The sequence below is a fragment of the Ischnura elegans genome, chromosome 3 (genome assembly GCF_921293095.1).
Source record: "Ischnura elegans chromosome 3, ioIscEleg1.1, whole genome shotgun sequence".
Lineage (NCBI taxonomy): Eukaryota > Metazoa > Arthropoda > Insecta > Odonata > Coenagrionidae > Ischnura > Ischnura elegans.
Window position 1 is genome coordinate 117,070,059 of NC_060248.1, and position 133,519 is coordinate 117,203,577.

The 133,519-nt window shown below is 39.0% G+C and overlaps 2 protein-coding genes across 3 annotated transcripts; both read left to right on the forward strand.

Annotated features, from left to right (window-relative positions):
- The first annotated feature begins 65,585 nt into the window (after positions 1-65,585).
- Positions 65,586-68,601, forward strand: LOC124156419 (glucose dehydrogenase [FAD, quinone]-like). The gene has a single exon (XM_046530970.1). It carries the CDS (start codon positions 65,892-65,894, stop codon positions 67,737-67,739), a length of 1,848 nt encoding a protein of 615 aa, XP_046386926.1. The 5' UTR covers positions 65,586-65,891; the 3' UTR covers positions 67,740-68,601.
- Positions 68,602-96,472: 27,871 nt separating this feature from the next.
- On the forward strand, positions 96,473-121,630 carry LOC124156416 (glucose dehydrogenase [FAD, quinone]-like). 2 transcript variants are annotated; one of them, XM_046530961.1, is made up of 2 exons: positions 96,473-97,121; positions 119,221-121,630. In XM_046530961.1, exon 2 carries the CDS (start codon positions 119,243-119,245, stop codon positions 121,115-121,117), a length of 1,875 nt encoding a protein of 624 aa, XP_046386917.1. In that variant the 5' UTR covers positions 96,473-97,121; positions 119,221-119,242; the 3' UTR covers positions 121,118-121,630. The 2 variants fall into 2 exon arrangements, with proteins under 2 accessions (XP_046386917.1, XP_046386916.1); XM_046530960.1 differs by lacking the exon at positions 96,473-97,121 and adding an exon at positions 97,402-97,622.
- Positions 121,631-133,519: the final 11,889 nt, after the last annotated feature.

The window sequence follows — 133,519 nt, forward strand, 5'->3', positions numbered from 1 at the left end:
AGAGTTGGATTGAGAAGTAAATACGTCAGGCGATAATTCATCACATAATTTAATGAAAAAAATGGCAGTAAATTATTGGACTCATATTACACATCACATCAAATTTCTATGAAAAGACATAGTATTAGGCCATTAGTTCATTACAAAGATACTGTTATTATTAGAATACACATATCAATAATTAATATTATGCATAAGTGGATTTCATAGTTTTAATTACTATGGGTTTCCAATTTATCTGAAAATGAAAATAAATACTCAAAACAAAATCCTTCAATATTCGTTTTTAAAGAAATGGCTGTAAGCCGCCCATAGGAAACGAGATCCAGTTGGCGTCATTCATTAAATTATGTGGTTATTGGCTATCGCAAAGCCTAACTGTCAAGGTAGTGTCAATGCCAGGCAAACGCCCCCGGCGAAGAAAGAAATTTCATCGTCAGCAAAAGTGACACGCGAAAGTAGGACGGGCCAATGTCGATCCTATGCGGGACACCGGAGTGACGGAGGGTGCGGCCGGTGAAGAGAGAAGGCATCGCGGCCGGAAGGGAGCGAGACTAGCTCTCTCTATAGAAGGTAATTCATGACTAATGCTCAATACTTCAGGAGAAGGTAAGGAAGGCGACTTGAAACGCTTGTCGGTCCCGTCAACATGAGATCTTATTAGGCCAGCTATGACAAAGCAAATATGTTCCCACGATCATATGGAATTTCCAATGCCCACAACAAATACCAAAAGTACCACATTAGGAATACATAATTTTTACGCGTCAACAATGAGATTATAAAACTAATTTTTATGGACCTCTGATGATAAAATAACTTCAGATAAGGGAATTATTCCCAGAAAGAAAACTCTATGTCGGTCACCATACCAGATTACCACTAGGAAGTAAAATATATTTGGAGACACTTCTTTCATCTTGATTGTTTAGGTAGATCCAGAAAAAACTTAAAGCTATCTCACGAGGCAGTTTTCAACTACGATGCCCTTTCAACAAGTCTAGAAGCTCGATTATCAGAGTCTGAGAGAGTGACTACTTCACGCTAGCGTCAAGCATAACTGATCCGCGAGTAAGCATGTAGAAGGAACAACCACGTTTGCCTCTGAGACCATCGGCAGAGTGTTTTACTATTTCCCTGACCCGAATTAGATCCGAAAAAGTCCAACAAGGAATTCTCCTTCGCCCATCACCGATGCTAACCAGCAGTAAAAGACTTTCTGCTTGCGGACAGGTGTAAGTGCAGGGCGCTATCTTCCGAAAGGTAAACGCGGAGAACGAGAGGCGATATGGATAAGGTGGACGTGGAGGGCGTAAAGCAGTATACGCGGAGAGGTATAAGGTGAAAGGGACCTTCATATCGCTCCATTCAAGCGCAGAGGGAAGAGTTTGGAAGTGACAATGACCTCGACGCGAAGACAATGGAATGGCTAAACGCCTTAAAGAAACAATACACCAAGCAGGAGAAATCAGAGCCGGAACAGACACTCAAAATTCGACAAGTGGCCAAAACCCTTCCAAAAGGACATAATGCTACACTCAAAACTAAACGAGTTTCACCAAGGTTTTTAAGAGGTCAGCCACTAACTACGCTACTGATTTTATGCTTTCCCCTGGAAGGATTTCTCCTCCTCACACTGGGTGTATGATTGAAAGCCCAAAGAGATGTGTTAAAATAGCAAGAAAACTTAGAAAGTACGATATTTTTCGTTCTGAGAAGAAATCCATTCTTTTCCGGAAAAAAGCACAACAAAAAATACCAAGAATTTTTATTCAATTCTATCGTTAGAAAGTTAAGCAGGGAAGGTTATTAAAAGAGGTATTACAAGGAATTTCGTAGAATTCATGTTAATTATTTATTAAATGCAGACCAAAGACAACATGAGGCCAATTACAGAGGACTCACAATAACAAGAGAATTATTTACTAATATTAAGCAAAACGTAACCAACAATGAACAAAATAATATTCAGCAGTATTTACGAATAAATAACAAAGAATGGTAGACTTCATCGGATCGGATAGAAAAAAGGGATCAAAATATGGAACAAATTTGGAATAGGAGCTCATGGAAGAAGGAAGTCTGGATAGAAAAGAGCGTTTAGAGGCGGAGAGGCGGGGGGTGAAACAATGAAATAACTCACTCGATCTCGTCGTGCGCGAAGGAACACGAAGCGGGAAAAGAGAATGAAGATCAGATGATATGTACTTGCCGGTAATAATATTTAAGAAGAGTCTCCGGGCATTGAGAATACGGCGATCATCTAGAGTTGCAAAGTTATGAAGAAGATCAAAAGTGTAAGATGAATTTACCATCAGCGCAGATAAAACACGCTCTTGTTTCGGACACTGACAGAAAGTAACAGGTACTATATATTTCCCACGAAGTGATCCTTTCGCTTTGAAGATTGCTTTTGTGAATCTCACTTTCATCTATTCCTTCTGAAGAGACACTAACCTTGCACGTACAGGCATTATTTTATTACTGCCAGCAGCTGGTTTGAATGTAAATTACATTAAATACTAATTGCTTCTTTTTATCGATTTCTGCAAAACACTCAGCAATGAATTTTTCGAGTGTTCACCCTAACCACATACATTACGATTTCGGTTAAAAATAGTTTAATTAATGCACTGTAGAGCGTAGTACATGCTAACGTGAATATAAACAAGTGAAACTCTGTAATGTTGGCACTCAGAGTGCACAGAAGATCGGCAAGAAAATCTGAAACATCCAGGACTCGATCGTTTAACCGCCGGGTTAACGTGCTACCCGCACAGTAAGAACAGTAAGAGAACTTCAAAGAAATGGAATGGGATAAAGGTGGATAAGATCTATGATTTGGAATATATATTAAGTGTAATGACTGATGGTTAGGAAGATGAATTATTCTCACTGGTAAAAGATTCACCGACTTAAAACGATGTGGAAAGCTCAAGAATATTTTAAACCCTAATTACTTAAACGACTGCACATTTAATGAAAGAATATTACTGGATTTATTTCGAGAGCTTCATTAAGAATTCCGATGCACTATCATTATATCGCTATCATAAAAATTACAATCATGGTTCCCTGACCACGAATAGTTGCCAAAAAAATGAGTGAATATATTCGTGAAAGCAAAAATTCAGTAGGAAACAAAGAGTATAAATATTAATAAAACGGAACATGTACTTCGCCCACCGACATTCACGAGGTCCTCATCAGCGTAACGCATCGCAGACGTTATTTTTTTTGCATCGAACGCGCAGATGCTCACGGAGGCGGAACTCAAAGAGAACGGTGAGCGGAGAAGCGGAGCAGAGGCTGTCCTCGGGCGACACGGAGCAGCATTCCGACGAGAGGGAGATTTCTTTACCATTACGACGCAGCAATAAGGTTAATGCGGAAACGATCGTCAACCCAATAACCGACGGAGAAAACAAATAGAAGTCAATCTCGCAGGCACTCATCGTCATTGGGTGAAGTGTCTCCACTACCAACACTCGTCTAGAATGTCTAAATAATCGTATAATAGTAATTATGCATAAAATCATCACCATAATAAGTCAACAATCCTAAGCTTGGTTAAACGCAGCTCTACATCCCGCTTTCCAACCCCTTTCGCTAGCCTTTCCATAGTGACGTACCTATTTCTCCTCTTTTACGTCCTTTATAAGCTGTCCTGTCCACTCAAATCTCATTTGGGGCCGTTCCTTGCCCTTCTTCCCTTCCACCTTTCCTTTTACGATGAGACCATTCATAATGTGGCCAACAGACTTGACCCCTCTTCTCCTTATGGCTTTTAGAAGACTTCTCCCACTCTTGTTAGCACTTCCTCACAGCTTACTCGGTCGATCCGTTTTATCTTCATCATTCTTCTGCAGCACCAAATTTCGAATGCTTCCACTATCGACACGCTGCTATTTAATTGCACTTAAAATAAATACGTTGCAAGAGAATATCATGGAAAATGACCTAGCGCGGAGAAGAATTACTTCGACCAATACTCACGCATTTGCAATGTTGGGAAAAAAAATTGTAACATTAAAACGTAATAGGGAAGTGCACTAATTTTTTTTTATTGCTGAATTTGAAAGTTTAGCCTAAAAAAGAAACATTAGTATAGTCACTTTTATTTTCTGCATCTGGGGTATGCACTTTAAAACGTTTTGAAAGTCGGAAAATTTCATGTTGCGCTGAAACACAGTCCCTCCATCTTGATTGAGATGTGACGTCACAAGGCAGTAGTCACCAGTGGAGTATCGCTGAATTCCGTCGCCTTCTTTAGCGCGGCGAGAGTTTCCGGGAATCGGTGGAGTTTGCTTCCTAAAAATGTCGTCTAGTATCGAAAACATGAATTCAAAATAGAATTATAAATGATTTTTTGTTCCAAATTTCATCTCGACGTCGAAACAAAAGCCTGGAGAAGATATTCATTCCCGTGCCTTAAGCACAAGCTATACGGAATAAATGGTTCAAGGCTGCTCCTGACTCTTACCTATCGATGATATTCTGTTTTGAAGATCATTTGAAGGTATTTTAAGATCAAATTGATATTTATATTATAATAATTTACTTAATAGGTACTTCAGTCACATCAGAAAGTGTGTTGAGTCAAAATATAGCATCTTCCGTGTAGACCTACGTAATTTATAAACTGAAAGTAGTTTGGTTAAAGAATTATGGCGCGACTGTTTTTTTACACGACCGGGCAAAATGCGTACTTTGCCCATGATATGTGCATATATGATAACAAACGATTTTTGTTAAAGTTAATCTTTATTTGTTGAAATTAGTACATTTATAGGTGATACAGATATAAAGGTACACGGCAGGTCGCGCGGCGTAATTTGTACTCCACTGGTGACGGGTTCATCTTGCTGATCCAAAAAATTAGCTACAATACCTCGAACTTTGAAAACTCGCAATATAGGCAGTCAAAGTACATTGTAAGAATATACGAAACCATTATAGCCCAGAATGTACGTACAATGTCGAAATCCTTGGTTTTCAAAGATTGACGTATTTTATACGCCAGCGCGCCCGGTCCAGGGTTATCAACTTTTATTTCATCCTATTTGTTAGTTGAAATTATATATTTCAGAATGGTTCTTTTAGCACTGCTACTGAGGTAAACTGGTAGGTACTGAGTACAAGGTACTGAGGTATGAACTGAGTAAGTAAACTCCCTTTGGAGTAATGTGAATTACAAGTGTTCGAGATATATGGCATTTTATATTCGCTTTGTGTTCTTATTAATTATGCCTGTACGCATATTGTTGCTTGCCGCGAGCCTTTAATGGTATGTGCTCTTGCAAGAGTGGTTTTCATTTTTAATGTGGAAGTTGGTCAGTATAAGCAAAGAAAGAATTAACATTTTAGCGCACACCAACCCTTGTAGTCATCGTATCTCTGCGTTTGTAAAAATTGTCTCATGTCAACGATTGCTGCAAATATAATTAATGATAAACTTGATGCCGTATGATCACAATGAAGACAACAAAAAATAATGCCATGAAGCAGTCTTGAACCACGGTCCTTCGAGTGAGATTATTCTTACAATCGTGCACGCTACCACTACCCCAACCGACCCATTGGAGAATAGTGGTCATTTAGAATTTATATATATAACTTGTAAAAAATAACGCATGAAAATTAATTAATTACAGCCTAACTAACGCCCTAATTGAAAAAGATGCAGCAAGGTACGCGGTCTCCCCTTGTTAGCCTTAACGTCTCGCATTTCTATGGAGCGTTGAACCTGTCCTCCTTATTCAAAAATTCAGTAACCATAAATACATCAAAGTTTGGTATACCATTTATAAATCGTTGGAATTTTCCTTCTCCCAACCAAGATTATCTTTTCTTGATCCCATCCTGGACAGCGAACCATTGCAACAACCAGCCAGCTCGGAAATAAGGCTAACATCCCATGATTCTAGTTGCGAAGGGCGAACGTTCCGGCCGGCGTGAATACATACGCAACGAATAAGTCTTGCAGCAAACGTCTGAAATAGGTTTATTAGTTTGACTCGGTTCTTACAAAAAAAGTTTTGGCATGATAAACGGCATTGTGCCAAAATATACCCAGCTAAAAATAAATGCCATCATGCATTTATTAAAGATTCAATGTGCTATTCGTACTACTCTTTCCAAACTTGAAGTTGACACGTAAATGAATATTAATATATTACGCAATGATGAAGTCGTTTACTCAAAAGAGAAGCAGCCACGTATATATTCTGAAGATATTTTATGACAGCAAAAAACGGATACCCTCAAATTCTGTAATTTTTCTATGCAATAATAGTGGTAGAACTAAACGGTGTAGAAGCTGCCTTCTGCTACTGCCTTGTGACGTCACGGCCAATATTCAACATGGACACCCGTTTTCGCGGCCTTTGAATTTTTCCATATTTCAGACGGTCATCTCGAATAAAGTATTCACTATTAGGATTTAAACTGTGGTTTTACGACATTATGTTGTTCTGAACTCTAATTTAAAAAATGTGTTTGGTGCATTTGAAACACTAGTGCACTTCCCTATTGGCTACAGGAATTATGGCGACACAACCTCTTAAAAAATGAGCAATGTATATTTTTAAATAGAATTTATACGCGACTAATCTAAAATGAATTAATAAGATTCGTGAGGGAATTCATTTCCTTGCTTTCTCACAGAGTGCACTTTCTTGACGAACACTTTATTTCTTCACTCGTCCTCTGAATTAAATTTTTTCCAGATGAAATTGCATTTCCAACCAATTACGCGAAGATTTTTCCGCATCTAGCAGCCTGAAATCCTAAAAAAAAAACACGTAATTTACCCTCAACATTTCACATTAACCAAATCCGTAGATTTTTTTCTAGGAAACCAGGCTCCCCTCTTTTATGGTCCTATATATTTTTTATTTATCATTAGAGAATAACGCAGCGGTGATAGGTCCTAAGGTGGAAAGGATATATATTTGATAAAATAATAATCACTAGCGTGGGCATGTATATTAGGTGAGGAGTTACTTGCAAAGGTGAGCCTGAAGTTTTACAAATCACAATATTTTTTTAAACAAAACATACGACATTATTGAAGAGGGTAGAAAAAAGTAGAGGACCACAACTTAGCTCCCACCCTTCGGACACATTTGATGATGTTAAACCATATTTGACATGTAATGCCCCAAGTATATTAAACAAGATGAAACGAAAGTCGAAAAAAAAGGTTTGGCCACATTTGTTGCGCAAAATATCCGCATATTAAGGACCCATTTCCGCGAAAGCTTTACGCAACTATCTTCCCACTTCCGTAGATAAAACCGGTTCCCGCGAGAGATCTCTCAACAGGCAGGCAGACAAATATCTATGCCGCTATGCTCACGTGCCAATCACACAGAGATACGTGGATAGTTATCGCGAAAGGCAGCAAGAAAGCGTGGGTACCAGCTCCTACACCGGGTTTCCTTTCATCCTTCCTTTCTTACCCTCAGTAGCACAAATGACCTCATCTATCGGTTGCATCCGCTAAAAATCAATACCAATATGATTACCATCGGCACGAATCATTTAAGCGAACTATTAAAATTTAACTAAAACTATAGAACCCCTAAGTATTTTCGTTGGCTCAGAAACTTACGGAACGCTGGATCAATACACAAAAATGCAACTTGATAGAAGTAGTAAAAATGAGCTGTTTCATGAATAATTTAAAACAGAGAGACGCAACCTTTCTTAAAGATTCATTAAAAAATGTTACCTATATTCGATTTCTACATAAAAATTACCTACTCCATGTTCACCACGGATTTTTAAAAAATTGTTTCGTTTCCATTGATACGGAATGTATAAAAATATTTTTTTCGATATAGACTATGAGTTATGAAAGAAAACTCATGTGACTGCCATTTTCATTCCTGAACTTGTTTTCTTTCTTCTGCTCCATATCAATTTCGAATGCGATCGAACGGTCAAGGTAGGAACAAAAACGCCAATACTTATACCAATCTCCTCCGTCACCACCCATGCACTCATTGAATTTCCTTCCTCAGTTCGGCATAAGGCCTATTACTCTTCATTCTATCCTCAAACTCCTTCATTTTCATTCTTTCAGCACTTCGATTACCCTTCCCTCTATCACGATTTTCAGCATCCCCTTCCTGCTGAGCCCATTCGCGACTCCACCTCCTCTTCATCGTGTCCAGCATTCTCCTTACCCTCCACGTCAATAACTTCCTCATCCATTTCCCCATATCGATCTCACAATTTCCATTCCATTCACGACCGACATTTCAAAACCCTTCTCTCTCTCTCTCTCTCTTCTTCCTCGGCGTCCACGTATCATTTTATAGTAGTATGCTCAGTATAAAACAATTGGCCACTTTTTATTGGCCGATTTACATTTGTGACTAATTCACATAAACTTTTACATATAATGACTGTCACCATAGCTGACGCTGTTCACTGATGTCCTTACTGCTGCGCCCACTTCTATCCTAGATAATTCCCAAATCGAAAAACTCTTCCAACAACTCACCAACTCAAGTTTGCGGCCATCTACTACTTTTCTTTTTTCTTTGACATGAATAATAGTTTGGCCAGCATTTTATTTTAATTCTAAGGAAACCGAAACAGTTCTATTCATCTATCAAGTCTCGTTGTAAATCATAATGACGATAAAAATTCATTTTATATTCAATCAGACCCTGGAAATTTGAAACGATAGCATGATTTTGTTTTTCCTATTTAGAGCTACATTAAATTGCTCACCAACTAATGATCCCACACCTCTGTGCTGAAATACGCACCCATTTTCCTGCATAGAGATGTATTGAATTTCTCACCAACGAATGATCCCACGTATCTGGGCTCAAAGAAGCACTTAGCTTACCCCTTTTCTACCCTTCTCACAATGGCGGAATGCGAATTGTGGATCACACCATACTGAAGTCATTTACGACAGCAAGCTAAAATGATTCTCTGTGAGAATTCTGACGGAGCCACACATCACCTTTCACGCGATCTTACGCATTGTCCTCAGTTCTTGAGAAAGTAGCCCTGGTACCTTCCCAAAGGAAGAGTTTCTCTTCATTGCTACAACTGCCTCTACCTCTGTTCAGAATATATGACTGAAATCGTTCGACTTCATTCAGAAGGGAAGAAAGAAAACGAAAGCCAAAAAGCAAAAGCGAAATGCTGAGCTCCAATTACCTATCTCTTATCACCACACATACTTGCAACTTTCAAGTTCCAAGTCCTGTTTTGAAAGGTAGGTTTTTCATTGAATTGATGACCACTTGTTATTGCTCAGTAGCGAAGTATTGCTCAGGATATTGAGGAAACAACTGATGATGGCACTCTCTTTGCCTAACTAGCAGGCGCTCTATGCCATATGGAAAATAGGGTACTCAAAATACCAAATTAACGAAGAAGTAATTAGGTAATATTAATGTTGAACAACTCATAAATTCAAACAGGTAACTTATTTTCTATTCAAGTTAAGAGTGACTAATCGACCAGTTAAGTAATGCCGTTATTAGCCATCATCAAAGAGCTGGGGTTCCAGTAGGCATACCTACGAGTTCGCACACAATTAATTTTACAATGGATCCCTTAATTAAATCTCTTTCACCGCCATGCTAATGAAATCGCTCAAATTTAGAGGGGCACTGAGCGGAACCAATTCCTCGATTGCTGTTCCCGTGGTTACGAGCGGAAAATATAAGCACGACGAAACGATTCAGAGGGAAATTAAAGAGCAACAGATGATCTCACGAGGAGAAGATAATCAATTTGCATTTTTTTAACGGCCAATGACTACTGCACGCGCGCAGTAAGAAGTAGATGAGCAATGATGAATTTCCATCTGCTTTCAAGCGAATTTTCAACTACACGGATAGAAGAAACACATCGAAAGCCGGGTGGAGTAAGTTAATTAAAAAAATGAGTGAAAAATTACCTTGGTTCTTCTACCTTATATTCATCAAATTCTACACCCTCTCCTGAAAACGGATACAGAATAAAGGACATCAGGAAGAGAAAGGAGGCTTTAACGAACAGGAAGAAGCTTCTGAGAGCACAATTCACAGTGTCCGGCGATATCTGGTGGAAATGTTTTACATCCATGAGAATAAAATAAAATGGTAAAGTTCCACACAATTTTATTTACAAAGTACCGACCCGGTTTCGACACGTGGTGTCATTATTCTCAAGCTTATGAGGGAATAGTTATATTTAGCGTTTAAATAAAAGGCTGGTGAAGTATGAATGTAGTGTCCATCCATCCAGAAGTAATGGATGGAGCGAGTACTTCACGGGGAGGGGATGTTGAAAACTGTGTTAGAGGGTAGAATGTTAGGTTAACGAGAGAGAGGAAGGAAAAGAATAGAATTTTTAGATAGAATGAAATTGAGTAGGCCTCATTGTATGTTGAAGACAGAAGTCCGTGAGGGGAGAGGAAACTGCCAGAATACTTTGAAAATACTCTTGGAAACATACCTTAATAATTATAATACTATAATAGTATTACGCCATCAAGCCTGAATGCCCAGAAGTAAACTATTTCATCCAACATAATCCCACACCTAACGGGATTGTTTCATGAATGACGATCGAAAACCATTCTGTAGAGCCCTCAGATGTGCGTGAGCGTGCATCGAAAACGAGCGGGCAACGTCCCACCACACAGAGGCATTGTAAAAAAAACTACGACCCCAAGAAGGAGAAGATAGCGTGATGACACCGAGGGATGGTTCATTTCCAACAGCCCTCTGGGCTTAGGGGAAGGAGGAGCATTAAAGGAGGCCGAAATGAGGGTAGAAGACATGGAAAAGTAGAGGACCATCGGAAACACTCCGAACAGATACGACAACCCAAATACCTGAGGTTCGAGCGGTGAATAGGGTACTAGTCTTCCGTGCGGAGGACCCGAGTTCAAACGCGCATTTAAGTGTTTATGAAAGTCGTCACTCGCGTCGCTGATAGGCAAAGCTATCCGAATTTCACGGAGGCATAATTATGGCTGTTTATCGAAATTTATATTCGCTATGGTGAAATCTATTGCATTTATACCCTTTTAATGCCACTCCTCGCGATTGTAAACCTTGTAAAACAAATGGATCTCTCCCTGTATCCTGTATTTGTAATTGACGATGTTGCACAGCGACGAAACTGGTGGTATTAAAATTATACGTGAAATTTACAAAGTTATTAATTTAAAAAAACGATTGCTTTGCACTCATCAACGCGTTGCGAATATTTTTGGAGACCGATTACATAGCAACCAAGGTGGCGACGGAAATCATTATTCAACCAGACGGACTGGAACCTCTTCAATATAGTCCCCTTGGAGCAACAATGAGACACCGATCCAATGATCACTACCACCGGAAATACTAGCATCTGGAGAAAGTTTTACATGCTCTCCTCCAAGTTGGATCATGCAAGTCTTCAACAACGTTCCCACTCTATCCTCTATCGTTCAAAGCCGCTAAGAGAGAATTTTTCTAAGCTAATGGCATTACTTTTAATGTCTCTCAACCTTTTTCGCAACTACAATAATTTTTAATTCCAACATTATATACATGAAATCTCGATGGTATTTCGGTAATAATTTTTCTGCAATAGTAAAAAATACGGAACAAAGCACATTACTTTTACAAACAAAGCACAACACTAATGGACTTTTGTCACGGTTGGAACAGTATCATTTAAATGCACGACGTCCTAAACGATTATTTCTCCCTGCTTCTAAAGCTCAGTCTAGAGGGACCGATACCGGCAGATGGACTTGAAACAAATTGATAACGAATTCGAATACCTGGCTGGGACGGCTACTCTTCAACCCCACGCCAGCCCCCTCATCCCCTTTCTCGCCAGTGAGACCATTGAAAAAAGGGAAAAAAAGAAAGACGTTAGGGGAGAGAGAGTGACTGGGTGAAAGGGAGAGTGGAAAGATGGGTTGGGGAGGAAGGAGGAGGTGGAGAGAAAGGCGAGTCGGGGGGGGAGGGAGGGTTGAAAGGGAAAGGGGATGATGGTTGGTGCGGCAGTAAAGGGGGTGGAGATAGTATCTCCCAGGGAAAGAGAGTAGGGGGGGGGGGAGGAGAGAAGATGGGGCGGAGAAAATTTTAGAGCCCACCAAGAAAATTCACCCCACCACCTCCTCCCCTCTTAATGCCTTAGCCTACTTTCGGCTGAGTGCCGACGGAGTCGGAGAACTGTCTATTCGGCTGAGGCCAGCTCTTCCGTTGAGGCTCTCGGTGTGCTGCGGCACGGCAGACGGTCGCATGGTGTTGTTCGTGCATCGGCGTGAATTATAGAGGGACGCGCGGTGCTGTGCACGAAGGAGATAGGCCCGGAGTAGAGTGAGTTGTGAGCTGGAAGAGGATTCTGGAAGGAATTCGATCCGATTCTAGTGTGTGTGTGCGCGGAGAGTTCCCTTCGTCGCCTCTGCGCGGAGGAAAACATTTCCTGGTGTGTGTACAAACGAGAGTGCCCGGATCGTGAAGGATACTCGAGGCGCTCCTGGAGCTTCGGTGCCCCTGGAGAGAAGAAATTCCACTCGCCGGTAACACGGAGGTGAGTAAACTAAACTTCATTCCACAAGACACTTTAAATGTCCTAACGCTTAAGGGTTGACTGACCCAGTGGCGCAGCGAGGAGGGGGGTTTGGGGGATAACCCCCCCCCCCCCCAAGAGCTCAGAGAAATTTTAATCCATTTTACTAAATTAGATTGATATTACTAATAGAATAATGCAAGAATGAATAAAATGTCCCTCAGAAAACCGTAAAACTCACCGTTTTGAACCATTTATCTTTAAAATCCCGCAATTTATTAATCTCGCACCTACCGCTAATCATGGTGGGTATACCATACCCCTACACACCCGGTGTTAGTTGCACCTAAACCCCCTCAGCCTTAATTCCTAACTGCGCGCCTGGACTGACCAATGGCCTACAACTTTTTGTCCCAAGGGTAAACCAGCAGAGTTGAAACTAAGTACAGAGTTCTCTTTCCTAAATGCAATGGCGAACTAAGAGGATATCAATTACATGAGAATTAGCCTGTTCATGGGTGTTTCTTTTACCGAAGTTCAATATTTTATTGAACAGCTAAGCCCTGTAATCTGAATCGCTAACTGCTAAGAAACATATTTCCACAATTTCACACATGTCCCTCAAATAAGGGAGTAAGAAAATACCAAGGCACAAAATTATCCGCCACAAATAGAGTTAAATCAACTGTCATTTCAGACTTCATCCAAAAAGAACGCGGGAAACTCTGACGTCACGCGAGCGCAGACGAGATACGTGCAGATACAGTCAAGGGGGCGTAGAGCGAAACTATAGGAAAGGTTTACCCAGATAAATAATTGTACAGTACGTTATTCTGCATTCAATATCGCACACGGCTTTCATTGAGAAAATATTTTTTAATCGCCAAAATTCCTTTGCATGCGTGAAGGTGTTGTAATGACCATAAATGTGATTTAAGTAAATATGAAGAATCTAAAATACGCCAGTTAACGCAAAAGGTCGCGTTTTCCTCCTCTTAACTAGGAAATCTAGACAATTTACGTTAAAGAAGTTAAAAATGTGAACAGAATGCAAATTGACACGAGTGAAAGTCTCTGAAAAAGGGACGAGAAAGTAATACGCCCAAAACGGGAGAGAAGCACGTGGAGCGAGGAAAGCAGACAGCGAACACAAGGAATTCCAGGAAAAAAATATCCTTAATTTTCACAGGAATTTTCACACAATGTACCTACGCAAGCTCATAACATGTACACGTACACACTACCATGAGAAACACATTACAATATTTTTCATTTTTTGTTCATACACTATTTCAACGATACTTACATTGTATTTTCGTAAGTTGTAGGTCTCAAACAGGGCATTTTTGACGGGTATATGGGAGGTTAATGAATAAGGATGATGGCCAGATCGTTCTCCCGATCGATGATTTCGATATCGATGAGTAGGCATTCAAAGTCGCCACTACCTCTTCATGCATTTCTACCTACGGCCTTTGATTGCTGTTGGGGGTCGAAAAATGAAATTGTTCATTGCATAGGTAGTCCACCGATAATAAATATTAACTAATGACGTTTGAGAATAGAAAAACAATTAAAGATGGAAACCAACGTAGAGTACTCATTATCTTTCGGATAAACATCCTTTATTAAGGGGGAGATAGGTAAATACCTATTAAAGGAGCCTACCAGGAGTATTTACATGATGATAATCGAGAGATATAATCGATAATATGATATCTTTTATCTATGCATGCACTTCAAAATGCCAGCAGTCTAAAGGTGCGTTTACACTATGGAAGGTATTATATAAAAAAAGTTAAATATAACATATTTTACGAAAAAGTTACAAATCCGTGTAACATATATCGCTTCGTGTGGGAAACCAAAAACTTGTCGTATGACGCGATATATCTTTTTATAACACTATGTCACATGATATATGTTGCACGGATTTGTAACTTTTTCGTTAAACATGATCTATTTAACTTGTTTTTCATTACATGTTACACAGTGAAAACGAACCATAAGCAAGGCCTTTGATTGCGTTAGTACACGTTCGGAGAGCAAAATGTGCGTTAAAAAAAGACAGCATTTCCGTCACAGCGGCGTTAAATTTCGTTGCCGGGCGCGCGTTATCCAGAGAGCAGACAAGGAGAAAAGGGAGGGTTCTTCATTCTCATAAGAGTGAGTTGCTCTTCCTTGCCCCCCTCCATGCCCACTCCATCCCGACTTTGTTTACTCTCCGCTCGGCGGCGTGTGAGGGCGTGAGCGGCGAGAGAGAAAGCGGCAGAGACGAGGGTCGTCATACAGTGACGAATACACCGGCGGTGGCGCACGGGAATATTGCGTGCCAACCATGCAATAGAAAAAAATCGAGCACTTGCACAAACATACATGCATTTCAGTCGCGCGAGTGAGTTCTTTCGATATTATTTACCAATAAAGGAGGAAAAATTTTGTCGCGAATCACTCACGATTCTAGGACCGCGCAGAAGGTGCGTTAGAAATTTCTGTCCCGCTGAGGCTGACTCATCCCAGTTAACAAAAACAATGATTTTACCATTTGTTTCGCGGAGAATATCGAAATTAACACTTCCCTATACATTCCTTCATTGTTTCAAGACTTTATTTTCACAGCAGAACTCCATTTTTTTAGCGAAATTTCCCGATAAAAGAGACTTGTTCGTTGCTTAAAAAAAAAGCAAAATTCTTCAAAATATTAGCCTTAATACAACAATAACTCCAGAAGTCGTTTACCCAAACGTACGTATGGCACACACATAATGTACATCCAGCAAAATTATGCCGATCCCGTGAAATAATAAAAAGATACAACAAAAAAAATTCTCGTACTTTCGGACCAGAGGGGCAATAATTCTATAAAACATGGTTCACTGGAGCAACACAAATTATGTGAGACACTTAAGTTGCAAAATGCCACGATGATAAATGAAATACATGGTATAACATAAAGAAGTAGCACAAGAAAAATGCAGCAGGCTGCTAACAAGTGTAGAAAAGTAAGGGTGATACATTTCACCAGGTCAGCTTAAGAAATACAGAGTAACTCTTTGTTAATACAACTAAGTGTGTGTTCGCAACACTTAGATCTATATCGCTCAAATGGATGCTCAAAGCTTTATTGAGAAAATCGAATGAACTGCATAGACAACTTCTTATTCCACTCAAACGAAAAATAAATGCAAAAATTCACACCGGAAAATAATAAGCAGCTGAAGGCTACAAAAACAAGATCAGCATGCTGCAACTAGCATTAAAATTAATAATACTCCTTCGTACTAAAAGAGCCAACTCGACGGCCTTATCTCGTTCTTACATATGCTCTTCAAGACTTACAGCAAGCACATATCGTATCAATATAATGTTATAATAGCAATCGCAGCAAAACAAATAACGCTCTACTTGCTCATATTTAGAACAATCCTAGCTTTTGTGAGGATTTGAATGATTCAAAATAAAATTTCCTAGCGTCACAATGCAGAAATGAACCTTCTCATCATATAAATACACGATACTCAAGTAAGGGCCCCCGCTTGCGGCAACTAATAAGACGCCCGTGCCCCAGGCCATAGTCGATGCCGTGTGTTTCATTGGAACTTCCACAAAGCAACTAAATAGTAGCACAATTGTTAATAGGCTGGTAGTCCCAAGACTCGGAGGCTGCGCGCAAGGCTTAGATTCCTTGAGCAATTCAGGAATGATATATTTCAAAGAGACACGGAAAACATGTTATTACAACTCCTCTTTGTTTCCAGGTCCGACAGAAACGGTAAATTAAGAGATGTATTTTGTCGAACGGATAGGTATGAGAATTCGTTTTTCTCCCACATATACTGCCTTTCTTTTCACTCCACATTCCCACCCGCTCCTTCCGTAATAACCACCTAATACACCAACCTGAATTCTGTCTTTCTCTCTCTCAGAGATCACTTTTTAACAGACTCCCTACCTCTTTCAACACCATTTAGACCACTCACCCTTCCCTGGATCTTTCAATGCCCATCAGATCATTCAAGAGGCAGCTGCGAAAAGCCATCTTCTGAATCCTTTTTTTTTTCTTTTTATATCCTTTTTGGCCGAGGTGTGAGGCAAGGCTGTCCTCTATCGCCGCTGCTCTTTAACGTGTACGCTGAAGAGATGGTAAGGGAAGCGTGGGATGAGTTAGAAGCTGGGATAAAAGTGGGAGGAATGATGTTCAAATCAGTGAGATTCGCGGATGACCAGGCGTTGATCAGCCAGTCAGCGAGGGGGGTTCAGGCTCTAGTGGATGCGTTATACGAACGTTGCGAGGAGTATGGGATGAGGATTAATCACATGAAAACTAAGGTTATGCGGTTTTGTAAAGCATCACGAGCGAGGAATGTGAGACTCAAGATAAAGGTGGGTGGTGAAAAACTTGAGCAGGTTGAGCAATTCAACTATTTAGGCAGTACGTTAGAGGAAAACGGATACAGTAGTAAGGACATCAGGAAGAGAATAGCATTAGCGAAGGAGGCGTTCATGAACAGGAAGGAGCTTCTGAGAAGATCGTTGTGTAAGAGTTTAAAGAAAAGGACGGTGAAGAGTTTGATTTGGAGTGTAGCTCTCTACTGTGCGGAAACGTGGACACTGAGGAAAGAAGACGAGAGAAGATTGGAGGCATTCGAGATGTGGGTATGGAGAAGAATGGAGAGGGTGAAATGGACGGAGAGGAAAAGGAACGACGAAGTGCTGGATATGGTTGGCGAGGAGAGGCAGCTTTTAGATGAGATACGCAGGAGACAGAAGGTATGGATGGAGCGAGTACTTAGCGGGGAGGGGATGTTGAAAATGGTGTTGGAGGGTAGAATGTTAGGGAAACGAGGGAGGGGAAGGAAAAGAATAGGATTTTTGGATAGATTGAAAGAGAGTAGGCCTTACAGTGAATTAAAGAAGGCAGTGCTGGAAGGAAAGGGAGGCTCCCAGATCGCTTCTCGAATACTCCATGGAAACCTACCTTAATCGGTAGAATACTATAATAATAATAATATCCTTTTTATAGTTTATATTTGTTAAAGATGCAAATTTAATTTGTCTATTCAATGTAAAGGCCGCTTTGACTGTTTTTGATTTATTTAATAAATAAATAAATCTCTGGATGGAATGTTTTCCGCAATGAGACAACTGATGCCCAACTAATAGGGGTGAAACTGCCGAATCGCGCCTATGGATCAGCTATGAGGTACATCGAAGAAGGGGTAGCGTCAGTGTAGTTATCCTGTTCCGCGGTCCAATGCATTGCGTATGCTTGGGACACGTTCTTCTGTTTCCAACCGGATTTTTACTATTACTTACGGCTAATTCGAGCTATCTATATCTACATAATACCCTGCGAGCCACCTCTAGGGTGCTTGGTAGGGGATGATCAATTACCAGCATGCAATTGGACTCCCACATGCACACCACTTGGTCCAAAAAAGTTATCCGAAATGGGTTTGGTCCCAATTAGTTCCACTAAGGATTTGGATAAACGGTGCTCCACTGTACTGAGTTTACTCCCAAGAAAATGTAAAGACAAAATAGTATAAAGTGGTGAAGACTGCTCGGAAGCTCCACCGGGTAAAGATCTCCTACATGGCTGCTGAATTTTCGGGTTAAGAATCATACTGCATCCTCAGGGATGAATGACGTGGCTAAGTTCGACTCGTACCCCGAAACGACGCAGCCACGGAAGAGACTACCCGGTGGAGCACCCGAACAGTCTTCACTTCCAGCATACGCTGTGAAAGCCAGGGATGGCAAGTGAAACAAAACGACAACGTTTCGTATCAACCCGGAGGGGAACGAAAGTACCAGGCCTTGGTTTAGTTTCGTTCCCGCACGAAATTAAAATCACCATGGAGTTTAGTTTCGACACGGGACGAAACTTTACTCCCAGGAACGAAACTAAATTAATAGAAACTCTGCTTCTCATAGTTAAGTTTCGATCCCAAAAGTTGAGTGGAGGGGGATAAGAGCGAATAGTTTCAATCCATTACGTTTGACATACGTGTAGAGAGGTTAAAACATTGAGCTTAAAAATCGAATGGCCAGTTTGTGTTCACCGTTCTCCTGTTAGTGGTAAAAATTAGAGTGCCCAATGCATCTAATGGCGGTAAGCCGAACCTCTACTTCATTTAACCATAATTCGCACACATACTAACTACTCGGTGTGTGAGTCGAAACTTAACTTAACTGCAGGGAGGAGGTCATTATTACTAGACTGAGAATCGGTCATTGCGCCCTGACACATTCCCATCTCTTCACCCAAGACAAGATCCCACCTCGATGTGGCTACTGTGACTGTCCCCTGACTGTGAGACACCTCTTGACGGAGTGTGATGAACATCATATTACGCGAAGCCGGACAGGCGTCAGGGGCAACCTAGAATTTATTCTGGGCGATGACCCTGGCCGCCTATGCCGCGTCATAGAATTCGTTAAGAAAACTGGTCTTGTGAATTCGATTTGATAGGCTCGAAGTTTACATCAATATTGTCAACAGTGCCGCACCAAACGGAAATTATAGTATATGCTTATGTCGCAATTTGATTGCGCGTGGTGCTAATGACCTTAGCTGTCGACGCACCCTTAACCCCAAACCTACTACTACTACTACGAAACGAAACGTAGATAATGTTTCGCACCGGAGGGACCACGTGCTTCACCTTCGAACAGTTTCGTCTTCGTTTCGTCCCAGAGTTTTAGTTTATTTACGATCGGAATTATTTTTGAATTCGATTTCGTTTCGACCCTGATTTTAGCTCCCCGGGTTTAAATCCATTTCGTTTCGTTTTTATATTTCGCTCCTAGGAAAGAAACTATTGAAATGTTACTGGTTTTGCCTTTTGTTTAGTTTCTATTTCCATCCATAGGGAAAGCACCATATCTTTTTATCAAAATAGTCTAAAGCTTATTCCTCGAAATAAATCCCCACCATTCAACACAATCCTCCCTATTCACTACAGTTCATGACCGATTAAATCGAACTTTGACACCACGAATGCGTTTTTCCCACGAGGAAAAGGGGAGGGTGACGGTCGAGGTTAAATAACGAGGTCATAGATTTTCCCCCGTCTCAAGTCGAATCACGACCACGCCGGAAGTCGAGAAACGAACGGACACATAAAGGAGGACTGCGTTGCCCGCGTGTAGGGCGACACTTGACACAAAAAAAAACCGGACGCGACATCCTAAATGCCGTGAGGAAGCTAACGGCAAGATGCAAGCGGGATGTGACATAAAGCACGTAGGAGCAAAGTGACGGAAGAAGAGAGCTAGATGTCACAAATGTAAAGACCGTGATGAAAACAACGAAAATAGTTTTTGAGACTTCTGAGGTCTTTCGTTCAAATTATTGACTAGAACTTAAATAACTATGTAGATTATTAGCGGCGGTGCGCTCGTCATAAGGTTGGGACAATAATACATCAAAGGGAAAGGTCTCCATTGATATATTCCGAACTATTAGAGAACAGAAACAGACGGAGCCTCGTGATTAAAATAAAACGACATCACTCACATCAATTAAATAATTCATACCTCTATATCTGCTTTAAAACTGCCAGCCACCCTAACAGTAACTATGAGGAGGAAAATTCATAATCAATATACGCTACCTATGCCACACATTTTCTTGTGTATAATGGCATAGCATTAGGTACGGAAAGGAGGGGGACCAAAACGTATCATTGCTCCAAGGATCGTAATATGAGAAGCATCAGATACGAAAGAAGAAAAATCTTTAACCAATTAAACTAAATGTATATAGAGCAATATTCTAAGCTTGGAAGAATATTATCCTTCCTCTGTAAAAGTATATTAGTTATCGGCCAAGCGAGATAAGTATATTAAAATAAGAATATATCGCAACTATAAATTCAAAGTAGGTAACATATTACTTCAATAAAAAGATTACACTTTAAACCAATTCACTCCGCAAGCTAAAATAAATGGCAAAGAAACGCTGATAAAATATCCCCGACATTATAGCAACCGACATCGATTGAAACGTAGTTCGTACTGTAGCACTTGACTCGGTGGAATTTCCGAATATGCATCACCGCCTTCATTAATAGAGGAATTATTATTATTAGTATTCTACCGATTAAGGTAGGTTTTTATGGAGTATTCAAGAAGTGGGCTGGGAGCCTCCCTTTCCTTCCAGCACTACCTTCTTTAATTTACTGTAAGGCCTACTCTCTTTCAATCTATCTAAAAATCCTATTCTTTTCTTTCCCCTCCCTCGTTTCCCTAACATTCTACCCTCTAACACCATTTTCAACATCCCCTCACCGCTAAGCACTAACTCCATCCATACCTTCTGTCTCTTCCGTATCTCACCTAAAAGCTGCCTCTCCTCGCCAACCATATCCAGCACTTCGTCGTTCCTTTTCCTCTCCGTCCATTTCACCCTCTCCATTCTTCTCCATGCCCAAATCTCGAATGCCGCCAATCTTCTCTCATCTTCTTTCCTCAGTGTACACGTTAATAGAGGAATAATGAGACGCATTTCAAGTTATAAATAAATATGAGATTTAAATTGACACTTGAATTTGGATTTTAAAAAGTGAGAAACTATCTACACCAAACGAGAAAATTTCACCGAAATATTCGCCTCTCATTATGAAATTAGTACCGATAATTGACAGCGTCCGTTTCAACACGATTGCACCCACTTTACACAAAGGTACACCTGATGTGATTCTTATATCCGTAATTCCATAAGTAATAACATACGAATGTGTTTAGTTAATTTTCCAATAAAAACTCATTTAAGATTGGTGAAAATCCGAGTTTGTCAAGGTGAACACCGCCATGACCGAGAGAAAATCTTGATTGACAACATTTTTGGGAGATGTTTCACTTTCACTAACTCTAAAATTTCTTAGACCGCTTTTTCATTCCCGGCAGTCCACAAAATTAACGACAGGAAATGGATCAAAGATTAAATGGAAATAAAAACCTTAATTCAAATGGGCTGACTAACGCGACCACATTTTTCCAACTTTTAGCCAAGGGATTCTGTTTTTTCACACTTGCAATTAAAAACTTCAATTTTCTGCTCATTACCTTTCTCACCAGGCACTAAAACAATCTGGCCAAAAGCCAGCGTCAAAATTTGAATTTATAGATTGGCGATACTTTATGCATCGAGAGAGCTTCGGAGCATGTCCATAGTATCAGATGACTTATTTACTTCAAACTGTCACTAAAATGATACCTGTGACTACATATTAAATTTTTTATTTTTAGATAAGCTAAGCAGAAATTAATAAATTTAACAACGACAGAAAAAGGCGAAAAAATTCGGTTTAAACTCCTTTAATCGGAGTCAAGTTTATGCAGCACTAGAAAACACCACTCAATCATATAATGAATCAAACATTAATAAAATAAAAATGCACATAACTTCATACCAAATCTGCATAATATTTAGAGATAACAACCAGAACTAGGAAGCAAACACATTTGCGGTAAAAGATGGAAAATTAGTAGGCAATTAAAATGAAAGCTCGAAGAATACTCAATGCAGGTAACCAGGATGTAATTAAAGGACCAAATATAAGATGTTAAACATACGAGAAGCATAAATGTTGAAATATAGCGATTCAATTGATTTAAGATATTCTTTCGCTTCCGCGGGATTACCTTTTCTCATTACGAACTCTCTTTCGAAGAAAAATAGTAAGCAACATACACAATCTCTCGTCAACATCCTAAGTTCTACATAGAAGCGCAAAAAGAAAACAAATTTCAATTAAAATCCGCGAAATTGGCGATTTTATATATCTAATTTCCGTGGCATGTGAAATTGCAGTCGAATTGAGAATAGAATTTTCAGCATCCACCTCAACGAAATGAGTAAAAAGCAACATCCAGGCCAATGGTGAGTCTATGGTGGCGTGTACTGAGATATTCACTAGATAGCGAAAAAGTAGTCAAGACCAGAGTTAATGCAGTAAAAAAAAACCTCGTCAGTTACATATTCACTCAATTTTTACCACAATAGCCTGACTATTAAATGTCCACTGAAACGCACAAGGTGAGCAGAACAAAAGTGACTCAGCAGGAGAATAAAAAGGTGTTAGGGTAGGCGTGCAGTTCTGAGTGTTGCCTTCGCACCCTGTCTGTCCAGGTGCCAATCTAGGAGGTGCCTGAGATTTAACACCGGATTCCCGTTCCCTGATTGATGATATGGTGGAAGGCACTTCGAGAGCAGAAATCCGTCCGTCGGATGGGACGTTGAGTCAAGGTTCCCTTGGCGTCTCTCGTTAAAAGCAGGCTAATTCTGACGGTGGGTTTCTCCCACCGTTCCTTCCCTAATAGCGCATAGCGACCTCAGCTATCGGTCGCCACCACCAAATACATTAACTATATTAGGCGAGGATACTTTTACCAAACCACAAAAATAAAACTAGAACACGACCCGGGTTCGAGTTTTAGCTGGCGTCTTAGCGTCATAATCAGGTGCCTCAAAGATTTATTTATTCATTTAAACACACAAACCGCAGCGAAAACACTTTCTTCCGTAGCTTAAACAGTACAAATCTTAGCGCTCAGCGAATGAATCATCGGCTCAGAGTGACAGTCACCCTTTTATGCTTATTACATAACAGAGCGTTACCAATAACAAAATACCTCACATTTTAGAGGAAAAAAACACCTGAATAGGTGTTTTTTTCCACTGACGTAGGTGTTGTTTTCTTCGCAACGTAATTCTGTTTTATGGCTCAAGCACTGACGACCGATGGGTAGGTACCTTTCAAATTGGCAGAGAGAAGCAGAGGATGGAATCAGATGCATGCACCTTCACTACTCTGAAGGACATCTACTTGCTCCAGAAATTCTATTCCAATTTCAAGGCTGCATATTAATTACTAACACAGATAAATAAAAGTTGGCACGAATGATATGACAAGAGAATATTTCTAAGAATTACGGGATCACTGGACTATTATCACCAACGCTCTTTCCGTCAAACGACCTTGAATATTACGATCCAATTTTCTCCAGAATTTTCTAGACTTCCGCATTCACCGGCGCAATGGGGTTTACTCCTCATACCCTATTATTAAATGCTCGCGAAGTATCATGAAGTCTCCGCATACTACGAAATTACCACACATGTATCGCTATTTCGAAGTGTCAAAAGTCAAAGTTTTGGGTTGTTTAAATAAAGCTGTTTATGTTTGACGTGATTTTTTTAACGCTATCCGTGATTACCGTATCAGTATTTTATGATACTGCGACCAAGGAATATGGTCTCATAAATTGATATTTACCGCAATAATATTCACAGATTTATTTACATTTAAATATTCATAAAGTTATAAATTTATAATACAATACGCCATTCGGTGTGTTTGCACTTTCGGAGACATCAACAATAAAATTTGATCCTTCTCAATTAATATTCAAGCATTGAAGCTGGCATCTGGCACTAATTATTACATAGTAAATTTAATCTCATGAGTTTTTACATTGAATTTACCTGTCTGGAAAAATTGGCTGTTGATAGATTTTCCAGCAGACGACACATCGCAAATACCGCATGCAATCAATTACTGGATATAAAATGAAAATATCCGTGCCTTCAGCCAAAAGGCAACGAGACACCATCAACATATTTTCGAAGCTCAAAGAATTTAATTATCGAAGCCATCGCGACATTTTAACAAAAACCAGTCCTCATCACGCAATGCATACAGCAGTTTGCACCCGATCGCCGTTCCATGGCGCTGACAACATCGGCCTTTGGATTCCCGAATAAGATGAGAAGTACTGAAGCTACTAACGGTATATTTTAAACGTCAAATGACTGCAGCGAAAATAATAAAAAATTCTATGGAACAATCATACTTGGAAATGTGCGCGCACGAAATACACAAATGATTGGACCAATACTTCGGCGTATTCACAGATCTCTTGCGCGTGTTTAAACAAGGATTGAATATATTAATAGTTCTCTAGTTTTGGCCGAGATGGAGTTGGAGAACCTGACCCGGTGGAAATCGCGTGAAACCTTCCACAATAGTTCTCTAAATTATTTTTCAACAGTGGTTTAGTCCTTTTGCCTCAGTGTGGAATTAGAGACGTCAAAAACTTTTTCGGTTAACCCAGTCAGAGATTTGCCCAGGAATAACATTGATTGGTGGTGTAACTGACAGCATACCTGACCGGTAACTGGGAGGTACGAGTTCAAATCCCGGCTGAGCCAAACGATTTTTTCGCGGTGAACTTAATCCTTGGCGTATTCCATTAGCTCAGTCCATGGCTTTATTTCTTATGGGAAATATTCAGAAATTAACATTCAGAAGTATTAATAAAAAAAACTCTAGTGCCGCCGAGGATGATGCCTCAAGACAGTGGGCTAAAACCGAATAAAGCTGGCCGAATCCTCTAAAACAGTTTTTTTTAAAGCCAGGTAGTTGAAAATTCTTTTCACATAGTTAGCGTATGACTTGCCTCAATGTCGTGGGTTTGAATCCCACCCGGGTAGGTTGCTCCTACACAGGGCATGGGTGTCTGTAATCGTCTTAAGGCCGCTATACACGTTGAATGATCATGCGAATGATCATGCTGAATGATCATGCGAATGATCATGCTGAATGATCATGCGAATGAAATCATTCGCCGTGTATAACGGAAACATTCGCGAATGGACCGTCATGCGCATGATCATTCAGCGAAAATTAGAATACGTTCTATTTTGCTCGCATGATCCTAGGAATGATCACGTGATCATTCAGCATGATCATTCCCACGATCATTCACCGTGTATAGCGGCCTTTACGTTGATGCTCGTTAGATTCCGTAGCTTTAACGGCCTTCAATGGGCTTTTTTGGGGTGGTGAAGATAATTAAAAATTATAAAAAAATGTAAATCTTTGGTGGAATGGGTGTGTCAAAAAATATAACCTCTCGCTGAACTTTAGTGGACAACGCTGTAAAAGTTTTGTACAAATTTTCCTCTAAAATTTCACTCCGCTGTACGTCGCAAACCAAAACTTTCACAGAAAGGGTCCGGTTGGTCCTTCTCACAATACACGAGTCATTCGCACCTCGTTGACTTCGAGGCGTGCCCGCGAGTTATGAAAGGGGAAAAACGACTGCACCCGAATAATGGGCGATGAGTCGACTATTTAAATCCACTCAACGGGAGCAAGCTTTCCAGACGATGCGAAAAGGGAGGGATGGTAAAAAAAATCCAAAGAAGATTACGCCAGAAAACAGAAGACGAAAGTGCTGCGATCATCGCACAATCGCCACTCGAGGGCTTTTATTTCAACATCAAGACTTAAGCGAGATTCGTTTGCCCGTAAGTTGCTTGTCACCCGCCTGCTGTGTCCAGTCTAAGGAGTTTTGGGAAGTGACGTAGGAATTTCGCTCGGGGGGGTCCAAAACCAGGGTACCAAGTAGAGGGTTTTAAAATAATTTTAACACTTTTCATTATCGAAAAAACTTCATTTTTCGAAGAAATATTTTGTAAATTCATGATTTTTCAAATATTTTGTTTTCTTTCATGAAGCAAAGTAAATGTGTTTTTATATTTCGAGGGGGGAGGGTCCGAACCCCCTGGACCTCCCCCCTCGCTACGCCACTGGTTTTGAGTCAAGTACTTACCCTTACTTACTCCTGTGCCTATATAATTCCATAACGGTTTTGACCTCGCCAATGCCTGGCCTCAATCTTCTCTGCATTCCGTCATTTCTATTTCTGCTCCAAGACTTCTTACATCCTTCGGTGACTACTTGGTCTCCCCAACGTAGCCAAGTCTTCTAATACACAGTCTACTATTAAACACTATGTTAATCAAGCTGGAGTTGACCCTTCTAAATATTTGTCCCAGTCATCTTAAAGGTCGGCTTTTTGTTGTTGCAATTATATACGGCTCAATATAATAAAAAACTCTCTCTCAGTTCTCTATTTTTTTCTGATTCTCCAAACTATTACTTCATAAATAGGTCCAAATATTGCCCTAAACGCTTTGTTTCCAAAGGCTAAGAGGGTTTTTTTTCTGAAGACTTTGTTAGTGACCAAACTTTCCAGCCATAGAGTAGTATAGGTAGTATGTAGTATGGTCTTGTAAATCCCCATTTTGGTTTTCTTACGAAGCAACTTGATGCATATTGTGTAAGCCACAATAGCATCTAGGTGCTATTTAAATTCTGTATAGAATTTAATTTTCTTCCTTATAACTACAAATTATTGTTACAACTAAATTCTTTATATAAATTAAAATCATAGGCAAGCACTTTTATGGTGGTGCTTCATTTACCGTTTCTGCACATATTTCCATATACGTCAGTAGCTGATTTAAAAAATTGGGTGTTCCTGTGAGCCGCAAAGGGTTTGAGGGAACGTGGGGGGGAGAGCCCGTGTCTGCTGACGGAGGATCAATGGGTCAAATTAAGGGTGCAACCTTTCGATGCCCCCTACATATATTTTCGAAATGCGAAGTCGCCCAAGAAAAGGAGCTGGGATCCCCAACCCTGATTACATGATTTCACTCGCTGGAAGCTTAGTCTGGGGTGAGTTCTTCCCTCACCTATCCAAACCAACCACCGCACAGTGGGCGGAAATCGGAAAAAGCCGGACAAAATTACAAAATGGCTTTTTTTGAGTTATAGACTTGAAACTTCGCAGGTATACTCAAAAATGATTGAAGTTTATAGATATGTACTTTATTTGGCATTGATCCTACCCGTTACTGTGATACAGAGGCTCAAACGTGAGCAAATTTCCATAAAAACGCCCGTCTTCAATTTTCACTGAAAATCTTCCAAAGTAAGTAGATGGTGATGTTATGGATGGATTCTTGCGGAATAAAAGACCACATGTCATTTTCTGGTATTTAGTATTCCCTTCAACAGAACAATGCGTTCCAGTATACCCAATCACAAAATAAATACTAGTATTCTACTGATCACAAAACACGTTTTATTTAATAACCACATGGGATCAAAGGGCATTATATATAAAATAACGTTCATGGGATAAAGCTTCGTTGCAATGACTATCCAAAATAAACAGGCCGCATTTTTACCCTCTGATTTCTGGCTTTTTTCCATCTACCACAGCACCGTTGTCCTCGTCCTTTTTCCATTATATGTTCCTATCCCTTTCTTTCCTTACCTCTGAATTTATATGTATGTTTACGCTTAAGGCGCCGTGTGAATGAATGAAGTAATATATTTGAATATGATATAGACGATTAAAATGGAGAAAATTTTTAACTTTACAGTGCGGTAAGAGAGTTTTTTCCCCTCTCGTTGAAGCTTTGTAATTCATCGCACAGTTCAAAGCGGCAAACATAAGGAAAAAAACGAATTGATTTGAGTGCGGTATAGCATAGAACTTGGCAACTGATATCCATTACATTAAAAGCTGAGAGAAAAATACACGTAGTCTAGAAACTCGAAGGCCACGCACGTCATTTAAATGCACTTGAATGGAAAACACTATAATCAAAATTGAATTATCGCTTTGTGATCAAGGACCCGGGAATAAACACAACATCAATTTACATACGAGAATTCACAAACACATGGAAAGCCGATTTTATCCTCATCACATTTATTACGTCTTGCGAGCATGCAGTGGTATCAAATATCAAGGACACCAAAAAGAGTCGATAAAAATAATCCGATCAAGAAACCATTTAATTTAGTTTAAAAGAAGGGAACTGAAAAATTTCAGCTGAAAAATTGGAATGATATTTCCAAACAGCATTTTTTGCAATGCAGAAAAGTGGGAAATTCGTGACTGCGATGGATTCATACCAAAAGCGGATTGCGTTAGAGATTGCTCACAGAGCAAAAAGATCAACACAACGGATTAGCAAAGGAACGCTGATATTACCAATAGCTTATCTTATATTAAATCTACGAAGAAGAAAATTTGCTCTTTATCTTTCCATGATTTCACAAGACAATTTGTTTCCAAAGACAAAGCCCGAATGATCACTAAGAGGACTCTTTTACCAAGCACGCTCGAAAGGGCAATTAGTACATGAAGGTGTATCCATAATTATGCCGGCTGATCACAATGCAATACGAAGGTAAAAAAAGCTGAGTATAGTACCGAGAAAGAGATTGTGAGGGTTGCGTTAGAAAGGAAAGGTCTGTAAATCGATGATAGCGGTAAGGATCGATGTATTAAGTAAGATAAGAATGTCATTTTCTGGTATTTAGTATTCCCTCCAACAGAACAATGCGTTCCAGTATACCCAATCACAAAATAAATACTAGAATTCTACTGATCACAAAACACGTTTTAATTAATAACCACATGGGATCAAAGGGCATAATGTATAAAATAACGTTCCTGGTATAAAGCTTCATTGTATTGATTAGCCAGAATTAGTAAAATATAACGCCTGTAATAGGTTAGTAAAAATGAACGGGAATTAAGACGGGTTCACAAGCATTCCAACAACTCCAATGACCTCGATAGGCAATAAAATAGTAAATTTTAGAATTTTTAATGATAAAATTGATTCGCGATTGGAAGCTGAATTATTCCATTTCTATGTGAAATTAAACTATTTCGATGACTTCTAATTTTCGGGTTCTCCAGCCGCGTCTGTCGTTTATGGTTGACAACAGTTTCGAAAGCCATCCTGCTTCCGTCTTCAGGTCGAAGGTGAGAAGTTTTCATTTTTTTGCCGTCTTATATAGCACTGACCGATCTACCCCTGTGCGCTGATTGGTCAGCATTCTCTTTTTAGCGGCGGAAACCTACGCACGAATTAAATTAGAAGCACTATTTCGACTAAGAAATGTAATATAAACAAAATTCAATGCATATCTTCTTTGCAGAAAGATGATTAGTAAAATTTTAAGTATATAACGAAGGCTTGAAGTCCATTCATTATTTAAACTATTCGTGCTGGGCATTTAAACTATTCGTGCACTTACTGAAGTGCTGGGCATTTTTCCCAAATTTTAGAATTTTTAAAAATGTATACAGTAGTGCATAGAAAGATGAAATAAAACTGCCCCATCTAAAATTCTACCACACAGTATATTTGTATGCGTTAATTCGTCTAAAGATCAATTGCAGGCAGATATACGACCGAAATATTACGGCAGAAATATGAAAGAAAATCAATTTAAACCGGTGTATCCCGCAGTTCTACGAAGCTTCACGAGAATGTAATATTGCATCATTAGTACTCTTAAGTTTTAAGAAGCGGGAAAGAACATAGAAAGGAGCAAAAAGTCAAAGGAAAACATGAAAAATAATTAACGCACTGAGAAAGAGTTGGTGCGCATTCAAGGCGGCAAATGTTAGTCCAATTAGAACTGCTATTTTGACATATGCTTAGTCTCAACGTCATTAAAATATTTTACTAGAGCTCTAAACTTTTAGCAAGTATCTGATTCATTCAACCAAGGTTCAAGGAATTTTGAGGCAAATAGATAAGAGAAGCAAGAGTGATTTTCAAAAATAATATTCAACAACACAGGCTTCGATGAATCCTAGAGAAGGCCATGCATGAATATGACGTGAAAAACACCGAAACTTAACTCGAAGTAAAGTTTTTTGAAATAAAAAAATACAATGCAATGCTGATATCTTGAACGCCATTATATTGCGGACTCCCCGGACCGATTATTCCGAGCGCCGTATACCTGATGCGTTAACAGCACATTAACCCTCTATAACCCAGAGCTGATTATGGGAAAAATCAAATTTCAAGATTTTTCATTTTGAAATCTTGAAAATTTACACTCTATGATAATTATACTGTCAGCTAAATATTTCGTCATTAAATTTACTATACAAAATAATAGGTAGTTAAGATATCTCCTGGATAGAGCTGAAAGTTTAAACATTTTTGATGTTGCTTAGAAGCAACGTTGGGTTATAAAGGGTTATGGGCGATATATATTCCGTTTCCCAGGAAAGTTGAATGTCTTTCTTACTACAAATAAATCAATATGATGAGAGCGTGAGGAATCCTCGAGATCGCCACCGCGTCAGGAACTGCATTTCTGCCGACGTTCCGATGTCCGACTCGGCCATCGTCCTCAGGAGTCACCTGACTACCAGAGTGACTGTATATATGCAAGGGAAAATTCTAACCTGACACCCTGAGGATGATGGACGAGCCAGGCATCAAAACGTCGGCAGCAATGCAGTTCCTGACCCGGTGGCGATCCCGATAACTCTTCACGCAATGTACTTGTGGCTTCTTCTAATCGCTTCACTAACTACGAGCAGTGTCGGTGTTCCTAGAATCCGATGTGAATACAGACGCGTGCGGGATGCCGCGAGTGAAAGTTAACGAAAGGGGAGGAGAGAGAGGAGACAGCCAAAAAAGAGGGAATGCGAACAGATATTTCTTCAGGGCTGAGTCGAATACTTAGGCAATATAAGCTCGCGCCGAATAGTAAATCGAAACAAGTTTTCCGAGGCGATTTCTCAACGGAAGGAAGCACCAAGATGGTAGAGTTCCGTTCAATCTGGTTTCCACCGGAACAAACCGACAAGGGAAAAAGGGAGAGAAAATCGGGTGTTATTAGCGCCATTGCCAAGCTACCAACGCCAGCCTAGCTAGTAATTCATCGCGTACTCGGGAGATCCTGGTTTTAGCTCAGCCCCAGGCCACTGATTTTTCCTCCAGTCGTGTGATTTTATCAAATCTTCTTATAGTTTTATTATTTAAAAAAACTCGGAAGAACCCACGCTATACATGATTATAAATCGTTACGTCTTAAATACACCACCGAGAGAAAATCACTAGAAAAACTCAATTTTCACACCAACAAACGAGTAAGGGGAGGAAAAATGATACAATGTACTCAGGGAATGATTGATGAACTACTCCGAAGTAGCATTTGCTTATATCACTGCGTCAAAGTGATTTCTCTCAAGTTTTCCACTTTGCCGCTTCTAAAGCATATTCACACGTAAGACATCCAGAGTGTCTCTGTCACCATGACGAAACTACATGTCGCATCTCGCACATTCATTCGCTGTGGTGGGGTCAAAGTGAACGAAAACCTTGGGCAATCCCATTCTCTCGGTTGTATCCCGATTTCGTCGCCAGGGCGAAATGTCACTCAAAGATAAGTTACGACAGCGATTAAATAAAAACATATAATAAAACCCGCCATACAAGAAAAAACATTATGCACAATTTTCTCCTCTCCACAACTCTAGAATTCTGTTCTTTTGAATTCGGTTACGTATTCATACCTTTTCCGAGGCGTAATTTTATCAAATGGTCGCAATTAATAGCGCGAGAAATCATTTCTCGCGAATAAAAACTCCGCACCGTCATCATTTCCGGGATCACAGAGGTTATATAACGATTTTCAGCGATCTCAACGCCATTCCCAGGGAATTGGGATGAGCAAATCTCAATAACTTCTTCTTGACTGCATCACCGATTCATTCAAGCTTACATCTCAAATCTCGAAAGTATCCATCACAACAAAGAGATCCTTGGGCAATTATATCCGCTTCACACAGCAAAGAGCCTCCTGAATCCGGGAGAGAGAAAAGACTGCACCATGAGATAATGGAGCGGTGAGGATCTTGGGAAATATCACGATGAATGCTGATATTACTGCAATTAAAACAATCTCCTTATCTTTCCAAAATGGATGCACTCACTCCAAGCAACTAAATGATCCTACATTAATAAAGCCGAACTCTACATATATCGCTTGGAATTAGAAAATAATTTTTTATCGCTATAAAGAGACATAATAGCGGCGGATAAGCATCTATGTAATGGCAAAATAGTAAAAATCAAAGTAGAAAAATGAGAAGAAAAAATAAGGAAGTAGCTTACAAAATAATCTGAAAAGTCGTGATTACCCACGCATTAGGAAAAAGCACATAATGACAATTTAGGAAGAACATTCAACGTAATGAAAAGTACTCACAGATTGCATTTAAACAGAATTTCCGTGATAAGGACTCACCTGTAAATAGGAAAAGAAAAACAAATTAATCACTGTACTCTTACCATTTTCATTACATATTTCGCCGATAAAAATTTCAACCAATTCCGTTAGATACAGGTTGGGATAAGTGTCGTGGCATCAGTGGCGGCGAAATTAAGATGGCAGATTTTGTTTGCATCACATTTCCACAAAAAATTGTACAGATCTCGTTAATTTATTTACAAGGAGTTAATTTTATTAAAAGATTTTTTCGTCAGATTTTAGTTATTAAATGAATTTCATATTAATAGAATTGTTTTACAATTTTAGATAAGAATTGTGCGTTTTGCGCCGAAATTTAAAAAAATAGACAGTAATAATGCCTTTTTCCTTGAAGCACATTTGTATTCAGGATGATTCAAGTCTTCTCGCTATAAATTTTTCTGACAATAAAAAATATCTACGAACTATCTATTAGCAAAAATATCTGTGGAGAGCGAGGACAATACACCCAGACAGAATTCGCACTCGAATTCCTGGTTATGTCCACGGGATCTCAGCCAGTTTGACATTTTATGACATACAGTACGTAACACGAGAGTTAACGCAATATACGTATTATTGCTATCGGAAACATTTCACTTAGCTCCACACGATTTGGCTAAGCTTTACCTTATATTTAGTTTTAAAATCATGATGTGGGCATAATGCAACCAAAAAATGCATAAATGTGCCCGCCATAATTCATTTTTAAAATATTCAATTATACTTCATTGAAAACAAGCTGAGGTTCTATAATGCACAGACTACATGAAAACGAACAAAAAAATTTGTTAAACATATTCAAAATACTCATTACTGATCCACTAACTTTTATTTGCTATCGACTTGTTTCGACGGCTATAGCGTCATTCTTAAGACGAACTCTTTGTCTTGAGAATGAAGCTAAACGAATACCTTAGGCCATTGCGTCATTCTCAAGACAAAGAGTTCATCTTAAGAATGACGCTTTAGCCGTTGAAACAAGTCGACAGCAAATAAAAGTTAGTGGAACAGTACTGGATTTTTTGCTTCACCATGAATCGTTCCACCAAGTAACGCCCAAATCGTTGAAAACTAAATGGGACCACATAGCCTGATTGATAGGGGGTTGTAATTACGACATCATTACGGAGTACGTTAACGATCAATTTTTATGTTCTTTATAATTAATTTTTTTTAATTTTAACACTCATTAAAATCAATTTGAAATAAATGTAATCCAAAGATAACGACTACGCAGAATCCATTCGTAAATTAACCAACTTAAAAACTAAGAATCTTACATCAATTTTATGGTTTTTACACAAGTTCTCAACCTAAAATTAAAGAGTGTAAAGGGTACGAACGATATACATTACGTATTACTATGCCACGGAAAAGGACGGAATTGTAACATGAACCCACATGTACGCGGAAGAACCTTCAAAACAGGCGACCGCTGTCGAATTAAAACCACGAAACGACAGACAAATTCTAAACACGATTCATTCACTACCGGCCATGGGTTAAGCATTATAATTCTTTAAAAGTCGAAAAATAAATTTAAAACATGTCCTCAAGCTCATACATGCCGTAGATGGCAGATATGAAGTTACGATATGTTAAGGAGGAGGAAGGGAAAAATGACAACAAATTCATGAGTTTTTCACCGTCAAAGGACACTTTTTAAACGAAAAGAGAAGGCTGAGAAGAAAATAGATTCATGAAATAAGCGTAATGACTGTGGAATAACTTAGTTGGAGAACAAGGACATGAGAATTCGGGAAACGCAGGTCAAGGAGAATTTTAAGTGTTTAAAGATGTCGAAAATGGGAAGAAAAAAGGTGCACATATGACTTTGACGGGAAAATTTCTTATTTTTCCACGGAAACCTATTCACAGCAGTACGAGGATTAAATATTAACAACCAAAAAACACAGAAATTACTAAAATAATAAGTTGCAATGCATGCGGTTCCACCCATGCAACGATGATAATAAACTTCATAACGTATATAATAATATTTCCATAACCATATATTGTTATTAGTATATTGTTATTGCCCGTAGTTAATGGGCAAAGAAATGGGTGAACCCTTACCCATGATTCAAATTAACTTAGTGGTACATATTTTTGACACGACCTTTTCCTAAAAGATATCTCATTTCACTAAATGGCTACCAATACAAGCAAGGGTTATCTATCCAAAAGAGGCTCACTCGAAATAATCTGTATGCTAAACACAAACGAGCAAATTTTTTAAAAATTATTTGAAATATTAGTGAGTTAGGAAATAATCCATCCGAATCCATTTCAGAAAAGGGATAAAACCCATCAAATTACCAAGGAGATTACGTAAGCGAAGTAGAACATCAAGGTGAAGAGGCTAGTGACGACAATCATCAATATGTAGCAGAAAATATAAGTTAAGAATAATATAATGAATTTTTGTTCTTTGAAGGAAGAGATCAACTAACTAAAGCTAGCTAATTATAAGTTCAGCGCTTAGCTGAAAGATATGTAATCGGAAATTTTACAAAGGAGCCAAGTTTTATGGAGATGCTAAAAGTTTTGGTCTGGAGATCACTAGAGTTAAGAAAGAGAAGCACGAATTATGGGTTTCTATAAAGCATACGAAGATAATCCTTTGTAAAGACCTATCAAACAGGTTAATTAGACCTATTATTCAGCGAGGAAGGATCATAATTTTAAGGCATAACGAGCCTCCGAGGCAGCACTCAAATATTTTTCTTCCTACATCGGGGATTAAAAGACAGGGCTAGACCATCAACCCATATCACAAGCTAATAGAAATTTAAATATAAATATTTCAAATTCGCTTACAATTCTGCGGAAATATCTCGCTTTCAGAAATTAATATCTAAGAAATTACTAAAAAAATGGATCAAAATACGAAAAGACATATATTCTAAGTATTCCCTTATTATCTCATACAAGTGTTGATTTCTCAAGTTAGCATGCAATACGGTTCAGAGAGAACTCAGAATCCCTTGAAAAAGCGACCAGCATCGGTCGGGAAACGTTGGGGCCACCCAAGAATTGACGCGGCGACATAGCCCAAAAGTTTTTTATTCATATTTGTTTTATTCATGTGTTTTTTATTCGTTTTACTTTTATTCTATTGGAAACGCCACCAATATACGGCAGCGCCGTATGAAAGAGGTGCAAGTATTGACGATGGCAGCGAAAAAGATAAAACCGGATGGTAGATGAATTTGAGAAATACTTTGCGAGATTTGGACTATTTCACTGAAAAAATAATTTTGGCGAAGAGTTCAGAAAAAACTTTAAAATAAAATGGAGCTTCGCATTATTTACTTGCGACTTAACGTACACATTGTTATAAATTTCATCCATAATTGTACAATGTGCGTCATTTGTTTTCAATGCAGAGCAGAAACGAATTTCTTTTTCATTACACGGCTTGCATTAAAAACATTTCAACGAGTTATTTTTACGTGTTATTCGCCGTAAATCAATCAAAAAGTCTCCGCTTTCGCAGAAGTGGAAATTTTTTCAGCCAATTATATTAATGGAAAGCGAATATTTACTGCCAACTTACTCGGTGACTATGATCACTTTTTTCCGAAAAACTAAATAATTCTGGTATACTCTCAGCCAATTGACGTCAGTGAATGACTAACGGTAATCCCTCAGTGGCTAACAGTTGACACCGAGCCAAACGTTCAACATTAGCTCGAAATAGCAGTTTTCAATGGGCAACAAGTGCGTCTCAGACCGCGCACATTAAATAACCTATCAATTATTTTTTCTCGATTCTTCGATTGGTATCCACCGTAGATTTCCGAGCACAAAATATCACTAACTCGCCGCTAGATTTGAGTTCGGTATCAAATAAGAATATGGGATTAGACACAGTTACATTTACACAATTTGCAATCCGTTCGTAGAGCGAGCTACATTTACAAATCTAGCTACGGAGATTTCTCCCAAATCTTGATGAAAAAATTATATGACAGTAACGTATATTAAATGGTATTCCGTAATCACAAATTTTAACATACTGAATCAAGAACTTATTGATAACGAATGCCTTTTTTTTCTAATTATCCATTTGTGAATCAAATGCATTGTTGCAGTTGATAACCTAACTCGTTCATACATTATGGGATTAGACAAGTTGTTCTTGTAGTACAGAGAAAGAAATGGTTACTTGTAAAAGTAATGATAGAAATGTAAGCTACACTCTAGAAGATGCAAAGCGTTATAAGAATTACGTTATGTGTACGCGTTACAGGTTTTGTGTCGGAAATTAACCCAACAAATAAAGATGAAGACCTCTCCCTAACATAACGGTCAACTTCTCCCTATTTATCAACAAATCTATATTCCTGATTTTAACGAAGTCATGTACACATGATATACAAATAAGCGTTAAATTTAAATACACAAGTAGTACTACTATAACAGATTTATGAGCGATGTCATAAAGATATGCTGCTACACCGGTTTCCTTTACTTAGTAAATCCCGATCTCCGCTCGGGGCGAGGTAACGACTCACATTCAGTTCAGCGAATCGAGCAGTACGACCGACCGCTGCGCTGGCAGCGAGATACAGAGCAAACACCCCTTACTATGGGCATCGTCAGCAGAGAAATCATGAGATTTCCTAGCGCTTACGCAGCGGAGTGCCTTGGACCGTACTCTTTCGAAAACACGAGCGTTCCGGAATGCAAAGGGAGGGAGGGATGAGAGGAGGAGAGAAGGCAAGGTCGGGAGAAATTCGGAGGCGGGGGTGGGGGAGGAAGAAAGGTGTCCGTGAGTTGAGCCACGGAGGCCGCTGCTCAACTTTCTCTCCTCGATAGCAACCTACCGGGGGCATCCGTCCGACTCGACCGGAATAATTTGGGGTGGAGTGAGCGTTGGGAAGGGAATTTATATAGTAAGCATCGTAGTAGGGGAAGTGTGGGAATGTGAGGAGAAGGGAAAAAGGGGAATTGGATACATATCGTCATATCCCAAAAGATGGCTAAATACCGGTCCGTGGTAGTGAAGTTTTCTCGGGTTTCACACCGGGTCAGGTCCTCCATTTCTCCTTCCAACTTTTCGATGAACAACTTCAGGGATTCAGGAATCCAATGATTGGATTCCTGAATCCCTGAAGTCCCTGAAATCCCTGATTGGATTCCTGAATCCATGAAGACGATGGGCTAGTTGTTCATCGAAACGTTGGAAGGAGAAATGGAGGACCTGACCCGGTGTGAAACCCGAGAAAACTTTACTGCAATTGTTCGCCGGGAAAAAACCAAAAAATTACATTACCGGTCCGTGGTGACACAAAATTCTATTTCTAACGCACAGCATTATAAGCACTTTCCAGTTTCTATCGCCGCTGCACAAAACTGGATTGTTTTTTCCGCCCACTAATCTTAATTCTTATCTTATTTTGGATGTGAAGGAAAATAAATAACTAAATACAAAAGGGTAAGCTGACATTAGGGCGGAGTAGAGACCTGCGTCCAACCGAGCTTCTGAATGTTTTCATATGATAATAATTACGATTGTAATATTTAATCCACACCATTTATCATAAATTGACCCGATATATAGTCTGTGATGCCGTAACCTTTTTTTCTTCTCAAACAATAATAGTAATTTATAATCCTTCAAGCTTTATTTTCTCTCCTGAATCCAAAATGGCTCTCTTACTAACAATCCGTCGTATACTCCCCCAATACCATAGCGCCCTCAACTCCAAAACAGCAATATAAACACAAACACGCATACAAATAAAAATACAATTCAAACATCAGTGAAAAATCAATCACGCCGAACATCATGGGCGCGACGTTACATAGTCCCACCACTTATTTAGATTATCTGGACATATAAACCTGCGACCAATGACAAGAGCTGGTCCCTAAGGTTGAGGCGGAGTGGGATGGGTAGCTCTCCAAAGAGATTTACACTTTTCAAAAAACGTATTTTCTCATATTTTTGCAAAAAAGTGTTCCAATGAAACAATAACACGTTTTATTACTTTTAATTCAAGATGAGTAATGAAAAGTAAGTTTTTTTCTGCTCCGTATCAAAAACATATGACGCACGACATACAATTACGGACGAAGTTAATAGGAATGCGTATGTTCAGCCGCAAGTAAATAATGCGAACAGCCTTGTTACGTAACAGCTTTTCCCAATTCTTCGCTAAAAATCATTTTGTCACTGAAGTAGTGCAAAACTCGCTAAGTAATTCTCAAATTGAACTACCACCCGGCTTTCTCATTCTTCCCTGTCATCGTCACTCGGATTGGAAAGCTAATATTTTCGTCAGACTTCTTTTATCAGAATTTGAGTATAAGTATCACTACAGAAATAACCTCGCGCTCTTTGGGTATAAAATTTGATGCACAATACTTAACGTCATCAACAAAAGATCGTGTTCTGTGATATGCGGCCCCGAAAAACACACGCTCTCCATTTTGCAACCACTGAATTTCAACCAACACAATAAATTATACGCATTTAACCGTTCTTATCAAGTAAAATGTAAAATTTTAAGATGGGAAATACACCATTATCATCTTCAAATAATGACTATAATCTGAGGCTTACAATGCTGTGGGCATTTATGGATTCTGAGGAGTGGTTATTTCCCATAGAAGTTACTAATCCTTCATAAAATGAATTTTACGCAGAATTAAAAATTCACTGAAGTTTTCTAGAATATGATGAATCCATTTTCTTATATTTCATGTCATCATGCATCAACTCTACGAAGTACTATTTCCATTTCTTTAAACACATTATCGAGAGCTTTGTCGCATAGTTCGCACAATGACGCTAAGTAGGCATATAAATCATGGGATTTGTAATTATAATAAGAACGATGCCGACAAAAAAACATTGAAGATGTAATGTTAATCCTTCAGAGCACTTATGATGATATCCATTCCACTGGATGTGAGTGTTAATGATTACGACAACATAAAGTGGAAAATCCGTGTGGAAGGCTGATTCACGTAAAACCTATGAATATGTATATCAAGAAAAGAGCAACCACAGCAGATAAAGGTTATAAATTACGTTATATACATCGTAAAATCGAATACAAACCCAATTCCAAAGGTCGATGTTAGCATTGTATATTAATTGGAATGTAAAAGCAGTCATATAGGTAGCAGAAGTATGCAATATAGATTTCCATCTGCAGTTTAAGGAATGTATCAACAAAATATTGACGAAATATTCCCGCATTCTCAATAAATCAACGAAAACTTATCGATGTCACCCTATCACCTGATGCAGACAAAATGCGCCACAATGGTTTCCCAACGGGTCCCTCCGGTAACTCACCCCACTTCATCCAACCGACATCAAAGGTCTTCAACGATTGGCTGACTATTTAACTGCTAAGTAATTCTTTGTTGCGAGTACAGTAATTTTAATTTTGAAAATTTAAAAGTGTTAATACCAAAGGGACTTGATTTGATTATTTAGAGCAAAGTTAAATTGTTTATATCCCGCATATTTATGCGATTATAAATTGTTCCCGGCCCATTCCACTCTCCTCAAGATACACCTACACCATTCCATTACAGTTCAGTCCTTGCAGCCTCCACGCAAACAACTCTCGCCCCTACCCGTGAAACTCGCCAATCGGTTGATGCAACCTTCTACACCATATCCATTTTTCGCCGCCAATTTATTTGTTACTCTTTTCAAATTGAAACGTACACAGATTCCCATCCTCTTGATGAATTTTTGCCCAAATGATGGAACAATGGTGCGGTATGCCGGGTTATTTCACAAAAAACAGGGTGGATTAAAAATAACGATGAGAAACCTTTGACTGTGAGTTGTACTAGGAAACTTACACGCAACAAAAAATACCGGCGTCATCATACAGGATAACGAAACTAAAATTTACAAGAATGATGACAGGAACTGGACAAATTAAACATGCATTACACCCAAGATACAATTTAGAATTTTTTCTTGAAGATCTCGGTTGAGTCACATTTTTATTTTTTATTTTATTATTATATAAAATATAGAAAGTTAGATACAGACATTATTAGTCCACATTAGTTTTTCCTCAATCTAATAAAATAAACGCGAGTCAATTTCATGGCGAAAAAAATGTATTCACGAAATAAACACTTTCCCGCCTCATAATTAAAGTAAGGGCGTATTCGTTTCGGCTGCTTCTCAAGGACTTCATCAATGATACGAAATTAAAAAAATAAGAAAGCGAAGAAGTCAAACTTTGTCTCAGTACTGTAATTTCGCGGCTTCCTCGGAGTCTGGGTTCCACCCTGGCATCTTACCCAACCCGAATTCGATCTGATGCGAAGACGAAAACGAACGACAGGTATGCATAAATTATAAATTGATCGCTGTTTGGTCGAATGATAAAAACGGGAAAATTCGAAAACCGCTAACACCTGGATAGCAATGAGATACTTCCAAGTAGTAAGAATTATACAGTTCATTACAGAAAGTATTATTCAAAACTCTTGGTTCATATACACTGAATTTTGCTAACTTCGAGACTTACAGCTGCGTCCCAACTCGTAAGGAATTCATAATTAGGAATTGGGTATTAAGGCGAATGAATTTGAGCTCCCACCGTAGAACGGGTATGGACACACTTCGATGTGGTGTCGCTGTCTATAGAGTATGGATGGCATTAGAAACAAATGAAATGTTTAAACTCAAATACTACAAAATAGGATCCCTTTGTCGTTCTCATGATGTGTTGCCACCGCTCATTTAAATGGGTTTACGAAAGTCTCCACTCGCGTCGCTGACGAGCAAAGCGATCCAAATTTTAAGTAGGAATAAGCTATTATTACGTTTTTTCACAATAATTTATATCCTGGTGATACGATCGATCAACTTCATAAATTTTTAATGCTTTCTCACAAGTAAAAACACAGGAGTGCAAAACATGGTAAAAAAAGGTAATCGCTTTGCACACAACGTCACGCTGCGGACATATTCGAAAACTGATATAAATGCGACCGAAGTAGCAACAGATATGAACATCTCTAATGGGACGGAATGCGGCCTCCTCTATAAAATCCCCTTTTGTGAGGAGTTGACAATGAACTTATACAAGTGTATCTACGAGAGCTATTTCCCTCAAAACGACGTATGAATTGTGCGAAAAATCCACAGAGAAATATCATTCATTCACCTTGACCATGATTCGAACGCGGATCCCCCGATTTCCGGTCGAGTGCTATAGCCAGTTAAGCTACCGAGGCGAAATTCTTCCCTGTGGAAATTTGAGAGCTATACTGGACAAGGTGGTATGGACTGCTGAGCATAGTTCGCACAATTAGTGCATTGCGGGTGGCTCCGTAAAGATATCACCGTGGCTAGTCCCGGTATTTTTTAATTAAACGACGTATGAAGCTTATCTGGAGAACATGACTTACGCAGCTACGATTAAATGATCATAAAGCAAGAGTAAAAACTGTTCTTATGATTGCCGGCGAAGCGCAAACGCTCCTCACCTTGAATTCGATAAAAACACGTTTTCTTCCGATTCCATACACGAAATAACTAATACTTTGCCAATTGGATAACTGCGAAATCGAAAATGATAGCAAGAACATCTTTGAAGCAGAATTTTGATAGCAGAATTTGAGCTATTAATGAAATGAATAATTATAACTAAATTTAGATTAAAAATTATTTAAATATCATAGTAATTAAGGAAAAGTTCTTTTGTAGGTAACACTATATGCTCTAAGTACTAAAATAACAATATAAATATAGTTACAGTTATCCCTACTATACAAACATCAAGTAGACCTGATAAATATGAGACTATCTCAAGATAAACAATAATGTAGTAGAAAATAAATTATGAGTAATTATGCTCTTGTTCCATTGAATTTTAAGTATTCCTTGAGAAAGCGTTAATGATTGTGGAAAATTGATTTTGCTGGTGGTTGCAAAATAGATAAAGCTAGATTTTAACCGTCCCCCGAGGTCATACCGCAAATGGAAAAATAATAGCTAGAAGAGAAGCTTAAATGTCTACAAAACTATAAGGACATTACTACCGAGAGAAAAAAATCTATCACCTTAGAATATTAAAATAGAGATTTTACACTGTTTTCAGTGTATTGAAAATTCAATACTACTTTAAGATGTATCACTTATTTCCTAAGCTGCAAGGGAATAGTTATTTTATACATTCATGTCAGTGTGATTAGAGCGAGTTATCGGGTACAGGTGAAAAAAATCTCTTCTAAATGTTTCCAAAGTAAGCGAGGATTAAGACGATCGTGAGCTTGTAGCAGCGATAGGAGGGACTACTAGTGTTATAACTCTCTCCCTCGAGAATGACAGGCCTAGCATTCACCTGAGACGTGAAGGGAACCGGCAAAACCCCTTGCAAGCGGCCGGGTACGTTAGAGCGATGGGACTGTCTATGTTAATATCCTTCTCCGTCCATTTTTCGCGGGATTCCCCTCACTCGATCATGCTTAGAGATATTTGTTGCGAGAGATTGTGCTTTCGCGTACGTCTGTGGGCCACTTCATTGGAACTGAGCCATTCGAGGGTTTCTTTACCAGGGTAACAAGAACACTGTTGTTCGTAACAGTGGCGTAACTAGGAATATGCTTTTGGGGGGGGGAGGTGTGATGGCCTGGGGTGGGGACCTCCCCCAGGCAACGTGGGTCCGGGAAAATTTTTGAAAAATGACGTGCCTGGAAATACATTTTACACCATTTTGGCACTAAAGATTTAATTTTAAGCAGATGCATTTATTATATGTCAAAACTAAACAATAGTTTTAAAGATTTTTTTATATCTCTGAGGCTTTGGGGGGGGGGGATTTATCCCCCTCATCCCCCCCCCCATTGTTACGCCGCTGGTCCGTAACATTTACTTTTTCCTACCAGTCGTTAATTTACTAATTAAACGCACTTTATTTTGAAGTTTTCAAATGTGGGAGCGTCAAAGGAAAACAAAGTATGCACCCGACGTGTCCGAAATTGGCGCACCGATTAGGTAACACATTTCGCTCCTCATGACACCTGACGAGCTGGGACACACATCAAGATGGCGTCCTTTCAGACTCCCTACCCAGTAAGCAGAGAAGCGGATTACGTCTTTCTCTGAAGCAGTAATTTAAATTCACGGAATGAAAAAGAATCTGTGAAGTTTTTATAATGAGTCCAAATGAGGGAGAACAAGACGAATCCCGATATTTTTCGTCAGGCGACGACTCTCCTAATGTTCGCTAATCGCGTCCTAGTTCCACAATCCAAATTCCCTAACGCAGTAAAATTGTTTAACCAACGAGACGAAATGGATCAAGATACCATCAGCCCATATCGTAAAATGCTATTGCTAATATGCTATTGCAAATATGTATCATCATCACTGGTCAACAATGCTGAGATTGGTTTGAAGTAGCTCTTCACTCAATTCTCCTATCAGCTAATCTTTTCACACCTACGTAATTCTTCTCTTTCACATCTTTCTTTAGCTGTTCCATATACGTTGTTCAAGGTCTTCCTTTTTCATTCTTGCCTTCCACTTGTCCCTCGAAGATTGTCTTCATCATGCCATCATGTATCAAGATGTGCCCAAAAGGTTGTTCCGTCTTCTTATTAAGGTTTTCATAAGGCTTCTCTTCTCTCCTACTCTTCTTAGGATTTCCTCATTAATAACTCGGTCGATACAGAAGAGTAAATCTTTTATTCATAAATATATTTAGATGCTACAAGGATATGTCTAACGTTTAGAAGGAAGAATAAAAAAGCATTTTGTTACTTTATAGTAAGCAGTGAGTTCGCTTTGAAAGCTTCGCCACGACTTTTCCACAATGTATCTGAGGTACTTCATTTCGACTGTTCATGAAACGGAAAGATAAAGAAAATACTTTACAATCTCATACGCGGATTCTCGGGCATCACATTGAATAACAACACAGAAATACATTTTATTCATAAAAGGATAAGAAGGGAAAACTATTTCAAAACAAAACTTACTTACTTACAAAACACTGAACATGAATTATCACCCTAGACATTCGATAATTCCTTTTGAATTTACGATGGGAAAAATACTAGAACGCATTCGTTAGCAACAATTACGAGATCAACGAGGTAAACCAGTTATGTAACAACGATCGATACATATAACATTTTGAGAAAGTCGTTATGCAAGCCATCGCCATTAAAATATGCTAAATATGCGCACATGTACTCATATGGAGTAATTGGCGTTGATTACGACGGGAACAAGCACCGGAAATGTATCACAAGTACGACGAATGAGAAGCTACGAGAGAATGGCTTGAAGACATGAGCGTGATGACGCGTATGGTACCGTGATAAAAGGTGACTGAAGGTTATACGCAGAGTCTAACCAAACAATCTAAATTCTTGAACAAAGGTGTCATTCCTCAGAATTTTCTCCACAAGGATGCATATTGCGCACGAATTGAGTTGCACTCCAGAGTGATTATGGAAAAACCCCAGGCGTCGAAGTTTCCCGAGTTTTAACGCACAACAGAAGATTCAAAGAACCAGTTCTATCACAAATAAATAAAAAATCACCAGTGTTTTATTGCCATTTTCACACGCATATTAGCAAAGCACATGCAGAAACGAGAGCTCACTACGTTGGAGGCACTTCCTTGACGAAGCACAGAGTTTCCTCAATGTATACCATCAGGCAACATGAACCACTTTTAAATTATGAATAACATTAAGGAGATTTCTAAATTCCTGACCTTAAATTAAACCCGGTTAGCACCCAGTCCAAATTTTTAAGTTTTGCTTATTTAGTCTTGAACTTCGAATTTGTGATGTTAAAAAAAACCTTTGCAGGTCCTTTCTAGAACTTTCCTTAATGCACGTCGCATGAAGACATGGAGCCTTTGAAGGTTTTCTTAGCATAAAATGAAACAAATCTACTTATGATTATAAAAAATATTTTAAAATTATTAAAAATAATTCATGAAGGAAAAAAAACTACGACCGTGCTAAAGCAAAAACAAATGTGAGCCACTGGAATGAGAGGAACGTATAATGTAAGGCTGAACGGCAGAATACGAGGGGTAAGGCGGTTTGGAGGTCGAGATGTATATGCATTACGAAAGGCCTAATAAAATGGCCTAGAGAGATAGGTAATTTATATAGGAAAGTCCACAGATACCCAGAATAATTCTCCCGTGATTCGCTGTGATGAGACAGGGCAAAGATGCGTTCTAGCGCAATTGAAGGACACTTGAGACATAACTTTTACACCATAAATATCCCCGAAGAAAAATACATTATAATACAGCATGACCACCCGAGGTATGACATAGAGGGTGAGACCTTCGGGTTATCCAGCGGAAATGCTCCACCACACCCGCGAGATTATCTGGTTTGTAGTGTCGTACATGATATACGAAAGATTCATTCATGATATCAACGTAAAAGAAAGGAACTTGCGGAAGGGAATGCTAAAGTTTAAGGCAAGACGTCTGAACTCGGCAAAACCATCTTAGCCCAAGCCTCGATTGCAGCGGGGTAAGTCCTTGCCTTACCCAGAAGAGGTCGCAGGTTCGAGTACCAACTGGGAAGGTTGCTTCTTTCCCAGGGCATGGATTTCGAGCACGTTAAATTGTTAACTCATAAACCCCGATATAAAAGGCCACTGGTGCTCTTTTCGGTGGTACAAGAATTAATAAATAATTAAAAAACGTTTTGAGGTGCCAACCAATACATACATTTTAATGAACTGATTGATCATGTCCGAAAGAAGATTTAGACTTCCAGCCCAAATAGCTCATTCATTTATTATACGCCGCAACCACTCGAGTTTGCAGGTCCATCAATCTCAAGCAGAATCTTGTAAGAAGATCGCAATCTTTGGCAGCATACTAATAGCTACAGTCGATGGCAGCTAAGGAGCGATAACGGGGAAGCGTTGTCATCCTCTCGGTGTGATACGAAGTAGCGACCGCACTTGGTAGCAGATCCGAAGAAAGAAAGTATGAAGACGACCAAGAAACGGACACCGATAAGCCACCTCAATATGCTGCACACTAAATTCATAATTAATGCCATATAATAACCGCCTAAAGAGGCGGTAGTGCCAGAAGTGGCAATGGAGGACTCCACCACAGTAAGATCATCACTACCCTGATGACATAAGTTGCAGACTCACCCCCACCGAAAGACAAGCAAAATGGATAAAGACAATTTTCATATCATATAATTATTTTTTTCCTTATCTTGACCTCGTTTAATTCATGTTAAAATATTTCTTGGAGTGTAGGTCAACGAATGTTATGTAAAAAAGTTATAGCCAACGTTTCTGTTTATTCTAAACCATCATCAGGACTTAACTTTGTACATATTTATTAATATTATTTAATAATTATTATTATTTAATAATTAATATTATTAAATAATTATTTAATATCAATAAATACGTACAAAGTTAAGCCGTGATGATGGTTTAAAATAAACAGATACGTTAGCTATAACTTTTTTGCATAACATACGTTGACCTACACTCCAAGAAATATTTTAACATACCATATAAGTGATAACGTCTATCGCTTCAATTTTTCCATATTATTAGCAAGCAACTGTCACCCATCATTTTCCCTGATAGAAATTCTATTCAAGCTCTAATTCTATCCTGAATTTGCATGGAATTACTGACATGCCCCATTTTTGCCGGAGATAACTATGAATTCCTGAAATTTTACCCATATACCATACTTTCCTACCCATCGGAAAATGCTTTAATGTTAACAACGCAACTCATCACTTTTTTGCACAGCGACTTCAACGAGTGTTTTATATTAGAAACCGTTCTTCCACGACAAGGATGATTCGCACGTTGAGACATCTGAAATCAGCTCTTTTCGGTCCTAAAATTGCTATCCTATTAACGGCATATCCCTCTCGGCATTTATCCCTCATATGTTGCTGCATTCTTCCCTTTCCTATGCTGGTTTCTTCAGTTGCCCAATGCTCTTCACCCTTGCGTCCTTTGTTATCTTCCCCAAATGCATTCTATCTTGGTCTTCATCGGTTGACTTTTTCTTCGGTTACACCGTTACTATCCCATCACAGTTATGCATTACTCCCAGCGCGTGATTAGTGCTTTCAATTATCCTATTTACATTTTTAGCCTCGACTCGCCGGCACTAAACTATCCCATGCTCTTTACTTGGCTGGTATCCCAATTTTTTCAAAGCGGGTGTGTTTATCACGTATTTTCTATGACATAGTTGGCATTTACTTCGTCATTTTGATACGAAATATTGCATTTGGCCTCAGAACATTTGAGTACGGAATAATTGAAATGCAAGAAAAATATGATAGGACATGATAATTGACGCTTTTACCAGGAATAAGCTCTAATTAATAACATATTACTATCAATTTTACAATGATATTTTAAAAAAACACTCCACAGGGATCGTTATGAGAGAAATGAGTGCAATAAATATCGAATAAAACCACTTGTTTCATGACAAATGCATAGTAATTACCTCATTATGATACAACCAAAATTCCAAAAGCAAACTTTTAGCATTAAATTATAATGATATAATAATTCTTGAAGCGTAGGTCAATGTAAATTATAATTGAAAACGTCATAGAGCTATCGTTCAGATTACCATCATGTGACATGGAAAAAATGCAAACGTCATAACTTCGTCCTTGATCAAGAGATTCAAGGAGTGGCTTATAAGGCGTACCTCTACTCGGGATATTTTGGAGGAAGTCCATATTCAGGTTGGAATGTTTGTGCAGCACATTATGTTGGAAAAAAACCTTTAGAAAGTAAATGAAAAATTCAATTAACAAGGTGAGGGCATAAATAACAACCTCACTTTTTATGGGGTAAATTCCTTCGTCTATTAAAAGTATGGGAAATAAATCAGTTCAGATCCTGATTGATAAACAAGAATTTACACTCCCATTCCAAAACAAAATCGCCAGATCATTACTTTTAAATACATGGCTAATGTAAGAAATTTGTATTTTATCTAGGCATATTTGAACTTATAGGGATATTATCAAATTAAAAGGTATTCAAAACTCAAGAATATGACAGAGAATAAAATAAAAAGCCTTGTCCGACAAAACAGGGTTAAAACGTTACGATATATTTGACAAGTTTTGACAATATACGGCAAGGAATTGCTAAATTTTCAAAAACATGCTAAGCTAATTACAAGTAAAAAGACATTGTAACACGGTTGAGCATACTAAAAGACCAGGGATAAAAAATAACGACCTATTATAACGAAGAGCAACGATTACATTCTTACATGAAAAAGCAATTTAGGGGAGCACAGTGGAGGCACTGACGGTTCCTTAGGATATTAATGTAAATTTTACAGAGGCCCAGATGGGAGTCAATGAGTGACACACGATGAAAGCAATTTTTGATAGCCATAAAATTATAATTCAAGACCTGCATCTGCCCGTAAAAGCTTATTTTCGTTTGGAAGACGAGCAAATTCAGCGATTTTCCCTGCGATAAGAACCGTAGCAGTGATGACAAGGAAATATAGCATATGGGCCATAGTGGCTTGGAGAAAATGAGGAAACAATGTAACACTTAGAAATTTAATATAAATGGATAAAATTATTTAATTATAAAATACGGAAAATAAAAAAGGGTCTACTGCAAATGGTATTATTCATTTCAAAAATCGTAATATATAAACGTTTATAAAACAAATTTGGAAGACGAAAAAAACTGAAAACATTACCGATTATTACCAAGAATGGAATATTGACCACAAATAGGAGCATTTTGACTAAAGAACAATAGAAAATTTTATTTTTTTTTATTTTTTATTTTTATTCTCATACCACCGGATACAGCTCGTATTGGCCATTTTACACCGGGGTGTTCAACAAATGTAACAGTTAAACGTACACAAACGACCATGCCCTGTATCGGGGAAACCTACCCAGGCGGGACTCGAACCCGCGACCTCTTGTTTGGCAGGCGAGAACGTTACCCCGCCGCCACAATAAAAGGTTTATTATGCCTTCACCTGAGTGAGCAAGATGTTTGGGAGAATCTCAAGACTCTTATGTAGACTTTTATTTAATAAAAAAATAAAAGGACATGCTAACTCACAGTGAATGAACTTTCCTTAGAAAAAAAGTTAAATATAATCCGAGTTAACCCGTGCAATCAATAAAGAAGTAGGTACCCATAAGTAAATGCGCAATAATAACCTCGCATTAAAAAATACTCTCTACACCACTTATAACAGTTTGACCACATTCAATGCAACGCAATACATACTACAATATAAGTGTCTGAGACCATAAGGCATCGTCGACGGACGTATTTTTTGCGTTGAAACCGGTATAACAAATGAGGACAAAAAGTAAATAGGCCATTAATTGGACTTCCCGTATAAAAACCACATATTTATGACACATGGCGACACTGACTTCACACTAAACACTTCATGACATAATTAGCTTCATTAGGAAGAAGTTCACACCAGCGACTGAGAAGGCTGCCTATAGAGATTTTACAAATGGAAGAAAAAACCTGGGTGCAGGTGCACCATTCATCATGGACATTGGCTTTTTTAAGTTACCTTGTATCAATATCACTCTACCCCCAACGGAGATAATTTATAAAATTACGCTATAAGAACAATAATGTTAAACAAATAGAAATGAAATTTTTTATACCTACTTCTAAACTGTTCTCAGACAGAATTTTTGAAGTAGCAAGAACTAAATCAAAACTCAAGAGAGACTCAAATTCTCAAGCTTAGTCCATTGGTAGCAAAAATGATGGCCAATAGGAGACACCAATGACTAAACTACCCTGATACAAAATTAACATGGATCGAGAGTTAACTCGAAAGAGTTTGCGTGAAAAAGCCCTCATGCTAGGCTGAGTCACGATTATAATTACACTTACCTACTCACAAGATGCTCATAAGTTTCGTTCTGATAAACTTTCTCCGGTCTTAGGGAAAACTCCCAGTTTTCCCCTAAGTCACGCCAACTTCATATCTCTTAATTCCCTGGTTTCATTCTTAACATCCCTTCTTGGAATGGTTCTCACGGCCTAGGCGTGAAACTTACGACAATCCACGCCTTGGTAGTTTGCGGCTTTCGCCGACATGAGGAGTCGCCGGAATTAAAACCCTCCGCTTGAAAGAGTTTCATTACGTGCCTCAATTCGGGAAACTCCCTTAAGAATCATCCGCCCGTGGAAACGAGGCCTGTTAAAGCATAGATATAATCTCCGAAGAATCTTTTGAATGATCCACATAAAAAAAGACGGACTCGAGAGAAAGGCACCATGCGCTAAAGTGACGGCAGATCATTAACAGGATGTGTAGCCACGAGTCGCACGTGACAGCTGCCGCGCCCACTTAATTAAAGCGCTATTTCGGCTACGAAAATTGGAGGTGTGGACTTATCTAGAGAACCGGGGAAAATAGTTAAGAGATGTTTGAGCTAGATGAAAGCATTAAAGGAACAGCTAACAGTGAAAGCGAATTTAAGTGAACGGTTGGGGCTCTAGTGCAAAGGATACTATCGTTACGAGTGACAAAGATAAAACCACTTCAAACATAAACCATATATACACGATTGTGGCATTTGGATGTTTCCAACTTTCACAATTCTAAACCGCCCGTCATTTCAACTTCTTTATGGGACTCGCATTACATTGAGTAAGCTTTTTTTACCATTGGACTTAAAGTTTTTAAAACTCTTTTTCAATAAATCAAGAAAAAAACTAGTTTTTCAGATACTAGTGAACGTATCCTTGTGATTTCACAGGCCATCAAAGGGTTTGTGACCTATTTTTTATCGAAATTGGTATTATACAAGCTCCACCATATTTCTACAAGTAGATCTTCAGTATTGTTCAAAATCAATGATGTTGAGATAAATCAAAACCGGAATAGAAGCGAAAGAAAAGAACCTCTCAATCTAGGTAGGTAATGCGAGATTTTGATGGCCAAATTAGAAACGACATAAAACAAAACTAGATTTCCGTGAAATCATAAAAATTAGGATGGCGCTCTTTTTTACGACCTGTATTATCAATAACCCACATAATTATCAAACTGAACGACTTAAAAATATATTGCACATTAAAATTATGAAAAATAGAGGAGTTAAGATTTAACCTTACATCCAGTATTTATGAAATATGTGTAGAAGTAAAATTTGATTACTCGTAAATCGCTCTAGAAACGATCTCAAGTAAAATGTAAATACATATACTGGAATGTAATTCAAGATGAGGGTATGTTATCGTTTTACCACCGCATTCAAGGTGGTAAAATGTTTCCCTTATTATTACACGAGAATAAGTGTATCGGAACCCGCAAGAAATACCTTGTTCACAGGGTCAGCATCAGAAAAACACAACAAATATTTTAATATCTTCAACACCCTAAGGTACACAAGGTAAGGTACTTCAATACCTTAAGGTACGAATTTGCACAACAAATCTTGGATTTCACACCTGTCAAACGGCTTAAGCGCAGAAAAAATTGAAATATCAAGAAATTCAACCAAATGCAGATTATTCCGCACGATGAAGATGACGTTAGAGATGAAATTAAGGCTGAAAAGGAATTACAATTATACTTAGAAATAATACGTTAGATGTAGACATGAAGACTCCATCGCTTACTGTCACTATAACACTGAATGATTAAGGTACAAAGTGAATGGATGGCTAGTACTACACTCACTCATGGTTTCAAAGGAAAGCAATTTCAAATAGACCGAAGCTTAGATGAGAATATGATGAGAGCAATACGGTGAAAGGAAATAATATCCATCAACTCATAATTAAATAACTATGCCTGTACACACCATCGCTTTCGGTTTGATATTTCGTCAAATATGTTTCGATTGATCCTTGTCATTTACTAAATGGATCGTGGGTTACCAGCTAACTATGTTCATACGTTTGATGTAATTCTTTCCCGTTGAATTATATGCGTGAAGTCTTCTCGGGTTGTTCACTGATTTAAAACGCTGTACAACATCGAAGTTTCAATGAACGAGTTAAAACTTTGGTGATATACAGTGATTTAAATCGATGGAAACTCCGAGAAGACTTTACGCAAATATGTTCATAGACATTTATATTTGGAGTGGGAGTGTGGGGAGAGCGGGAGGGAGGGGTGTGGTCCATTTTTGGGGATAACTGGATCCCACATGTAAACAATCTCTAGGTCAGTTTTCCTGTTATAAGCGCTCGCTTCTTTCCTAATTCCAACACCTTCCCGGATGAGTCTAGGTCGGAGGCTGTTCACCTTGCAGATTATTCACGCGTTCTTCAAATTGTTGATCCGGTCCAATGCCGTGCCTGAGCTTCTGCTGACGATCTCTGCTTTGCTCGAACTGTTCATTGGGTGCTCATGTGATCGTGTTCTGAAAGATTTTCTGCGATAGCCGATTATACTCCTTGAGGTACGCCCTACAGAGTACATATTACAAAAAATCTTATGGTTTCGGGAATGGATTCTTTTTTTTTCGTTATTCTAAATTTCTGCACACGAGATCATAGGATATTTTGCACTAGATACTTGAGCCTTTTCGTTTTGGAGTTGGATAATGTCGACGCCGGGTTTCTCTCTTGTCGAACGACGTAGGGAGCACATATTGGAACTTATGAAGCATATAAAAAAAACTATCTACGGAAAATCGGAGAAATTTCCTTCCTCATGGGAAACGTTTGCCTCTCTATAGAACTGCACGATTTTTGTCAAATAAAAGTCACTTTCTCACTAGCATCGCTTGGATTTCAATCCTTAAGTACCTAAGAACCCTTATCAGATAATGGTATGAGGGTTCTGGGCAAACCCTTCGAAGGATACAACGCACCGGGGCCGGGAACCAAGCCAGTGGCTTATACGCCCAGACACCCGGGGAGGGGAAGGAATGGAAGGAAACAGGATAGAGGCGCCGCCGCGATGGGAGCCCGCTGACACCTCTGGGAAGGGATAGGTACGGAAAGGACGGGACGAGGGAAAAACACCCCAACGCTATAGATGCGAGGAGGGCCCTACTATTAGCGAAACCAAGCATACGCAATTAATGTGCCAGCGATTTTAGTGGGTTTACCTATGAGGAAGAAAAATCCATCGATCAAATCGCTGGATAACCCTTATCAGATAGTGGACTTAGCCGCTCGGGTCGATCTCTCCGTTTCTGTTGTGTGCACCGTGAAGTCGGGACGCGACAGCGTGGGTGAAACGATGAGCCATCTCTCGAGTATCGCTCGACTCTTATCGTGTCCCACTGCTGTGACAGTGATGAGTCTCCACTTTCACATTGTTCGTGTACTCGTCGAGTCTCACTTTCTCTTTCTCTCCGCGTAAAATCCGCATTTTCCGCGTGGCGGTGCTGCTGTCCTCCCTCAACTTCTCCCTCATGACGCGATCCCGCGTCTGCGTAACTTCACGATTGGATCCGACATTCGTGGCGTGGGAGCATGACGTGCTCATCAATTTTTCATCCCGCGCGCAGTCTCCAGAGATGAGAGGCTTCCTGGGGTGACTGTTTCTGGGTTCGTTCCACTCCTTGTTGTGGCACTAGGAACGTCGTCCGACAATTAATTCAATGAGTCACTCCGTTCTCGGAAGGCGCCATGGGAAGTTACGCTCTATGAGATTGTGTGCATCATTTGTCACGTATCAAATGTCATAGCAGTAACATTTTTTAAAATAATAATAACCCAAGAAGGCAACTCGGGAGACAGGATATAAGAATGACAAATACTCGTGAAGAGGAAAAATCTGTTGCTTTTTCGGCGAATTGACTGAATATGATTTTCTCGGGCTGAGAATGTCCAATTGCTCCAAATTTTGGAGATCCCACATGTTCCTCGTCGGCGAGGATGGCGAGGAACGTGTCGTACATCGAAACGTAGGGAGAAAATGGCCACTCTCAGCCGGTTGGCCTTATTCACTATCGTAAAGAGGTTTCCCATTTTGAACCGAAATTGTAATTCCTTATCAAATATCAATTATAAATTCAATTGTAATTGAGATTTAATAAAATTGAGAAATAATAAAAGTATCTTACCTTGTGTACCCTAAGGTATATAAGAAATCAAAATATTTGTTGTGTTTTTCTGATGCTGACCCTATTAAGAACTATATGCATGTTCATTGGCGGCATTAATTCCTATCTGTAGGTGAGGTGGTGGCATCAATAACTTTACGCGCCTATCTCGTTGGAAGGATGAAGGACTTGCCTCAGAATGGTCAAGAAATTAGAGCCTAATTGGAAACGAAAAAAAACATTTTTTTACCCATCTCCTCTTTCGTAATCGGGACTATGAAATTATACTAACGAGCAACCCTTCCGTGATTTAATATAGAAAATTATGTGAAAGATTGCCTACCCTCTTGCTCTACCCTCACTCATCCGAACGAACATTAGGGTTGAAACATCGAGAGACTGGTGCCATTCAATATTTACAATAGAGAGGAATAGCGGTCAAAAGTTAAGAGTTTGGTGGACCACCTCATCACAGGTATACATTTCGGATAATAGCCCTAGTTACTCGTAGAGCTTATTGATCCGTGGACTTCGGATCGCCCTGCTCGTCAACGACGCAAGAGGCGACATTCTGAAATCAATTCAAATGCGTGGTGGATGACATCACATCTAGAGGAAGACCGGAGACTTTTACTGCAGTATCCTTGGTTCAAGACTTCATTTATGCGCAGAAAAGAGATATGATTGGGGATAGTCTTTCGAAGCGAGATTCATGGGTATCGGAGGGTTTTGGAAGCAGCTGCGCACAATGCTTTGTCAAGCGAGCTTATTGCAGGGTGCATCATGAGGCGATGAATGGTTGCCAATGAGTTACTGCCTGCTGTCACCCACCCAACCATTCATCGCCTGATGCACCGTGCAATAGCCGCTAAAGCTCGCTCGACAAAGCATTGCACGCAGCTGCTTCCGAAAGGCTCTGATACGCACAGAGAAAAATGGAGATAATTTCAACATAGAAAATAATCGAAAATTTTCATCATAACAACTAAAATTCTTATCTCTAAGCACTTTTGCATTTACTTAAGTCGGCCTTATCTGTTATATAAAAAAAAAAATATTTTCTAATATCCGGCACAAATGGGCATGCAACTGGAATTAATTTTACAAGACTTGTGAAACAGACAAAATATACTCTTTTTTTAATAATTGCACCTCATGTACAACCAGGGGATTTAGTGACAACCAAAGGAAGAAATCCGATAGGTATTGCGATTAGCTAACACTCCGATCTAAGTTTTTTTTTCAGAGATTTGCTGCTTGGTTCTAGAAAGCTCGCAATGTATCCTAATATCACTTATTACATAACGAAATCCACGCTCCATACCCTCGTTTACATAATCCATTTACTCTCCAACTGGTAAAAAAAGAGGATTTTTAAAGATAATCATCCTATGCAGAGCCTAACCAATTAAACTCGGAAACTATAACTCAATCTTGAGGCGCAAGCCAACGAAATGAAAAACAAGCTTGCAGCAAGCAGTTACGATTTTCAAGAGCACCTAACACCATGCCAACTCAACGAGATCCATATCCTGGCACCATCAGTCTATACGCCAGGGTTACCACTCTAACTACATTTTTTTTCTAGGTATTCACGGTATAAATGTCATCAAATTCACGGTTTTTAGATGGGGCAATTTAGGCAGAAATATTGATCACGTAACAATCATCGGCCGCACGTTAACTAAAAATGTAACAAACGCAACAGATGCCTTGAATGCAAACGCAGCAATGACAGTGCTATCTCTCATGACGTCACCTATCGTTAGCATAATTCATGTCCGGCTAAAAGGGTGTGAGTGGGAAAATGGAGAGAGCAGGGAAGTGAAGAAGTGCCTGATTTTTTTGCCAGGATTAACGTCTTCCAATCGCAGGCTTAAGGTCAACGTGCTGTCATGGCCCACACGGACCAATTAATAGTTGCGCTTTCGAATACACGTGTGCAGGTAAATGCGTGGACATTGCCTGCACGTGAATGACCTTGAAAAATGATTGAAATATCGTTTTTTTTTCTTTTAACCCGTCTATCGTTGTCCTACAATCAAGTTTGAGAGATTTTTAAGGTTCTATGACGAAATTCACGGCTATTTCCAGGTTTTTTCACGGTAGACGAAATTCACGGTTTTAAGGTTTTCACGGTTGAGTGGGAACCCTGATACGCACACCTGACTTAGCCCACAAAAATACACAGGCTCATTACTTCATTCCTTTCCCGCTAAGTGGACTCCTGCAGTTTTGCAAATTATGGGTACTCTTTTTAATTGGACGTAATATCATGTCACCTCTGGCAAGCGAACGCATCGTGTTAACCGCCCTTGAGACTCGGTAAAGGCATAAAGGATGACAACTTTGCTCGGTGATAGCTCAGTTCAGCGTAAATAGGATTTGCTCCAAAATTCGTCCAGGAGAAGAGCCTAGCATATGCCAACAATAGCGACAAGGAGACATCATATTAGAGCCCCGCTGTATTTCCAAGTCCGACAGAAACGATAAATTAGGATTGTTATTTTGCCAAACGGATAGGTATGAGAATTCGTTCCCTCCCCCCCGCCAAACAATAAAGGGCTTTAATAAATGCCAGGCAGAACTTCGTTAGGGCATTTTCTTTAAACGGCTTGTGCCCTAACACCCCCTGCCATACACCTATTGAGGCGGCTTGCAGGGTAAGGTAAACTGATTTTATCTACCCTCCTTAAAGCGAGCAGAGGTCTATTCATTTGTAGATAAATAAGCCATTCCCCCATTAACAACTTCATTTAGTAAGTTGAAATGAGCATAAATTATACAGCAATTTACAATTGCTCGGTACGAATTTGAAAGATAAAAACCCAATATCATGACATATAAGGAGGAAAATAAAGCGGAAACTTCACCAATAACAGGGAAGAAACAATTTCAATATAAAAGCAACCGCAGCTTAGTATCATTAACACTTCATTCATACTTGAATCATAAAATAGGGCCACGTCATAGGAAGTAGTTGTTTAGAATCCTGAGAAACAAGAGCCCCAGCTAAAAATAAATAACTGAAAGAAAAAGACCAGCTTCAATGCCACGGTGGCTGCGTCATCTCTTCTTCGATTCCATGTAGTTCTATCAGCCACAACAAAAAGACGGTGTTAGACTTCCTTATTAGCTTTCCTTATAATTACGCTCTGAGAACCTTACATTATCCTTCCAACTTTCTCGAAAGTTATTCGTATTTTTAGGGATATCTCGGTAGATAAGTACACAATGCAAGCAAAATATCTTCTTCTATAAATAAACTTGGAGATAATTTCAATGATGCAAGCAAAAATTGATCAATAGCTCTTTCTACAGGAAAACAGATAGGCATCCTAACCGTGTCGAGGCCGAGGAAGTGAAGTACTACTTTCGACATGCGATTGCTTGTGAATTAAAACCTATGCTTATATTATACTTGTTTAATCCACCAGAATGAAGTAAAAATATTATCCTTTCTTTATAGCCTCATCTTTTGGAGGAGTGGCCTTATCTTACCTTGCTTTTCCCTCTTCTTATTACCCTATTAAATGTTTCATAACCATGGGCTGTCATTGGTCTGAAGGTCAAATACGATAATTCTTCACTCTTTCTCCTCCTAGTAAACAAAACAATTCTTCTTTACCACTGCCTCGTGATTTTTGATGATACATTGCAATTTAAGTTTCATTATTTTAATTACTCCGTAGTGCATTACATGTTTACATTAAATATTTCTCCATTTAGCTTCAATTATTGCCAATTTCCATTCACCTTTCACCGCAGCGATCAATGAAGTCAAAAAAGACGCTCATGAACGCGTTTCTTTTATAATATATTCTGTCCATGCTCTGCATAATATACGGCCAAAATATCCCGATCTTCTTCGAGAGAACAGCTACTGAAGTCGGCTCTATTTCAAGAGCGTGACTACTGTTTGGTAGCGAAATCGGAACAGGGTGCCCATGAACTTCAAGCTATGAAGGTCGATCAGATTAGGAGGACGCCAACGATTTCTAAACCGCTGACTGACTTTTGAAAGACTTCCTTAGTTCCTCGCCTGAAAGACAACGACATACTCCTATTTCTCCAGACCTTGAAGAAGACTATAACTGATTTGCGGACAACATTAGGTAAAGTATTTTGATAATTTAACACTCCTTCCATGAAGGAAATTTAATAAAAAACATTTTCTGGAAGATAACGAATACACCATAATAACATTCTCAGCATGAACTAGTCAATGATATCCGTTCGTTTCGCTAAATAAAAGGAATAATTTCACCGATGCATGACGATGGCGCTCCAATTTTCCAGCTCCTTCTCGGAAAAATCGTCAAGATATCTAATCACTCGACTTCTCAACCACGTCACGCCATTCAAGTGTCTTTTCGCGGGCACTTTCTACGTCAATGAGGTCGTAACTTGATAGAGAAGAGCTGTATACCATTTCTCAAAATGAAACAAACCGCGCTGAAGGAGGAATTGCGTTTAATAATAACATTCACTTCCACGCACTGACAGTTCAAGAGTAGCATACATTATACAACAAAAGACATGCAAATCAACGAAATTAGGCACCCGCGGAGATATTGTCTGGTTAAAGGTTTGCCAAACAATAAAAATTAGGTATTTTCGCCAGTGCATATTAGGTTACCACAGTAGAACACAAAGATCTCTTCAAATACATCAATTAACATCGTACGGAGGAGCCATTCTATAAATTTCGCACAAATTAAAGTATACATTATAGCCTTAGTAAACATACAGAATTGGTATAGAATAAAGTAATAATACCAAGAATGGCCACATAGAACTATTTATGACCAGGACTATTTATATAGAATGAGTAAAATAAGTTAAAAAATGTGTACATAATCGATGGTGCAATTGTTTTAAAGGAACTAAGTCATAATCTACGAGATATATTCAATCTCCAGCATCTCTTCTTTTATTAAAGGAAACTCGGCTATTACAATGTTGCGATAATTACCATACTGCAGAATAGTATTTAGCAGAATAATAATTACGTGAGAGTTTACATACCTCAATCACACGTATTTATGGTATATCTACTGGATTTTTATAAACTCACAACACTACGGACACTTACACTATCTTCTCACCATCTTTCTCTAGCTAACTTGCAATCTGTAAGGATAGGAATTAGCGGCTGGATATTAGCGTAAGTTTCTCATGATGGCTTTACCGATTCCGTGGAAATCACTATTCGACGAAATATGTATCTCTTCACGGTAAGTGAAACGTTGGCAATGTTTTCACACTCTTTTTGGTCAAGCAGAGAGCATAGGCGTATTATATTCATAATTAAGAGAATTCAAATACACCCGCTGGGTGTGCGTCATAGTTCTCCAGCACCATAAGCGTAGATACCTAATTATTAATAAATCGAGATGACTCGTAACAATAATGCGACATTTCCTGCGGGCACAGTGCAAACGCCAGCATTTAGCAATTCAAGAAAAACCAATGAAGAACAGTTTTAACAACAACTTTGTAGTAGAATAGAAAATTTTCAAGGTTAATAATGAATATCATCTCTTCTCCCAAGGTTCTTCCCAGATATACAAGTCTTCACATGAAGGTTAACTACCACTTCCACAGAAGCCGCGAGAAACTACCACTTCCACAGAAGTCGCGAGAAGTGATAGCAGTTTCGCGAGAGAACTTTCTAATCAACACTGAGAAAGATTCCCCTGTCTAAAAAAATTGATTTCAGCTCAAGAGAGGTGTTCGTTTTTGAAATAAAAGGCTAACAGGGCCTAAGACCCTCTTCCATATACCTAGGTTGTAAACATTATACGCCTTATTATTGGGAATCATGTTTTCTGAGGTGATATATAAAGCAACAGAAATTTTCCATCCTTTAGTTTAACAACTTTTCAAGGTCAAATGTTAATTACGACAACTTAACATCTCGTTCTAATCATTCCTACGAATGCGCTAGAACTGCAAAGCTATTTTTTTTCAATCACACAAATCATACATTTACAAAGGTAACATTTGATGGAATCCAAGGGCGAAAAGAAGCTCAGAGTAGAGTGGCCACAGGTTTCAGAATGCATATCATGCATATGTATATAATTCTACCTTCACGTGTATTCGAGATGTTATAAAATATCCGCCTACGGTGGCTTAGACAACTTACGACTTAAGAATAACGCCGAAACTAAAGCTAAAATTAATTTATCACTGTCAACTCAGAAACTCATAGATAAAATATCTAATACATAAATTCCCACGTTAAAAATTTAAGCAACAAACTAAATATAAAAATCACTCATTATCATCAGGTATGTCATCCGACATTCATCATAGTCGTCCGACAATAGTATCTCTACACAGCTTTAAGGCGATACCACCAAGAGTGTGGGTATCCAAAAGAAAAATTTATCTTGGAAGAATATAGAAAAAGCTTCTTCCCACGCTGAAAAATATACGCTCTAATTTCTAATTTTTTTCACCGCCAAAGTTGTCCTTTCTCGTTTTTTCTCGCTGCCCGTCAACTGACGTGTTGCCCGAGGCCACGAAATTGATGCCGAGAATTCGATGATACATTTCCGGTACAAAAAAATTAAGGAGGACCTTATAAAACGAGGGAAAAAATAACACCAACGTTAATAGAGACCAGGAGGCGAAAGATTTAACACGTAGCGACCGAATTTTTTAAGGGAAAAAACAAACCGCACCCATAACTACCCTTCTTTCTTCTCCTAACACCTCCTCTCCCACAGATGAATGCGATATTTTCATTCGGAATTGCCCTAATATCTCCGGAAGAAGAAAAGAAACGTTTTAATTCCCAGGAATTATTATTCCCAGACGTTGGAATATTTAAAAAAAAGGAAAGGGATGAAAACTGCACTGTTTTCCATTATACTTTAATTTGTGTAGCAATAATACTTTTAAAAATTCGACTCCATGGAAAAGAACAATAAAAAACAACACTATTAAGACTGCTTGATGATTACAAATGGGAACAAGAAGGCTTCAGATCGGGTTTCCGCACCCATGGGAGGAGCTTGAGAAGGGGGAAATTTACCTCTGAATACAACCGAGGAAATTTTTTCGCCAAGGCTGATATTTAGCATTTTAAAACCAAGCGTCGTGTACAAAGGACCCTTCGAATTTACTCCCAGGGAAATACCCTTAATAAGAAAATACACCATTCGCACCAACATGGCATTTTCTATCATAATATGCACTGCACATTGCCTACGTTTCGCCTAAGTTCCTCCAAAACATATATGCCAGCCTACGGACAACTCTATTAGCTCACAATGAAAATGGATTATTCCATTCCATTCCAAGAAAAAGAAACTTCATGAGAGATGGTATTGGACTCAAAACTGCCCCGGAAAATGTACTTATTCTTATATAGTCTGAGGTTTCAGACGAGATGGAGTGTAAACGTGACATAATGAAAAATGAAAAAGAAGGAGCAATTTCCACAATTATAAATTTATTAATACTACCGGTTCCGCTTTTCAGCATCATCAGGTACAAAGATATCAAGTGCGCTACGTTTGAATAGGAAAGGCAGGATGGGGGTGGGAAGACGGACTACCGGTAGTATTAATAAATTTATAATTGTGGAAATTGCTCCTGCTTTTTCATTTTTCATTGTACTTATTCTGTTCAATTTTATTCTAGAGCCAGAAAAAGCATGGGTTGGCACTTAACTAAAATCACTCACGTCAGAAAATTCGTTGTTCGAACCCCGTCCGAGTGGGTTTTTTTACATCAGGTGATTGAATCAGACTTTTCGTTCCTGCGAAACGGAATCCAAGCTTACAGGTCCATTTCAGGGTAAATTCACCATTGTGGGAGATATTTTCGGAGGAATCCCGATAGAAGTATGTACACTCACCATATTATGCGTCGTAAGGCAGAGGAACCGTCTTTTGTCAAGTGGAGCACAACGCGGACACGTGGTTTCACTCAACCCTTTCTCATTTTCCTCAACGTAGCGAATGATGTCCGCCAGATACCTCAAATTACCAACCAATGAACGATTGCAAAAATTGAGCGAATGAAAATTACTGTGGACAATTTGAGATTAAATAGTAAACAAAGAAATCAGGCTCACTTCTCTAGCTAAATACAGAGATGCAAATTCAAGTCATTCTATGCCTTTGTTTTAGGACACACATGAGTTCGAATCACAGGAACAGCATTGCTCTTAAAAAAACACGATAATTCCATTAATGACGACTATCCATGATCAGAGGGAAAGTTCAGGTAAATTAATTATCTTCCACGGAAAGGAAGTCAACCTTTACCAGCCATTAAGTCACGCGATTCCAGTTGAATAATGTCATGATGCAAATCTTTGGCGTTTTATCGAAGGCGTTACGAATAATGAAAGATCATTAGCAAAGTAGACTTTGAATAAGTAATTACAGCCACTCGCGGTTGCATAAAGCCTCACTTATACGAGTTAATTCCCTTAACTACTTGACTGTTGACATTGGATTGAATGAACTCATGCAAGACAAAAACTTCTGTAAGCTTCCGAACTAGAAGTCTTAATAATCATAAGGAGGTTATGCACTGTTTCTGAATTCATTAAAATTTATCATTCAAGACTTTAACACTGTTTTTTTATTTCCTTGTTTGCTAACCTAAATTAATTTTATTTATCATCTTCGGAAAAGTTTCCCACGCACAGAATGACTTCTACCATATTTTTCTTTCATAATTTAATGAATGCCATTACTGATTTAAATGAGATCTTCACACTCTAAAAATTGACGACTTGCCTTTCTTCGCAAATTCGAAAATCGGCATAGATACGCATATTCCTATTTCCGGCATAGAACTCATAAACATAATTAACTAAACCAAAAAAGTTTTGATAAAATGTTACTCTATCTTTGCCCCAAGAACACTTCCACTCCCCAAAAAGATATTTTGAGGAAAGTCTGAAAAATATTTTTAAAACAGGAGACGTTACACGGGATTGTGTTGAAAAATTACAAAACCGCAGTAAACCATGAAAACCGTCAAAGCACAAATTTGCATCACAACTAATATTTTAAGCAATTATTCCCGATCCATTCTCCTCAGTTCTAGCGTGCAGAGCTTCGATATTATCTGCAATGAATTTATAATTTATAACTTCACCTCAAATTTTCTCCACACTTCTTCCAACACCAATAATCCTCCCCTAACCCAACCGATCTCACTCAAATAAAAAATAATTAATAACTCACTCAATCTAATATTCGACTATTAAGAACAATAATTTTATGAAAACAAAAATCTTGAAGCATCGTTCAATTCATTATGGAATCCCGTCAAATTAGTAAGAAAGGTATTGTCATCATTACTCCAAATCACTTTGAAAAAAAAACACTTGCATTTCCTCTTAAGTCACTATTAACTGCTTCGAAGAGCGAATATTCCACTAAAAAAATTCCTTGGCGTTGACCCAAATTAGGATCCCCCGAATTCTCAAATGGTGAATTGAACTATTTCACTCTGCAGTTGTTTTCATATCCTGCGGATTTTCTTTATTAGCAGGCAATTGCTACTTAAAGTTATTTCATTTTTATGCCCTCACTTAAGATGAACGCGAAAAATTCATAATCAATTAACATTTCCATAAAATGATTTAATTTGAAATAGTTTTTTTTCTGAATGAAAGCATGACAAGATTAGCGTTTAAAATGATAAATTATTTCAAGTGATCTCATGAAATTCGAAAACGGAATGAGCACAGACAATGAAGGATGCAAAATAATATTCTCTGAAAGCAGCATGTGCATGCAAATAAAAATTAAAATTATTAATGAGATTTATATCCTGGTAATGTGATTATAATGCACGTAGTACCCCCGTCGATAAAGAGCAAGGATGACAAATTAGGCCAAATATTTACACTGATGTATTTATTCCACAGCTAACACGTCCAACGAAGGCTAAAGAGATTATTTTTTCTTACAACAATATTATCCACGCTTATAAGCAATAAATTTATAAATTTCATTGATGACACATAATCACATTAATTTTACTACAAACAGACATGGAAAAAGATACTAAAAAAAGAAACATATAGTTTGTGGTGCAACCTAAGTTAAATAAGGAAAAAAATTGGGAAGGGAAGTGATACATGTGCTTCTATAGCCTACCCATTCCCCTTAAATTGATCATTCATGATGAAAAGTAGAGTAATTTACGCAATTGTATATCATAGTCAATGCAATGGTTCAAGGTAAATGGTTATTACATGAATGCAATAGTAGACGACATAAATATCAATTACCACCTATTTAAGGGCTATAATTGACCTCTAGTTGAACACGAGGTCGCCTTAAAAAGATAATTACTCTTTTCAGCTTAAAACTAACTCTCTGAGAACGCTGACACCGAGAAACGCTTCAGGTAAGAAAGATTCTAGGCAGATATAATAGTTATCCCAATTGAAATTTCGCTACCCAGAGCAGACAATTGATGTTTTACCAATGATTAAGGTTACTTGAGCCGGGAATGGGGTAGATTCGTTACTTTTGAATGTAAAAAGTCGTACATAGACCTTATGACGGAATAAAGGCTCTTTGAGCATAAGGCGTCGGGTCTAAAGTTCTATGTCCCTACCGACCACTGAAGTATTGCACTTAAAGTGTTACACGTATAATAGGGCAGCTTAAGTCTATATTCCATGGCAAATATCTCGACCTGTGTTGAGTCCGGCGATCACATTCCATTAACGAGTGATCGCGTTTTATGGAGAACAGTTTAACAAATGTAGTTACATTACTTTGCAATATATTTTCTAGTATAATAGATTCCTGCTAGATAAGACAGATTATTAGCAGGAATGAAACGTCACCATAGAGCTGAGAATAGAGAGAGAGAGAGAGAGAGAGAGAGAAATCCCTTTCCAGTATCTCTTCCATTTATACGCGTTTCTGAATTAAATTAGGTCACAAGGACGTCCCCAAGGCCATAACTTAAGTAGTACTAGTAAACCTTAAAGTAAGCACACCAATTTCACTTATCACAAACTTTTATATGATGTGTATGAAATTTTAATATATTTTCATCATGTTTTACAGGTACTGGAGAAAATGCAGCGGCTAGATCTGAACACAAGACTTAGTAAACCAGAGAGGAATCGCACGGTTTCCTGACCGAAAGTGAGACTTCCTCACATCTTCAAGTCAACGACATGCAAGGCGAGCCTCCTGACGTAAGAGGAGCAGTAGCACGCCGAAACCAATATAGACACGAAAGGACACAGGAACAACGAGGCCAACAAGGATCCACCGTAACGGTCACGCACGGGGATAACGAAGTGATAGTGATAAGCGCGAATTTGAGGAGAAAGAACGAAGGTTGTGTAATTTGTTCTGCTCGTAGGACCAGGACAAAATGTTTTCTCCATTCTCCAGCCTCCTGACCCTGCCCCTATTCCTGGCGGGATTCGCAGTCTACAACCGGTACGTCGCCCACGATCCAGAGTCGCATCCTGAAGATACCAAAATCGTGCTACCCGAGTACGACTTCATCGTGGTCGGAGGCGGATCGGCCGGAGCTGTGGTGGCCGCGAGGCTTTCGGAGATACCGACGTGGAAGGTGCTGTTACTGGAGATGGGCGGCGACGAAAACGAAGTTACTGACGTCCCATCCCTGGCCGCCTACCTGCAGCTGGGCGAAATGGACTGGCAGTACAAGACGCAGTACACTGGTAGGGCGTGTCTCGGGATGAAGAACGGCAGGTGCAACTGGCCGAGGGGAAAGGTTTTAGGCGGGTCTTCCGTGCTCAACTACATGCTGTACGTGAGGGGCAATCGACGCGACTACGACGGCTGGGAAGCCGCCGGCAATCCAGGGTGGGGATATGGAGAAGCGCTGCACTACTTCATGAAATCCGAGGACAATCGCAATCCCTATTTGGCAAGGACTCCTTACCACAGTACTGGAGGCTACTTGACGATACAAGAGGCCCCTTGGCGATCTCCACTGGTGCTATCATTCGTTCAGGCAGGTACGGAACTAGGGTACGAGCACCGGGACATCAACGGCGAATCCCAGATGGGTTTCATGGTTGCTCAGGGTACTATTCGCCGAGGATCACGATGCAGTACCGCTAAGGCCTTCCTTCGCCCCGCCAGACTGAGGAAGAATCTTCACGTAGCTCTGAATGCACACGTAACGAGGATAGTGATGGATCCGGTGCACATGAGAGCATATGGGTTAGAGTTCGTCAGGGATGGATTGAAACAAGTCGTCAGAGCCAGGAAAGAGGTGGTAATGTCAGCTGGATCTATTAACACGCCCCAGATAATGATGCTCTCGGGAATTGGCCCAAAGGAGCACCTCAGACAGTTTGGTATACCTGTCCTACGAGATCTTAGGGTCGGTGATAACATGCAGGATCACGTAGGCATGGCTGGGTTGACCTTCCTCATCGACCTTCCCGTAGCAATTGTCCAGGATAGGCTGCCAGCAACGGCAATCACCACCGAGTACGTATTCCGAGAACGTGGACCCATGACTGTGCTTGGAGGAGTGGAGGGGCTGGGTTTCATCAAGACCAAGTACGCCAACGCCTCGGATAACTATCCGGACATCCAGTTTCATTTTGCTCCAGCATCGATTAATTCGGACAATGGTGCGCAGGTGAGAAAGTGCCTGGGTCTAACTGATGAGTTGTACAACGCAGTATACGCGCCGATAAGTGACCGCGATACGTTCACCATAATACCTCTTTTGTTGAGGCCTCATTCCACCGGCACAGTCCGCCTAAGAAGTAAGGATCCAAGAGTGTATCCCGCGATCGACGCTAACTACTTTGATGACCCAAGAGACATTGCCACCCTAGTCGAAGGTGTGAAGTTTGCCGTCAGGATGAGCAGAACGAAGGCCTTTGCCAGATATGGTACACGGCTGCACACGATTCCTATACCCGGATGCAGGCGCTATAAGTTTGCCTCGGACGCCTATTGGGAATGTGCCATTCGCCACATTTCGATGACCATTTACCACCCTGTGGGTACGTGCAAGATGGGTCCAGCATACGATCCAACGGCTGTGGTAGATCCTAGGTTAAGAGTTTACGGAGTTCACGGTCTGAGAGTTATAGATGCATCAGTGATTCCTACGATGGTCAGCGGAAATACCAACGCACCAGTGATTATGGTGGCAGAAAAAGGTTCAGACTTGATAAAAGAGGACTGGTTAACGGGGTACATCCCAACTTCAAGAAGGAACGGATAAAACTGGTAATCCCAAGGAAGCTAGGACAGTCTCGCAGTCAAGTATTTCACGAGAGCCGACCATTTTAGAAATAAGAGATCATATCAATAAGTGTGGATAGCCATATTTCTTCCGTGTCAAAAATATCTTTGCTGGTGTGAGTGAGCCAAAGAGTTTACAAAACATTAAAAAAGTGAATCTAGTTAATTTATAAACTCGTAAATAATTTTATAATCTCAAAAGACCTTCGGTTCTATGGCTAATTCGAACTGTTAATGATTGTTAGTCATAGTAAGGCCCAGTCGCACCATAATAATGTTATAAGGGGTCACAAAAAAGTGCCATAAACGTCAAAAATTACAAGGTTAATATCACGGTCACAGTGCTGAATTTTATCGAATGACTAATTTTCACAGCGAACTGCAAAAATCAAAGTGAAAAGTGAACATATACAAGTGATGATATTGCCAACACTAATAAATCGAAACTAATGTGCAAATCAAACACATGTTGCACTGGAAAATCTTAGATGAGTCAGTTTTTTCCAGATAAAAGCATCTAAATCTCCCCAGAGAAGTACTTTTCCAAAAAATGATAAAATAACTCAATAAGGAGACATGAGTACTGTTTATTATAACTTTGAGCCCCTAATGCTTTAATTACCTTAAAAAATCCCATTCTGTGATTATTTAAATATTGTTGACCTAGTGAATTGCATAAAATTGTTTGTTTTTTGTATTGAAATAAATGAGTACGACTCAAAAAGATTGATGACAAACATGTAAAAATATGCAACACGCTGTTATTACAATACTTTGAGTAACATGTCTTTGTCAGTATTTGTTTTGAAGATTTGCAAGAGTATATTTTTTCCAGGACCTCACCATTTTATTGATAATTTCACACTAATATTGCTTAATAATGTTTCAATTAACAGGTCTATAAGAATAAGTAGCACTAAAAAGAGGCAATTTTTCATCTTATAAATTACGAACGCAATAAATACGGCTGTCAGCAACTTCAGAAAATCATAATGATCAAAATGCTGAGCGAAAAGAATGAAAACTTCCAATTTTTGCTTACTTTTGAGAAACAACAGGAACTGGGTTGATAAATGACGAATTGGGTATAATATTAGGCTCAATGAACAGGAAAAAAGCTATTGATTTTACGTGGAATTGAAAAAATTTATAATAACGATGATAATGTCATCGTTAATACTTATAACTTAAATATAAAATATCTCATTTTCTACTAAAATGCGTTCATTAAATGCAGGACCTATTCCAACTAATAGAAATCCTTTTACAACTAACAAATAGAATGGGTGCATACTGTAGATACTTAGGTAACAGGTGGTAACCGATGCTTTCATATAATGAAATATAAAATGTAACCACATCCTAATCTTTAAGCTCCCGCATGCCTTTTAAGAAACATGAATTAAGTGAAAAGCTTTATAAATCAGACAACTTGGACAATGAAGGCACGGAATATAGCACATTTGGCAGTTAAACATAGAAAGATGAGTATGAAAAACATCATATAACTCTGCTTAACTTTGGCTTATATCATTAAATAGAGAATCATCAATTATACATTTAAACGACACATTATGAAACATATTATGAAATACTTTTCTATTGAGGGATTCGGAAGGCTACTACCTTTTCTAAGTTACGTTTTATTTATTTATGTTACACTCCAAAAATCTTTTCCAATCCAGGTTTAGAGTATCGCCACCGACACAAGAATTACTTCAAAATAAAGTCGGTAGCGCTTCAAACAGATGTGAGTCCGAAATGCAAGCAACTATGAAGGAATTTTCTGAACGTTGAATGCCAACTTTGTCCGTCATACTCCCACAGGCAAACTGATACTGTAAGACTGTCATTATATAACAATTGGTCGACGTGGTACCAGTGATCACGATTACTTACATAATGACTAGATAAATTTTAAAATATTACTTCATCCCCAAGAGCTAGATGAACAGCATAACAGAGAAATGTTAATTACGAAAGAAGGATGATATAACTGGACGAAAATAGTACTTCTAGAGCCCTATTAAACAGAATATTAAAAAATAAAATCATTCAATACACCGGACAAGAAATTAATAATTTGTTTAATATTAATAATAAAATTGAAGACTTTATCGATAAATCATTGTACTAATGCAATATTAAAAGCAATATGGTAGATCAATACTCAATATTTAAAATTTATCGAACAATTTAATATTGTCAACGAAACATCTCCATGAAAAGTCGTCGTTGACATTCATGTGACCATGAAATGTATCTTTCTTTAAGTACGTTGATTTTTCAGAGCGTTAAATACAAATACAACACTAAATAAACGTCGAAATCGTCGTGTGCTCCGCGAATTACACTACCTCACATCAACATGATTTCCAATATAAGCCGTGAAAACGGTACCATCGCAGCTAACTTTCTGTCCTTATCACATCTGAGCACCCATATAGATAATAAATTCATAGTAATATTCATATAAATAGTTCCTTGAATTCGTATACCTGCATTCAAAACGCCTCTCTCTTTCACAAACGAATTTTTAACGATTTCTTCGCATTTAATATAATCTGAATTACAAGTCCAGCAACCAAACAATCACCAGAAGTCAAGGTTAGGAGGAAAGAGGAGAGACTGCGGACAAAAGCGCTCCAGTCCCGCCTTCAAATTCAGGAAGGGGGCGAGAAGGAATGAGTATTCCGATTTATTCGCACTTTTGGGGCTCTGAGAGCAAATTTTAACACATTTATTTTTTTTTTTTCTCACTTCCCCGCAAACCGCACAGAATGGCCTTCACAGCGGGGTTTGCAACATTAACAATAGAACATCACAAACATCCATGCCCTAGATGGGGACCACCTACCCAGGCGGGATTCGAACCCGCGACTACGGATTGGCAGGCGAGGAATTTACCCCACCGCCACCGAGGCCGGCGAACTTTTCAACTTTTAGTAGAGTAATGATAAAATGTGGCTAAAAATATCAGATAAATGATATTATACTGCTTTGATGCCTAAAACTTTTAGTCAGTGTACATGAAATAAAGCGAATAAAATTACTACGGTCACCTTCTCGATGGAAAAGGCGACGAAGCTCAGCGGCGACGCAGGAGACTTCGAGGGGAACCCCCAGGCCTCGCTCAAACGTTTTCAACAAACTCCACCCACGTCAGCCGCACGTAGTGCAGGAGTGTATAAGTATATCCCATTAGATGCACGTGCGACCGGAAATCATCTAAAGTGACACAGTGTTTTGAACAATACATGCGTACTTCCACTCAAGGATGACTGCTAATGATTATTTCGCACCTTTACAGACATTCTTTTTTTTTAAACAAAGTTTACGCAAAGGCAGAAGTGGCCATCTTTGCTGGTCGTTGAACATTCCATCGATCACTAGTTACTACGCGATATATTCACCATATCTTTCAAATTTTTTTCACGGCATATAATTTGGCACACTTACAAAAAATTAATCAAAGCTCGAATATAAAAATAAACTGCGCAATTAAATACTAGTTTTTTCGTCAACTTGAACATTAACTTCATAGAAGTTAGTAGATAAGCAAAGCATTAAGTTTTGAAATCCTGAAGGTTTAACATATCGTTCAATTATAATATTCATTCCTAACATCCCCCAATATATACTATCACTGAATTGAACCCACACTAATATCCATTAGCGCATACTGCGCAGTATTTTCATTAAATCACTAACGCGCCCTTTATTCAGATTACTATTTTCAATCTAAACAAGATCATCAATATTTTTGAAAGGCTAATAAGGGCAAAACTATAGGAGAGCCCACAAGTCCTGTTTCCAGTCCATAAAACTGTGGTGCTCTGCGAAAAACGTTAGAGAATAATTTAACCTCAATGACATTAGCCTTAAGCTATCATTATATATACTAATTAACACAACGAGCATCGCAAGTCAGGAAAGAAATTTGTTTATAAAATTGCGTTGAATACCGCAATGCATCATCTTAAGTTATTACGAAACGGTCCTCTTTCAATTGCGTTTGATAAAATAATACGTTAGCAATTATTATCAAGGAGATATGCACCACGCAATATCTACGGCAATAACAAATTCCAGAGATTTAATATCAGAGCAACAACACGCTCGCGGGCAGATGAATGATATAATCAATGAAAGCACCACATTTCCACATTTTTTGCTTCAACAATCTCATGCAAAACTTCGAAAGAGCGTCATCACTCTTGAATCAGAACGACAGAGGCTAAATGATTAGAACATTTCTCCACGTTTCAACACCATGACATTCATACAAAATTACTTGAAAAAGCTGTGAATTCATCATTTGCACAAACATTCCATCGAAGTCGCATCGTGACAAGCAATGAGTTTGAATCTTAAGATGACAGGTCATTTTTACACGATAATGAATTTGAAAACCACAGGCAATTTTTATATTAACCACTGATGCAACCAATTGATACGATATCTTATCTCTGAAAGGTTAAAAAAAATGCACATTATTAAGACGTTATTGAGCAATTATTTTTTTAGCTTTTATGCAGGCGGAATAATTAGATACAACGTGACAACCCATGACAAGTTCTGATGCAATAAAAATAATTGAATTCAACACCGCAAACAATGTACAAATAATGGTTAGGTACACAAAGCCAGATAAGTATGAATAAGTATTTTACCACAACACGTGAACGTAGGGTGAAGATGGTAGACTTTAACATGGAGCATGGCATATATCTGATTTCGCACAGCAGAAGGTTTTTAATAAACGTGTAAAGGTCGGCTGCCAGGCTATGTTGCAAGCAAACAATACTCTTCCAACGTACGATTTTTATTATGTACAAAAATCGGTTTACACTTGAGGTGGCACAGTTCTCGCATAAAATATTACAAAGCTCCCTTGATTACATTGCTCGAAAATTCAACGTTTACATTCAGTACACCACAATAGAAGTAAATATAAAATTGAAACCCTCCATAAATCAGAGTTTCGGCCACAGAGTCTGCAACCTAACATCCGATTAAGATTAGAAACTGATATATTTCAGCAACTCTTCCTCATAAGCCAAAGACTTAATCCTCGTTTCCACCTAATGGTTCATGGCTTGCCACAGATCTGTGGCAAGCCATGAACGATATTCTGCATTCCTCGGATTTAATGGTTAATTTTACATTTTACTTGATACTAAAAACATCTTAATTTGCAGAGCTAAAACTTCATAAGTTATCCTGTACAGTCACCATGATAATTCGACTTTCGCAACGCGTGTGAGTCAATACTATGATAGCCCTTGGAATCCAAATAACTCCCACTACCACCACGAAAATTCTGAAATTCAAACGAAATTTTGGCGAGTGAAACAAAAATCTTTGATAGAGACACTGAAAGAAGACTAGCATTCGTTGACAGGAATACTAACACACGACTACAAATCAAATTGGCTGAAGGCCATCAGCGTTTTCTCATCCCATTGCTAGAGCCACAAAGGGAGAGATTTAGGAAGAGTGAACACGACGCGCTAAGCATTTCAGACGTACACTTCACCACGCGATGGACGTATTTATGTAGAATGTAGATAGATTCGCCAATGGACGATTCAAAGGAAATACTTTTCGCAAACGCAATTTACAAGATGTTTATTCAGCACAGAGGGCCTCCATCGAAGTCAAAATACAAGTTCCCCTTTATTATAAATAATGGTTAAGGGGAATGAGGATAATTCTACCATTATATTTTTAGGTTAACACTTTATCCAGCCAAACCGTGGCCCCATTTTCATTTAAATAGCGTGGTTTGACTGCAGCATTTATTTCCTTCTCACCGAAAAATTAGTAAAATAAATGAAGCGAAGAGGAGAATTAGGTATGATGAACATTATAACAGTTTTTAAAAATGCCGTTTGTGCCCTGAAAAAAGGCGGCAAACTTAGCCACTGAAACGATGGAATTCATTAACCCATTGACCTGGAGTAATACCGGAGAAAGCTTCATTTTTGTGACGGGTAGAAGACAAAATAATTATATAGCCAGTATTTTGCCAATCAGGCAAATATATCTCACATAAATCAATATTTTTCGGTTGCTTTGACAAGTATTGCCATAAGAACATTAATGGAAATGCGGATTTTCTGCTGCAATGTCCAGAAAATATAGAATGAAAAGCCTTCTTTTTGAGGCTGTCATTCGATGGCGTGAAGATAGAAGAGGATATTTTGAAATCATCGTGAAAATTACGCAAACTTCGAAACTCCCTTAAAAGAACAATTTAGGATCATTTTCTGCACGGAGTAAAATGTGTTACTTTAAACTTACATGCATCAAGGACAACAAGGGCGAATAGTGGGGAGCCACGAAGATGACCGCTAAATATTGAGAAAGGCAAGAGAACGTTCTGTCAGGGAGAGTAACCACATACATCAGCCTACCGTATCCGCAATCGGATCGTGAACGATGGGAATGCCCCGCTGAAACGAACAGGCGAGAATCTTGACCCAATTCCGAATACGCTCGTATATATTTTCGCTAGCAATTAGACGCAACCTCTTTACCTATTTGTAAGCCTGACCTCATCCGTTTACTTAAATAAGGAATCATTCTAAATCAAAGTAATTTATGCCCGAGCTAATCTCACATGATCGTTTGAAGGAATGAATACTTCTATTTTAAGATAACAACCACTAGAGACGCAATCAACAACTGGGAGTCAGCGTTCGCATCATTAGCACAACACGACACAATTTCTTACGCCTCAAATCAACAAATATTGTCGGAGCCCAAACAACCACCGGAGATCTTTCATAATTTTTACCAGCTACTGCAACTTCAGTGAAGAATTGTTTTTTATTCGGCCGTAATAATTTACAACCCGACACGTGAGCGTTGAAATTCACAAAGCCTCAGCAGAAAATCCTGATTACCTGAAAATTGTACTGGATGATAACAATTTACCCAACCACAAAGTATTACCAATTAAGCAATCGATTCCCTGAATAGCTGAAGCCAGCAAGCAAAGGTCCAAAACCTTCTCGAATCCATGCACATTCGCATAATGGACTTGATTCATCCATTACTATATATAATTTTTGCGAGGAGTGTTAACGAATCTAAAATGTAACACTGACTAAACAGCTACTGAGATCACTGATTTATCATAGCTACTGCAATATGTGAGAGGTTAATCAACATTGCGAACATGTTGAACTCCGCTCATGTGATACGAGTTTTCACAGCAAGCAATGAAAACAAATAAAACCCCCACTGTATGAGTAAATATTTAGTAATAAAAGTAATAATTCAAGTAAACTGCAAGGGATTAGCTTTTGGAAAATTACTCTATTTCCAACTCTTCAGCTCAATTAGAGCGTAACCTTAATATCTGAGACACAATTTACAAACGATAAAATAATTTAAGAAATTGAATTAATACACTTCCCAGCGAACCAACGTTCAAGGGACAAAAAAAATATATGCAGCACACAGACAAAAATTAGAATATTTTTTTGGTGTCAAATCACTATGAAAATATTTCGTCGAACTAAGAAAGGGCGAAAATAGATTCTACTCTGACATTGATCGATACCAAAACTATTCTTTCGGGTCTCGTAGGACAGTATATTATTACGAGCGTGCTGCGCCCGCTCCCAGCGGGCTTCCCCCGCTCTTTTCAATGCAAGTCCACAGAGGGATAGGCGCGTTTCTAATTTTAAAATGTAGGAAAAAAAAGCAGGGGCTTATGTACAAATTTAATTGGAATGTTCATGTACAAATTAAGGTCAGAGGACCTCTTTAAACACAACATTGGAAGTAATTACACTATCCTCAGATAAACGCACATGATGACTCATACTTACGTATCAACAGGAGACTTGAATGCGGAATCAGCCGCATTTTGAAAAAGTTATTTAAGGAATGCGAGATATTGTTGCAAATGAACAAATGTATCAGTTTGTGCGCCGTTAAAGTCAGGAATGTTTTTTTGTATTTTTTTATTATTTAAAAATCAATATTAGGAAACAATAGCAATATTTAGGAAGTAAGATATGCCGTCGCATGCTCTCTGATAAATTCTGTGCATTTTGGTAACTCATTTGTAGAGTTGTTACGTATAAGTTGAGAAAAAGGCATCTATACAGTAGAAATAAAATAGAAGATACACCATGCATCAACGTCAAAGACGCCGAAAGACAATACGTTGATTTGATAGGATTTCGTCGACAATCACGCGCAGCTGTTGGCTCCGCACTCGGTAAGACGCAAATGGAAGTCCTCAGGCAAGTAGAGGAGGACAGCACGAGCGACCAAGAGACATGGTAGGAAACCTCACGCCTGCCTCGACTAATACTATGAAATTAACTCTTCCCAGTATTACCCGTCCACTTGAATACTCACGGTGTGAATCTTAATCGTGACATTCACGAATGACCATGCGTTTACGTAACCGGTTGACACAGGTCCCAGAGTCTCCAATTTCACCCGTCATTTTCTCAAGCAACAAATATGTAATACCTCACGTGACGTGACAACAAGAAATCACTACCTAGGCTCCACTGCGTAGAGGCCGTTTTACACGGGGCACGCAATTGCGCAGGTTAGAGCATTATATTTTTTTTCTTCTTATCTTGACCTCGTTTAATACATGTTAAAATAAGTTTAATAAATGTTTGGTCAAGATAAGCAGGTTAGAGCCACAATAATTTCTAAAATGGCGTGGAATTGCGCGAATGCATGAACTGAATTAGATCAGGGGCTATTTTGCCGTCTCGCATCCACGCATTCTCGCATGTTTTCTAGCAATTCACCGCTTTACACGACGCAATTTTGATTGCACCTTCACACGTACGCCAGATTGCGCAATTCTGTGTACCGCATAAAACGGCCTTAAGGGACAGCTTCAACGCACTGAGATGACGACGCTAAAGCATCATGAATCTCCCTCCCGAATTTTTTCTTTCCCAAAACCATTGCATAAGCCTAAAAATCATTAAATAAAATATGACGAAGGATTAACTAATATGATTAAAATGGTGGTTTTGAAAAAACTGATTCATAGAAACGAACGGCTTTAAAAATTAAATCTCCTTCACAATCGATATTGCAATCATTACGCAATTTTCCCACTCAGAAATTAGTGCTTCAGTAATTCCGGAGAGGAGAAACTGGACGCCGATATAAGCCAGCGTCGCCTCCGCCGCGAGCCAGCCAAACGCTGATTGTCACCACATCATTGACATTACATAATAAAAATTTCTCCTTCGGATTTTCCCATCAGCCGCAAACCAAACTCAAAGCCGGTATTTTCACCGCCGGAAATGGAGACGGAGGAAAACACACCACGCGAATAATAGGCATGCAATGAAAACTTGGCGTAGGACATAATTTTAGACTCGATCAATTGGACGATGGTGTGGATAGTTTCTGAATGACTAGACAAAATAAATCAACAGAAGAGAAAAGAAGTATTATAGGCCTGTGTGATACTGAAAATTTCCCCTAGACGTGAACAGAGCAGCGGAAAAATACCGTGATGCCCTTTCATAAAATTGATGCAAGGAAAGTGAGCTTCTTTGCTCCTGCGATCAAGGTTAGATTTTTACTCAACATCCATCCCTACGCTGTTGTTTCCAAACTGCCATTAGATTCATCATTGAATGAATAGTATTCGACATTTCTGCCGGCTGCCCCCATCTCAAGGTATGACCAGCCATTATGTACATTGGTTTGTTTTCCTTTACCATTCCTACATTTTGCAGAATATTCTCCAGGAATTTCGCAATGCATGCGCATGAGTAATTAAAATTGCAACTGTCAACTCACACCAGATAAAGTCTGAACAAGGAAAAGTAGCAATTACCTTGATTATTTGTCACCGCTGAAATATTTCTATGGCAACTTGCCTCAAACTAGCAGTCAACGCTTACTCACTGGACTTTTACTCATTCCCTACACATTTCTCCTTTCAAGCATTCCAAGGCAATAACAAACACTCTTTATTAAATTAAACTACTTAAAGAAGAACATATTCCAGGGGTTAGCAGGCTATAATCAATAGTAGGATAATACTGCCTTCTCTAAGATTTAAGAAGTTGTTCTAAAATAGTTTAGAGACCTTTCACATGATGGCTAATCTTGCGAGCCGCAGAGCATTTGACATTCTTCAGGGAACCATAAAATGTTCAATGCAATATATTATACACGAAGCCATTAAAAACTCTCTTGAGGGCCACCTAACCAAAGTTATTAAATATGTAAGAGGCAAAAACGGAAGGAATGCTTTTTAAAACGATATAAAATGCAAATTTGAATGAATGTTTGGAAGCACAAGCACTTTCCTCGTAAGAACAAAACAAATCTGAAAAATAAATTCTCCTAAAAAATAAAAGTACTTACGACGGAAAATAAGTCATCAAACAGGTTTAAGAAAACAGATTATATTCATAAAAAGAGAAACAGAAGAATTACAGCAAATTAATCAGTAAGCAAAAGCGGCTAATCAAAAAATTAAACAGGGGAACAAAAATTGGATATTAAAAACGGAAAATGAGTGTTGGTAGAAAAACCTGTATTCATAATGGTGCCGCAGGAACATTATATCATAATAATTCTCTTTTAAAATTTCTGATAGCATTTATGGATAAAAGCACAGTAAGGCCAATCAAATGCCAAAATAAAGATTTTTTCGTTACGCCGAAAAGGTAAACAAATATGTAAAAATAATACTAACCTACAACAGCCTGTGAAGATGAATGGAAACGTCTTCGTAAAATTCAAGGAAAAATCTTGCAAAGTCAAAATACAACTGCGAAAATATTTACCGTACGTAGCCTTAAAGGCCCGATACAAACAACGAAGATCAGTAACACAGGGTCCAAACGTAAATAAGCCCATAATTTACGGGGAAGGTTTATGAAGCGTAATGCAGAGCTGTCGCATCGACCACAAGTGACAAGGCCAAAGGGACTACGATGGCCAGCAAAGGGCGTAGGAGACGACCTTTGGCATAAAACAATGGGAGTTATTGAGAGTTGGGCGGGGCTAAAGCAACACCCAAGGTGCTGAGAGTGTTCTTATAACGAGGACGAGATAAGATACTTTAATCTGAACTGAAATAAACTCTCCAAGGAAAATATCTTACAGTAGAATGTTCCCTTGATTTTCAAACTAAAATACTAGCTCCCACTTCCTTAAAAAAAATAAAGCTATTATAAAAGCAATAAGCAAGAAAGAGTTATGTCTCAATGCGACCTGATTTTTCCGTACCAACAAAAGCAGGGGGTAACTGAAGAGCCTCATCATCCGCGACGAGAGGAGAGGAAGTTCAGAGAGGATAAGCCGTTGTGAGGTCAAGGATATCGGCGATCCGTGCAGGGCAGGTGGGTAAGAGAGAGCAAAGCACACAGGGTGTATGCAAATGTTAAGGACGCGAGGGACCCAAAGACAACACGCACACCAAATAAATCGGCATTAGCGATTGCAGGCCATTCCTATTCTCACCTCGGGAGGAGACGACAAACGCCGGATTTTTCCGGTTTCGCCCTGAGTGGCCATCGACCAACTCGTCCACTGCTAATTCTGCTCCTTCGCAATTGCCGAACACGGAGTGACGATGAAAACAGGACTGCCCGAATATCGTTACTCGGTTCGGAATGCGGTCTCGGGTAACGAAAGTCCTCTGTCGCTCAGACATTGATGTCTCTGCAAGCTCAGAATCGAGCCACCGATATAAATCGACCAATCAATACGTCCTTGGTCATGGTCGAATTTTCTGTTGAGAAAAACTAATTTAATCTCAAATTATGACTCTTCCCTTCGCCATCCTAAATTAATTTCAATTTAAATACTAATTCAAATTTTGTTGGTATTAAGCGTAGTTTTTCCATCGAAAAACATGAAACGCCAAAATTTCAAAACAATCAAAGCGAACAGAAGGTCACACAACAAAATATTAGCATCAACGCATAAGTGCACTATATGGAGGCGATAAAGTTCAATATTAAACGAGATAATATAAACCATAGATATTAGGCAAGAGCTGTTTCTTTGAACAAACTATTGACACAAATTGTCCTTACAAATTAATCCAAACCAACGAAAAAAAGCTGGTATTTGTCCTGAACCAATTCCTTCTAGAAAAAGTGGCGCAAACACTTAAAATATCTTTATTTTGGCTCCCCATTTAGCCAAAAATTAGTGATTAGCAGCGAATAGGTGATTAAATAAGAACATTATCTAAATAAATATGATACGCACGAAAAGCGTATTTTTTTTCACAAACGCCTGCCAGTTTAATAACAGGTTTTCGATAATTGAGGCTTTCAGTTTCGACATACCAAAAAAATTTATGACTACTGACCTTGGAAATTTTCTCCACGAAGGACTCCCGGCTTTACGACGAAATATTTAACGCGCTCCCACAGAATCTTTGGATTTGTCACGAAAGAGCAAAGTTAATTGATCGGCCTGCGAGGACGCTAGAGTTCCATCAAATACACGAATTGGTGTGTATTACCACGCCACTCACTTTTGCCATGGAGCTGAGTAAGAAGAAGGAAGTCGCCGTATCTCGCCTTTTCATGAGATTTCGACAAACAGTGAAATCAACAGGGCAGGGCACATTAAATCAGAAACTTAGCATCCAACGTTAGGAAAACTGCTCGAAATTTTAATTCCGTAAAATTGTTACCACGATAAAAATTTTAAGCTAATGATAGACATTAGGTATAGCTATGTATAAAATTCGAGGAATCAAGCGAGATGGAGTGGAATTGATTCATAATGAAAGATGATTTGCAATTTTTCACAAAAATAAATTTAATCCGACCCGAGTTTCGATGTTACTACATCATTTTCAAGGTACAAATGGACAAGGTACACCATTTGTACCTTGAAAACGATGTAGTAACATCGAAACTCGGGTCGGATTAAATTTATTTTTGTGGAAAATTGCAAATCATCTTTCATTATGGCTATGTAATTTGTATGAGATTGCCAGTTAATTTTAGCATAATGTTATAGCGGCATAACTTGGATTATGTAGAATTATAAATCTTATGCAAGGAATTTCATTGTAATATCCCGTTTCCATTGAAGCATTTAAAACTTACCTTGAATTTATTCCATTAAGGAAAGTTAGCCGGTAACACACGTGAGGTTAGAGGTGAGAAGGTCATTCATTGTATTCAGTATCATGAAGGCTAGGCTCGTGAAGTCCAGGATATAACTTATACCACATAAATATTAAGTTAACGTTTAATTCGCCAATTAATTTAATTTTTGAAAGTCCGAAGAAGAGTAATTTTGTCTAGTCAAATTGTACGTCACCAAAAATTCCTAGGGGTGGATTATTTTTCTGGCCCATTCTCGGCATCGTTCCTTAGAATGCTGAGACCATACGCTCTTACACCTTCTCCAAGTGCAATCCTTCCGGGTTACACCGTTCGACAATTACTTCCCTCCACAGTTTCCTCTTCTTAGCAGCCGCACCGTCAATTTCCTTTCAGGGTTATCATTCTACCATATTCACTCTCATCCGCACAATAAAACACCTTCAAATCATTCAAATACATGCTGATATATGCATCTTCAGGTTAGATTCATCAACTTGAAGCTCCTTGAAGCATCCCTTTTTCCCCTAACGCTCGTATAAAAAAAGTCTTAGTTCATCCTCTTCTTACATTTTGACAAAAAAAAACAAACCGAACTTCGAGTTTTTGCAATAAAGAAGAGAGTGGAATATATCTTTAGTTCGGGAAAATCAGTTGTTGCAAAAGCATATTTCCTGTTAAAAGGATCTTGCCTACCAATCAAGATGTTGCCACAGACTACAAAATATTTTAAAATATTATCATCAACCTTTTCATTCGGCAGTCAATCATAAACATTACAATCAAAAATGTTGAGACCATTGACTAATTTTTGTTACATAATTGTTTCACCAAATATGCGCTATTAAATTGTCGTGGCCCAATACTTATATAACGGAGATTCCAGGTCTAGGGGAATGATTTTACCTCACAGCAATTTTTGCAATCCTTTGGCTTTGAATAATATACGAAGCCCATGAACGATAATACTATCATAAAAGGTACTCTTCTCATTGCATCCATGAATTTCTAATTATCCTTTCCTTTTCTTTCTTTGAAGGAGACATCCAAGGCGCTACGGCTACAACGTGATAATATATATTCCCACAGATGGAGGATAGGAAGTCCTCGACCTCATCATCCGGCGCGGCCCCACGATGCATGGGAGTGCAAGATTATTCATCGCAGAGCCAAGGGAGAAACCTTCCATGGAATGCATCCTTCAAACACTTGCGTCTTCAAATTGTTTCAGATATAGATCAAGGCAGTGGCGGACCCAGGATAGGGACAAGGGGGGTGTGAGTGGAGAATATCCTCCCAGCAGTAGTGGGGGTCCGAACAAATTTACCATTCTACCTAGTGTAAATTGAATACCGTCAATAGACCTTCTGGATCTGACACTGGATTGTAGAATACCAAAAACGTGTAAAATAGGCCCTAAGTTTAGAGCCAATTTGTATTTCAATTATTTTAAGTAGGCAAATATATCGGAAAAAATAATCAAATACTTTTGTACAGAGTGGCAACCTCCAAAAATTTCGATTTTAATTAGTGTGCGTTTAGACCCAAAAGGCGTATATCACAGATTTATATGCGCCACTGGATCAGGGTAATGGCAAATCAAGCAAAATAAGGCCTGATAAAGTGATAAAAGCTATACATTTAACATGATAAACTATTATTAAAATACTTTTATTCATTTTTTACAACGTAAAAACCTGAAAAAATAACAAATAATGAATTGGACACCAGTTGACACAGTCTATTTTAAAAATGTATGACTAGTATGTATAAGCGCTTTTGAAAAGGAGAAACGTATAGATTGATCCAGGGGCACGCAACACCTATTTTTTCGAACTTAGTTGACGACTTGAAACGCAGACAACGCACTGCCACATCGTCTATTGCGGCCACTCTCTCAACCATGACATTGCGCCCTTAACCATTTCTCCTGACCCCTACCTCAATGCTTCCCATCAACCCTACCACGTACGTTACTAGTGACTTAATACATAATCGATTCCCTAAAATTATATGCTGCTCCTCACTCCACGTCCAACAATATCAACGTCATCGTCCTCCTCAGACCCAATCTCCAAAGTAACAAGGGGTGTATGAAGAGAGCCCTCGGACAAGTTGATCGCCCGCAATGACGCACAGACAACGAAACCGGTTCGGCTTTAATATTGCGAAAAATTGACGCAGGATTTCGTCAACCAACAAGACAAGTGAGCAAGAAAATGAAAGAGAAGAAGTGGGCAATTCAGGGCTTCGAGAGACAGATTTACCAGACAGCGACTGAATTATTTCTCGTTGACCTTCATTCTTGTTTTAAGAGGCAATTAACTACAGAGTTCACTAAAGTAACCATGAGATTCGGCGTTAGGATAGTTGGAAAAGGACCAATTGGAGATGGCATAGAATTCTAGTAATAAAAGACAATTTTCATGTAAGACTTCTATTCAAGAGCGTTGCAAAGTGACAATAGCGATGGCATTGTTTGTGACAGTTGAATGATTTCTTTGTAGCAACAATATGATCGGCTCAAATATTTAAATTTTCAAAATATCCTGAGAATTCACAATGGAATAGGACGTAAAATTTAATTTCTTTGGTAGCCGCTTAACAAAGCAGATAAATTTCATAGAAATGCACAATATTTTACGATTTACAAGGGGATTTTACGCCTATGTTTTTATCAAAAGTAAGGCTAAATTCTTTCGCCAGAAAAGGATACAGAAGCACACTGACGCTGACAGGTATTGCTATAAAGAACCGAGCGAAGTAAAGTATAGGTGATACGTATTAAATGAAACAAGAATAGATTTTTTTTTCATTTTAAGTACCAACACACAAATTTTGTGCTCAGGAGTAGGTAGCAAAAATAAGTATAGGACAACGGAAATTCTTAGAACATGGCCGTAAGAAAACGATGGAACCTCTACAAACCTGAGTAAAGAATGCGTTCTCAGAGGAAAGTGGTACTGAAACAACGCACTACCAAAACAATCGCCTTATAAGGTCAACCGAAATCTAAATCACGAATTGAACACGCTCGTTAATTACTCTTAAGATTATAGCAAATTTAGAATTTGCTAACTAGAGGAGGTATAAAGTAATCAGGAGAGATACTTGCAGCATACCTTCAACTCGCATCAAATTATGTAAATGTGAAACAGGAGTATACTAATAATCATGGCTAGAAGAAGTTTATATTTGTAATATTTCTAACCCTGCCGCGTGAACGGCGGTGAAATATACAAGAATTGCCATGAGAAAAAATTCTCCTGGACCGGGAATCGAACCACGGACCTTTGCATTTCCGGGCCAATGCGCAGACCACTACGCTATCCAGATTCTTCAATTTTCATGGCAATTATACCGAGGCTCATGGAACTAGGTGTTAGGCCCTCGCGGTTCATAAAGGAAAATTTTAGAAATACATTTCTTTAAGAAAAAAGAGCTTTTCTCCCTCGCGTTGCCATCCTTGATGGAGAATCAGAGCTTACAGAATGTTGTTCTTCCGGCATTGTGAAGTTTTCCCGGTTCCATTCGGTTCACGTCTTGACCAGAAAGAGCACGCCAAAAAAATACGTCTATGAGGATGGTCACAGAGGAAGAAAGAAAAATGCCCCTTAATTTTGAGGCGCCATAAATCACAATATGTTCGCCAACGTTATGCTCATAAACATCCAGGCTCAGTGCTCCAAATGACCCCGTCCGAAACGTTCCTTCGCCTCTGTTACAATTACTGGCGATGGCGGAAGGGAGAGATACTACGTAGAGAAATAGGTGCGAGGAGAGAGGGGCACGCGGGACCCAAGGGCGTGCGTGGCGAGGACGACGAGGGGACATAACTCATGAGGAATACGAGGGCCTTTGGGATCAGTCGAGACCACTCACAGCCACGAATATTTAAACTGATAACCTTTAGAATTCTACTCCAATTGACGCCACATGGTAAATCCTATGTTGTTCATTACCTATAGAAATCAACTTAATGCTTGATGGCGATATTTGGTGGAACTTGGTGACAGGAAACATCATAAGAGATACACTGTTGTTCGTTCCACAGAAGGTTACTTGAAGGTTTCGACAGTACGCTATGTCATTTTCAAAGGTGAATATACATTATACACAATGCGAGCTTATTTATACCTGAGAGGGATATTTATATCTGCCTTGACCCCCCCTCCCTGGTGTAAATAAGCACGCAAATTTGTGAACATTCATTTACATATACATTACCTTTGAAATGACATAGTGTAATGTCGAAGCTGTGGAACATACAACAGAGTATCTTTTATCATGTTATCCATAGAAATCGCCACCATGTTATATAACTACTTGTTTTAGTACGTAAAGATATATTAAATTGCATTCATTTTCCTTTTTCCTCTCTGAAATAATTTTCAATCCTTATAAAACACACAGCAAATGTTAATGTTTGTGGAATAGTTTTATACCATGATCTATTTTTACGGGTTACTTCCTATTTATCTTCAATAAATTACGTTACGAATTTGGTGCGATATTGTTCCTCTGTGAGCTCCAAGCCCTTATGAACTCAAATTGAGCATCATCATCATAAGCTGGAAAATAAGTAAACTGTAGTCATTTTCTTCTCTCTTTTGGACCTTTTTTGTACTGGAGTAGCCATGGAAATACATTTGTTAGACGGGTGGTGAAAAAACTCCCTTTAGTTAGAAAAGTTATTTAAGGAATGCGAGATACTGTTGCAATGAACAAATTTATCAGTTTGTGCGCCGTTAACGTCAGGAATATTTACCGATTTTTGTTTTTTTTTAATTTTTTAAAAACCTATTTTAGGAAACAATAGCAATATTTAGGAAGTAAGATATGCCGTCGCATGTTCTCTGATAAATTCTGTGCATTTTGGTACCTCATTTGTAGAGTTTGGTTGCGTATAAGTTGAGAAAAGGTATCTATGCAGTAGAAATAATATAGAAGATATACCTACTTCTCACATCAAAATTTCATTATTTCCCCTAGCCTCTGTGCTCTCAAAGTCATCAATGGAAAGTAGAGATGGTTCGCAAAGAGGCATATCAGCACTGATTTCAGCTATAAAAGATAGGTCAGAACCATTCCCTGCCTCATTAACAGATCTCTTCCAACGTCACTAATAGCATTGTCATATTCAATCATCATATCAATATGAAAACTGTTCTGGTTCCTGCGAGACCACAGCCGAGGAAAAAAATAATTCCAGCGGTAAAGCCACTACCACGCCCTTCTCTCGCTTTCAGATCACATGATTAATTTGATGGTTAAACTGAATATCCGAAAGTAGAATATAATTCTGGGAACGCAAAAAATCTGCATGAAAAATGAGCATATTTAATCAAGGACTCAATGATGCATGACAAGCCTTTCACTCAACCTTTACCATCGCTCCAGACTGCATCACAATTATTGTTGTTGCTGAAAGCATGTCAAATTTAGCTGAAAGTATCATTATGGAAAATGGACAAACACTTAAAAGTAAATGAAAGCCCATATAACTTCGAAAAAAGCAAACTTCCGGGTCTGTGGAGACTTGAGTGAATTTTTCAAAAGCATAAGCATGAAGTGCTATGGGCTTTGGAGAATAGTCTAATGAAAACAGCACTAAAAACAAATTTCTAGATAATCCTAAGCTGCAGACGTCGTGGAAGAAGAAAATTAGTAAAATCTGGTTATCATAATTTATGGAGCAAAAATTAGTATTCTTAGGACACAATTTCTAGATTTTGACAAGGGTTAACACTAATTTCTCACCAAGAAATTGTTAGGAAATCAATATACTTCAGGCAGATTAGAATTGAAAATTGTTGGTTTAAATTTGGATTGGGTTTACAAGTAGATAATCAAAAAACTGTTAATGGATTTGATACACGCAATGAATATCTGACTTTTTCTCTGACGATGGTATGTCAATCAAAACTGTGGACTGACGATTCAGAATCTTATCATTAACAAAAATGAAAATTGGACGCAAATGTAAAAAAAATCGATATTCTGTCACATTGGTGAGTCTTCGCACGATCTCCATGATTAACCCAATTGATACAACTCTACAAAGTGGGAAATACCAAAGTTAGGATCGTGTAACCTCAAACTACTACGTTGTATGGGGTACCTATAATCTCAATCAACATTACAATGGAAAATGTTTGCCTGTTAAGCATCCATCTTCGGCATCTGTCTTGACGCATGAAATACCCCACACATAAATAAATTTTATGACAAAAACAAAACAAAAAACAAAGAACGCAAACAAACAGGCTTGCTAAGGATGCCATTGAGATCAGGCTTAGTAAAAAATACTTTCAATTGAGACACGAGGTATGAACTAAGCAATGCGTGGAATACCATTTTAAATAAAATAAAAAATGAGTTCTATCATTTAAAATGGTATTCTATGGTATTATATTAAATGGTATTATATTATAATGGTATTTACATAAAAAATAAAAAATGATAGAACTAACATTTATTCGAATTATGTACTTAAATCTTTCCAGGCGATTATCTGTAACTTGATTGTTGTAATTGTTTATAGTTACATCTCAGCGTTTATTGTTAGTCAAATTTATTACTTCACCCTGATGACGATGAACTTTGGGGATATGCAATGCATTACAGCGATAGAAATCCCGAAAAGACTTCATCATCATCACTGGTCAACAATCCTAGGATTGGTTTGACGCAGCTCTCCACTCAGTTCTCCTATCAGCTAATCTTTTCACTCCTACGTGTTTCTTCTCTTTCACTCCCTTTACTTGTTCCATATATTTTGTTCGAGGTCTTCCTTTTCCATTCTTGCCTTCCACCTGTCCTTCGACGATTGTCTTCATCAGGCAATCATGTCTTCACGCAAATAATTCGCCGAGAAAGAATTACTTTATATGGTACAAAGGAGCATTGAAAAGGTTGTTCCTTCAAGCTATCAATGGGATTAGTTGTTTGCGAAGAAAACTGGCTTTTCGCTGGTAGTCAGATTCTTAACACCACAGAGTATGCAGAGTGATATCCATGGCGGTACGGAAACACAATATGGAAAACAATATCACGATCATGGTAAAAGTAGCTACGGCTACTTATGTCAAGACCTGGGACCAGGAAAAGTGTTCGGCATTCCACCAGCAACAATGCTTTCTTAATATACGAATGGCTTTCACTTTTTATAAATAATTCAGAAAAATGGGAAGAAATTTTCATATTTTCCTCCAGGAAATCATAAAATGTTTTGAAAAAATAATCCTTATAGTCACACAGTGCGAGTATTCCAGTTTAGTTCTGCCGGACGAAATCATTACATCAGCCATCCACCTCTCATGACTTCTAGGATAAATATGTGAATAGGAGCCCTGCGGGCCAAAAGTGTTACTTATAATTCAAGAAGTGAAAAATTTACGACTTTTTTTTCTGTGCCGACCTTGCAATTACTCGTAAAACTGAACATTATAGTTAAAAGGCTTGCACTCATCCTTGAAGGCTAATCGGTACTAAAATTAATATTAATCCATGCGACCATGACAGACGAAAGGCTTTTGTGACTCGACCTTCCACCACCCAATAATCACCGAATAAATACCAATAAGAGGTAGCACAGCCGAAAAAACGGCGAGTATATTAGATATCATTATGCCACCCTAACGCTATCAAAGAAGAGATGGAGAAGATTGTACTCTGCCAATATGCATCGGCTAATTTTACGTACTATTACGTAGAATAACATTAGAAATATTATTTCAGATCGTCAACCAATAAATCCCTGCGCGTTTCAATTAAGGTTTATCAATGAGTTGGGCCAAATATAAGGCTATCAGCGAAAAAAGCTATAAGCGCCGGCCTGGGTGGCGGTGGGGTAAAGACCTCGCCAGCCAAACCGTAGGTCGGGGGTTCGAATCCCGCCTGAGTAGGTGGATCCCCATCCAGGGCATGGATGTTTGTGTTGTACTTTGTTAATAATGGAAACCCTCGTTGTAAAAGGCCGTCATGTGCTGTTTACGGGGAAGTTGATAATAAATAACAAAATAAAAAAACACTTGTTAGAAAAAAGAACGAGAGAAAAATAAATGACTTTTTTCAACTCTCTCTTAACATTAACTTCTAGGTTCCATCAGTGGTGGCTCGCGCAGCGGAGACTCAATGACGGCACGAGATTGTCCCTCTTCGAGCCCATCCCAACACAGAGGGATCCGCCACGTCTGGAGAGAATTCGGGGCGAGACCCCTAATACCGTTCTCAAGCGCTAACACCCTCAGAAGACACAGGGAAAATATATGACACCAAAACACCATCGTACTATAGTAGACGTGATAATGAGAATAAAATAAAAGAAATAGACTGCAAAACAGAGAGATTTATAATGCCATTCTTCCCTCGTACTATTAAGGATAGCAACGTTGTCTCAATTGATAGGAATAATGGCGTCGCTCGCTAGGATCACTCATTGCATGTTTTTTCATAGTTCTAACCTTGCATGTATTTGCTCTAGGAATTACTAACCATTAGCAATTTTTTTATGAATAAGCATGTATATTTTTCTAGTGTGCGTAATATTTCTAGGACCGTTCGGTGTGCATGTGGCGGTCCTCTTGCATGCTGCATAATAGTGATTGGTCACCCCCTGCCAAACACCCTAGACGTGGCTCGCAGGGTATTACGTAGATGTAGATGAAGACACGGAGCGTAACCCGGCGAGGCAGAAATATTTCCGAATCCACTCCTTGTGGAGAAGTATACGAGGAATTTCACGCATCACACGACAGAAAATCAACTAAAGACCGAAGATAGTCGCCAGTAAGATGACTTTCCTGCACGGTGTGAGATTGACCAATAGCATCACAGAAGATTAAAAATAGCTATGAACTCGTTGAACAGAAATTCACAGTTCAGCCGTAATTCGGAAAAAAATTCTCCACCGCGAAACTTCCGAGTACCCTAAAAATATTGAAAGTCTAAAAATGGGTGGAGTTTACATCATGACCACAGTTTCAAGCCTTCTTTCCATTGGCCGAAATCCTTCTTGACACGCCCGCCTACCATCTTTCGCGTTGAGTGAACAGGGTGAAAAAAATCCAAAATACTTCCCTAACCCCATGCGCTTATCTTCAACAGCTTCACCCTTCCTTTACCTCCTTGCCTCCCCGGAGGATTGATATGGAGGTAGAAGGTAATTTCCTCACTCAATAACACCGCTACGCATTTATACTTGTTCATTGTAAATATTTCCAAGAATTTTATATCTCATGGCGGGACTCATAAAAAAGAATCAAACTGAACCTAAAACGAGAATAGAATCTTACCTTTATTTTCTGGAACATGCAAAGCTAGTCGAATCAGAAATTAATGGTAGCTCACCGACGATAACCCTTCGCCCAAACAGATTAGCTAGAACTGGGAATGGTACAAGATGGGATCAGTAAGAGAATTCCTCCTAATTAACCTTCGGGTTGACAACCTTCACGTTCACATTTTGTCACATTTCCTCATTGATTCTAGCGTGATACATTCAATTATTCAAGCCAGGAGTCCAGCCATGAGATATAAAATTCTTGGAAATATTTACAATGATCAAGTACTACTCGTTAGAAGCCCTAAATTCTGGGGAGTGATATATATTTCAGTCAAAGCCACCGATTTGAACTATACCAATTAAGGAACAATTTCACTGGCAATAATATGGAAAAATTACAATGGGTACAATTCGAAGCACTTACGATAGAAACAAAGAGGAAATACAAGTGACTGCATCCATCGAAAAAATAGACGACGATAACAGTCAAAAAGTATTTATTAAAATTCCACATTGATTATATTTTCCTTGGAAAAACAAGTAAGGCCGCTTTTGAAACGATGGAAAGCAGACGGGGTCGCGAACATACAACCAGAAAAGGTGAAGCCATTCAAGGTTAAACCCGCGGCTGGATATCCGTAATAAACGCGCAAAACTTCGTTTTTTCCGATTTTATGAGAACATTAAATAAAATATCAAAGTTCGAAAAATCCGGCATTCTGACGAAGTGCTCTTTCAGTTGCACTGAAGAGGGAAGAGAAGTGTTCCAGACGACTCTGTGCGCCACGTACCTTCGACACGAATAAAATGTTGAATATAGTATCCGCCACGCCCACATTCCAACTTCGTCCATAGGCATATAGATGCTGATACCCAAAACGTTACCAGGAGGAGAAATCCGGACGTTCCATCAGCTGATTGCGAAAAATACACGTCTGCCAGATAAATTTCACAATGCACGCACCACCCAAATCCTAAGTGTACCGATGGAACGATGGGAAATAAGTAGGCAAAGGACGAACTCCTGGAATGGATTCGGGGAAGGGATTCTTTTTACATGGGAGGAATAGGCGAACCACCCTTCAGGGATTTTCCCGCGCGGTCACTGCGAAACCCTTGAAAGGAACGTGAGAGTGGGTATTTCCTGCGCGAGCCACTGGAAATATCTGTTCAATGCAAAGAAGTAATAAAAATTTCCGCAAACATTCATTTCAACAATAACAGTTCCATAGGAAGTCAAGCATAGCTCGTCACCTACCGTTATCACAATTATTCCTGCATCATTAAATCGATCACTCCAAATTCTCACCCCCAATTTCCGCGTTACAATACCCGTGGTCCGGGATAGTGCCGACCATGGATAGTACCCAGTCTTCATAGTGCCCTAAAAAAGCCAAAAGCCCATGGTTCGAACCCCAGACCAGTGGAATTTTGCCGTACTGAAATTAATGTTACCACCATAGACCGGGAGCTTTGAAATATATCACAAATCGATCGTTCGGATGAAAATTTTAAGATTTTATGCTTGAATCATGTATTTCTTACGTATAATATGCATTATTAATTGCGTTGATACTACAATGAAGTAACCATCGACCATAATCAGTCAAACAAAATACAATTTTATGATATAATAACGGGATAACAGGATAATATTCGCTAAATTGCTGCTACACCATGAGAACGACATTTACAGTTCTTTCTGCAATGCGACCGACCAGCGGGAATAGTAACGGAGGCGTTAGTAATCTCCCCTATGAGGTCGTTATTCACCAATTAGCGCATTCGGCTAGGAGGATAAGTGACGCAAGTGGGGATGCGGGACTACCGCATGAATCACTGAACCACTCAGAACTTCCCGAGTGAATACTGAAGCAAAATAGATGTAATAAAATAAACTCGGGTTTCCGAACAGATCCGATGTACACGTAAATGGGCAGCATACTTTTCGATACCTGCATTACCATCGTAATCAAGGCGGTATTAAGGATGACATTAGCATCCGCTAGAAGTTGATGCAGCTTTGACGCGGTTAGAGAACTCGATACAACTCTATTAACGTAGTGTAATTCGAAAAAAAATCATGTTGTGCATATATGAGAAAGATTCAGAAAACTTTTACTCCATTATTCTTTCCATCTGAACACCCTGATATTCCATTCAAATTGCAATAACTCGAAAAAATAGAATATCAAATTAACATTTGTTCATTGGAGTGCAAAAATTATCTAATTCAGCCACGCACAATACAAGGTTGTTGCTTGCAGAAGATCCTCTTCATTCGAAATCCGAAAGTTTTTTTATACTGAACGGAATAAGCCTAAAAAATTACCTTCATTTCAAGGTCGACAATTAATAAACCAAAAAAGTAAACATTTGAAACGATTTTGTGGAAATAAAATTGCTACCAACAGAAACACGTTTCATAAAACCGGTTCCAAGAATTATAATACGAAGGTCAGGACATGCAATTGTGTTCTTGAAACTTTTCAAACCATATAAATAGAAGGAAACGAAGCATTTTGGAATCCCAAGATGAAATACCATTGCGCATAATATTGAGTAGCAATATGAGTTTTAATGACGGAATATGGAAAAACTTTGATTGTCATAGTGGCCTTGATTTTGAAAACTCGCTGGAGCATACCCCGCTCATATCTAGAATATGGTATCATATCTATGGGCGGGGTATGCTCAGGCGAGTTTTCAAAATCAAGGCCACTATGACAATCAAAGTTTTCCCATATAATATTGGGTAGCAAGATGAGTTTTAATTACGGAATATGGAAAAATTTTGATTGTCATAGTGGCCTTGATTTTGAAAACTAGCTGGAGCATACCCCATAATTAGACAATTGAACACTATGACAATCAAAGTTTTTCCATATTCCGTAATTAAAACTCATCTTGCTACCCAATATTATGCGCAATGGTATTTCTAATTTTTAGCACTAAGGAGTGTGTCGGTTTTCAAGTGCTTCAAAACGTTTTACCACTCTTTTTTAAAACCAAATTTGGTGATACTGATTTCAAATTTCGAATTACGGGTGCTCGTATTCTTTCCAATGAAAATTTGTTTTTAAATTAATTTTTCAATCAATCAAATTAAGTAAAACTAATAAGTATATTCGGACCATCTACATACAAAGTGATTTAACCACAATTGTGAAATCACGAATCCATACAAGACATCGATTAAAAGAAACAACTGTGCACTACCTAGGGTATTTGGAAATAAAACTCATGTACCAACCCGTGCTCGAAAACAGAAACGAGAGTCTTACGTTCAACTCATTAATTAACAGGAAGCACCCAGGGGCATCAGCAGCATGGCTTCTCCGACCCAATGACACACTTATTTATAAGATAGGTAGTCACACTTTAAGCCATTGGCACAATTATTATAAAAGAAGCGTTTTCATTTTCATTCGATATCGCACTAACTGAATCATATCCATTTTTAACACAAGGACAAAAAAACATACCCAATTATTTCCTTATTAGTATCATCCAAACGGGTACTTACGTCCATAGTTAATACCAACACCGTTCCACTTGTAATAAACTATTAACATATTTAAATATTAAGAATTTAACGACAAAAATGCTAACACCAGGGAATGCTAACATCTGGGCAGCTAAGAATCGAAAGAATAACATCGCCCCTTTTTGAGAGGTAACAAAAATAGAATCATCATTCAGGATACGCCTCAAATTTCCCGTAATAAGACTAATATTATTAGTATATTAGAGGAAGAGAGTCAGCCTAAGTTGAGAAAAATGTTCTATAAACAAAGAAAGAACTTATTTATCGTCGTCTCTCTCAATTATTTCATAATGGGTAAACCCCATAATAAAAGAGGGAAACTAGCTCCTTCGATTCCAAGAATGACGTTTCTAACCTAAGTGATTGGCGCACATACAATTATTTTCCCAACACAGGCTGAAGTGGAAAAACAGGCTTTTGCCAGCATTTTAAATGTCACGCTTTTGCTTCTTCCGGCGAAATGCAAGCATCAAACCGGGGATTAAAAAACATTTTAAAATGAGAAATGATTAAAAATTATTCATGAAATACGCAATTGATAAGGCTAAAATAATCCTGAAAAATGTTCATGAAATACCATAGTTAAGTAAAGCCACCAGGCAAGAAATATAAAAATATTGGCGGTCATAACACCGCACTACAAACTATTAGCTTTCCATACTTTAAATGCACGGCACCAAACTAATACTAAATGTACGGCAAAGGATGTAAAATCATCGTGTCTAGGACCATAGCCTAATTTAACGGCAAAGAAGGATCTCGTGAGTGCGAAATAGACTTAACTTTGGCCACAATGCTTTTTTTGATCCAGCCTATTTGATTTGTAAGGAATATTGACCTCAATAAATACTCAGTGAGGCTCAAAAGATAACTGGTGGGAAAATTTTTAATATCAATACGTAAAAAATATAAAGAAAAGCCAACATCAGCTGACGCTGTAGGATCAAACTTTATGCAACAGACTAATAGAGTATTTTACTACTGCTTGATATGAAGACTCAAGATAAACTTAACAAAAATAATAAAGCTACTACGATGGTTTTCGCAAAATCAGGGCATGAGAAATGATTTTTCATACTGACTCAATGACATGAAACAAAACCGTAACTGGAAATGAGAGAGTATCAATTTACCGCAGCGTTAGCAAAAATCATACGAGTTACCACCTAAGAGGTTGATCATTCCTATGATTTGTATAAGCTGTGCTATCTCCTGCTTTTAGTGGTTGTTTGATGACAAAAGGTGGAATTTTATCACTATGAGCCAAGAATCCTATAAAATAATTTTTCTACCACCCGCATTAAACAATAGCTTATCCGGTCATGTTAAATTATTTCCAAAATCCGTGTAATGCCAGAAATTACGAGAAATCTATCCCGTTTTGCCTCACGTTTGGTCCTGCAGGATGTATTCTATCACGCTAAGCGCGAGTTAACTGAGTTTGATGAAATGAGATTTATTTCTGAAGAACTCAAGAAGGGGTTTCCAAAAGAAAAACACTCAAGGCACACCAGTCATACTGCACTAAGGACATAATTGAAGGACAAGTGAAATATCGTGGGTTTGAGATAAGCCCCAAGAACAGATGTCGCGAAGCCAAGCACAGATTATTTTAAGGATTTTCCAAAGATTGAAAGGTTTCATTAAAGCATAAGGGTTGCCAATGAGAATAATTTATTACATAAGTACATCAAATTCAATAACTTAAGAGAATTTTCAAACAATTTTTAATATACAGAAAAATAGTACGGCTTTCACATTCGATGAAAAATATCCATCATTCTCAACCCGGAAGTGGATAAAGATTTTCATCCATCCACAGAAAATGCCAAAAACCATATACCATTATAAATAAAAAATTACACCCTGATTACGCTTCAGTTCAGATCGATCTGAAATATTTCCTTCAATTCAGGTAAATAAATGCGTATTTCTTCCACTTCGGGAAGCAGTTACTAGCCCATTCAACATTCTGATATAAAGGGAGACGTAGGCTATCCTAATAACTGACCCTGGTAATGGAATATTATTTGGAGTCATGTACTTTTACAAAATGGAAAATAGCAGGAAATCTCGGCGGTAAATAACTATAAAAGATTCAATGAATGACCAATTGTAAACAACACTCCAGGTGGGTGCTTGACAAGGAAATTTTTAACTTCGAGGTAAATAACTTTTGTATTTTCCCACAGATAGCACTCAGTACGTATCCACAAGTGTTTTGGCTAATAAATCCACTATTAGACGATAATATACCCACGTTACAACCCACGTTACCCATGTACCATAACGTAATTACCCACGTAACATACCCACGTTATTGTTGCTACAAAGCATTTATAGGAGCAACTATGTAAGGTCAAAAAAGAAGGCACGTGCAGAGATGTTTTAATAGTTCACGCATAGTTGTCAGAATAAATCTCGGCCTTTCACTTAACTTCATTACAATAGGAATTTTTAAAATTAAACGAAGCCTGGAAAAGTGGTATGAAAAATTTCCATATTTCTCCGGATAAAAATCACGAGGACAGAAAGCGACAATCTCCCTTACGTCACACCACGGTGAATCCACAATCCCTGCACGGAGAGATCAGGCAAGGAGATCGGAAAATCCAGCGATTGCGGAGGGTGGGGTGGGGTGCGACGATTTGGATTGGTCACCGCGGCGCTCAAGGGCGGGGGTCAGAGGGGGTGGGCAGGCGGGGGTTCCCTCCCCCCCGCAGAGCGTCTCTTGAGCGAGATCTCGGGCCCACAGACGCCAAACACGGACGCCTTGTGGTCGAAGGCGTGCGTCGGTGGGCATGCGTCGACGTCGAGCCGAGAGGACACGCCACACGGGCTGAAAGGGTAGGAGGGGAAGACGGCCCGCTTTTACTTGCTATTATTAGTTCAATTTGAATAATTACTCACGAAAACAAGGAGGGGGAGGGAAATAAGAAAGGAGCACCTCCTCTCCGGACGTCTTAGTCGAGAGCATTACCGGAGGAAAGGCGGACATCCGCAAAGGGAAGAATAACCAGAAGGAAACTCCAACACGTCTGTGCACCGGACAGAGGGCCAGGGTACTTAGAGCTGCCGTTCCGTACACGCCGTCCGGGGGACGGCCCGAACTCCGTTGAGTCATCGAGTGCATCTTATGAAACCGATAACCACCATCATACGAGGACTTGAAAGACTGCTATTAAATTCCTCAATATTTCATTTCCCCGCCACGCGACACCAAGAAGGTGATTTATTTTCATCGTGCCATTCAATTTCACACGGCAGAGTGAAGTTACGGCGAGGGCTCTTAGCGGCGGCGGCGGAGACTTCAACGACCGAGGAGCCTCAGGACGAGTGGTGACGGAAGTGGGTGCATCGCCTCTCCAGCGGAGGACGCGACCGACGGGCGTTGCACCGCCCGGACCCAAGGGACGACACGGCAGAGAGAAAGAGGTAAGGGGTCAGCACGTGCGTCCGAATGCGTACGTGCATCGGACATCGTCCGCCCGCCGAAACGGCAGGTTGTTCCGCCAGGGCGACACGCGGCCACACCATTTCTCCGTAGGGACCTCCCCAGGGGGATGGGGCTGAGAGCGTCTGCAGAGGAGGAGCGATCCGGGGTGGAGGAAAGTTGGCCCGACTACTTAAAATTCTCCCTTCGAGAGTGGCCTTAACTTTGGGCAACCGGCGGGGGGGGGGGGGGGGGGAGCGTCTTAACCTTGCGTGGACCCCAGACGCGGGGAGGGATTCGGAAAATTGAGAAATGCACCAATCGGATGCGTGGAGGAAGGGGGCGGAAGGGACACGCGAGTGCTCGAAAACTTTGGTGGGATGGGAGCGGGAAAGAAGGGTTAAAACAGAGGAGTGCTCGCGGCTTAACCCTCAAAAGCAAGCCATCTCTCCCCGTCAGTTCTCCAGCCGATCGTGTTCAAAGCAGCTCCTCCTCCACCAACGGTAGGTCTCCTAAAATATTTCCGTCAAGTGCCAACAATATTTTCGTAAATTTTTGTCCACAAATCGACGGTGCTCCCCACGACTACGCTATTTGGATCTATTTGAAGAAAGTGACACGACTAATATTACAGAGAAATTTCAATTGGACGACGAAAGTGCACCCGAATGTGATCTACTTCAGCGAGAGGACCTATTCACGGTGAGATACCCTATTTCACTCACTCCTTTTCCAACGATTCGCTAGACTTAAAAAAGAACCCAGTCTCAGTCGAAGCTATTTAAGTGTTTTCTACTAAGAGGAATTTGAAATTTTCTGTGTAGGTTGTGGAAATTCTAGGAATTGTCTCTGAAACGCTACTATTTGCTAATTACGAGAGTGATTAAGCGCCGAAGAATCCAGATACCTGTGAATGTGGTGAGCAATATCATCAGCAGAAGTGATTACACCCACGCTATCGAGTATTAACAGAAGTTAAGTTTATTCTTTTGTGCACGTAAAAGAGAGAAATAAGGCAATACTTACCACTTGATATCCGTTTCTTAATATTTATACTAGCACAAATCCTTGAATATTCTTTTTTAGCGACAGTAAACTTAAAGAGTGCCTACACAAAATGCTACTGCATTGGGACTAATGATTTCTGTATCGACGAATCGTACGGATTGCATTGAAAACGTAGAGACACTTTTCAAAAAAATTGTTTTCCATGCTTTGCCATTGCAAAAGATATATATTACAATCACGCTGAGAAAAATTGATAAAAACCACTTAGCTTAGGCAATAGTTACGTTGGATAGAGAAGTTGGATTACTCAATGCATACCGTAACTAGAAGGATAAAAGGGCGTAATACAAAGAGGATATAATTCAGGAAAAGACCTTCGTAAAGATCTAGTTTTATTTACACACGCAGCGATCGTTCTCCCCATAATATTTCCAGCTGTTCAACTTAAAGACAACTCCAGATGATGCCCCAGTGAGGAGAAACCGGTCGCCGAGTGTGTGTTCATAGAAGTGAAGTTGGAAGGCCTTCATCACAGGAGATAAACCTATTTCAGGCTGATAGTGTAAGCAGCCATAGACGATGCGCATAGTTCGGGCGAGAATATTACATTCAAAGCCGCATCATGTAAGTGAAAATGAGCATTTAAATACGTGGACAAAAAATAATTTACCTCTTTGAGAAACCAACAAATAGCTCAGAGTTAAGTCATGAGAGGTGTGCAAAGGAATCCAGAGCCCTATACCAGTTCCGCGTTTTCTTCAGACAACATAAAAAAAAGAGCATAGCATTTATTCCACCTCAACGTAATTCCAAAGGTGATTACTGTAATTTTAACTTCAATTAAAAGAGTAATGGCTGTGAATGATTGCTATATTCTTTTTAATCGCTATAGTGCGACACTGCCATAAGAGGTATCACATCGTTTCCAAAGCGCATAAGGACAAAACATATTACACTGTCTGTTTACGGTGGAGCTTCTTGACCTTCAAGGTGTTGGGTCATCTTCTTCCAGGGCCACAAATATATTAGAGCCAACACTCAAGAATTAACTGCACCCAACAAGTCCAGTATCACGATAAAAAAATCACATATCTGGTGAAAGTGAGGCACGCTTTCCAGCGTAGCCTCGTGAAGGCCTTCCTCGAAAGCACAAGGGCCGCCCACCGGCTTCAAGGAATCCTTACCCGCCTAGCAACGAGAGACGAGCGTTAGAGTGCAGTCATCAAAAGAATCTAATAATAAGTAGATAGATTAATTGATCATACGCACATCCATCGAAACAGGAGAGGAGAGACAGCAAAAACTGATTGGATATAGTACTGTGGATAGAGGATGAGAATGAAGAACCATCGAATACCTATTTATCATAGTCATAGTCTAAAACTTTAGGGTGGCAATGGTTAATACGGGATAGAAGAGGAAATAAGGCGAAAAAAATACATCTATTAAGACATTTTTGAATATTTAGAATCATTGTACTGTGGCGATGATGTAAGATTGAAAACAGATTTAATAATGTATTTAAATGCCTGCTCACGCATGACTACAAGTTAAGATAGTCACAGGACCATATTTAACAAGTAAAATCATAATCGCTAAACATAAACCAACAAGAAAACAAAAAAATTCTGACGGAGAGGTATGCTTAAAATAATTCTCCGTGAGTTCCAGATCGATTAATACAACATGATTAACACTGAGTGGCAGCACTAATATACATTAATAAACACACTCCCAGAATACCTGAATTTTCAATGGAAAACGCAAAGACTAACAAAGATATCTTTGGAAAAACCTTCAAATAAATCGCTATAATTTGACCACCAAAAACTAAGATACGGGGAAAAACTATGAGGAAAGGAATAGAGATAATAAAAATAATTATCATAACTAAAATTAGTTCATATACAGTTGGGTTAGAATACAAAGTAACGATATGACGAGTAGAGAGGGAGAAAGATCACAGGGAGACATTATAGGAGGATTTTCGAAGAGTCTTTAATTCACGAAGGAAAAGAGGACTACGGCAGGAACGTATATCTAAAGCAGCATTATCCCTTCATGAGGGAGAAGCAGTTCTCTCGCTGATTGGTATAAATTATTCTGTTAGTAGGTCCACAAATTCAGAAAACTACGCTTATAAACGAGAGAAACTAAAGAAAGAAGAATATAATAAAAGCAACTATGTGGCTAACTTCTAACATTGGAACACATTAGCGAAGCAGGCAAAATCCTCGCATAAAAATTTCAAAAGCAAATGAAAGCAAAAATCCAAAGAGCAACCACACAGAATACCTATCGTAAATAAGTTGAACCGTCACCAGAATTCATACTATTTGATACTTAAGGATCGTGTCACTTCGTATTCTTCCGGTATAACCCATCCCTCTTTTTTTATTTATCTCAATTACCCCCGAAACCAGCACAATGAGGCCTTAATACACAAAAGATAAAACGAAGCAGAAGGCAATCGGTGGTAATACATTTGGCTTTGCATTAAAATTTTCTTACGACACGAGAAATATTTTGAAATTCTGCCATTTTCTTTATTCACGATATAAAAAAAAACTTTTAGGTGCAATTAGATGAAGTCGCTGGAAGCACGAAACATACTGAAAACCGTATAATGAAGTATCACCTCATGTGCCAAGAACCAAGGACGCTAGCCAAAAGCTTGTGTATCATAAACTACAACGGCATTTAAATTTCCCACGAAATAACTAATGACAAGTAGCGCATTTAAAAAAAGTTTAAGAATTCCATTTTCTAATCACTTTCTCTACGCTTAATTCTAAATGAAAAGCAAAGATATTTCCTTCGTCATTTAAAAAAACGTGCTACACCCCACCTACTACCATTTGATCATATAAAATATAATTATGAATTCCATACTAAATCTCAACGAAGTTACAGAGATGTTGCCAAAATTCTAAAAATTAAGAGACTACTTTCTTCTTAACACGATTTTAGAAATTGCTAGAGCTTGGCCGTGAGCTCAAACATGAGAAAGTGCAAAGAAAGATGCAATTCTCGTCTTATTTAAGCTAATTTATAACAGTTACATGAAGGGCATTGAAATTTGATTCTCAAATAAATATGAGCGAAAAAATCTTATTAAAAATTTCGTGAATTGATATAATTTATTCTGATGGGCAATGAGGCTACGTTAACGTCAAAAACTGATCTATTCTCATCAAAACCCTATATGTAAAAAAAGCCTTGAGGTATAGGTGCGTGAAAAATAAAAACAACGGTAATAAGAGCATTTTGGGGAGTCTTGGCTCCAAACACGAGCGTGAACTTCACCCCGATCCGAGTTTTCCTCCTCTTGGTTACGATACCCTATTCACAATGAAATTTCTTGTTGAATGAATGTCTTATCTAAAAGCTGGATTGCCTCGGAACGCTAACACTTCCACATACCACTAGCTCAAGGCTACGCAAAGCGAATGTACGTAAAATTCTTCCATAATTCGCCACGCTTCGCTATTGCAATATCTTACGAGGATGCTGAATGATAAAAATAAAAAAAAATGAAACTGACTCCACTCGACTGCGTTAGAAAGCATAAGTCCCTTGATGAGCATAAAATTCCTTATCTAAAGAGAGCATAGACAGATATTGCGCTTCCAATACACAGAGGAAAAAAAATTATGTCGCAGGGTAGTTAAACGGTCTTCCGAATTTGGGACAAATGGTCTACTCGGTTAGCCAAGCTTGGAAGCTTGCCACGGCGTTATGATAGCTTAACTGGTTAAGAGTCCAAGTCGAGCGAATATTTTTCTCGCTGAGTAAATGTTGTAGTGCTGGGATGTTTTTGGAAGACTCTTCATATGGTGGACATGACAATTTCTCCTTTGGCAATCCTTAGAAATTAGAAATATGAAAATCATCAATTCGGTTTTTCAAAACTAGTTTCTATGACACCAGCACAATAAATAATATTTTAACTTTTCGTGAGCGTATTTCACACAGTTAACCATTGTCTAAAGATGAAGAAAAAATAGAACCACGCAGAGAAATCAGCCTCTAACCACTGACCTCGGCCCTCATTAGACAATTTTAACTCCGTAGCTCAGAAAATCGCAATTTTCGACATTGATACTTCCGTCGTATCTGAATACAAAAATGCTACTCCGGTCGAACACAGACTTCAAACAATTATTCCACATAATTTCATTTCAAATTCATAGATGAAAAGAATGCCTCGCCAATTAGTCAGATGACATGGAAGATATAAATATTCTCTTGCGAAACAAAATTTTACTTTTAATGGTATGAATAAAACAACGCAAAAAATAGTCGTTGCAACAACGGAGAAATGGAAAATATATTATTTAGAGGTAATGAATGCATGGCATTGCATGATCTGTAACACTGGCGTGAATATGAAGGGAGGTAAAACCATTTAGAATATAGGAGTCAATTCTCCACTTTATTGCCAATCTGTCGGAAAACCATTTTTTCCATTCATCTTTGCCACAAGAAATAAGGTAAAATTAATTCGAAGAATGTCACTCGGCTATTTGAATTAACTTGTAAGGTCTTTATCTTTTTTATTTCCTTCATTGAAAGCAACTTTATTTTCTAAAAAATATTCCATCAAGAAAACTGGAGTCCAGTTTTAGATAAGTCTGGACTGGACTAAATAAGAACGTCAAAGGAACTTTAATCGTGGATCAAGCAGGCAGCACGCCTAAATTTCAGGGCTCTCGCCCAAGGGTTTGGGTCCAAATTCAGTCAAACAGAAGCATCGATCGATCCTTTGATGAGGGTGATGTGAGGAGATCACTTCAAGTAGTGCACTCTATCTTTCGGGCGGAATATTAAACGTAGGTTTATTTTAAATTAAATTCAAGACGTGCAGTCCTGTGGGGTGCACTTTGCCATGCCATTGCGCTCATAACTAATTTCATTCCCTCCCTCACTGACGAAATTAGAAATATCTATCGATTGTCTCCCAGAATAATACAGGGACCAAAAAGAAGTTTTATGTATCCACTGACAATGAATTTATTTTACAATGAAGTTTTGTTTCTTTCAGGATGCAAGGATTCTATACTACGCAAACTACAGTCTATGAATATGAATTTTCTTTATTTTTTTAAACCTACAAATCCGTAAGACATCATCACTTTATTCATTACCTTAAGCATATTTTATCTTTATGTTTTAAGCCATCCATAGTTAAGACGTTCTGGCTAATATTCATAGCATAATTTGCCGGTACTACTACAGTAGGATATTTAATCATAGGTTATCTATGATCACAAGTAGTGCAAATAGCGATTGTGAAAGGTTTTCTCTTTCCACACCACCCTTGTCTATTTTATTGTTTAAGATATTTCTTGACTATTTGATCTAATATCTAGTTCCAAGTGATTTGTTTCCAAGAAAATTAGAATCCATCCAGGAAGAATGGACCTTTGAATTCATGAATATTTTATCCATATCAAAGGTCGTAACGTTTAACTTGCATAGTTTTTCAAGAGACTCGGACACAATTTAGAGGTATCTAACTGGAAGCATCTAAATTTAAGCATTAAAGCAAGGACACGGTCACGAGCCCTGAGGCCCCGACGGGACTAATTGGGACATTGGAGAGCCATTGCCTTCCCAGTCATCAAAATCAATCGAGTCGGACGATTGGTGTCGATTAGGCGTTTTACATGAGGGGAATTGACAAAAAAAGACCGCGCCAAAGCCACGTGATCCAGAATTTTCAGACCCAGATTATTCCGGCGCAGGGATTACGACAGGGAGCAAGTGACAAAAAACGAACCCGGGGGACGAGTTGGAGAGAAAATGTTCGTGCGGTGAATTTCTAGGGAGCCGCGAAATATAAGCCAAGTAGGTCGTCGGTGAGCAGGCGTCTGAAACCTGGCCAATTGTGACGTCAAAGAAGATTACTATATTCACCGGGGGTCAAGGGCTTTGCTAATAAGGAGCGTGTGACAAGGGCCGAACTGGAACTAGAGCATTTGAACCTGAATTTTGAGCAAAAAGTTTCGGGAAAATGAAAGCTTCAAAAATTCAAAGGATATATAATTATTTTTGACTACACTATGAAGTGCTCGTACCTAAAGTGAACTGAAAAAAGAAGCAGCACAGTCAAATAGATACAAAAATAACACAAATCTTTCGAGAGGTTATGCAAAGTAACGATTATTCAAAAAGTGTTTTCATTGAATTTTCGATTTGTTAGCAGCCAAAGAGATTAATATTATCACATGAAAATTCTATCGTTAGACAGGTCATGCGGTGCAGTTATGAATATTTATAAAATGTTTTCATTGATTTTTTACATTTATTAAGAGCATAAAATATTACCTATTCGTTCTTGAAAAATAGTGGACAGGGTGCACAGAAGACAAAAGACAAAGGCTGGTATGGAGAACACGGCGGGAGTAGGTAGATAGAAAAATCCAAGGAATCAGAGGAATAAATGGAGGGGGTAAAGAGGGATAACGGTAAGTTGAAGACGATACGTAATGCTGGGAAATCACAAATACGGATTTCACAACCAACGCGAAGAGGAAAAAGATAATTCGATTATATAATAACTGAAAAAACCACTTTATTTATCGAGCACATGAGAATTTATAAAGTCTGCCTGCTAAAGCAATCGAATATTTTAGTTAGTAGCTTTGCTATTCCGGAATTCACTAGTCACAAGACTAGATCAGAATGAACTATGATTTTCAGTCCCGTCTGGATAGCAGCAATTAATTATCCCCTCGCAATCACCATGTGTTGATTGCGAGGGGATATTCTAGAGTTGAATTAAAAATCAAAAATTCATTCAATCAATCAAAATTTGTTTATAATCGTTAACGTGATCGAAATAATCATATAGGAGGTGTTACACCCCATAAGCTCAGGTGATTTAATTTCTACTATTTCGGAGCAACTCGAAGTTATTGAAGGGTATGGTGACAGTTGTTTTTGGCGAAACGCGAAGGGGTTATTCCCCACACCTTTTTCCCGGATGGCATCTCCGTTTTGGCCAAGGAGCCTAGTGGAATAGTAATGAACTGCATGGTATTCCCCGCAATAGGGTTAAAAGGGGATTTCCCCGTGAATTTCTTGGCACAAGTGTAACGTAGTTTTCCTGCAGGAAATATCCAGTACAGATGAGCTTGAAAGCGAAAAACTATACAAAATATATATCCTTAAGAGGATAAAATATTCAAAACACTAATGAAGACATTCAATCATTTATAAATAATGGCCGGAAAATAAAAAAGTGAGCTATTTTCCCTCTTATTTCATCTTAAATCTAATGGAATAGTCGTTTTAAAATATCAGGGATGTGCGAAAGAAAAAAATCGGAGTTCACATTAAATAGGGAAAAAAGGAAATCAATTATTTACGCTACTATCGTCGACGGCATTCTTTCAAGCTTACATCTCGCGTTTACAATAATTAAAATACGAAAATAGAGGCAAAAAATTTACGTAAGCATCCCTTAATAAAATAAATTATCTGTTGAATAAAAAATGGGGTTTTATCATAACTATTAAATTATTCAATGGGTTTAGGCTGAATTATTAAATTCAAGTTTACACGGAGCTTATGCGAATACTTCCAGCCGTCCACACTCCCATCATGGACTCACTCCTTTTATTAACAATAAAGGCTATAACAATAAAACCCTTTCATTTCATCCATATAAATCCTATAACCTTACTTACCCTCCCTCGCTCACCTAAAATTCTTCCACCTAACACTGCTTTTAAAAGTCGCTTTACACGGGGCAAGTGCTTGCACAATCTGACGTGTGTACGAAGGCGCAGTCAAAATTGCGTCGTGTAAAGCGGTGAATTGCTAGCACACATGCGAGAATGCGTGGACGTGAGATGGCAAAATAGTCCCTATTCTAATTTTCGCGCAATTCCACGTCATTTTAGAAATTAATGCAGCTCTAACCTGCGCAATTCCGTGCCCCGTGTAAAACGGCCTTAACATTCTCTCCCAGCTCAGTACTCGCTCCATCAAACTCTCTGTCTCCTCCTCATGTCATCTATAAGCTTTCTCCTCTGGCCCACCACTTAGAAATTCCTCTTCATCTCCTTCTTTTTTCAACTTCTCCAGTCTCTTCCACATCCACGTTTTGAACGCCTCTAGTCTTCTCTCGCATTCTCTCCTCAACGCCCAAGTTCCCGCACCATAACGTGATAAAACCCAAATCAGTCTCACGACAAGCCTTATCCTTAAATTCGTACATAATGATGCCCTCACCAGCTCTAGCCTACTCATAAACGCCTCTTTTACAATTCCTTATCTTTCCGATTTCCTTACTGCAGTGTCCGTTTTCTTCTAATGTGCTTTTCCCAATTGATTGAACTGCTCCACCACCTGCTCAAATTTTGCGACCAATAAGTAAATATGGACGAGAAGTACAAGCCTACCTGTATAATTCCGGCTCCGTTGCAGTTCGATGCACAACGACAAGAACAGAGGAAGAATGGACGGATCATATCTTGAGGCCACGGTGGCTCCACGAAATGAATAAGAGTCACAGAGGGACAATAAAAGGGCAAGGTCTCCCGAAGAATCGCAATCTGTCCCGGGGAGAAAAAATAGCTTACTCGCGGGATGCACGTGCGAGGTATCCAAAACACGAGGTGAACGCGCGCACTATGAGGAAACTCGAAAAAGAAAGAGTTCAAGCGGCCGACGGGAGCTTTCAACACGGGACCCTGCCCAAGGCGCATCCGTCTCACTTCAGCAATGCAAAACCCCGGAAATAAGTCAGCGTAACAACCGGAAGGAAGTTTGATAGTAACGTGAGGGTGGATGTAACATTATTTTGAGGAAATGGCTTTTGAAATTCACAACATCGAGGCAAGAAAGCTATAAAAGCTAAGCTAAACCCTAACCGTGTACCAATTTTTTTCATTTTTTCCGCATATTTTATCTTCATTACCCCGAAAAGAGCACAACAATTTTTCTGAGAGGAGGGGGGAGGTAAATAAATGCAATAATAATTTCTTGGCAGTTTTAGGATTATTATGTAAGAACAAGACGATTTTTTGCAAGGCGAAGGTAGCTATTACTCCGTATTAAGCCAATGACATTGGAAACCCACTAATTGGAGGCAGAAGCTCCTTTCACAAGACGCATTTTTTCCATCCGAAATATTATTAATCAGAAAATAGTGCCTTAAGAATTTCACAAGTTTCACCCAGATTGATAAGCGCTATACATGATTAAAAGTTTTCCGGATTTTTAATGGCTGATCGAATTAGGGAGCTGCATTATTAATCTAAGAGGTGAAGGAATATACAGTATTTTTTCTACGAACGATCAAACTGGCATCATTTTAAATTAAGATGCTCTGAATATAAAACCATATCGATGGCTAAGTTCTAACAACACGAATCTCAATATTTGGCCGGTTTGAGACAAGTATCTTAAACAAATTTTAATGGCATTTTGAAAAACATTTCAAGCAAAAAACAACTTTTTTGCAAACGTATGCATATTTTTTACTTTTATGAATTTTTGGTTTTTTAATTTCAGGGTACAATTAAAAATATAAATCGTTCACTTTCGATACCACAGCTCGTAGCCATGGGACCCGCATAACGAAAATATATAGCGTGTTTGATCATCTATGTCGTTCCCACGATTGTTAATCGTTGCGCTGCAATCGCTCCATACAGGAATGCGTTCCGATAGGCTGATATGGGGTTTTGGCGACGGTTTCAGCGACGGAAAAAGCGAGCGGACGAGTAATGAAAAATAGTGATGGGAATCCTCATCGCGATCGCGAAAAACAATTACCGGCGACGATCATTTGCAAGTGATCACTCTAGTGATTGCGATAGTGATCACTAAGAAATGACGGATAAAATGATCGTGTGATTCAGGCTTTACATAGCAAGACACCACTAGTCACATGAGTAGCGCACCACGCCCCCTCCGCGCAACCGTTCATTCCATATTCCGAAGGACGCGAACTCCTCCGAAAACAAAACTCCGCACCGAACATGTTGGACGATTGGGAAACGTAAAGGGTCGCGATGACGTTCAAGTCCATAGACCTTGAATGTTCAAGTCAGGTAGGGTGATAATGACGACGGGGTGGTGACGTAGGGGGACGAAGGAGAGGAGGGGGCGGGGAAACCGGACTGACGACGATTTTTACGAGGATCATGATTGGGCATGCGCTCACCTCGACCGAGATATCAGGGCGGCTACTCCAGACGAAAAGTGCAGACCCTCCTCCAGAAAAGGAGCCATCCGAATTTTTCTTACCTGAAAAAAGAGCAAAGGCAAAAAAGTGAGAACCAGTGTAGAACGAGTTCATACAAAGAGAATCGGTGAATGCCAAGAGTTATTTTTGGAGATATGAAAAGCGCGATGCTTTTACAACGCATCAAAATGACATTCTTACAACCAGAAACTCAAAATTAGAAAAAAATATATAATTAATTCTAAATTAATGCAAACACAGAAAGAAGATGATAAGGATCAGCATACGGTTTGACTATATCGAGAAGCTTACACACATATGTGCTATAGGTAACATAAGATGGTATAAGTAAAACCACATAAATAGCAATTCACAATTTTTTATAACAATTTTTAATAACAATTTTTTTCACTTAAGAACATAGTTTTGAACGCTGTTTCTCAGAAGTGACTAGCGTGATCTAATTAATGTTCATAATTAATCACATATCGACCTCTCCCGCCCTCAAAGTAGTATCTCAAAAATTTATTCCATTCTGGCGTACCTTGAATTTCTAGTCCAGAAAATTGTATGTGTAAAACTTGAGCCATATAATCGTAGCTTAAATGTCGTCCATAACATCGTATCTCCGTTAGATACCAGTCCATGTGTCAGAATACCACTCAACAAAGCCGTATCTCGAAAAATCAGTTCAGATATCTGAATCTCAACCATTTATTGAATTTTCGTTTTTGGATCTCGATTTCTACAAACTTTTAAAATTTGTAATTGTATTTTGTGTAATGGTGGGAGAGGAGAGGCAGCTTTTAGATGAGATACGGAGAGACAGAAGGTATGGATGGAGCGAGTACTTAGTGAGGAGGGGATATTGAAAACAGTGTTAGAGGGAAGAATGTTAAGTAAACGAGGGAGAGGAAGGAAAAGAGTAGGATTTTTATATAGAATGAAAGGGAGTGGGCCTTATTGTGAATTGAAGAGGGAAGTGCTTGATGGAAGGGGAGGCTCCCAGAATACTTCTTAAGTACTACATGGAAATCTACCTTAATCGGAAGAATTCTAATAATTTTATGTAAAAAAGAACATTTTCGTATCCTATCTCAAAACATCCATTTTCTCGGTATATTCCCAAAAGCCCCTGATATTTTGGACGGTGAGATTCAGTATATTTTGCATTCTTTCGCGGATTTTGCTTAGAAATTATAATTCATCAAGCATTACTGACAATCGAGTTCACAAAAATAAAATTTATTTTTTTGGCGCGAAATGGTTCAGGTTTTACGCATACGATTTTGTGGACTAGGAATTCAAGAAACGCTAGAATGGAATGAATTTTTTTTCAGATACCAGCGGTCGATATGCCCTTTTGCCATGACAACTAATGAAATTCTTTGCAAAAATATCGAAAAATTCATTTAAAACTTTAGAGTAAATAAACAAAAAACACGACCTCGATATTGCTTAATTATAGGTTACGAGGAAATATAATGAATTAAAGGCGCAATGACAGCAAGTGTTACACCCATACAGGAAATACTAATCTTGTTTCGGTTTTACAAAGTAATATAAGTGTCATCGTCTAGTAGTCATCTGGGAAGAGCAGTTTAAAGAGTTTTATTGACACCAAGACGGTAAAAAAATGGAGAATAACATGATAAGCATGTGCATCACGGAATCTATGAATAATAGTAAAAAAATTCGACAAAAATATCTTCACTTTCCACTAGCCTAAGGAAAGATCTAAAGGATATTGGATCTAGAAGAATGCCATAGTACTGAAAAATAGTCATAAGGATAAATAAGAAGCAATCATAATGTTTTAATGAGTTTAATTACAATCGAGTGCGCCAATCAAAACCTGATTCAAAACGTGACCACCAAAAATGCAAGCCGATCGCACCATCTAACCTTGAATGTTCAACCTCATTCTCATCATTAAAGACTTCGTATTTTAGAGAATTAGAGTTTATTTATCAGATAAAAAGAGACATGGCCACGAATAACGAGGAGCCTGTTTGAGAAATCCAATCCATAGGGAAATTCATAGTTTCCATTGACCTGAATAACCGGCCAGGGCCACTTCTACGGCAACATGAAATATTGATGGGAAAAAAACCGTCGCCTTACATGAATTCCGGAAAGCCATGACCGTAATTGAAAGTTACTCATTTTAGCGATTATTTCAACGCAAATTTAGCGAGATATCTGCGGTAAAATTTTATGAGTACAGTTCTAGGACGTTCAACATGTGAAGTTCCAACGCAAACATAATTCTAGAAATTACTCATACGCAACCCTAGCCACCTATTCCTAAAACAGGGGCCTTCAACCTTTTTTAATTCAAGGGTCGTAAATCGATTTCACATCGTACGGAGGGCCACAATGCTCCACTTAACAATACCATCACATCAGAAAAATAAAAAAACGTAATTTAAAAGTGCAATAATCTTTATTGGTTAAAAAGTTCAATCGATCAATTTAAATTTTGATATTGATTATTTTTGACGAGTGTGTCAATATATATTTTATATTGTGTGGCACGATAAAAACGTTTTCTTTAGCCTCTAGGGGCCACGGGTGGAAGACCTTTGTCGTAAACAGAAAATCAATCACTGATTAGCCATAAAATTGTATGGTACTAGGATGAGACCACTGAGGGCTAGAGTCATTTTCACCACGAGGGTAAGGTAGAGAAGAAAGAGAATGCTCTTAACGTAAGGCGCCAAGAGGACAACGACTTAACGTCCTATCCGACGGACAAGACACAACACTCAATAAGGGCTCTGAAAACCACTGAAAAACATCTACCACCGCCAGAATTAGAACCCGGACCCCCAGGATGTGAAGATACCATGCCAACCCGATCCCCCATTACCCATAATACATGATATCTACCAATGAAATTGGAATCTCATTTGAAAGAAAATTAATTCCCCAGGGCCGTAAACTTTTTGGTGGGCAGAGGGAGGTGAGAAGTTGCAATGCTAACAAGGGGAGTAATAAACGAAGGTACCTGTGTGAGTGAGTGCGTGTGTTCTACACGGACATTAGTTCCTTTGAGCAAATCCGCGAGGCGCGTGAGTGAGAGCGTGTTTTTTTTAATTTTATAATTTTGTATATGCTTGTGTGTGAGTGGGTCGCTGTCATTAGCGAGAGCTTCACAAACCTGTGTGAGTGAGTGCGTGTGTCCTACGCGGACATATGTTCCTTTTGAGCAAATCCGCGAGGTGCGTGAGTGAGCTGCGCGCTTGTTTAATCTCTTAGTGTTTTATCTTGTTTTCGTTTATTACTTCATTGTAACTTCTCATCCCCTTCTGCCCACCAAAGAGTACGGCCCTGGGGAATTAATTTTCTTTCAACTGTTTAACGGCCGTAGTTCGTTCAATCACTTATATTTGGAATCTCATGCTCTCTAGCGTCTAAGATCCCCAAAGAACGAGTCGGCTCAGCCCGCCACTCAACGTTTTATCATTAAATTTGACCACTTCCTTCACCTCCGCGCCACGGTTACCCAACATTCATCCCTCATCACGTAATGGCGATCAATATTCCTCGTCCCGCCCGTAATATCTCTCGCAATACTCATCCCCTTCAACCGGTTACCAACCGTTTCCCACAGCTCTCTTGCAGTAATTCCCTCTCATCGCCCGTCATGTCGAGCACTTCCTCGTTTGTTTTTGTACAAGTACATCGTACCTAATGCATCCTCCCTCATACTCACATTTAGCACGTCTGAATGCTCAGTACATCATCCTTAATGAAGAAACTCTTTGCACAGTTAACGTGGCACTCCACGCTCTACGAAAGTGTTATGCATATTGAGACTCTAATACTCATCTCCGTAACGTTAAATAACCTTTCCAATACCTACGGCACTCTCCACTTAACATCCATACTACTACTACTGCTGTCCGATATACTACACCACTAGTGAATTGAAGTTATCGAATTTAAGGTGAAGAGGACAGAGAGGAGGACGAACGACGAAGTGCTGGACATTGTGGGTGGAAAGAAGAAGCTTCTAGATGAGTCACGTAAGAGAAGGAAGGTAAGGATGGAGCGAGTACTTAGCGGGGAGGAGATGTTGAAAACAGTGTTAAGGCCTAGTTACACGGTACATTAACTCGTACAAGTTAATGTACGTTTGCGTGAATGATTTTGGTGGACCGGAACGGAACATGTACAAATGCATGAACCAAATTAGAACAGGTTCTCTTTCCTGTGCATGCATTCGCACAAGTTGGGTGGTTACACGGTGCATTTTGGCGTTCATTCTCGCGTTCATACATTTAGACATTAACCCGTTCGCGTTAATATATCGTGTAACCAGGCCTTTAAAGGGTACAATGTTGGGTAAACGAGGGAGAGGAAGGAAGGGAATAGGATTATTAGATAACATGAAATTGAGTAGCTCTTAATGTGTATTGAGGTTGGAAGTGTTTGAAGGGAGATGAAACTGCCAGAATACTTCCAAATTACTCCATGGAAAGCTGCCTTAATCTGCAGAATAATGTAATAATAACCATCCACTTTCTTTAGTGTGTCCACTCCAAAATTTGGATCCTAATGGACCCGAACAAGATACTAATACCAGAGATAAAGGTGATAAGAGAAACAGGGCTCATGACTAGAATGAACGGCGATTTAATGAGTAGCTGAAGAAAAAAATTTGATGCGTGACGGGGTACGGGGAGGTTACTTGTTAAGTTGGAGCGATTGATGCTAAATGTGAACCAACTTCAACCGGTAAGAACCCAGAGTAAATGGCATTGAGATCGATGGAGAAAGCGATCGAGTCGGCATCCCGACGCACTCGAATCGCCATTAGGTAATAAATGGAGATTCGTACACGGTAAATTACCCGGGAAGAATTTTCTAGATTTAATAACGGTACGCCTTCATTTGAGTCAAAGAGTTAATTTTACCGACAATAGGGTGGTTTCCTATTTTTTATTGTCTGAATCGAAAGATTATTACTCCTGGAGTACGTATTACACGCTTTTAGATTTTAAATGACGATATCAATTTTTCGCTGGTAAATGAAAAGTGAAAATTTTCAAGCACGCGAAAACGCGACGGCTAAGTATGAATGCTGGGAAAAGCCCGTGTGACGTCTGGCTGTAGCTGTCTGAGGCCACCTGGGTGCGAGGCTATGAACGCCGCTATGATGCAGGCTGCTAGCATGTAGCAGAGTACCCTGCTAGCAGGTAGTGCTTGGCTTAAATAAGGATTATTAAGATCCTATCAAACGAAGGAAACTTTCCGACCATAGGCAATTGTAATAGTTGATTTTATTAAGAGTTGTTTCCCTGAGCTCTGTGCCTCACGCATGCATAGGTAATCTCAGACGATGTAAAACTCCTGACTACTCACATAGAAGCTGGGTCCCTGTGACGTCACGTGAAGTGGGATCGTATGGCCGCCCATCTGGCCTTTTTCAGATGAGGTTAAAATTGACCATTAACATTCGTCAAAACTGGGATTTCTAAAACTAAATAATTTGTTTATTATGAATACACTAATGGTGGGTAACGAAGCGCAATCAATGCCTTTCGTTTTCTTCGACGAAGGAAACTACCCTATTACCGAGTTAATACAGGCCAACGGCAGAAAATCCTATTAGATATCAAGAACCTGCCTTCACCACAAAAGTAGGAAGTGCCTTGGGTGTGAGCAGCCCAGCAATAACATCGCCCTGCTCCCTACCAGCTGAGCGGGGGCAGGCGCCGCAGCGGCACACGTGCGTCCGCGCCCACAACCGTCTCAAGGTTGAGGCCTCCGTTCCACCGCATAAAAAACAATACTCATTTCGCCGTGTGACGTTCCTCCGAGTACTGCAAACTCTGTTGGTAGCGTAATGGGTGGATGAGACCATGCAGGTTTTCTCGTCATTCCCAATATCTTCCCCAAATTAATTCAGAACAAAAACATTTTTCAGAGAAAAAAATAGTGAAATAAGCACGCAACGCAAACATAAGGATTGTTACACATTTCTCCTAAAATTATACTTCAGCTGGTTTTACTTTTCAAACCAAGAGTTAGCGCATCGATGAGAATGTTTTCCGCTACTCAAACCAATGCCCTTTCGTCACTCCATTCATTAACAATGACACGATATTGCGAGAATGCTACTTCAAGGCCAATTCGTGGATGAGGAAATGAAAAGTGAAACTAAGTATCTATCACCAGTACGATGTGGGCACTGACGTTGTGTCAACGCCAATGAGAATGAAATAACCGTGAACGAGTAGTATAAATCATTCTTTCGTCGCGGTTTTCGGTCAGGAAATTTTCACGATTTTAGAACCAGGTGAATAAGGAAAAATAAAAGTACCTACGAAACGACGATTTTAATGCCGTTACATCTGATATGCTAGTCGCTATACGTTAACAGATCTCTGAATTCTGACTGCGGGCCTTTCAGTCCTACGATTTAATGTTATCATACATTCCAACAAATTGACCAACTTATGCAAAGTGACGAACGCTAAACGTCAAGGACCTTGACCTGATTCTCCAAAAAATTGAAATTCTAGGACAGTTACGAAAAATAAGACTGCCCATTGACCAAATTTCTCCAACTACTAAAAGCAGCGAGGAGCGCGATTTCAGTTCTGAAGCATGGCTTCCGTTTAGGTACGAATCAAAATGATTAATGAACCAAAAAGCTAAAATATGTTGAATTTCACAGAACCACATTACAACGTTTAGCAATTCTGGCAATTAGATTAAAACTTCCTTCTAAAACATGTTCCAGCTGCGATATATACGCAATTCCAATTGTGAAACGTGCTGCAGATATGAATTATATTTTTCCGCGTGGGGAATGGGGATAATTAATGGAAATTAATGGAAAAGACATGATTGCACGGCGGTTTTCAACGTATGTATGTGCATACGGTTTTATTGCCGCCTTCTGAATGGCCTTCGTATGAATGTGCAAGCGTACACATAAACCCCACTCGCAAAGGGCGATAATGTACTTTACCTCGGAGTTCTGAGGACGGGGAAGGGTCACACGCAGTGAAATCGACAATGGTGGGCGAGGCCTGGAGGATTATCCCGAAAGGGAAGCACAAGGAGAGAAAGGACATAAGAATGGCTTTCTATCGAGAGAGAGAGAGAGATATACTTCCGTATGGGCGCGACATTTAGCAGGAAAAATATGCACAGCGTCTCCATAACCCGCGAAACACTGCTGGCGACGGTCCAAACGGAAAATCTAATCCTCTTAACTGCCTATTTCCCTTTCACTGACTTAATTAATGTTATTTTTCCTCCATCTGATTACCCAAAGCCATTAGAAATTATCGCGCTCGACCCAAAATATTTATATATTTGACATTAAAAATTTACAGAAGCAAGCAAGCTGACGAAAAGCTGGGATATCGGGGAAAAAATTGTGAATTTAACGTTGATGTATGATTTAAAATTTCGTATAAATATCCTTAAGGAAAAGACGCGATCATTCAGGCACTGAAGTCAAACAAGTCAATGGACCGCATGGTATAAAGGCCGTTTTACACGGTACACGGAATTGCGCAGGTTAGAGCTGCATTAATTTCTAAAATGGCGTGGAATTGCGCGAATGCATGAACGAAATTTGAACGGGCTATTTTGCCGTCTCGCACCCACGCATTCTCGCATGTGTTCTAGCAATTCACCTCTTTACACGACGCAATTTTGATTGCGCCTTCACACGTACGTCAGACTGCGCAATTCCGTGTACCGTGTAAAACGGCATTAACAAATGCGGCATACGAACTCATCATATTTTTTATGACTTAACATATTAAGTAAAGGATTTTCAACCTTTTAAGAAGCACCATTTACAGTAAAGCCAGCGAATATCAGATTACTGTTTCCTAACTAGTAACTTCTGAGTGACAGGTGTAAAGATAATAGAGAATGGAGGTTTCCTAAATTTCGTACCGAGAAAGTGCATTCAAAAATTATTATTTAATAATAATTATTACTATTATGTAAATTTAATTTTTTTGCAATGTCATGATAATGACCCACTCAATGACCCTTTCGGATCTCACATCATGACATGCCATGTTAAAGATCATTTCACGCACAGATTCCCAAGACGAAGAAAATGATATTCAAATCTACGAAGCACATAGAAAGCTCGTAATTAGTGAAATAGGGGAGGAAATCCTGATTACGCCAATTGAGTATGAGTAGGAATGCATTTCAAATATCCTAAAAGCATATGATCTACGTCAAGAGAGGTAACGTTTTGTACTGACATTAATTGGAAGCGTTTTGAACTGTTGCGGTTAAATTGAATTCAACTCCATAACAATTCACAAAAGATAACTTTTCGTCTCAAGACACCTTTACCTTTCATTGATCACAATGCAGAGACGAGGAAAAAGCATCAGTACCGTCGTGAAAAGAATCATTCCGCAGCTTTATGTCCGCGGTCACACGGGTGGTTATGATAAGGTAGAAATAAATATCCATAATGTAGCATAAGGTCATTATACTCATCAACACATCACAAGATGCATTTCAGGGATGAATAATTAGGTCTTTTAGCAGCATGTAATCGGAGTCAGATGATCAATAACAGCCATTTATTTGAATTGTATGCACACCAGCTACGCCACCCGTCGTGATAATGAGTCACAAGGCTTTCCACGGAAAAGCATAATATGAAGTCATTAAATTATCGCCAGGGAACTGCGATTGAGTCTGACAGTGAGAGTCCTGATTAATTAAGTTATTCTATGCATTACCTTGACAATGACCCTTCCGGACCTCGCATCATAACATGCCATGTTAAATGCACTGAAGTGTTGAGGCCTTTACTTTGTAGTATTCCATTATATGGTTGGAAGAAAATTACTTTGCTTTTCTACAAAACACACACTTTATTGCCGACTAGTTTCGGTACACTGTACCATTTTCAAGACTAGTGTGTCTACTAGTCTTGAAAATGGTACAGTGTACCGAAACTAGTCGGCAATAAAGTGTGTGTTTTGTAGAGAAGCAAAGTAATTTTCTTCCAACCATGCCATGTTAAAGGTCATTTCACGTAATTATTTACAAGATGGCATCCCAATGGCATCCCAATCTACGAAGTACAGAGAGAGCTAGTAATAAGTATCAGTCAGCGAAGGGAATACCTACTGATCATGCATCTTATGCTTGTCCACGGTCAAATTCAAATAGATTTTTTTCACTACTCGTATTTACATCACTCTCAAGACTAATGCGGGATGCCAATGGTACCTGCAGAGATGTTGATTTTTTTAGGTTGCCAACTACACAAATTAGAAATTATATCAGTCACCTAATGGACTGGTGAAACATTTATTTGAATAATTTATGTATTTAGATTAATGTATATATTGAAATATCCACAAAGACTTTATGTATCGCCTGATTTTAACCTATTTTAATGGTTACCTATTTTGATTGTTCAAGGATTTCCTATTTTGATTTTTCAACGATTACCTAGTTTGATTTTTTATGATTACTTATTTTATATTTTTACTGATAAATGATTTTTCCTGTAAGGCTATTTTTCCTTATGTATTCTTCATTTCCTTATGTATTATCTTTCTGTGTCCATGTATTCTATGTTAAAGGGCAGCATGCCCGTCCATAAATAAATAATGCTCCAATATAAATAATGTTGCAGATACCTACATCCATGGAAAAAGTACCGAAAAGAAAATTTTGCTACATATAAATTAACAAGAAGAATTAGTGGGTCATTTTACAAAATAAAATGGAATGAACTGATAGTTATTCAAGGTGTCTACGAATGAATTGTTATTAGGAAAGATGTTTTAGCTGAAGGCTAATGCTATTAGCGAAATTTCTACACTTCAGCTCCGCAGAATTTTCGTAAGATTCTTTGTTCTATATCCTCTCCTTCAGACTATCCTCGATAATGAACTTTCGAATTCCAATAACCTCCGTACTACAATATCTTACTTAAATTCACTTAAACTAATGCAACTGTTCCTTCCCCTCCCCCGCCACGTCGTGTATCTGATCCTAGGCATAGGTAAATCGAAGAAAACGTGTCTACTAGAAAACTCGAGCTGAATTTATTCGGGTGGCTTATATCATTCTAAACAATGTTTCTTGGTTTACACACAAATCCTGAATGACTACACGTCGCCAAGAATGCTTAAGTGAAATACTTAAATTTAAGCACAGACCTCAGAAGAAGAGTTATGCCCTTGTCACACACAAATCTCCAAAAAAGCTAGTCAAGATACCCGAGTTTGAAGTGGTGCATTTCGATAACAATTAAATAAGTTCGAAATGAAATAAATTTTTACGTTTCTTCTACGTCATCCTCAACTTGTAGTGGCATGAACAATCCATTCATCCATATTTTTATGAAAAATTTCCGTTTTTGACGCTCGGAAAACGTTAGCACCACTTTGAACGTAATTTTAAAATAAAGTTACGAGTACGGACATTTGCACTATACGTTCCTGGATCATTAAAAATTTGGAAAATGACTATTTCTGTAATTTGAATTAGAAGTGTATTTAAAAAAAAACGGAAACATTAATAAATAAAAGCAACTACAAAATGCCCTTTTTAACAAAAATACTCTTTTTTCACTAATACTTCAAGATTAATTCAAGTTTCAATTCTTCAAAATTAAGAGATTCCCTTAAGAAAGCGACCAGCATCGGTCAGGCAACGTTGGGGCCACCGAAGAATTGACGCGGCGACATAGCCCAAAAGTTTTTGTTCGACATGATCTTGTTTCACTGTTTGAATAAATGTTTCATTGCCACACCTGGCAACATCACGCCCCAGGGGCGGCACTGAATGCCTGGGAATTTTTTTCTACCGGAGCTCATAATTTCGGAGCAGAATAGTAATGCGTCTCGCTTTGTTCTCCTTCATTTCAGGCGGATCGGAGCCACATTGGAGATGAGAGGGATCCTGGTGGTCGCGCTAGTTCTGCTGGGTACGCTGTCAACGGTCAGCACCCAGGGGAGCGACAAATGGAACTACTTGCAATCCGTGATGGCGCTCATCACGGCCGGATCCTCGCACCACTCGTCCGCCCCACCGGATAAAACGCTGCTTCCCGAGTACGACTTCGTGGTGGTGGGCGCCGGGACGGCGGGATGCGTGGTGGCCAACAGACTCACGGAAAACCCCAACTGGAAGGTGCTGCTGATCGAGGCCGGCAGGGATGAGAACTTCCTCATGGACGTGCCCCTCCTGGCCAATTACTTCCAGTTCACGGACAGCAATTGGAAGTACAGGACGGAACGGCAGACGGGAGCTTGCCTCGGCATGAAGGACGGGAAGTGCAACTGGCCGAGGGGCAAGGTCATGGGCGGGTCATCGGTCCTAAACTACATGATGTACACCCGAGGCAACAAAATGGATTACGACCGGTGGGCCGAGCAAGGCAATGAAGGTTGGTCCTATCGCGATGTGCTACCGTACTTCATGAAGGTGGAGAACATGGCGGTGCCAAATCTCGACAAGTCGCCGTATCACCAGAAGGGTGGGCCCGTGACCATCTCCTACCCAGCCTTCCACACTCCACTGGCCACGGCGTTCCTCAAGGCGGGCGAGGAGTTGGGTTACAACGTCACCGACTACAACGGTGCAACTCAGACCGGTTTCTCGTACATTCAGACGTCCACCGGTAACGGAGAGAGGAGTAGTTCCTCAAGGGCCTACATCCAACCTATCCGAAACAGGAAAAACCTTTCCGTGAAGAGGGAGGCTTTGGTCACTAAGGTACTCATAGATCCCAGGTCGATGAAGGCCTATGGTGTACAAATGGTGATGGGTGGACGAACATTGGTCGTCAGGGCGAGGATGGAAGTCATCGTCTCGGCCGGAGCAATCAACACCCCACAGTTGTTGATGTTGTCTGGCGTGGGACCAAAAGAGCACCTCAACAAAATAGGTGTACCTGTAATCGCGGACTTGCGCGTAGGAGAAAATCTGCAGGACCATATAGCGTGCGGGGCTCTGAACTTTTTAGTGAACGAATCCGTGTCGCTCAGCACCGACAAAATCATCAACGACCCAAGCTCGGTAGTGGATTATGCTCAGAAGCGTAAGGGACCCCTAACCGTACCCGGAGGAGTGGAGGCGATAGCTTTCGTGAACACGAGGCTTCCGAGGAAGGCCGAGGACCAAATCCCCGACTTTCCGGACGTTGAGCTGTTCTTCATCGGAGGTCTACTCGCCAATCAACCAATCGTGAGAGGGGCTTTCGGGATAAGGGACGACATATACGGGGCGGCCTACGCCCCCACAGAGGGAATGGACGGCTGGACAGTCTTCCCCATGTTGCTGAGACCCAGATCCAGGGGAAAGATTCTGCTCAAGAGCAGGGATCCCTTCCAAAAACCACTGATCATGCCCAATTACTTTGAGGACCCTTACGACCTGGAAGTCATCGTGGATGGAGTTTTCACCACGATAGCCCTGAGCAAGACAAAAGCTTTCCAAAGATTCGGCTCAAGACTGAACACCTTGCCCATTCCGCCGTGCAGAAAGTTCAAGATAACCTCGCGGGACTATTGGCGCTGTGCGACGAGGCACATTACTCTCACAATTTACCATCATGTTGGGACGGCGAAGATGGGCCCACAATCAGATCCCACCGCAGTAGTAGATCCAAGGCTAAGGGTTTACGGAATCAAAGGACTCAGAGTGATCGACGCTTCGATCATGCCCACGGTCCCCACTGCACACACCAACGCACCAACGTTCATGCTCGCGGAAAAGGGGTGCGACATGATAAAAGAAGATTGGGCAAAGTATAGGTCATGACAATAAACTAAACATACCAACTTAAGCGTAGTAGTGATAACAAAGAAGCTCAACAGTGAGACAAATAATAATATACCTGAGTTCCTCGAGCCTCCCAAAACTCAAAGAGGAATGTTTGTACGAAAATAAGTACTTATCGACAATATTTTCGTTATTCATCAGCACATGAAGGAGAAACGACAGAACTGTGATGTGAGGTACATGTTTATAAAATCAAGGGTGTGGCGTTATATGCTGTGAAAATGTTTTCCAGGAATGTATAAAATATGGAATTATCAAAATGTAGGAAATCAATGTAAACGTCGGTGAAAACTATATTTACAAGTGCACAAGTAGAACGATGCTTTGTGTAATGAGACTGGGAAAACATACTCTTATGACAGAGAAAATATTTTAGTCAAATGCACATAAAAAGGTGGATAGAACTTCAAAGAACTCATTGAATAAGTTCAATCTATCGATGATGATACACTGTGATTGTTAATAATTTATTTGAATAAAATAAATAAAATATATAATTCTTTTATTAAATTATGAATGAACATATAATTGCACGCGTTCAACCTAAACTCTGTCCATTGTGCAAATATATTATTATCGATTACTTTCCCGACCGTGATCTAGACCACATTTCACTATGAATTCCCAGAATAGTAGGGAAATTCATTAATTATTATTATTATTATAGTATTCTACCGATTAAGGTAGGTTTCCACGGAGTACTAAAGAGGTGATCTGGGAGCCTCCCTTTCCTTCCAGCACTGCCTTCTTTAATTCACTGTAAGGCCTACTCTCTTTCAATCTATCTAAAAATCCTATTCTTTTCCTTCCCCTCCCTCGTTTCCCCAACATTCTACCCTCCAACACCATTTTCAACATCCCCTCACCGCTAAGCACTAACTCCATCCAAACCTTCTGTCTCCTGCGTATCTCATCTAAAAGCTTTCTCTCCTCGCCAACCATATCCAGCACTTCGTCGTTCCTTTTCCTCTCCGTACATTTCACCCTCTCCATTCTTCTCCATACCCACATCTCGAACGCCTCCAATCTTCTCTCGTCTTCTTTCCTCCGAGTCCACGTTTCCGCACCGTAGAGAGCTACACTCCAAACCAAACTCTTCACTAACCTTTTCTTTAAACTCTTACACAACGATCCTCTCAGAAGCTCCTTCCTGCTCATGAACGCCTCCTTCGCTAATGCTATTCTCTTCCTGATGTCCTTACTAGTATCCGTTTTCTTCTAACGTACTGCCTAAATAGTTGAATTGCTCAACCTGCTCAAGTTTTTCACCACCCACCTTTATCTTGAGTCTCACATTCCTCGCTCGTGATGCTTTACAAAACCGCATTACCTTAGTTTTCTTGTGATTAATCCTCATCCCAAACTCCTCGCAACGTTCGTATAACGCATCCACTAGGGTCTGAAGCCCCCTTGCTGACAGACTGATCAACGCCTGGTCATCCGCGAATCTCACTGATTTGAACATCACTCCTCCCACTTTTATCCCAGCTTCTAACTCATACCACGCTTCCCTTACCATCTCTTCAGCATACACGTTAAAGAGCAGTGGCGATAGAGGACAGCCTTGCCTCACACCTCGGCCAATGCTTGCCCACCCAGATTCTCCGTCCGCTATCCTCACTTGCGCAGTCTGGGCCATATACAGATTACAAATCAGTCGTCTATCCCTCCAGTCTAAACCTATTCTCTTGATAATATCCATTAACTTTACCCAGTTCACCCTATCAAACGCTTTTTCAAAATCCACGAAACACACATATACGTCCTGCTCATATTCTAGGTTCCTCTCCACGAGGGCCCTCATTATTGCTATTGCATCACGAGTTGCATTAATTATTAAGATGGGGAAATTAACACCATCCTTGAAGTGGTACACAAGCTACTGGTGACATAATAGGAATTTATTATCGACTATTTGTTTACTTTCAGTGTTGACGATTAGAATATTCACGAAAAGGTAAGTACCAAAAATAAAACAAGCAGCGCGAGAAGTAGCATTGAACTTTGGAGTCCCGACCAGAAGTAAGCAAGAAGTTCCATATGTCTTCACATACGTCTTTAAATACAATGGCAATCACTCTCGTCATTGACATAATCTTTAATATAAGAAAATAAAATTATTTTACGAAGGTAAGATTGCTTTGCAAAGGACTTTTTGAGGAAACTTATTTTGAACAGCATTATACGTATAGTATGGAAATATGGAAATGGATTATTTGCACCAGAATATTATTTGAAAATTAAACGCCACTTAGGCACTTAAAAATTATTTGAAGATTTAAAAAATAATAAATACAGGAAAATACCACAAAATTTAAACAATTACTCAAGTGTTAAAAGAAACTCATGATAAGATTATTCGATTCTAAATCCATTCAATTACGAAAGAGAATATCGAAGTTACATTGACAAGAGATAATAATATCGGGCAAAATTTGAACAAGCGAATTTGTATGATTACTCTGGCAGATAACCAAAATGCCCACTTTCGTTTACTTTGTGCGGAAGACTGAAGAGGAAAGGTAATTAATGAAAATGATCCAAAAAATTTGCCAAACCCATTTCTGGCGAGCTTAGCGGCTAAATAAATATCAGGAGAATATTCTATATAAGAATGTATCATAAATATTCAGCAAAGATAGCTATTCTAATATAAATTAGAGGTACTTCAAGTAAAAATCATCTGAACGCGGAGAACATCTGGCATTATTTCCCCCAAGGAAGGACTTTTTCGCTAAAAATTCCAAGCACCTGCATATTTAAGATCCATATGAGTTCTCTTCTGACTGACACGAACTTTAACCCTAACCATTAAATACTTATTAACCTATAAAAAAAAGAAAGAATTTCTCTACCGTGGTCATCTGTTTGTTTAATACCGCAATTTAACTCGTAAATAGCTCTACCATGTCAAATATGAGTATTATATAGAGAGACTGAGTTGGAATATCCATTTGCTACAACTTGACTCCATTTGCCTCACATGCTTATAAAATGCAAAGAAAAGCATTAATGGAGACTTTGAAGTATCAGCCCATGAGCCTAAACAATTCATGCTGATTTTCCCCAACGATTAAACACAAGATTTGGTGTTTATCCCTGTCTCGGAGGTTGTCAATAAAATTTATCACCAACTTTTTTTTTGGTGTAGCTACCGTACCGTGACAACCAGGACTACACCAACGCGCAAACCAGTGGCGTAACTGGGAATATGCTTTGGGAGGGGATGGGATGGCCAACCCCTCAGGCATCGAGGGGTCTGGGAAAAATTTTGAAAAATGAAATGCCTGGAAATTCATTTTACATGATTTTGCACTAAAGATTTAACTTTAATCAGATTCAGTTATTACATGTCAAAACTAGACAATAGCATTAATATTTTTTTTCTATGAGGCTTAGGGGGGATCTATCCCCTCATCCCCCCATAGTTACACCACTGGTGCCAACCGTATAAAAAGAATCAGGCAAGCATCTTTAACATCACCCGTCACCACCGTAAAACGGGTCCTTTTATTAATGGATTAATTGTTCAAAAGTGAACGCTATGATCTTGAAAATTTCTCGTGGGTACGTAGAATGGACCCCTGTCAAGACCCCTGACACATTGCTGTGATGCAAATAAGAAAACTGTATACCAGTTTAACCCCGAATCGACTATGGTCAGCTATACACCCTGATAATTTCAAAACGATAACGCTGATTTCAATCAGCCACGAAATAAGTCAAACCACGACCGCTTGGGTGGTAAGTACCTATGTGTCGTCTAAAATGCAAAATGCTCACAAAATATTTATATTTTCAGACGCCCGTATTCAATTTACAAGCTACCCCACATATCTGCGACTGTACCACAAAAACTGTTCGCGCTGCAACACGATCCACAGCGCAGCACATGAATCTGCACAATTTCATGCAAGATCACCATGCTTTCCATTCGACCTTGGGCGAGCATTAACCCGGGAAATGAAAACAGAGGAGAAGGTAGAAAAACGGAACGTGCTCTCATTAGTTAAAAGACACAAATGAGGAATGACGTGATTTACAGAGTGATTCAACCGTAATAAATTATCTAGGATAAACGGAGCTTTCACCACTCGCACAATAAGACTCAGAAAACACAAAAGACATTGAAAAGGCCTACCATATACCCGTATTTCCATTCACCGTTGGTATTTTTCCTTGCGACATAAAGGGTATAAAAACAAAAAATATTATTTGCAACTGTTCCGATAAAGAAGGAGATGAATATTACTATAGCGAAATTTGAACTCTTATCCGGACGAAGCCTCCCAAGGCGTTAAATCCTCGAAGTTCTAAGGGGTAGAGGGAATAAAACTGTGCCTCCTACACCGATAGTTGGTCATACCTATGGCTTAATTTGGGGTGACCTCTACTCTGATTTGACCAAACCAACATTCAGGCTGACGCACTTTGCGGTTGAAAGTGAAATCACCAGTAGTAAGGAACAATAAAGAATTTTTCGGCAATAGGTGATTGCGCAGAATATTTTGAAAAACCTACTTGAAAAAGGCACCATGTATTCACATTTCACAGACCCTTACCAGGTGCTCCCCTAGACCTTTAGAAAATATAATTAAAAACTTGACACCACACAATTTCAGTATCCGTAACAACAACTTATTTTCGGTAACATTGTAAAGATATTCTCATACAGATGATTAGAATCGAACGCAGCATCCAAAATATTACATTGTACGTAATACCGCATTAATAAATACAATACTCTTCTCGCAACCTAGGAATTAAAAATCCTGATATAAATTTAGTTGGTTGGTCGGGAAACGTAGATAGTTCACATACGAAAATCAATGACATATCAATACGGAGAAATGTCGCTTTTAAAATTTATTTACCGAGGACGAGAATGGAAAAATATTAGAACGGGAATAGTTTGGAAAGGAATGACGTTTGCAAGGGCTGGGACCCGACTCATGACAGGGAAAAACCACATGCAGAAACAGCTCACGTTACAAGGAATCACAAGATAGGGAAAAGAGGAGGGTACATCCTATTGCAGGTACGACACCGAGAGAGCGTTATTAATTACAGATACCCAGGAGCCAGCCTTCCGGTACCGTCGGTGAATTCTTACCGCACAAAACTTCTTTTAATTTCAATAGGGTGGTTTCCTATTATTTTTTTATTGCCTAAATCGAAAGATTAATTCTCCTGGTGTACGCATTTCACACTTTAAGATTTTAAAATGACGATATCTATTTTTCGCGATTAAATGAAAAGTGAAAATTTTCAAGCGCGCGAAAACGCGACGGCTAAGTATGAATGCTGGGAAATCTCCGTGTGACTTCGTTCTGGGGCCGTATTCTGTATTTCGTCGGTACCGCACCGATCGGTTTCCCTTCCAAGCCCACCGACTGGACGTCATTCCGTACCGACAACGGTTTCCGTACCGACGACGGCCCTTTCAGCGATTCTGTAAGGTCGTCGGTTTCAAACCAGTCGGTACGGTCCCCCCTCCTTCCCAAACAGGGAAAATCCGAATGCATCCGAAGTTATAAGTCATTTAACGTGTCTCCACCAATGAAAGAAGGGTAAAAACAAGTGAAGACTCATTGGCACAGTTTGTTGTCGTCGTTTTAAACCTTTTTATTTGCGGAAATTAGGACTTATTGTTAGATTAATATAATCGATATTGGATAAGTTGTTAACAATGCTTATATAATGTGTGGTAGTAATGCTGTACCTACAGAATCGAAGGAAGCAATATTACAACATCACAATATAGTTTGTATGTGATGGAGATTGTTGTTGCAGGGATGAATTATTGAAACTATCCTTGAGATCGTAGTTTCTTTTTTTATATATTGGTTCCGTATATTGCTATATATTAATGATTTGGTAATATAGTTTTCATTAAGTAGGTTCCGTCTAAATGTTATCAACGGAAGGTTATACCATTGGCACCGTAGCAGACGAAAATCACATACCATGGAACAAGAACGTAGGATTCAAAAGCAAATGTAAATGTTATGTTAGAGGAACAAGTAAGGAAATTGTTATAAAAATATGGAGCTGGGTGTAATTAAAAGAAGCGTAATGACGAGGAAGTAAAGAAATTGTGATTGGATGAAATACATATATATGTATAAGTTGCGCATTCCAAGTGAGAGAAAATGATAATATAGCGGCAAACCTCATACTTATCAACAAATATCTTCTTTTATCGTAAAGGGAATCAATGGCTGATGATAAAATGAAATATAGTTGTCTATTACAAATGAAAGAAACTGATACCGTTGCAGCAAACTTCATATTTAAATAAAAAGATCTTATTTCTATGTCGAGAGAAACGCCAAATGATGATTGAGTGAAATAATAGTTGCCTATTTAGAGTGAGTTAAATCGATAACATTGCGGCAAAACTCATATTTAATCAAAAATATCTTTTTTACGTCAAAGGGGCAAATAAATCCTATTGAAAGCAAGTGAAAGTGGTAACATAAATGAGAGAAAATCATTATATGGTGGCAAACCTCATGTTTATTAACCAATATCTTATATTTCTGTCAAGGTAATCAATATAGATGATGACCCAGTGAATTATAGAGGCGTAATCGGAGGGGCAGAAAAATATAACATTGCAGCAAACCTCATTATATACTCGGTGATGAGGTAAAAACAAAATAAAACGTACAATGCGCATGATGAAACCCACTAGTCGGTGGCCGTACCGACACCTTTATGCTGTCGGTACGGCTACCGACGATCTCCCGTCCTCACGTCGGTGCCGCACCGATCGGGTACGTACAGAATCACACCACTGCTTGCCGGGAGTCAGTGTGACGTCGCACCCGACGAATCGGTGCCGCACCGATCGGTTTTGAGTTAAAGAATACGGCCCCTGGTTCCCGCTGCCGCATTGCGAGGTGACCTTGGGGCGAGGCTTTGAGCGCTGATACGATGCAGGCTGCTAGCAGGTAGCAGAGTACCCTACTAGAAGGTAGCGCTTGGCTGAAATAAGGAGTATCAATACCTTATCAGACGAAGAAACTTTCCAACCATAGGCAGTTTTAATAGGTGATTATTAAGAGATGTTTCCCTGAAGTCTGTGCCTCATGCATGCATTGGTAATCTCAGACGATGTATAACTCCTATCTACTCGTATAGAAACTAGGTCCCTGTGACGTCACATGAAGTGTCATCACATGGGCGCCAATCTGGCCTTTTTCAAATGCAGTTAAAATTGACCATTGCCATTCGTCTATGATCGGCGTCAAAATGATGTGCCGCTGTACTTTGCAAATTTATATCTGCGCTTTTACGTCTACTAGAATAATAAATAACACGTAATTTTGAAGGAAATTTTATTCCTAATTTAAATGTATTTTTTTATGAAAAAATCAAAAATGTAGACACACTAGTGCTGTAAGTGACTCCGCGCACCGTAAAATTAGCCGTCTTGTCAACTTCATGAACTTTGTAACTCAACCTAGAGAAAACTACTGCGTCTACAGCATTAATATTCCACATTGAGTTGCAAACATTTATATAGATTATGAAAATGGCTTTTGTGTATTTTTAAACGCATATTATGTCGTTTAATAACGAAAATATTTAAACATTATCTAGTCATACAGTTTACCCCGATATAAGAATTATAACTGATGAAGACACTTTTTAATTTATTTGTAATTTTTCTATGATTCATACTCTATTAAAATATTCATATTTGTGAATTTTAATAACTACTATTAATGTCATGCTGCCAAACGGGGCCCCGCCGGGCGAGTGCTGGTTACCAGGAAGCAAGGTTTCGCGCGCAAGAAGTGGCAACGCAGCATTCGTTCGCTCCGGCGTAGTTTTTTAATGCCCATACATGTAAACTGTACTACATATACAACATGTACTTTCGGATCATAGAAAAGTTTCAAACAAATTAAGAAGTGTTTCTATCAATTTTATATTTTCTTTTTGGGTAAACTGTAGGACAAGATAGTGTTTAAACATTTTCGTTATTTGACAACAAAAAATGCGTTCTAATAATACGCAAAAGCCATTTTATTAATCTACATTGACTTTTGCAACTTATCGTGGAAGATGAATGTTGTAGACGCAGTAGTTTTCCCTAGGTTGAGTTACAAAGTTCGTGTAGTTGACAAAACGGCTAATTTTATGGTGCGCGGAGTCACTTATTGCACTGATGTGTCTACATTTTTGATTTTATCATAAAACAAAAAATAAATTGAAATTAGGAATTGAATTTTCTTTAAATGATGTATTATTTATTATTACGGCATGCACTGAAGTCCAGATATAAATTCTCAAAGTACAGCGGCACATCATTTTGACGTCCACAGTAGACTGGGATTAATAAAACCAAATAATTTGTATATTATGAATACATTAATGGTGGGTAACGAATCGCAATCAATGCTTTTCGTTTTCTTTGATGAAGGAAACTACCTTATTCCTGAAAAATTTGTTTCAAGACGTTAGCATTTCATTGGCCATGGTGGCACACTTATTAGTAAAGAGGCTTTCTCTAGGATCTTCGACTCAATCGACTTGAAATTGGTAATTAAGGTTTTTAAACCCTTGAGTGTCTTCATTTCCGCACACAGGACTCAATTTTAACACAAAAACGATGAAAATATGGGTGAATGTACTCACGAAAAAGATGAAACTCATATTTCTTATGAATAAAGTGTGAAAAACAAGTAAAACTAAAAATTGACCCATAAGTCCCATGATTTACCGCTAAACCTTGGCACAGGAGAGTTTGAATTTTTCGGAATGAAATAAATATCATCACGGAAAACTAATATTTCTTGCAAAAAACCTAAACATGGCAAAAAAAACTTATTAAATACGAACAAATAGCCCGCAAGTTCATCCTCTACCTAGACTTATAACTATCAGATGGACTCTGATGTTAAATATTACAATTGGACCTTAAGTTTTCTCTCTAAATTTTAAAACGATATTTAAAACGTCCCCACAGTTATTTTCAGTTATATATAGAGCGCTTACCGATAGAGACTGCCCAAGCCATACACTAAATGCTTAGAATTCACAGTCAATGTCACCCGTAACTTTATTTTTCCCTCACTTCCCCATGCTAGTAAAGCTCGATATGATTTTTTATCGACCACCAAGGAAACATATCATTCCCCAAGCATAGCCACAAGGCATACCTTTTATAATTACTATTGACTATGCGGAAAATAACCTCATATTATGGCGGACCTTACATTTGATTGCTTCACGGAGGAGAACCGCAATACCGCTTGCCTGCCAATGAAACTAAGGACATTTCATACAAAAAGGCAGGACAATAGCCCTATAGATAGTTCTTATTTCCTCACCCTATCAATCGGGTGCGCTTCAACAAACAATGACACGAAGTACGTTGACCAGAGAAGTCATGCCGGAACGATAAGAGAACTGAATTATGGCCTTGAGAATTTGCTTAACCCCACGGCTACGATAAAGCTCGGCGGCATTTTTCCCGATTCCATTTCTACCGTGGACATGCACGATAACTGAAAAAGCGATAGAACGCGTCTCTCATAACCAGGCAACGGATTCATGCATAAATAAATCACAGAAGAATTGAAACAAAAATGGGGTTAAGTACCTTATTAAAAAATAAAATTACCTCACCAAAAGGAAAATCAACGCTATTTCGTTGGCATAGTTGACATTTCTATACATATGTATAAATACTAAAATACATTATGATGAGTTCACTTTACCTTGGACAACATTCAGTACGAAAAATAATTAGTATCAATCAAATGTTTTGTCAGTAACAGTCTTCATAAAGTGGCTAAGCAATCAATAAAATATTATGACTTAGGTTTCTGATCCAAAGGCCATTATTTCTCTAGTTAGGAAGTTAATGATGTAACAATTTTAACCTTGGTGCTCTATACGAAGATTAAAAATAAGATTTACAAAACAGAAAAATTTTCTATATAATAGAGCCGTAAACGAAAAAATATATGGCGTTTAATAATAATAGAGGCTATTTTTTCAACTACATCGTTTCAAAACGTAACGACCCCAAAACGCCGTCACAGTCGGGATGATATATGTCTCGACACGAGCTCTGTATATAATACATAGCATAACCTCAGTTTAAACGTAAAATAATTGACAACAAATGATAGTATTCATGCTTCATCGACCTCTTGGAAGAGCGGTATGACCCTTTCGTTACATGGAATGTCAAGGGCACGACAAGATTTTTGAAAATATGGCATACACATATACTGCTGTGATACTTCCTATTATATTAAGAGAAAAATATTTGCACAACGGCACATTAGAGCATGAAGCATAACATTTTCATTCATATTCTCTAAAACAAGGAAAGTAGGACAAATTGTGCTGAGTAAATTCAATATTTAGCTACTGGTTGGACATTAACAACACAGGCGCTATATATTGTTATTCTCGGATCTTCAGGGAAATTATGATATTGTTGATGATTTAAGGAATGGGGAACATGCAGAATTTTTTTAAAGTACTAGAATAAGAAGGTCCCCACCTCAAATGTACTCGCGGAAAATTTCGCGTATGAATAATGCTTTTTAGCTGAGTTATGAGACTTTAAAAATTGATCTTCATCGGCTGCTTGAAAACACCACGTCATTGGAGCGTGGCGTCACGGCACGGTATCCACTGAAGACAGACTGAGGAAGTGGATAGAAAATCGATCTACGAGGGCTCATATGCAAATTTAGCCAAAATAATTGCTGTTTTAACGTCAAAATGCAAACTGAATATTTTGAGTTGCCAAGGCGTTGTTGAAACAAATAAAGGGGATTTTTTGGGGAGATTTGGTTACAGATTGTACTCTACGTTGGACACCCACATCATTTGGTAGGCGGAATAAGCGTATTGCAGCATCGATATTCACTAGAAAAACGTGTGAAAACCTGATATATCGTGCTTAGTGCCCCGCCGCTCAAGTACCTCTTTTTTCTCGCCGGAGAAGAATTTTGCTTGTGCCCCTCAGGACAAAAATAAGAGAAGAAAGTGGTTGACGACCTACGGAATGGAGTTAAATACTTTATTTAAATTGTCAACGGGATATTTCTCAACGTAAGTACTCTTTAATCAGGGTTACCGCAGGGTTTTATCAAATCGCCAGTATGGTCAACAAATTTAAGATGTATCACTCATTTAACCTTGTAAACAACCCTAGAAATGAACCTAATAGTCCACCGATTGTAGCAATATATACATTAAGGATGGTGGCTATTCATGAGAATAAATACTGATTACGATCAAACCACGAGGAAAACTAAAGAGTATCCGAGAAGTATGTGGCTTTTGGTATGGTAAACTAAGTAGGTACTTGCTGCTGTGATGCCCAGTCTCGGCCTATTCGGGAAAACATTCTAAGTTCGGCATGGTAGGTAACTATGTAAACACATGAGACAGATTTTCAGCTGGCAATGGATATATTAAATCTTAATGGACAATAAATAAATATTTAAAAAGTTCTTAATATAATTTTCATTATTCGCATAATTATTCACCTGCCTTCTTTTACTGCACGCATCGCGCTAGTGACGAAGTAATCACTGTTTCTCAGCAAATCAGCCGCCATAAGAGAATTGATCAAAAGTAAACTGTAAAATTTTGCCTTCCTATTTCCCTCTTAAATCAATTGGTCCTTGAGGAACTACTACAAAGCTCGACGAAGATTTTTACTGCATTCAAGGCTCTACCACTAAGCGAAGTGAATGGTGTACCGTGCAATGACGTCAGAAGGCGTTTCAGGTCACGTGACTTCAAGCGATATTCGAGCATTTTTGATTAGCATTTATTGACATTTGTGGAGTACTAGGAGAGTTTTGGCTTATATATTTGGACTCGTGAGAAAATTCTATTCTATTCTATTCAATGAGACTAACTAGCATGATGAACAAATTTCATGCATGTTCCCCATTACTGACGCAGAGTATCGACACATCAAATGAAGCTTGAAATTGTGGGCATTGTTTTCTATATTCAAAGGCATAAAAGAAAGAAGGAAAGTGTATTCTGAAGAGCGACAACGCACGCGAGTTTCGTTTTCTCCCAAAGTCTATTTTTATAACAGCAATCCCTTTAGTACGGAAATGCACTCGGGCTGCGTCAGAGGTGAAACGACGCGGATGTAGGTCAGGTTCAAGAACCAATGTGCGTCCCCGCACGCACACAAAGAAAAGGATGTCATGAACAACACGAATGAAGCCAATTTTTACCATTAAAGTCCTCCCGAACAAAAAATGAAGATTATGAGAAAGATCGCTCGAGCAGAAAACTTTTTTTTAATCATTACTATAACAAATGGAAAAACACAAAATTTTAGAGTCCGTGGTCCTACTTTGCAATCACTAATATTTC

What these genes read in the sequence shown, in the direction of transcription:
- LOC124156419 (XM_046530970.1), top strand. Translation starts at nt 65,892, where the DNA reads ATGTTTTCTCCATTCTCCAGCCTCCTGACCCTGCCCCTATTCCTGGCG.
- LOC124156416 (XM_046530960.1), top strand. Translation starts at nt 97,432, where the DNA reads ATGCACCAATCGGATGCGTGGAGGAAGGGGGCGGAAGGGACACGCGAG. An exon ending in CAGCTCCTCCTCCACCAACG is followed by an intron (nt 97,623 to 119,220) that starts GTAGGTCTCCTA and finishes CCTTCATTTCAG; the next exon opens with GCGGATCGGAGCCACATTGG.